The sequence below is a fragment of the Tyto alba genome, unplaced genomic scaffold (genome assembly GCF_018691265.1).
Source record: "Tyto alba isolate M040663 unplaced genomic scaffold, T.alba_DEE_v4.0 Super-Scaffold_18, whole genome shotgun sequence".
In the NCBI taxonomy this organism is placed as follows: Eukaryota; Metazoa; Chordata; class Aves; order Strigiformes; family Tytonidae; genus Tyto; species Tyto alba.
Window position 1 is genome coordinate 30,179,508 of NW_024881280.1, and position 118,583 is coordinate 30,298,090.

General features: G+C 40.3%; 2 protein-coding genes across 4 annotated transcripts; one reads left to right on the forward strand and one right to left on the reverse strand.

The window, feature by feature from the left end:
• The first annotated feature begins 50,259 nt into the window (after positions 1–50,259).
• PSMC1 (proteasome 26S subunit, ATPase 1) lies at positions 50,260–59,581 on the forward strand. 2 transcript variants are annotated; one of them, XM_033010494.2, is made up of 11 exons: positions 50,260–50,321; positions 51,055–51,108; positions 51,928–52,024; positions 52,420–52,544; positions 53,053–53,238; positions 53,437–53,565; positions 54,490–54,586; positions 54,768–54,957; positions 56,392–56,543; positions 58,296–58,450; positions 59,278–59,581. In XM_033010494.2, the coding sequence occupies exons 1-11, from the start codon at positions 50,319–50,321 to the stop codon at positions 59,410–59,412; spliced, it is 1,323 nt and encodes a 440-aa protein (XP_032866385.1). In that variant the 5' UTR covers positions 50,260–50,318; the 3' UTR covers positions 59,413–59,581. The 2 variants fall into 2 exon arrangements, with proteins under 2 accessions (XP_032866385.1, XP_032866386.1); XM_033010495.2 differs by lacking the exon at positions 50,260–50,321 and adding an exon at positions 50,733–50,941.
• Positions 59,582–60,610: 1,029 nt separating this feature from the next.
• NRDE2 (NRDE-2, necessary for RNA interference, domain containing) lies at positions 60,611–94,908 on the reverse strand. Of its 2 annotated transcripts, none has more exons than XM_033010493.2 (14): positions 94,777–94,908; positions 87,351–87,459; positions 85,096–85,320; positions 82,841–82,990; positions 80,910–81,372; positions 80,308–80,710; positions 76,514–76,647; positions 74,450–74,570; positions 72,685–72,863; positions 71,641–72,027; positions 69,588–70,516; positions 67,228–67,366; positions 63,355–63,426; positions 60,611–62,675 (listed from the first exon to the last, which is right to left on the reverse strand). In XM_033010493.2, exons 1-14 carry the CDS (start codon positions 94,853–94,855, stop codon positions 62,550–62,552), a joined length of 3,516 nt encoding a protein of 1,171 aa, XP_032866384.2. In that variant the 5' UTR covers positions 94,856–94,908; the 3' UTR covers positions 60,611–62,549. The 2 variants fall into 2 exon arrangements, with proteins under 2 accessions (XP_032866384.2, XP_032866383.2); XM_033010492.2 differs by having other exon boundaries at positions 72,685–72,866.
• Positions 94,909–118,583: the final 23,675 nt, after the last annotated feature.

Here is a 118,583-nt window from a genome sequence, read left to right on the forward strand (position 1 = left end):
TTATCTGAGAAAACTTAACCTTGTTTTTTTCTATCTTTAAAAGAAGATGTACATAAAGAAAAATGAAAATAACCTCACGTAACCTTTACATGTACCACTGGGAGCTTCTAAAATCCTCCTCTTTTTGCTAACTTGAAGTTTACATCAGAGTTTAGTTTCTCCAGCTCACCAAAGAGCTTTGGTCTTATTAGTGAATCACCGTTCAAATCAAATAACTTTAAAAGTTGTATTTTCATCTGTTCTTAATGCTGGAAACGAGCTGATGGTCTGAATAGTGGGTGCTGTGCTAAGTCTGTTAGAGTTAAAAAGGCTGGAGTCACCATTGCTCTCATCTCTGCAATGGTCAGAGAGACTCTGTGACCAGTGCAGTCCATATTGCTGCAGTAGCAGCGATTGCTGGCTGTTAATCTCTGAGTGTCATATTGTCTGCATCTTGTCTACTGGGCCAGAAGTAAACAGAGATAATGCTGTCCAGAACCACCAGTTCAGAAATTCACAGCATCATTTACTCTGGAAGCGGCCTCTGGATGCCATCTAGTCTCCAAATGCTTTTCCAAAGCAGGGCCAGCTAGTTCCTGCCCATCTCAGTGCAAATATCCATAATTTGCTGGGTGATGCTGCTTCTCTGTGTCGCACACTTCACAGTGTGCCGAAAGTGCCCTTCTCTTGTGAAGTATTGACCACCACTCCATACCAAGAGGAAGTCACAGTCCCTCCTCTGCAACTATTGCATTTGGGCAAATATTTAGCTCTAAGTTAAACACATTTCTTTGTAAATAGCATCTAGGCAGCTGCTTTTCTCAGCCTAATACATAGCAGATGGGTATTTTGATCCCTAGGTATCATTAATGTTGGCGGTCTTATGAGATGGCAAGGACTGAAAAGGTCAGTCAGTCTGTCATCCCTAGGCTCCTAGGCAGGGGTATTACCCTTTGGCAAGCAACCCATGGTATCTTGGCTTGGCTCTGCATGTTGGATTTGGCTGCGTTCTCAGCTCAGGAACTGATTCTGCTCCACTGAAATCAATGGAGACTTTGCTACTGGGCTCTTTATCTGCAATTTTTCACAAGAATTAATTTCACTTTACAAAATAATCCAAAGAAATGTTGACTAACCTTTTGCTTCGCTTTTGCCACCAGCTGTGCAAATGCTATTTCTACTCATGCAGTACTGTGTCCTGCACCAGCTTATTACCCAGGGACCATTATTTGGTCTACAAAATAATAATCTACTTATAAAGAAGACTACTTAAAATTGAAAGTATCCAGATTATTCTCTCTAAGAATTGTTTGGTAGTCACTCATTTCCTCAGATGGAAAACTCTGACAAATATCACATTTTCCCTGAAACTTCCTGCAGTTCTGCAAGGGCAGGTTTTGCTCTGTGCTGACTGCCTGTGCCAGCTTGTTCTTTCCCTCAAATTTCTCCCCTCAATCCACATCTCCAAGATCCTCTTCTATCCTTTTTTCTTTCCATTCGTCTTTCTCTCTGTTCATCAAATCCTTCTCCTAGCCAATATACCATGGGGTTTGTCTCTACTTGAAAGTGGACCCACTGTCAAAAAAAAGATTCTTGTAAAACAAATACCTCTTTATTCAATATGGATTCAGAGCCATACCTCAACCATTAAATGTAATGATAAAGATGTGGTTTTGTTATTTTTCATTCCTACTTCCACTGAGAGCAGCAAGACAGTTTTTAGGAAGTTGGAATACAAGTATCACATACAGGTACTTGGATGGAGAGCAGCAGAAGTGACCTCAATGCCTTGGCAGCTGGAAGGGTTATTCTGACTCTTTGTACATCCAATTGCCTGCAATTGCATGGACTCTTATGTTGTCCAATGATGCCTTCAATAGAGGCTGTTGTGTTGATTGAGCCTCATAGAGTCAATATTTGTTGCTTTTGGCTTACTACATTTTTAATAAATGAATGGGTCTGCATTGCTCAGTGAGCACAGTAACAATCAGTAATGCTCCAGACTTCCCCCTCACATTAGGGGAATATGTTGTTTCAATAGTCTTGACTTTAACTTCCTTCCTCTGATAAGGACTAGTCTTCATGGCTGCTATAAAACACAGCCATGGCATAGATGTTAAAGATTTTTATCTCATCAGCTTCTCAGCCATGATTTCACTGGCATTTGAATGGAATTTCTCTCACCAATACCAGAGGCAGTAATAAGATGTTCTTAAAGCATTTTTGCCTGATGTCTTATGGAAACAAAGTGCACAGAATCAGACTGTACATACGTGTCTCTGTGCCTCTGCTCTATTTTAAACACTGGCCAGTTTAAAACAAAATTGCCGAAGGGGGAGAGGTCTCACACAGAATTGTCTTCCTACACCTTTTGATAAATGTTAACACCCCACCTGAGAAAAAGTCTGAGAGGCAGACTATCCTGTTAGATAGAAGAAAAGCCACAGAAAGCAGGTCAGGAGCAAAAATGAGACATGCAGAGAGAATGATGTTCTGAATGTCCCGTCAGCCAAGAAGGTGTCAAGCAGAGCTTACACCTGCTCAGACTTGCAGCACAGATCCAAAGGGAAAACAGTGATTGTTGCGATACTTTAACATCACTTAAAAAAAAGATCCCTTTAATCTGCCAGGATTTTAACTTTTTTATTTATAGTTCAATCCCTGCCTGAGCTCCGTTACCTTCTTTGGATGACCAAGGCCTAAAGGCCCTGTGCTTAAAGAACCAAAACTACAGAAATTTGCAAAAGATTTGGTCCTTGCTTGACACCACGCAATAAGTCTGTGCGACAGCAAGTATTAGTATCTGCAGACCACAGTCCATGACAATAAAAAATGGAGAACTTTGTCATGCTCTTAATGAATTCCCAGTGCTAGAGATTCCACAGCTGTCCCAGGCAACATATTGCAGAGCATCATTCAGTTTACTTTTAAACATTTTTCCAAATGCTTAATTTCATTCTCCCTTGCTACAACAGAGGCATACTGTTTGCATTCTAGCCATGCTGAATATAGGAAACATAATATTCCCTTGCTTTTCCAAAGGAAGGTATTTTTTATAGTATCTCCTCTCAGTCTTTGCTACCTCTGACTAGAAAAATCCCCTTCCATACGTGACATTTTTTATTGTTGCTCTACTGTGCTCCAGACTGTCTGCTTGATCCACTTTTTTTTTTTTTTCGTTTGAAGTATGGTACTCAAAATCAGATACAGTGACACAGAAAATATTTTATTAATAGAGTATGGAGCAGCATAATTATTTTCCACATCTTACATACAACATCATGTAGGTTCTAGGCTGGTGCTTGCTATTTTAAAACACTGTTGATTCATCTTCAGTTTGTCATGTGCTATTAAGAAAAATTGTTTTTTGCAAAACTCTTACTTAAACTGTAGTGCCTCCAGTCTACACAGGTAGACCTGTGTACCATCTAACTTGTGTTGTTGTTGAATTGTTTCCATTTTTTTAGATCCCTTTCCCATATCCATTTTGGTTTGGATCCTAGTCCTTCAGCATCTTTCCCACCTTTGACTGCTTGGAATTGTCTTCAGACTTAAAAATTGTGTTCTCTATTCCATCATCCAAGTTCTTAATAAAAATATTGACCCAGGGCAAGTTTTGCAGAACCCAGTCGATACCTTCTTCCAGTTTGAAACTAAACTATTACTCTGTATATACTGTTGTCTGAATACTGTTTCCCAATCAATTTTGCACTTATCTTGTGTTAGTTCCACCAAGTATAAGTGACAGTAAGCTGCAATTGCAATATTTTAATTTCAGGTCATGAGATATGAGCCAGAAAAGATTTAGCTTTCAGATCCCTGAGTGAATTTTCACAACTGATTAGTAGGGGGAAAAGTAGTTAAAATTTAAAATGAAACAAAAGTATATCTTGATTTACCAAGCCTCCAACACAAAACTGCACTGTCTTTTTAGTTATATCTTATAAAACAACTGTGTTCCCAGAGCTACAGAAGCAGATGAAACTACTTGAAAGATTACCTGGAAGAACTCATTCTGAAAAATATAAAATTACTTTAGCAATACACAATAGGACTTGGGTTGGGTTTTTTCCTCTACACCATGTATTTCTGTTCTACCGATTAAAATAGATTAAAAAAAAGTCAAACATCAGCATGGAATATTTTTCTATAAATATGAGTTCAATTTTCATTTAAGTTTGTACATCAAATCCTATTTTAGGTGAGATTATGCTAGACATATTTAACCTGATAGGGTGAAAGTACTGAAACATGGAACAAATTTTTGTCTGTGTGTGTGACAAAAAGGTTTTACAAGAACAATTTTCCCTTGATGTGTCAGGCTGTTGATTATCTTTTTGAAACATTGATCTCCATGAGGACAGCAGGAATAGAGCTGTGTGACCAGTAGATCATAGAAACTTCCTTGCTTCAATCCATAAACAAACCTTGTAGATTTATAATGAATGGGCTGAATTTGAGGCGTTCGTTATTCATTCATCTAAGGCATCTTGGCTTATGATCCACTAGCAAATGTTTGTCTGACAGCAACAAAAAGGTGTAAAATGTACTTTGTGTTCCCATCAAATACCCACTGTAAGGAAATCTTCCTTGCAGGGAAGCTGGCCTGAGCTAAAGCTTGCTGAAGGGAAGTCACGCTGCTCCCTCTCTGACTCCCAGAGAATTAAACATCAAATTTACAAAATCAACTTTGTAGGAAGTTGATCAGTACAGTAAAACCATTGCTCTCTTGGTTCTGATAACTTTGAATGGGCTGATGGAAGGGGTTATATCACAACTGTTTGACTGCAATAAGCAGTTTCCAGCACAGAAAACCACAGAGCTAAACGGGACCTCTGGAAGCACATAGAAGTTAATAATAATAGCAGACAACAGAGACAATGTAGAACAGGACCACAGAGAAGACAGAGATGAGAATCCACAAAACATACTCCTTATCTTCTTACTACCACCAAAAAGTGACATTGGATATCAATGAGGACTGGATGTATGTTGGAAATTTTAAAGGGAAGCACTGTTCTTTCAGGTGTGTGGTAAAGTAGGAAATTTTTAAGGCTGATTTTTCAAGAAGTTGCCCCTAAGTGTGTAGGCAAAAGAGCCTGCTGCATGCAGCATCCTGGTAATCCTATTGCCATGGTGAGCTGCAGCAAGGGAACATGTGATTATCAAAGCATATTTGAGTTATTACAGGAACAGAGTATTCTTCTGAAGGGAAGAGAAGGACTTAAGTATCTTAAATAGATTAGGTTCCTCCCAGATGAAATTTCCAAAAGATCTAGATTGTTTAGGTGCCTGAACCTGAAATCAGTTACTTTCAGTCAGGTTCCATGGGCCACTTTAAAATAACAGCTGTTTCCAACACCAGCCTGCTTTGAAAGTCCCCTTATACTACAGCTCCATAGAAAGTGGGCAGTGTGGCGAAGTCACCCCAAATGCCTCCTTTGACATGAACACAGCCACCACACGCTTCCCGCTCCGCACACCAAGCTGTTCCCCCCCACTCCCCCCCCCGCCAGGAGGGTTCAAAGGCACACACAGCCCATCCCACAAGGGCTGCTGGGCTTGTGGCAGCAAGGGATTTCCTTGCTCTCGCGGTTTGTTTTCATGGTTATCCAGCTCTGGTTTTCTCTGGGAGTGGGCTCACCAGCCAGGCAGCCACATGTGCTGGGGGCATCCCAGGGTGCCCACCTGCAGCCCCATGACAGGGCACGGTGGTAGCAGAAAAGGCTGTGCCTTTGGCTCTCTGCCTGGCCTCCGGCATAAGGTTTGCTGCCCAGCCAGCAGTTCAGGTGCCCAGATCCCCTGCATGTTCCTGGGGCAGATGCTCAAAGGGGTGGGCAGTTTTGGAAGAGCTTTAGGATGAAATTATAATTTCATCCTCAAACATTCCTTTACTTAAGAAACCCCTCTACTAACATAGCTAGCAAAGATCACCGTAAGCAAGTTTTCCTGTGAGCAGCAGAACTAATAATGCCTGTTTGCATACAAATTTATGTCTGATGTCCCCTATACTTGTTCCCTGCAACGAATGTAACATCCACATATTTCCTATACTACCAGCAGAGCAATCCAGCCCTTTTCTTTCTATTCCAAATGACACCCTAATCCAATACTCCATTGGATATCCAATATTCAGATAGTCTCAGCTCCTTCCTGTAGCCATAGCCAGCCCACAATGATATCCTATTTTCAATACCTGTTTCCTGAATTGCCCCCTGCCCAGCAAATCCTAAACTGGCAGTGGCTGGGCAGGCTGCTAACAGGCCAGGTAACAGCTTGATCTGCCCTTCCCTCAGGCACATTTCTCTCCTAGGCACAAAAATAGTAGAAATGTAATGTCTTTCAAATTTCCGCTGCATCAAATGGGTTGAAAATAACCAAGAGGTTCAAATGCTTCTGAAGAGCCCAAACAGTTGTGCTCCCAGCTCATTACCAACAAAAAGTGTGAGCAGGAGGCTGTAACCACAACACACCTCTAATATTACATAGGTATTGTGAAGGCAGGAGAGGAATCTGCATCTGACTCAATCCAGCTGTTAGCACAAATACTCTAATAACTAATTAGAACCAGAGTATTTCAAGAAAAAATATCAGCAGTCAGTGGAAAACCTGGACAAATAATATTTCACATTCATAGAGCTAGAGATAACTCTGAGGCACTCCAGAAACACTGTGTTATTAGCAGATGTAATACCACACACCACTTGAGTATATTCTATTTTAAAGGAAAAACGTTAAATTGCATGAGATGGGTTCTGAATAATATTTACAGAGGCAAGTAAAAAAAGCTATTGCCTGTATCTCCAAAGATGGCCGAATGATGACATCTGCCTAAGGTACAAAGCAAGTGAAAAAGAAGTAACATTTTAAAATGTACTAAGAAGATGAGTTATTGTGCTCTATAGATCAGATATATGTTCTCATCCTGGTTATTATTGTAATAGTTTGACAAAACGATGATTACAAAAGTTTAAAAAATAAAGCCCAAGGAAAAGCAATTAAAAAAAAATCAAATCAGAAATCCCTAAATTCTTATTTCCAAGGCACATACGTAAGAAAACAAAAAGTCAGGACTATTTGCAGGTTTATTCATGAAATAAGTGTGAGTCTTGCTTATACTGTGACTGGAAAGAAGAAGAAAAACAAGGGGCACAGGACATGACTGAGAAAAGCCAGTCCTTCAGCATGAGCTCTGCTCAGTGCTCAGGAGGGCAGTTTTTCCTTCTGTGCAGGAACAATAAGAGCAAGGCTCACATATCTCACTTGAGTCCCAGGGTGCCCCACAGAATGACCACTTGCAGAATATAAGGAAGAAAATAGGTAAATATTGGGACCATCTGGTTATCTCCCCTGAAACTATTAAAAATTATTAAATTGGAATAAAATGCCAAAAAAGGGCAAATAAAAGGAAAAAGGTGCACTTTTAAGATTGTGTTTAGTTAAAGCAGAAAAATAATCATGTAAAAATGCAGTAGAATTTAAAAAATTGATGTCTACATAAATAGTAATTGTGCTTCTGAATTGTCATTCTTCCAGACAGATAATAAGAAAAAATTGCCCTCTCCTGAAGAACATACGTTTTTATGAAAAGTGCATGCGAAGGTTTTCTCTTTAGCAGTTAACATTAAGGATATAACAGACCAATAAGCCTCTGAAGTTTTTCTAAACACTGTTTCCCATGTTACTAAACTGCTCAGGAAGTACATGAGCAAAGCAAATTTACTTTAGAAATATATCTGTGCTAAAAGCACCATGGATCCCATAACAGAGTATTTATTGTAAAAGCAGAATATATGTTTATATACTGCAAACATATCTCACATGTACAGATTTTCTTCTCTGCTGACAAATGCTCAGGAAAGCAAGAGGTTTGTTACAGATGGATGCAAACTACCAACTTCCTTTCCAGCTTTGGTAAATGCCGTGAATTGTAGGGCAAAGGAGTTACATGAACAGATTTTTCAGGTGGTGGTAAACTTATATATTTACACCAAAGTAGGATTTGGCCTTTGGCAATATGGGGCCTAAATATTAGTCCAGCTCTTTCCTATTAAAATAATGTAGTTGTCTCTTCAAAGCCTTCTGGAGTGCTCACATTTCTGAGTCTTGCAACAGCTAGAATAATAGTAGGGGTACAGTGTAGAAGGACATTTATGTTAAAAGACCTGTAAGGAAATTAATACTAGTGTGGCTAATAAATGTAGCTGTATGAACCTCTTAGGTTGCATTTTAAGTGTTGTATTCGATCATCTTATTCTACTTTAACAGCTGTTTGTTTTTTGCAGAGGTTGGGAATTGGTACATACACTTAGCATCAGGAATTAGGCTAATGTTCCATGAAGATAGGAAACAGTGATAATATATCAACCAAAACTCACATTTTATGAGATTCGAGTCTTTCAAAGTGATTTTTCCACCATTTCTTGAATTACCTATTAATTTGATGACAACTTTCTCATTGAGAGATATTCAGGTTTTGACCAGCTACTAGAAAGATTGGTGCAGCATGATGAAAGCAATAAGGAAGTATGAAATCTGACCGTATAAAAGTATTACCATCACCTAGTTTGGCTCCCACAAATGACAAGCTATGAGAGTATTAATAGCATGCAATCCATTTATTTTTGTGCCCAGAAGTGATTTGTAAGTTATTTTTAAAATAATATGCTGATATTTTTCTATTTAATAAAAGATAGTCATATTATCATATGTGCATGGATTAATTTTTTTCAGGTACCTCTGACCAAAATGATTACTTACTTAACACCACAAGCCATCAGACATTAGGAAGCTTGCTGTTTTTTTTCCCAAACACCTTTTCAGAGTGTGCAAGGTCAGGATGAGTGGCACTGCTACAAAGCACAGAAACTTACAGCTGGTGGTTTGGGGTGGAAGTGGGGTTCGACGCTTCGTAACACCACACAAAAGTGTTTGCACAGGTCAAAAGGCTGCTGTATGAGCAGGGATTTCAAGCCGTTCAAACGAGAGGGCTTTCTGTTGTTCCTGCTGAATGACAGGGACACGGCCTGGCCCCCAAAGCAGGGGGCTGCTCTCAGCCCCACATGCAGGCACTGCTCCACCCCCTCACAGCTGCCAGGCATTTGGGGGAAAAAAACCAGGCAATCCTCTGATAATTAGCATGAAAGCCAGGGGTGAGCAGCTTTTTTTTGGGGGAGCAGCGTGTTTGGACCTGTCCCCCACAGGGCAGTGCTCAGTGGGGAGGAAGTCAGGCTTGTGAGGCACCATGACAGACCCCTGCTGAGGGTAAGGTGGGTCTGGATGAGACCCTGCTGAGGGGAACCAGGGTCAGACACAGCCCTGGGACGGCTGGAGACCAGGCCTGTTGTGGGTCTCTGGGCCGTGGGTAGGACGGGAGAGGCCGGTCAGGGCCGGTGAGGCCCTCTGACTCACAGGGGTTTTCCCTGGTGAGGGCGAAAGCTCCAGCTCCGGCTGCCTCTAGGCATGGGTGTCTCAACTGGTGGAGCTAAGGAACAGCCATTTTAGGCAGGACCTCTTCAAAGAGCAGTGAGAGCACAAGGTTTCTGGTTTGTTTCAGCTCAGTTTCGGTTCCCGGAGAAGCCCTACCAGTCAGCCCCACAGACCCCACCAGGCGCTTGCTTGGCACGGTGTGGCTGTTCCCTCACAGCGCTGTGAGGGCCTGTCGTGTCCCGTGACAGGAGACAGTCAATGCTCACTACCAAAATGAGAGCCTGGCAATTAAATTATCTCTGATTTAATTTGCCTGTCACAGACTTGGGCCGTTTTGTGCAAGAGTGTCTCTAGCCCAGTCTATTAGTATGTTAGCACAGCTTGTCAAAATGCTCTCATAGTCTCAGCAAACAGCTAAATGAGACACTTGTTCCTTCTAATGCGCTGCATCAAATCCACGCATACAGCTTCTGTGCATGGTGTTTGCCAAAAGGCAGATGTTTCTGTTCATTGAAACTCAGTTGCTGTAATTAAGACAACTTTTATGTCTTCAGTTCTGTTTTTTTGGAAGCTATTCTCGTAGCTGAGTTTGTGCTCCTGACAAATACAGTATCAGTGGTGATTGAGGGGAGAACTCAGTTCCCACATGGAAAGTAAAAGATTATGTTCTCAGAGCATAACTTGGGGTTGGTGTTTTACAGATTCCTGAAGGCCACTTCTCCTGCTTTCTGTAGTATAAAATAACAAATGCTGCAAGAAAATGCATTGGCTTTGTGTAAGTGGAGGACAAATATTCAGATTGAAATCCCTGTTGGAAACAAATGATCAGACGTGACTTTCATTCTTCTAAAGACCAGACTCCTGTATCCCAGGTAAGTGTCTCAGACATGGGGTCAGGGACTGTTTTCTTTGGATTATATCTGTCTTAGAAAAATGCCACTATGGGCTTGAAAAGTTCTCCAATTAGTAAGTGACGAAAAAAATCAAATTATTTCAAAGGAAAATTAAGCAAACTGATGGGGACAAGGTCTGTTAAGGGTGCTTCCAGGTATGTATTTATTTGAAAACTAACCTCTGTGATACTGTTGTGGTCATTGTTGAGACTGAGTCTACATGGTGGGACAAGAGGTCTCCGTGGTATGTCCTACAGGTCAGGTTGCCCTTTCCTCCACACCAGGCTTTGCTGGATGCTTGTTGGAGAGCAGCTCAGATCACCCCCTTCACTTATGCCACCACTTCCTTTCACCTGGTGGTGAGGATCTGCTGTGCTAGCTGGAAAAAAAAAAAAAAAAAAAAAAAAAAAGCACCATCTTCATCTCAGCTGTAGCACACTGTCTGTGGCACAATGGACTGATGATGGAGCAGGCCTGATAAGTACTTACCAAGCTGAGACAGGACAAATGCATGTAAATGTTGATGTGAATCTTTGTTGTTTGTTCATTGGCTGTCAGTACTTTTTAACTTAAAATTATTTTCATTTCCTTTCCCTGTTCCTCATTTCCAGTGCAATTGATAGCAACCAATAAGTACTCTGTTAAAAATGTGTTGTGCTTTACATTGAGCAAGAGCTTTGGTTGATGTTAATAGCTATGAGTCCATGGCACCAGCTTGTCATTACCTGACATTACCCTTCCTTCATATCAATGCCAGTGAGAGTAGAGGGGCTTCTGGGAAACTAAAAGTATTGAAGATTTCTGCTCTGCCCCTTTACTCTTTTTGGCATGTTCACATTCCAAGTTTAGGATCCTGCCTTGCAGACACTGAATCTTCATCAATTCTGGTGACCTTTAGAGTCAGAATTGAAAGCCCATCCAAAAGATTAGGTTTTTGGGCAAGGCCAGTGTACTAGCATGATAGTGGAAGAGGCATGATAGTAGAAGAGGCATGATAGTAGAAGAGGCTATGCAGTGTTTTTTGTACTCATTTTTTGCATCCCAACTTGGCTTCCTTTCATGAGTAACCTCCTTTGTTTTTTTTTGTTTGTGTTGTTTTGGGGTTTTTTTCCCAGTCTTTGTGTTCTAAGAATTTCAGTCTCCAGATGAAACAACCAAAAGTTCCTCCATTTTTTTCCAATTAACTGTGTTATTTCTGATGTTTATTGGGTGATTGGTTTCTCTTAGCGCTTATTAGTATAGTCCTAATGAAGTAGTGAGGCAGATTTTGGATGGTTTTTTTTCAGTTTATGTGTTTTTTACTTTGATTATTTTAAACGTGTTTGAAAGCCTTGTTCTTACTCTAAGTCGTAGGCAAGTAGATTAAACTAAATTTTGACAATGCATTTGTTTTTACCAATACTGAGAACAGCTGAGGGAATTACTGTCCTTTGTGTCAAGTTTCATGGACCTTCCTGCTAAACTTGTCCTCTTTTTAACTTTTAAGACTCCCACAATTTACTGATTACTTCCTGATTTACTCAGAGGTTTTCATAGCATGCCAGTGCTGATGTGATAATTTAAACCCACTTGTTGCTGATGAAAATAAATGTAAGTGGTCTCATTTACTTCTCTTGACCACTATTTTTGATCTGAATGTCAGAAGCTGTGCTCAGAGGAAGTCTATATATGCAAATTGGTAGAAATCTGTGGACACTTATGGAAATGTGCTACTCAAAGCTGGCAGTTTCCTCTGCATTTATGACACTCCCTCTTCCCCCTGCATATAGCAGATGTAGCACCCTTATGAATTAATTATCTGATATACAGGAGCACAATGAGTTTCCATATCTTCCTGTACTGCAGTCTTCTGCTTCTAAATTAAAATGTTTGATTGAAAAGGAGTTGATTGAAGGTTCCATTTCTCCCTGATTATTACACCAGAGTTCTTGTAGCTTGTTTAAAGGGAATTTGTGGTAGGACAGATGACCTCAAAAAGAACAAGGAAACATGTTTCTCCCTTCCATTCTTTATTTGCAGAAAATAGAGAATACTTCATTCTGTCTTCTCTGGGAACAGCTACAGGAAAAAATTTTATTGAGTCATGTGGTTTAACCTCAAATCTTTTGCCTTTTACAAAAGTTTAGTATTTTTCTTTGGAGTTGTCAGTTTTACAGGCAAGGATCTCTATGCAGTTTTGGAGCACGCATCTTTACAAGTCTATTAAGCGCACATTCAAAACTGTGGACATCTTTTCTTATCCTTCAGGAGGAAATAACTGTAAAAGTAAAAACACTAAGGAGATCTGGAGTATGTTCAGATAAGAAGTTTCAGGCATGGCTGCAGTAGGGAAGACAGTAAAGATCTGGCAGTCTGGGTTTTACTGTGAGCTGAGAACCAGAGCACAAACTGCCTAGGGGTTCTGCCCATGCAATTGCTATATGTACAGGCAATCTGCTAATGCGTTTAAGGATTGTGTTTTCATTGCCATAGCTGTCTGGATAGCTAATTTAAAAATTAGCGGTGGATTTATTTGCACATGCTACTGTCAGACCTACAGTAAAAACAACAGCTTGTTCCTAGATATTAAAGTTGCTTGAACTTATACAAGTGGATTTTCTAAGATTCCTGTAGAAAAGAATCCAGTTTAGGTTATTTGAATTAACTCCTCCAAGGCTTCTCCTTTATTTTGCAAATGCTTCCCTTATCTATGTGATTTTCCTGGGATGGCAGCCAAATGTTAAGAGAATTTATCATACTAAATAGATCAAATGTCAGCGTTACATAAGGTAATGTTTTTTTCATATTGTACCTGTAGCAGTCTTAGAAATGAGGCTGAACTGAAATCCCCAGTATAAGCTTATAGACCAGACTGTGCAAGAGGAATGATTGAGATACATCCCAGAGACATTTTCAGCTAAACTTCCTTTGAAAATTGCATTATTTATTTCTTGCATGTATGTGTGTGCCTTATATTAGCTCTAAACAAATCTTAATATGTTCATCTTGCATAATCCTTTTTCATGCATTCACTGTATTTACTGCTGTGTAACTCTCCTCGCAACTTAGAGCTGTTTGCCTCTTAATGACTTGGTAGCAGGTAAGTTTTATGGTAAAAGTGCTTAAAATTATTAACTCTATCATCTCATCTCCTGGAGATAACAGAATTATCTGTATTAGGAAAAGGGATGACAGTTTCATTTCACTGTAAGCCTTTTAACAAATCCGTGTCTACCTAGAACTTTGGGGTCATCACCATGCAGCATGTTATGGTCATCTGAAATTTCTCAGTGACAGTGGACAAAAATCTGATTGTCCTACTTCAAAAGCACCTTTTGTTCAAATAATAGGAGTTAACTTTACTCCAGCTTTTACATGTTGTTGTGCTACATTGCTACTTTGATCCAGCTTTAGCAATCAAGTACAAAGTCAAGGAATTCCACTTGCAGCAAAAATGTAAGAGCAAGTCAAATTCACTTTGCAATATTAAAAGAATACCTGTATCTGGCCATTAAGTATATAATCAGACACTTATTGTACTTGCAAAATTATTCCCAAAGCAGCACTAGTTTAAGGACACATTTCATTAAAATAGCTTAGATCTATAAAAGCTCTAATACTCTGAGCGTATGTCACAAAGCTGCAAGGCAATTTGTAGATATTCTGCTTCTTGGCAAGTTGGTCTAGACACCTTACTAGCACTTGCTTTAATAAAGCACGACAGAGCAGGTGGTTCCCTGGTGTATTTGTGACATTTCTCTTTTGTTGTCACTAGCGATTATCTTGATGACTCTTTCCTGAGAACATTGGCTTCCAGTCCACTTTACCTCACTCCTCTCAGGGAGGAGAATTAAATTTAACCATGCACAGTAATGGGTTACATCCATACTTGAATACAATGTACTAAGTGTTTTGTATTTATATCATACTTATTGATGTTTCTCTGGAGTGGTTTGTGCTTGTATTTGGTAGGGAATCAGTCGAGCCAACAAACTGATCCATCTGAGAGAAATTAGATCAAACTCCAGTTCTAGCAGACATACCGAACATGAGCTGTGGCTAGGGATGCTAGACAAGGTTCTGGGTGATGGGTTATGGAGAGTGAAGAGGAAAACCCTTATAAGACATTAAAAGTAAAAGTCATGTCTGCAAGAATCAGAACTTGAAACGGCCAAGTGGCTTTGTGTTAATCATTATGCTAGTGCAAATGTTGTGGCAAAGACATGGGAACTGGATAAACATCCTTAGGTCTTGCTGGCCATCTCTTCTGAATGTAAACAAGTGAAAAACCGTATTTATTAATGAAGTGCTTTTAAGCCAATGAGCTATAGAAATTATTCTTTTCCTCGGCAGCCTGAACTGTCTTTGCTTATCAAAGTAAGACCTTGTGATTTCTGTTCAGGAAGTATAGCAGCTACATCTCTTCCTGAAAAGACTCAGAAAACTCACCAATCTCAAATAGCTCAACTGAATATTTTCTTGGCAAAAAATATCCAAGTCTAGAGAAAAAGACACAATGCTACTTTTAGCCTTCAAAGAGCAGCTTGAGTCTGACAGTTGCCCATAAGGGGAGGGAGGCAATTCCATCTCTTACTAAATCACTCATTTGTGTTCTCTGCTCCTCAGAAAAACACTTCAGAAGGAAACTGTAGTTTCCCTCTTCCTCTTGTTTATGGATGTCCCATTAACTAAGTGGACTCTTCAAATATGCATTCATATAGAGGCAGCTGAAGTGTGATGGTGAGTGCTACACTGCCTATGGCTAACACGGGCTGCTTGGAACTGTGAGTTTGAAAATCTCCTTTACTGAACAATAATATTTCTTCTATGATGTCACTTGGAGACACCTTTTTTTCTGTTAACTGTGGTGAAACAGCAGCAGCTGTCTGCTGTAGTTCCATTTTGCTCCAGTGGACAGATGTGCCATCTCCATCTCTGCTTCAAGTGCTCTACACTTGTGTCAACATTTCATAGTGGATGTGGAAACATGAGACAGTTGGGCTTAGGGAGACATTTTTGAGTTAGGGATTACGCAGAACTAAACAAACCTTCCCTGGCCTTGACAACTACAGACTAGGTCTGCAACAGCTCTCTTCTCACCATATAAGTTCCAATCCTTTCTCTATCCCGCCCTGTATGGACTAGGAAGTTGCTGTGCCAGACTTAAATGCCATGTTGCCATCTGTAAGGTGTATTACACTGCCCCAATTTGTCATATGCAGCCTTCAGCCCCCACCAGCTTCATTGCCCACTTGGGCACTTGTGCAGCTGTGTGTGTGCTCTGCCCACGCAGCTCCATCTGGGTGGGAACACTCTGCCTGAGCCTGCCTCTGCTCAGAGCCATCCCCTGGTATCATGGTGATGTATTGCTTGGTACTTCACTTATTTACTTAATTCTTTTCTCAGGCAGCAGGAATTTAACAGAACAGTACATTGACAAGAAAAAAAAAATACCCATTTTAGTTGTCTCAGTCATAAAATACAAATGTTGGTCAAATGGTCACAACTGAGCAATAAAAAAAGCCCTCCCTTATGGTTAGCCTTGATAGTGATCTTATAGTTCCCATGGTTGCAGTGTATGCTCAGCTTGAAAGAGATCTAGCTTCAAGGTGCACCTGTACCCAAGTGTTCAAGGTGTTTTTTTTCCTTCTCCCAAGGGGTATCTTGCATATATAGACACTTACTTCTGCAGGAACAGGGTCTGAAAATCTGGTATTTCACCTGCTAGATTACCTAAGAGATCAAGTTATTGCACTGTGACTGTTTAAATATTCTATACAAATATTAATATATAATACAATAAAAGAGGGAGAAAAAGACCTACCCTAGAGTAGCCTGACATCTGGTAATTAGATTACACTCCAACAGATGGCATATCTCAGGCCTCTGATTCTTCAGAACCACTGCTTCTTTCTGAATTGTTCCTCAGCTAGTTATTAAAAGGTGAAAAAAGCTGATTTACATTTTGTCTGTGCTTTGTCTTTTCTTTCATTCACTGCTGGACATGATGGGATCATGCTTAAAGGGCTGCAGTTCACTGATTCTGAGGTCTGCTACCAATTCTGTCATTGCAGTCACTGTAGTGACCCCCTTTACTCTCTGTCCAGTGAGTCTGAATAACAATTTCAGTATAAACATAGTGGCATGACCTAGATGCAAGAGTTAATATCAACTTTTTCTGGCAGTCTTCTGCAGTTCGTGCTGATGCCTGTCATAGGTTTGCTTCTGTTCTTATTAAATTAAGCTGTATAAAAGCGTCCTGAGCATGATGAGCCCATCCAACACCAACACATGTGTGTCTGACTCCAAAATCTGTTGTCATGTCATTCTTTCTTCTAAAATAATGCCTTTCAGAATGAGTATTTTAAAGAATGTCAAGACTTGCATAGGCAAAATGTTATCACAATGTAATATTTTTTTTTTTCTTGCTATACCTAAATTTCAAATTCCAATGCCTTTAAGAGTAGAAATACTTTGGGTTTGGATTTCGTGGTATTTTTTTTTTCCCTGAGGTGCAGTTGAAATATTGCTATTATAATGCATTTGAAGTTAAGAGGTGGTAGGGAGAATCCTGAGGCAAAAACTTCAAAACCATAAATCCTCTAACTCCTTGTCTCATTCTACATGCACACACATCCAAAAAATCCCAGAATAAACAGCTAGGCCTTTCTTTTATCTTTAAGAGGAGAGAAGAATGTAATACTGGATCAGATGAATGGTGTATGCAAATCTCTGTCTGGTAGTAACCAGCGCAAGATGTCTTAAAGAAGACTGCCTGATGTCTCTTAATGAATAACTATGAAATAATCTGCTTATCTGGGAATATTCTCATTAATGTCTTGCACTCAGAATGTAGCTTATGTCCAGAAACAGCACAGTTTATATTGCTTAGAAAATTATGTCTAGTATTGAATGGTCCTGTTCAGATGGATGTCACTATCTTTGTTCTGTGTAAAAAAAAAAAAAAAAAAAAAAAAAAAATAAAAAATCATGCATTGGAATTTCATGGGGTGATTATAACATTTTAAACATCTACACAAAGTGTGTAAGAGAAAAGCAGTGGGGAATAAGGCCAGTGCTACTAAAACTGGGATGTTTCTGTAGAAAATGTTCCTGATCAAAGCTCTCCAAGACCTTAAGCACTGAACCATTTTCACTCACCGTACGATACTCTAGCTGGCCTAGAAAAGTCTCACTGATTTGCCTGTTTCCCCATCCTTCTAAATTTACAACAAAAACACATTTTTCATTGCTAATAAATTATTTTCTATTACAGCTATGTAAACATCCATATCCCTTTCAGCTGCACACTTTGCAAAGTTGGTGTCAAAGTACTTATTTTTCTTACAAGACAAGATGACATACGATACTACTTCAGTAAGGTGATAGCAGCAGTAGTAAAAAGAACAAAGATTTTGTTGTTTTCTGATGAAGCATCCTTCATATGAAAAACTACCTAAGCTTTATGAACTCTAAATTATTAATAATTTCATTTTAAGGTGTCTGACTACACTGTGGATTTCAGTTATTGCTTTCTGATTTCTCATAGTATAATAGATGCACATCCTTCATCTAAATGATAGTTTTATTGCTTTTAAATTGTCATTTCTGTATGTTCCCATTCAGCCCCAGTTCAGCTCATTTAGAGGTGCTGGCAGGCCCAAAATTAATAGTATGGTAGACACGAAACCTTTAGATTCAAGTGTAAGAGGAAGCAGCAGTATACTGACTTATGTAATTTTGCAAGTGTCTAGGGAAAGCTGGATCTTGAGTTTGTTTACACTTCCTCTGGTTTGGTTTCTTGGTGACAATTGCCACCACAGCATTGTGAGAGGGGAAATAAGCATATTCCTTTATGGCTGTGAACAGGGCTTTCAGTGCACTGATGAGCTGCCCAGGGTCACATGTAGTCTGAGGCTACTGGGGCTTTAACCTGCAAGATGTTCAGCTTAAAAACTGTTCTTTGCATTACAAAGCTGTATGGCAAAGCCATACACTGAGTAGCAGTAGGACATTGCTCCGCACACGGGGAAAGGTTGCAGGTGGTCCTTCAGAGGGATGTGAAGGTGTCTATTGCTCCTGGAGGAACCCATACATAACCTGCCACAGAACAAAAGCCAAGGTCTTTTTGTCCTCCTCAGCGTTACCCTGGAGTAGTAAAAATCCAAAATAGGTAGCTTCTAAGCACTGTCAAGAAGTACAGAAATGTGTACACACGTACATGCTGCATGGGTAAGTTAGGGGCTGAAAGGCTGACACTGTAGTGTGAGACACTCCAAGACAGCACAATATTACTTTGTTGGTGTGCTCCAGCCAATCTGCCATCAGTACTTCGTTTCAAGCAAGTTTTCTCAGCTCTGGCTCTTGTTCTTAAAAGTTCGTGGTAAAAATACTTGTAGCTCAATACTCCATTATTTGTTCTGTGCTATAAAGTCACCTTATATTACTGTTCTAATGACACACACAATTTCAGGTTTTGCTCATAGGTAATGAAATTGCAGATGACTAATGTTATGTTGAACAAGGAGAATTTAAGCTCATGTGACAGTCCCTGGGAAAGGCATACTGTTATATATTTCCCTTGAGCCCCAGCAACTATATAGTCATTTCTTATCACTTCAGCTTCTCAGTTTTAAAATGCAGAAAGGGGGAGTTTCTGGCACTTGTTCATCAAAATTTAATCCTATGTTTGCAGTATGTCATAGTTTACTGTCGGCAAAATGATGAGTGGGAAGTATTAATGAGCATCATTAGTGTTACAGGCTGTTACTCTGGACTTCTACTCCTTAATTTTACACAAGGGGTTTCCAAACTGTCTTTTCTATGTACCGTCACAACCAGAACCTCTGCGATGTAGGGCAAGCTATGTACCGCTGTGAAGTGTTTTGCACATTATTAATGTTACATGCACAGCTCCTTGTGCAGTATAAACTTGGCACTCCAAAACTGTACTAGGATACAGTTAGATAATCTCATCTATTTTAAAGATATTTGGCTAGGTTCCAAACCCCTAAGTTTGAGGAATCTAGTTACATAATATTAGTTATGTTTTTGAAGCTGGAGGGAGAAAAATTAGGTTGAAAATGTATTCCATGTAATCAGTAAACTGCTGTGAGGCTTTGCAATCATTGATCTGACCTAATCATTCTTCTAATTGCTGTAATTGCTCCTGACATCTGATGCACGTATTTTCTTGTATCCAAAGACAAATACAAAATAATGATCCTAGAATTACCTCTTCAATGTAGGTCTCTCCTGTTTGAGCAACAGCTACCTTTACTCTCAAAACAGAAAGCCCCATGATGCTGTTTCCGGAGAACTTGGGGTGAAAAGCCACAGTCTGACCCCTCTCAGTGCTTCTGCCATGCGCTATTCAGAAACATCCCATGACATGTTCAGCACTCATCCCAGAAAAGGGAGTATTAACTCTGACCTCTTCAGTGGTGAAAAAGTGGAATTGCACCAAGCCCCTTTTCCTGCATTTTGATGGTGAACCATGTCTGTGATGCAGTTTTCAGCCAGTTGTGATTCACCTTCAAACAGTTTCATTTGGACCACGTTTCCCTAGATTACTTATGAAAATATTGTGTCAAGATGACAGCAGAGCTTTGGTGAGATGTATGGTCTCTACCTCTTCTCCCTTAGCTAGAAGGCCCCCTTCCATGGAAAGGAATTATACTGATTTGCCATAGTTTGTTGTTGACATACCCACATAGGTATGCTTCATTGGCTTGGAGCTGGGGAGTAGGCCTGTTCTTTGTTTGTTTTTATAAGTACTTATAGACAGTTTGGATGTATATTTGCAGATAGAACTCTGACTGGGGCTATTGAACTCTTCCAAAACTTGTATAAAATAAAAAATTGTAGCCTAATGCACCTGAATAAAGAGAGAAAATCGTGATCAGATAGCCTAGAATTTCAAACAGTTCTGTGCTTGGCTTAGCAGATTCAGTAGGTATTCAGTTAGGTATTTTTAAATGGAACTTGCATTAGACATTCTCCTTCAAAAGATATACCAAGTCACAAAAAGTAGAAAAATTTTCTTAGAATTTGCAATGTGATGCTCCTGTGATTTAGTTTTTTTTAGTTTTTCTCAAGAAAATTAGAAGAATATTAGAATAAAAGTATGTTATCTTCTCCAAGTTATTCATGGGTTGTCTAATAAAAATAATCACTAGTTACACTAAGAGTGTTATTTTCTCTAAACAGAGTATTAGTCCAGACTTTCCTATTTACAGGTAAACTAGACAGCCCTAGATGAGGTGATTATATTAGTAAAAGCATTAACAAATCAAGGCAAAATAGAACTTATCACTTGTACGTACCAAAGGAGGTATGTTTTATAAGCTGAGCTTACAGTGAAAGTTAAATGTTCTGTTGACACTTCATCTCAGGACTGAGATCTCAGTCTGTAGGCTGAGAAGTTCTGAATTGTTCAGATGAACATCCCAACCTTTAGGGGATATCGAAAGTTATTCCAGTTTCACTTAGTGAAACTAAGCTGAGCTAGTGTTTGGTCTGTGAACACCTCCAGGAGATAGAAAGGCCTCCTCCAGCTCTGACAGGTAAGGCAGACCTGTTCCTCTGCTCCATGGCTTCATGAGGGATCCTTGCTCGTTCTGCTGCATCCAGCCCTTGCTGCATTACCCTGTCCTGGTAGCAGATTACCCAGTGAGGAGGTAGGGCAAGAAAGATCTTGGCCAGGGCCTCGCAACAGGCAAATTTCAGCAAGCAGCACTTGGCTCTCCTGGCTCATGGACCACTGCCCTGTCTGCTCTGCCACTGCCAGAAATCTTCCAGCTGTCTTGGGCACGTTGTGACTCAGAAAGACATAGACAGGAAGGACTTTCAGAGACCCGCAGGGCAACCTTTGTCCAGCTGCAGATGATGCTTACCATGATTTCCCTTTGAGCCAACTAAGTGAACTATTCACCCTGCTAGGTGTAAATAGACAGGATGGGTATTTTTTACACTAGGAAGTATTTTCATTTGAGTTGAGAAGCTGTTCATTTAAAGAAGGCAAGTAGGCAGGTCCAGAGGCAGAAAACCACTTCAGTTGTTTGTTGGATAGTTATCCAATAAAATTATTTTTCCCTGTGGTAACTTTAATATCCTTGAGCTAGGACTTAAAAAAAAAAAAAAAAAAAAAAATACTGCTACCTTAGGGATAACTGGTGAAATAACTAAATTTAAGAAAGAGAACATCCTTCCCCTGTAGCCCAATTATACCAGTCCTTCCTGGGAGGAGAACAGAAAATAGATTTTCACTTTTTGCTAGCAATAGTCAGACTTCTATGGTGGCTGTGTGCCTGGATGTAGCTGTGATTGAAGTGGATTTTGAATAAAACACTATCAAAGGTTGTAGAGCAGAAGAAATTGTTTTTTCCCTCCCTGACTGAAGGTGTTACAAAATTAATTTATCCGAAATCAGAGTTACTTTCTATTCAATTTCGTCATCATGTACAAGTAAGGTAAACAGTTTTAAAGCATCTTCTTCCTATGTATTTTAAATACAATGATGAATAAAAAAAAAGGTCCAGGAAAGAAGTCAGAGTTTGTGACAAACAAATCTCTTGGAGCTAAGCAGGCGATTGGAGACTAAGTCCTGTAAAACATTTATACAGATATTTATACAACTCAGCAGCCATGTACGTCAGTAGTCACTTGTGCTATAAAATTTATGTGACTCTTAGGACCCAGATGCTTCTATTCAGTCATCCTATTGATTTTTTTGTCCTCCGTGACACTGACATGAGGATGAAATGGTGTGTGTTGCCCTGTGAACAGAGGACAGCCTCATGCCAGTGCCTGGATTCTCCAAGGTATTTGGGCAGGCACAGATACAAATAGCAGCTTGCAAATTCCCCTCAGCACACACAGCCCTAACACATATTTCTCAGCCTTTTCAGTCAGATTTGGTGGGGTCAGAAAGCTGTGCAGGAGCAGCCCCGAGTTCAGATCATGGCCCCATGCGGGGCTGATGCTTTGGCATAGCCACTGCAGCAGCTGGTAAGGAGAGCAGGAATGGCCAGAAACACCAGGCAATGCCTCAGGAATGTTTGGAAGCTTTGGTGCTTATGTTCCTGTATGTCTTACAGCTTGTGTTAAGTACACTCTCTTAGGATGTAGAAAAACTTCATGGAGACTGCCCTAAGCATTGCCCAAAAAGGATGGCACTACCCTTTCCCGAACATGTGGTGTTTTGACTTTGTAATGGTTTTGGCTTGTTGGATGAAGGTTCTGCAAGCAGTGTGGGTTGGAGACTGCGCCGTGTACCACCAGTTTGTAGGCTTGAAGAGGCTGGATGACACTCAGACCTTGGTTGTTGTCCACATGCCCATAGGCTGTGTGTTTACTAGATCTGTTTTATACGTCCTCAAGAGCTCAGTAGTGACAGGACATTCATTCTGAGAATCTAAATTTTTTATATAGTTGTCTAAAACTAACATTACTATGCTTTGTGAAGCTACGCTGAAGTCCCTAATTTGATTTGCAGTTCTTTTTAATGGATTTGAGGCTTTCTAAGGATAACTTTAAAAAATACCCTTATTTTGGAAAATCTCAGTTACTCATTGTATCTGACAATGTTTGTAACTACTAAAACCACTTAATTGCTCACACACAATGTGTCATAAATCTTGTCTTCTGTTCATGCATTTTACAGTCTAGTGAAATGATTCTGCCTCTCAACAACACTATTTTGAGAGTAGACTGCTGTCAGGATAATTAGAAATAAATCCCAGGATCTCCCACAACCTACTCGGTGATTTAGGGTCTCTGAGGCTGTCAGGAATGCACCGTGCATGCTCTTCCTTGCAGCTCTCAGCCATACTGCATTATTACAAGATGCCTCACACTCAGTCCTGAGTCATAATCTTGATACGATGGATGAAAAAAATGACACACACAGACACCTCTGCCTCTGCTCCGTTGTCACTGACGTCAAGGGCTAACAGTGGCACTAGAGAGCACACACAGCTTTTGTGATATTACCAATAAACACAGGCAGGCCCTTTCATGTCAGGGATCAGCTAGTTTAGACATTATCTCTTCATATCACATAAAATGGCTAAGACTGGCTGAGGCATTTGTGCTGTCAATACAGAGGACTAAACCTCCCAATATCAGCATCTGGAAACTGTCAACTGAAAGATGAATCACCCCCTGTAAAATCTGGGCCAGTCTCTCAGGATTTGGGGCTTGTCAGTCTGCTGATTTTTAAACTGGTGATGAGGTGCTCAGCTGCCTGGGCAATGGGCAACCTGCCATACAAGCAACTGAAGCAGCTGAATAAATGGTGAGTCAAAGATTCTCAATAAAAATGAAACATAATGGCTTAAATCAAATTTAACATCCAAATACTTCCTGCAACTGGGGCAATTGAAGCATGACATAGGAACAGGAATGACTTTGTCGGATATGGTGTATATCAGGTTCTGAAACAACACAGACTGGATTGTAGGCAGCTAATTAGGCAATGCAGGTGAAAGCTATATGTGCTTAGCAAGAAGCAAGTCTTCCCCTTCTGAGTAAAGCCTCCAAAACCCTTTGTTTTGCGCAAGCAATTTATTCTATGGCAGTTTGACAAAGAGGAAGTCTTGTCCTCAGGCAAATACACTGAAATGCCCTACACTGGTGACAGCAGTGCCCCCATTCCCTTCAATGATGTGCTTTGAGCAGTACCTCCTACAGCTGCAGGTCCCTTAGTTTGCCATATGTGTGCCTCCGCTTGCCCGCTCAGGCCGTCCCCTGCAGCAGCCCTCCCTCCGGCTGCTCTGGCAGCACTTCCTCGGGGGGACACAGCAAAAGTTGAGTTTGCTTTGCTTCTGTCCTGAGAGATGGAAGAGTGACAGCAGTAGCAGCATGGTGGCCTCTTCTGCTGTGGTCTTTGTGTTTAGACACAAACAGGCTGACCTGCGCTGAAAGGCACGGTGCAGGGAGGGAAAAATGCATCACTTACAGGTTCTTACAGCCAGCGCCTTGGAGCAGCCTATGTGCGTCACAGGCTCTGCATCAGAAGCAGGTGCCACAGTCCCTTTTGGCTCTTAGGTGAGGAAGACCTCTCCTAAAACATACTATCAGAACAAAAGCGAGGCTGGTGGCCCAAAAAGTACATGAACCGCTGTGTTGTGTGAGATGGGACACGGCGGCAGGTTCTGTACAGTGAAGAAAAGTGCAGGGAGGGAGGCAGCAGGAGCTGAATTGCACAAGTCGGCTGGTGTAGCACTGGTGACGAGTGTGAGAGCAGCAGCTCCTCATGTGGGTTCAGGCAAGAGGCCGTGGTGCAGCATCTGTGTTCTCTTTGGGTGGAAAACTTACCTGATGCAGAAAGAAAGCATACTTGGGCTTGTGAGAAATGGGACAACAAGGCTTGCTGGCAGTGTGTGTGGTAGGAGAAGGGAGACTTTGAGAGAGCTCATTATGTGCAGGTAGCTTTGATCAGAATGATGGGGTGGGAGGGATGAGATTCTAGCCACTGTTTAAATATAGAATAATTACAGAATGTACCCAGTGATACAATGGCTGTTGCATTGATCCAAATCACTAGGCCTGACTGGGCAATTATTTCCTACAAAACCAATAATACTAGATGTCCTTTAAACAGAAATGTTCAATTTTTTCTAACAAATACACAAATCAGTCACCTGTTGGGTTCCATTTTATAAGCCTTAAAATCCTCTTCTCAGGGTCTATATTTGGGCATATTTATAACTGAGTCAAGATTTTATTGTGACTGACAGAGTTAATCTTCAATTGTAAAAACAGGTGTTGCCCAACAAGGTGTCTTTAATCAAGCCAATGTCCTTGGAATTGACATCTTACTTGTGTAGCCAAAACATATTTATCCCACTAACTCTCGTTATATCTCCGTATTCCACACGTACCGAGGAGGGAAGCAGAGAGGTGCGTGGCCAGTGACAGTGGGTGGCTGTCTCCCCATAAGCACACACTCCAGCTTGTGCAGAGTGGTTGGTTGGCTGTGCAGGACAGGAAAACAACTGTACTCCCTTTCTAATCGTTGTTGCTTTTTGCAATGGTTTGCTGTAACTGAGGGCTTCTTGACCTTCCACCATCAGAGCAACATTCAGAAGCAAAAATTTCTGCCATCTGTTCAAGAGTGAGCCATATGCAGTAAACAAATTCAAACAAACACAGAAATGATAACACTAAGTACCTGAATATACTCAATAGCTTAAAATCACAGCTAATGTTTCCCTTCAGCAATTTAAAGCTGCCATGGTTTGTTCAAAAAAGAAGAATAATATCATAATTTAATTCCCAGTTAGCCAACAGATAATATGATCATGATTATTTATAGCTTTGCTGACTGACAATGGCCTTTACACCTCCCTTGAAGTACACTAACTCTTTTTGAATCTATAGCTTGCCATGAGATGTGACTAGACTTCTCGTAAGGCTTGTTCTGCTTGACATATAAAAGCAGATGAGTGTTTATCTTCCCACGGCACAATGAATAAGTCAGTGTACATGTTTTGGCTATGTGGCTTTTTCATAGTTCCCTTTTGCAAGTTATTTGAGTTCTGTCCTCAGTGAAGGTGCAACAGTATGTTACAATGTTTGTGGTTATCTGAATACAGGAGATAAACTCCCATAGTTTAACAGGTTAGCTGTTTAATATCCTTTACTGAGCAGCTAGAAAAGACTGAAGGAAATATGCTTGTGATCAGACCCACTGTCGTGGTCTGTGATTGTTAACAGCAGGTCCACATACCATACAACAATACTTCAGCCCTGGAGTGACCAACACACTCATGCAATTGCATTTTTATTAAATTAGCCAGAGCACAGAATAAGGAGTTTATGTCAGCTTCATGAATTCATGGAGATGAAAATACAAGATTGGCAAGCCTGCCAGCACAAATATTTTGAAGAAACTTTGGCTACTTGAGTAAAATCTTACCAGATCAGTAATTTGTTTCATGCTTGATTCTGCATTCTGAAGCAATAGATCCAGCTCTACAGACCCTTAAACCAGTCAGTTGAAATGCAAACTGTCTCAGGACACAGCTCGACAAGACCACTCAGACCAGAACAACAGCTTGCTGCCAGAGGAAGGGAGGGCTCTTGTCCACACTCCGAGCATTGGGGTAAAGAAAGGTCTATTCACTAGAAAACAGAAATCTCAGCTGGCCCTCACCAGAAGGTCCTGGGGGAGCCAGAGCCTTGGTGAAGGAGGGAGGAGTGGGGAAGATGCAAAACCGTGCCCTTAGTTGTATCTTCTGATCCTGGCTCACTTTCAGTCCAGATGAATCTCAAGTCCTGTGGTGCTTTAGATGACAATTCCTAGATGTGCAGACCCAAATCAGGGCTCAGACTACCTGTTCCACTACCATTTTCCCTTGGACCTTGGAAAAATCAGACCTTGGCACTCAAGCTGCACTGCATTTTGCATTTAGTGGCTTTCAGTTGGGAACTTTCAGCACACCTTCCCACACCAACACACCAATGCAGCTGAGGCTTGAGAAATGGATAGGCTGGGCTCCAAACTGGGATGTGAACTCTATGGCTTGGAGCACAACAATACTGCTTTACTATATGTAATTAGTATTTCATGCGCTATGGCACATCAGATATGGAATTATGAAGCCTGTACTTTGCCTGAATGATGTTGGTTCAGAGCAGGGGTTTGGAAAGGTAACTTAGGCTCTCTGCAATTCAGTTTCCCCACCTGTGGAATGATTTGCAGCAGGTTACTTTTGTGAGACCTACAGAAGAAAAGCACTGGTCATAAACAGCATTTATGCACTGCAGTTGTGCATTAAGAGCTTTTAATTAATCTTTATGGACCTGAAAGTAATTAAAAATTGTCTTCCCAAATTAGTATAACTGTTGAGACAGTATATTAACTTCTACTCCATTCCAGTGTGGTTTTTTGTGGTTCTACCTGGCGCTTGGAAGACTTTGAGACTTTTAAGACTAATAAATACAAAAGCTGAAGAAAGTAGGAAATTCAGTCTCTTCTGGGAGAAACCCTGGTAATACAGACTACATGATACAACAGCAGAGTACATTTCATTCAGGAATCAATGTGCTTAGTGGTTGAAGCATTGGAGGCACAAAGTCTTCTCACAGTAGCTGTTACTTTTAGTTTTGAAAGTCACTGGACAAAAGCAAATGCCCTCCAGAAGGGGCTGTTCTGAACTGCAGCAGCAGCACACTGACCTGTCGACTGTAGCCAAACAGAAGTTTGGGCACTGTGCTCCCAACCAGTTGTTCCCAAATACATCTCACTGCTTTGGTGGCAGCACTGTGCCAGGACTCCTCACTTTATGAAGTGGTTGCTCTGTTTCATCAAACAAGGGGATATAAGTCAGACCAACAAAGCCAAGACCTGCAAAAGGCTCACAGTGGAGTCCAAATGACAAGACTTTTTTTCAAAATTTGCAGCTGTCATATGATTCCGTTGAGAGTTGTACAAAATGAGAATCTCAGCAAGCTGCGGGAACACGTCATGTCCTTGTAAGATCTGGCTCAGAATACAGTATGTTAAATGAGTGTTTTCTGCATCTGACTGTAATCTTCAAGGCACAAGTGCACTGCATGGGAGCAACAAGCTCCCAGACAAAGCACACTGTGATCCTTGAAGCTGACAGAATTTCACAAGAAAGGCCAAGCTGAGATCCAAAGGGTTGAAATCACTGACTGGCCCATGTCTTAATACAGATTAAATGTTGAAATAGGTCTTCATGCCAGTGAGTGGTCTGCTTTTATACCCATGGTAAGTCATACCACTAATAAATAAGTGAAGGGAAAAAAAGTACTGTTTCCTTTCTTGATAGAACATTTACCCACGCTCTGAAGAACTGGAGATGTCTTGCCAATTACAAGCTGATTTCATAATTCTATGCTGATACAGTACCTCCTGGCAAGGTTGAGTGATGAGTCCCCTGAGGAAAAAGAAGTTAGGACTTTGTATTATATACAGAAAAAAAAAAAAAGAAAAACAAAACAAAACCAAACCAAACAAAAAAAACCACAGTCAAAGCAAAAACCATTTTTCTCGTCCTCTCAGAATAAAACTTTTTACGTCTGTCCTCTTTGATCCAAAGGAGAGAGTTGCAGGGTTAGGTGGGAGATCTAGTAGTCCATTCCCAGGTTTGCTCCCATGACATGAGCATCACAGTTATTCCTTCACATCTCAGCCAGTGCAGAGCAGGCAGATTATCAGGGACTATGCTGGGGTATGAACACTCAGCTGTGTGGCTTTCCACCCCAAACACCTCGCCTGCAGGGACTGTAAGGTTGTTCAGCCCCTGCCATTGAGAACCCAGCTCCCCAACACTTCCATGTTGTAAACTCACATGGTATCTTGCTTTGCAGTAACCCGTCCATACTGTAGAAAAGGAATCTGGGGACTTTGATTATATCATTTTAGTCTACTAACTGCAAGGCACTGAATAAGGTCCAAGGATTATAGTTGTTAATAAAACAGTGAGTTCATTTGGGTGGCATCTCTTGAGTCTTTTACAGGTTGCCACGGTCAGATGTAGGTTTTGAATGGTATTTGGTACTTTTTGGCATAGAAGAGTTTTCACAGGCTTTGCCTGTCCTCATCAGATCTCCTGCCCCTGAGATCTGCATCGGCGGTTGCCAGCCTATCTCTCACTTGGATAAAATCATGCTATGGAGGGTAGACCCAGAGCAGTTTTTAATGGCTCTGCCTTCTTCCTTTGAACAGAAGCTAGCAAAGAAACAAATAATTTTCTGAAAAAAAAAAGGTGTTAAGATTGTCAGCCTTAGAGTAGGAGTGAGCCACTACAGGGCTCCAGTAGCTCCCACTGAAGTGTACAGGAGAGCAAGCACACAGCCCTGCGGGGTTGCAGTGGGAGGCAGCTCGTACCAGCTAGCGCGTACCTTCAGGTCAGCATGGATTTCATCCCAGTTATCTGCAGTGGGATTTAAGCATGTGTTCTTGCTATATTGATCTGGGGCCAAGACCCTCAGAAACATGAATCAGATAAAAATGCTGCTGCTGACTCCTACCAGCACCCCCTAGCCCCTGCAGAGACCATCTGTGTAATAGTTGTAAGATAAGCAGCTTTGCTGGAGGTGCATCACAGGTCTCCTGAGTGGCGTGTGCTGTAAGGGGCAGATACGTTGTTCCCTGACACAGCAATGCATCATTCATTTGCTGAAATGCATGCTGATTCCTGGTGACCTCCTAGCTCATAAGCATGGGCTTAAATGCTCTGCTGAGCTGGGACTAAAATGATGTCATTTAAATACAAAACTGCTTTCTTTTCCTGCTGGTTATTGAAATGATTGAGCCTCAAGTGATAGATGCATCACAGTGATACAGAAACGATCTATAATAATCAGACCTTATGGGAATTCTGTACTGTAAAACTAATTGAGTGGTTTGCCACCCTGATAAATTGAGAAATTAGAAATGTGATTTGTAATTCAGGAAATAATGGGATTAATTAAACAGTCATGTAAAACCAAAGATTCCTTGAGTAATAAGGAACTGATCAGAGACCCATAATTAGAGCAGAAGAGAGGAGAAAAAGCTGACTGGCAGTCACATTATCATCTATTGTTCCAAAATTTACTTGAATTGTACAGTGAAAAAATGCACTGAGGAAAGGGTGATTGCAGTGAGCCACGGTACAAAGCCAGATGGTAGCTACATTATTTCCTCCAAAATTAGTCCAAATCATGTGTTTTGATTCCAGCTGCCCAACTCTGGAAGATGACCAGAGGCTAATGTCTATTTTGCATTTAGTTTGGGATGTTTCCTGCCCTGTACCAACATCGCTATTGATCTGCCTATGTACGTGGCACTAAAAGCACAGCCACAGTTGCTAATTGGGCTATGAATGGGGCTTTGTTCTAGGGGGGTAGCAGCATATCCATAATCTACAGTCCATAAACAGTAGGATTTGGGGTAACTTTTATGAGAGGCTGGTTTTAGCTGTTCTTACCCTGCCATCTCTTCTATGAGTATAGATTTGTTTATGCTTTTGGGGGCAGGCAGAATAAGAGCATGTCTGTTTGACAGTCAAGGCAAACCAGTGTTAACAGCACGTGTTTAAGGTGCTACAGATACTGCCACATTTGGAGGAAGCATAGCTTGGAGGTCCCATTGCTCCCAGGTCCTCTCTGTCTCCAGCCCAATCAGGTATGCTCCAAAAACACCTGCAGACAAAACAGCCGGAGCAGCATCTAAACATTCCACAGTGTAAGCCAGGTGCTCAGCCAAAATACAGCTGCTTATGGACCCACGTTGAGGCCATAATGATGGAAATGCCTCCAGGCACCTCCAGGGCTGGGCAGCAACTGTGTTTAGACTTTAGCAACTCAGACTTTCTGTATGGTCATGCTGTGGCTATTTGTGTGAATTTGGGTACATGAACCCTTTGTGGATCTAACAGTTACTCGTGCTAGCAAGTCTTGCCCTGTGAAGGACTGAGAGAAAAATTGGGACCAGAGGGTCAGTGTTAACTAGATACCCTTCACTGGGAAAAAGAGTCAAACTTAACACTACTGTGAGATCCTGTGTGGGGCCAGGGAGGAGGAACCTTTCTCTCTGCTTCCAGTTATCCACTGTGAATTAATCCAATGAAGACTCTGTACAGGAACGGAAAAGGAAATTTCATACTTACCTCTCTGACCAGAGAGTCCAAAGAACAATTAAGCTATTCATTTCAAAAATTCTAAAGTTTTAGGAGAGAAGCTGTTTTGCTGGGAAGGTTAATTTTACCAAGCCCTTATGCCAATCAGGGTTCTGTAACATCATGACATTGGAAGCAAAGAGAAATCACAAAGGAGAGACCAGGGAGCCAGGGATGCATGTGTCTGTTGGGCCATGCTAGCGGGGAAGCCAGTCACTCTGCCTTCGCTCAGATCTCCCAGGGGATTTATGTAAATACCAATCCCTTGTTCACTTTTGCAGTATGCAAAATAACCACAGCTCTGTGATTAGGCTCACAGCATCTATAGCCTTGCTCTCCTTCCCATGAGGCTGCTACAATGTAAAATGTGTGTGTCTGTCCTCCCACTGCTGTAAGACTATTTTATTTCTGCACAAGTCATGAATTCAGCTCCATTAAACATAATGGTATCAGATTGACATGAATGCTCTTTTTAGTTATCTGAGTGCTTTTGCCTTTGAGCAGGGAAATCCTCTCTCTAAAAGCCTTCATTCTTCACATTGTGCCAATGGATGGCACAATCAAATACCAATTGCAATGTAGCTACACTTCGAGGGATAGGGGGGTTGGGGGTCAGGGAAGGGGAGGGGGGTTGTGCCCTGCTGGTACCTTTTTGGCATTCTTGTCCACACCCCAGCTCCAGAGCTCTGCACCAGTATGCAAAATTTCCTCCAATGTTTAAGAAGGAGGTCTACAAACTTGGTAAAATTATACAAAACAGAACTGTCTTTCTAGCATCACTCACCTATTCTCCAAGCTGTTTATTCCTATAAAAACAAAGCAATAAAAATCGACACCACAGCATGTTGTGAGAATTAACAGATGTTGCAGAGCAGCTGGGGACCTGGGGTGCGGATGTTCACAGCATGGTTGTCCCAGTTTTGTGAGGCAGTTCAGTCCTTCCTAGATATTCAAAATCCAAATGCTCTCCCCAGCTGGCATCACAAGCAGTAGTGGCACATACATCTGCTAGGATGGACTTGTGCTAACTTCTCAGTGATTGCTAGAGGTATGAAACGGACATAAGGTGGTTCACTGCAGTTAAGCCCAAAGGACTCTCACATCTCCCATGGGCAGGCAGGTGCACTGACATCTCATACTACAAAATCCTGGGAGCTGCTCTACTGTGGCACACTCCTTTGTGCCTCACTCCACACTGAAGGCTTGGAGGTTTCTGCTGTGGGAATGAGTTATTCCTTCAGCTTGCATCTCTAGCTCTGAGTTTGCTCTTTGATGCTAGGACAGTAGCAGCAGCTGCTGCAAAGTCAGGGGTTATCAAAATATAAAAGCCCTTGTATTACCACAGTTGTGCTTTCAATTCTAATGAGAAGACAACCAGCTGCTGCAGGAAGAGAGGTGGCTGCCCTGACCCCAGCTGTGGGAAAGAGTGCGTTCCTTGGGAACCTCAGGCTGATCTCTGTGGGACTAACGTGTAAAGCAGAAAGGCAAGTGAAGGGTTGGGAGTGTTGCCACTGTCCTTGTGCTTCATCACTGTCTTATAGTTTCCTCTGGGTGGGCATTTGTATAGACACTTCTCGTGACAGGCTCTCTGCCCTCTGAACACATGCCTTCTAGCATAGCCCCTGCCAAAAGACCGGCATTAGCTGCCTGGGCAACGAGTGCCCCTGTGGTTTTCTTGCAGTGCTGGGGAACGTGGGGGCTGATGCTTATCTGCCCGTCATTTTGTCTTTCCACCGACCAGTTCCCTCCTGACAGATTTCAGATTCACTCTGTGCCGCAGCTTCGACATGCTTCATGCACTCTAGATGAATCAATAGGAATAATGTATTGTTAAGTGCAACAAAGAGCCTCCAGAACATCTTTGACATTCACTCTAATTTTAATTTTCTCTTTTTTGAAAAATAACCACTGTAGTTTCCATTTGATCTCTTGGGCAAATTTAGAGCAGACTGTAACATGTGGCCACTTGTGCTGGGAGCTTAGGCTTGGTAAAATATGATAAATTGGCAGGGTGCTAATTAGCAACACAGCCTTGTTCTTTCATTTGTGGATGTGGTTTCTGGCTGTGGCTTTGTGTGAGAAACCACATCAAATGCAAGTAAACAATCTGGAATTTGCAATCAGAAGTGCTTGGGTAAGAAGCTGTTTGACAGCTTCTAACTAGAGGCACAAAGGTGGCAACAGGCACAGTAACAAAACCATCCATGCAACTTACAGGGAGAAAACAGTCACTGAAGTTCCTTGTCATCAAGTGACAAAAGGAAGAATCTGTAGATTAAAACCCAGACTGAAGGGTAGATAAACTGCCGTCGGTTTCTAGACTGGATTCACATCTTCACCCAATAAAGCCCCACTGCTGCAGGGACCTCAGGCTGTAGTGACTCTCCATATCTCCTGCGCTTTTTTGCCATGGCACATTACAGTCTTATGGACTTTTTGTAGTGTGTACAAGAGATTACACTTGTCTCAGGATATGGGGAAGTATTTCCAGGCCAGAGCCAAGTCATGAAAGAGATGCTCTGAAGAATGCAGTGGATTAAATGCCTGTTCTGTGGCTGCCTGGGATCACAGGGACTGGGTTTCATGACCCAAACAGTCCCTTTAAGCTTTTTGAACTTGTTGGAATATGTTATGTGTCTGGTCACTCTTTGATTCTGATGCACAAGGTAAAGTTTTGCTTGACTCTAGAATTAAAATTCTTGAGGACAGACGCAGCCGAGCCGTGGCTCTGTCACACTCAGGACAGGTGAGTGCTCTGGCTGCCAGCACAGGAGACAGGAACGTGGCTCTGCTCTGAGCAGACTCTGGCATAAGGGAGCACAGGCTTCACTTGCCAGTGCCAGCGGGAGAAAGGATTAGAATACTCCGGCCCATTCTCCTCCCCCTCAAAAACCTGCATGGTATGGGCAGGTGTTGTTTTCCCTTATTTCTCCCGTGTTTGTATAAGCTTTTTGTAGCAAACCAAGCCATTGAGCACATTCTGCAAACACACTTCTTTGTCTCCTGTCTCATAGGTTACCTTCTGCACCTCAGAAACAACATTCAAACCAAAGTCATCCTGCAGCAGGGTTTGGTCATTCCTGGGCATCCCTTCACTAAAGAGGTGCTGCCCAAACATGGATCTCCTGTAGCCTTCCCAAAACAAAGTTGTTAATGGAATAAAAAGGCTTCTTCATTGCATAGTGCTATCCTTTCCGTGGCTAGGAATGAGCTTTTATTCCTCATGGAGCACAGAAGAATAGATGAGAGTGTCTTTGTGGCAGCAGTATATGCTCATTTCAACATTTTCTTTTATACAAACCAGCCTCTATATTACAATGCACCAAAAGCTAATAAAAACCCACTCATGGAAGATACCTTAATGAAGCTACGCTAGATCCAATCAGGTCAAAGTTCTAGTTGTGCTTCCAGCAGCAGTCAGTAGCAGAAGTCCAGGGGTCTCCATGCAACAGTATCTCCATACAGCCTTTCAGCCTCCAGGGATTCTTCTACTTAAGGATTTCCCACACAGATTGTGAGCAAATAGAACTCACAGATAGACACTCTGTGTCCCTATAATTTGAAAAAGAATCAGAGAAAAGGAGTTCAACAGTGTAACTTAGAGGGAGATTGAGCAGTGGAGAGTGTCAAATGATATCTGCTGGCTTGCAGATTGACATCAGTCCTGTAAATCCTCCCATAGTTCCCAAACATTGTGTCATCCTGCAGTCTGGAGAAACACCAGTATTGATGCTAAATGAATCCCTGGTATTTTCCTTCTCTGAAGAGGCTGCTAATGGAGGTACACTAATGAAGGTACTCACTGCACTGGTGCTTGCCAAGTGGCACCAGGTTGGCTGCAGTGAAAGCAGAGCTGTGTGCCAGAAAGGACTATCTAGCACTTTGTAAGATGGGGTCACCAGTGTTTGCGCGCACCTGCACTCCCAGCTGCAAAGAAGTGTGTAAGCAATCTAGGCAAGTAAATTAATGAGCTTTGCTTAACAAACTGCCCCCAGTGAATTCCTGAAGCAATTTACATATTAGTTATATAACAGTAAGGATGTAAAAATTCAGACTAGTTAAGTGATAAAATAGCAAGGGATTTGTAACAAAGAGGAAATATGGCTTGATAATTAGATAGGAAATGAATAACTGAGCTAAAGGCAGAATTCAGCCGATGAATTTAAATATGCTTTCAGGAGGATTTTTCTATTAAGTCTAATTGCAAAAATAGCTGTTCAATAACATAATCCTCAAGCAGCATTAAATGCTTCTGGTCCCACGCACCTAAGCTTAACTAAAAGAATTTACAGGCCTGTAATAGACTTCCACTTTTTAGTGAGTAAACTTCCAGTATTTGTATTAGTGCTGCTTCTGGACTTCCGTCTGAGCTCTCAGCCCTGGCCACTGCTTATGGCAGGCAGACACTTAGAGTCAGCCCTGGTGTAAACTTACTTTCAGCAAGTTGAATTAGCCTAATGACCAAAATCAGTTCTGGTCCTGAGTGTTGCGTTCATGCTCAGACAGTGGTGTAGACAAAGAACCTGAGAGCTTCTCTGCAGTGCCAGAGAGAACATGAAGGTGGACAAAAAGGCGAAAAACAGCTTGCATGTTCCAAACAGGTATTATGTTTAAATAAAAAAATGTTAATCTGACACTTTCCATGGTCTCACAGTAAGCTGCTACAGCAATCAGTTACAACAAGCCACATGGGAGGAAAGTCTCATCTCCTTTTTCTCAACAGTGCACCCATTGAAAAGTAAATCAATGAGCTAGTGCCTTGGTGCAGCAAATGGCCCAACTATATATATGTGTCTATCTTTGAACAGCATGTGCAGGGAGTTTTCTGACTCACTGTATGTGACACTGTGTATGTTTTTGTTCCTCCTTATTGCTTGTCTGTTCTGCAGGGCTCGGAGCACAAGGGTGGCAGTCAGTGATTTTCCCTCTGGGCTGGTAACTGCAAGTTTCTGGATGGCTGCTGGGTCTGGATGCTTTCAGTAGCTGGTCATTCCTCAGCAGCTGTTCTGGGAAGCGGGTTGTCTATGCCCGGTTCCTCTAGGGCTGATGCTCCTATCTCAGGGTATTTTGCAGCTGGGATGCCTGGTCACCACATGAGCTGAAGGGAAAGGATGAAGAGAGATAGGGTCATGAAAACTGAACTCTTCGGCCTGTTTGGAGGTGTATCCCTCTCCCCCAGGTCACACAAATAGGGATGAAATCCAGCCTGGTTTTGGCATGTATAGAAATCCGCAGTCACCAGGTTGTTAGTATGCTCAGCCATGATGCATGGAGAATGGAAAGGAGAAGGAGAAAGGAAGCCCTCCTGGTCCTTCTGACCACTTGGCCACTCACGTTTCTGTGTGACACTGTCTTTCAGCTGCCAGCAGTGAGTGCAGGAGCTCTCCAGTAGCCCTGAGTCACTGGGAAGCCTGGCTAGGCTGGCTCCAGAAGACACACAGGGTTGTCAGGATATCTCACCGCAGAACTGAAACTCTCAAGGTTGTTTTCCTCCCTTGCATCTCTTTTACCATGTGAGGAATAGAATTGTCTGCAAACTCAGGACATTAATCTGAGTAAAAGGTTAAGGGTTCCCTGAGAAATTTTTGCCTCCTACAAGGAGTCTGAAAGCACAGACAGAGACATCATATTCCTGTTGGTTTTCTTTTAATTAAGGACATCAGACCTCTGGTTGCCCAACACTCCCTTTTTATTTGGGGAGCATATAAACAGTGACTTTCCGATGTTCCTACCACAAGCTAATAATGAAAAACGATGGTCTCATTTATTCTATTCACTGTTACACATCTCCTCCAGACTCTATCCTCTTCTGGAAATACCTTCTCTGGGTATCGGTGACAGGAACCAGCTGAAATCCCTTCGTACTTCAGCCAGCAGCCAGGCAGCACACCTTTATAAAACTCTGCTCCCCTGCCTCTCCTTTCATTACTTCAGCTATTGTTGCCCTCTGTCTAGCCAACCACTTCTTAATGTTTTATCATTGCCTTGCAAGGTCTCCACTTTGCTCCTGGAGCAACCATCAATAATCATGTTTTTTGTCAGCACTGTTGTTTTTATTAGTGTATTGAGGATATTGGATACTTTCCTTGGAAATCCCAGCTCCTGCATTACTGTGATCCAGAAGCATTTCAGCTTTCTTTTATAAAAGAAAGTACTCTCTCACAGTCACAAAGAAAAGCTTGAACACAAGGTTCTTGTGCACTCTGTAAGGTCATAAAGCTCAAGAGCAGAGGGACCATTAAAATGTGTTTCTAAAAATCATGGGAAAGGCTGTGATTCTCATTTCGGTGTTTACAGTGTGGCTTTGGGATTTGGAGTTGGCAGTGCTGTTAATGTTACACTCAAATAATGCAGCCAGCAGTTGTTAGCATGAGGCTGGATTGTCATCAGACTCCACAGAAGAATCATCAGGAGGACACAGCAGAAAACTCTGAGAAGAGCCCCTTACAAGGGATTTATCATCCTTGAGGGGGAGAATGTTGGGACTGCGCAAACCAACAGGAACAGAAGGTACCCAGTGCTATGAACATGCAGACTCTCAAGCAAATAGTGCTGACTGCCTCCCCAGGGGCTGCACTGCCTTCAGCCAAAACCTTTGCCTGCCCGGCATGGACATTGGTGACTTCTGACACTGCAATTCACTGAGCAGTCCATGCACCAGCCTCCTGCTGCTTGTCCAGTACCCATATGAGTTTCCCTGCTCCAGATTCAGACAAGATACCTCACCTAGCAGTGATCCAGCTCTGTTACCTTCACTGTTGTGTCCAGATGGTTCATGAAACCTGGCTCCCATTCCACACTGCGTGAGTAATCTATAGAACAAACTGATGGGAACATCAAACATTGAGCTATCCAGAGGAAGAAAAATAGATGAAATGGTAGTTTTCTTGGAACTGCTATTTCAGGATGTCTTGTGGCCTTTTCATTCAACAATCTTAATAAAGAATGCTTACGTTGTACAGGAAATCTGGTTAGTCTCCATGAGAGGATTTCTCAATTGTTAATCTCATTTCTGCCAGAGACTAAAATCTGGCTACCATGACTATTGTCAGCCTGTTGATCTAATATTCGTAATCATATCCGTAATTACACAGCCAATCACTTTTTATCTGGCAGTAGGATCTCTGAAAAATACATCTGGTTGGGGAGTAAATCCACCTGCTCTAGAGATTCCTGCTTCTAGTTTGTCTTGCTTATGATATTGAACAAACTGCAGACTTTCAGTGAAGTTCATGCAAGCCATAATTGGCAGCACTGCCATTCACAGTACAAGTGCATCATTTGCGTACAATTTATTTTGATACCATTTATCTTCTAGTGATATAACCTATAACCCAGTCATGAGGTGAAAGACAGATCAGCTGCTCCAAATACCTTGCGGAAACACAGACTGCAGCTAATAAAATGAGATACAGTCTCCTTTCAAGGCAATGAGTCATATTAGATTCTTTTTAAATTTCCTTATATTTTAAAGATAGCATATTAATAGTTTGGGATCTAGCATAAGTGAAAAAGACCACGGCTATACAGGCTACGGGGTTTTCTGGCTAAAGAACAGATATTTAGTATTAAGAGTTTTACCTAGGTATCATAATTACTTACAGTAACATGCCTGCTTCTCCTCTGTTTGGGTATGGTTCCTACTAGTACAGGGCAGTTTGTAGTCACTATAGAGATAAAGGCCATAAATCTAGCTCCTCAAATGGGTAAATGTCAAGCTGGCATTCAGACACCCACCAAAATCCTCTGGAATCACGATTGTGAATTCTTTCTCATCACTTCTTGGAAATCATGACCTTGACTTGGGTGTATAGGCTCCTCTGGGAAATGCATAGAAAAAGTCAGGACCTCCAGGACAAGATTCACAGGATTTGTGCTGTTTTTAAGACATGCTGTGTGCTATCTGCTACAGAAGAAGTGTGACATATTTAAAGAATAGACCAGGATAAAAAATGGAGAAGTTTTCACTCTCTGTGATCACAACTGATTCCTGAGACTTACTGGCTTTCTGGAAACACACCATTGTTGTCTAGTTTTCAGAGAAGTCTCTTCTTCTCTGTTGTGAAATCAGTTTGTAGATAATATGGTTAGCACTTACCCAAGCCCTGGCACGGGGATTTCGCCTTTGTTGGGATGCTCACTTCCAAGGACTCTGGTGTTGCTCTGGAGAAATTATGTTTATGTTAGGAAAAAAAGGGCAAATAGTGTCTCATTATCGAGATGTAATGAAGAGACAAAGGAATTTTATTTGTCACCCATAATGTAGAGAACTATTTCATCTCCATACGAAGTCCCACATTCAGAGCAGCGTTGAGGTGGAATAACAGTGGAAATCAAAAACAGTGGGAGAGGGCTCTTGTCTGGCTTCTAGGGAAAGAGTGATAGTTCCCATTTAATTGCTATAACACCAACTTGGAAGTGCTTCTAATTTACAAAGTAGGAACTATGCTCCATTCTGAAAAAAACAAAATCCTGGATTTATTGGGAAAATTCTGTGGAGTCCTTACTGATACTCTGAAACTTCAAAGCTTAAATTGGACAGAAAAATGAAGTATGAAACAGGTTGACAGTGCTGCTAAGGACAAATAGAAAATTTGCTGGGTTCCCCCTGAGAATTTTCTGTAACCTTTTCTGTAACCCTGCCCCACAGGAGCCAGCAGGGATCTTCCCCCTGCAGAGCTGCTGCATGGCCAGGGCCAACTGCAGCCAGCTGGGCAGGGACCCTCCAGTCTGGCCACAGCCCCACGCTCGTGGGCTCAGCAGGCCAGCTGCCAGGTAGGAGGATGGAGAGAGAATGCCTTGAAAGGGTACTTCTGAGTTTTGTGTGAACAAAATAACACCAACCCTTGAAAGCTCCATTTTTGACAGTTCTTCCTTTGTGCGCTTTTGCACGACACGAGAACCTGAAGTAATGTTTGGCATCAGTTAGAGCTGAGAGACCACACAGGCAACGTGAGGAGAGATTTGCATGTTCAGAGGGCACTTGGGAGAAAACTCCACAGTCATTCCGTAAATAGCTGTACTCAGAGTCGTTAATAATTGTTTTCAGGGAGCTTACAGAGCCATAGGCAATACAATTGCCCAGAATAACACTATAGTACCAACAAATGGTTTCCAACAACCACCTAAACGCAGAAAAGAGGGGAGAACTCTGGGACTGTGTAATATAAACTGTGCAGTGTTCCCAGCTGTTGGAGGCTGAACTGAATTTATTTTATTGCAACAGTGCTGTATTCAGTCTCAACAAAATGTGCCCAAGAGATCCATTTTAGAATGATATTCATACTGTATGACCAATTCTTTATTTACAAAAGTAGCATCCTGAGCTAAAAGGACCGCAAAGTGAGTAATTCCTGTTGACAGGGAAGTCCCAGGAAAGCAGGCTTCGGCAGAAGGAAATGATGTGCCACATGCTACTGGGAAGCAGCAAGTCCCTGCCCCATACCCAGAGACCCTCAAGGCCAAGTCTGGACATTGCCAGTGGTGTGTGCCCAAACATTTGGCTCATAGTCCGTTTAAATGTCTTTATTCCAACAGTTTGTTTAGAAGAATACTCCACAGACTCATCTCAGGGCAGATTTTTCTGTGCAGTAACATTATGTTTTGTTTCTTTCTTTCATCCTGGTATTCCTATTCACATACAACCTCTCACTTCTTAGTGAGAGATTATTCTGTTCTGTTATTCTGTTCTTCCCAACCCTTGCCATGTACATACCCCAACATACCTTTAGATACTGCTTAGACCTTTTTTTCTTGTCTACTTACTACTGGTTTTGCAATGTTAAATATTTCCTTCTTGGTGAACTGTATTATCACATCCCAGTCTGTCATTGTTTAGTATCTTACTTTGTTATGTATCTAGGATCGAGCTGAACTGGCTTATAAACGTCTGGCTTATTTTTCTCTGCAGCTGTGACCTTTCTGTGTAGAGAGGCAGTTTACTTAGATTGTATGACCACTGTCAATTAGAGCAACAGCAAACAATAAATGAGTAACAATGGGGAAAAACAAGATAACCTAGAGCAAAAAGTGCATCTCTTCATGAAGACAGAAACACACATACACATGAAGATCTCTGCTGGAAAGCTCTACTTGAGAATCACTGAAATGAGAATGAGAGTCTAAAAATGTTAAACTCTTCAATGAGTTTTACTTCTAACCACAAAATATCACTTGTATATTTGTGGAGGAATATTGCCATGTTTTCATGGCACTCTTTCTTACAATGCATGATTTGTTCGTAATATGTATTTTCTACCAAATATATTATTATGTAGTAGTCTGAAAGATCCAGGCAGTTGTTTTCCACTATTTCCCTTGCGATACATAGCCTGGGCACTTCTCCTTTTCCTCTCTGACTTGTCCCACCATAAGCTCCTTCTCAAATTCCACCCCTGGACTCAGGGTTGCACAATTACCTCACGCCTTGCACATGCATGCACACTCCTAGCACACCTAGATGGACTGACATATTAATCTTTCTTCAAATCAAGCATTTTGTTTCTCTGGTCAGAAGTGTCTTTAGTAAGCTAAATATATGTTAAACAATGTTGCTGTCTTTCAACTTTATCTGGTGAAAGTGTAAAACTAATCTTACAGGCAGACCCTGTCTTTGCTACTCCGAGATCTGGGTTTTTTTCCTACGGCATAAACATGAAATGTATGCTGGGTCAGCTAAGGCTTGTATGACAGTCTGAGTTTGGGAGGAAAAGAGAGAAACATGCTACTTATTTTACTTTTAGCCCTAAACTGAGTTTGGAGCCAGACCTCCATGAAATTCCCTAGAACAACTGAAATCTGACACTCAACACCAGACAGTTTTTGAAACCGCAAATGCTTTTCTACTCTGAATCATGGTGATACATGGTAAACACTAGGTTATCTCTAAAGCTGATCACAGGGAGGCACAAGCGGATGGAGCACATACACTCAAAAAGACAGATATTGGTAATAAAACTACAATCAGTCATGAGAAGACATTAATTTCTCTAAATTAAATTATACTCTTAGATCCAATGATAGATACAGTCCTGTATAATTACTGCCAATGGTGCACTGTGTTTAACATACAATTTTAGCTGGAATTCTTTTAGTTTTGCAAAGGACAATTGTTTCTCTGAGTCGGCATCTGTCTTTTTCATTCGCAGGCTGGGGAGGTTTGGTTTACCATGAGCTAAAGAGTTCTCCTTTTAAGAGCTGAAAGCAGAATATGTTGTCATTGTTCTAACTACTGTCTCTGTTTTATATTTAACTAACTGGAACACTTCCATGAAATTCCTGAAGCCATGATTGTGCCATGATGCAATCACATTTAATGAATAAATATGTGTGGGCTGGATCATTGTTTGATCCAGCAACATACTGCTGCTGCAGGAAGTTGTCTTTGGGTGTTAAGAGCAATGAAAGCAGGAATACAGACTAGAGAATTTTGCATCTTGCTGTTGATTTGCATGTAGCCTGTGTTGGATAGGTCACTTCAGACTCAGCTCTGGGGTACTCTCATAGGTTATGTCATTTTTTTTTTGCAGATTGAGAAACATATTCTGCAAAAAATAATGTCTCTTCTACTTAACTTCTATAATTCTATGTATCTTTGGTTGAAGCCTTTATCTTCTGTTAGAGGGAATACAGACAAATCCCACCAATAATCACAGCACAGCCAGTTCCAGTCCCTACACTGACATGGTGTAATACTTTTGACATGAAGAACTGTGCGCATCAGCCTGTCACCAAAGCATTACAACTTCTTCATGTTGCCATTCAAGAAATCACTAATACAACAGGTGATTTTACATGTTTCAAATGCAGTTAAGGGTAAATCGCACAGCTTCTAAACAAGAAGATTATGAAAGAAGAGTTGATGCCCAGAATGTCATAGTATGATCCCAGTGCAGTTTGATGATACTGAAAACCAGTATAAGGTTACAAATCAAACTCATATGGTATCTAAACACTTCACACTAGAATATGAAGTGTATTATCTTGATAGATGTAACATCTGAGTGGTATGATATGATATGATATGATATGATATGATATGATATGATATGATATGATATGATATGATATGATATGATATGATATGATATGATATGATATGATATGATATGATATGATATGATATGATATGATATGATATGAAGGAAACTGCTGTGAATGAAAAAGAAGGAAACTGAGGTAGAGAGCTATTTTTACAGCAGGGAATATGCACAATTTCACTAACCGTAAACCTATAACTGAAAACCTTCACCAAGTCTGACTTTATATGGGATTAGGGGGGTGCTAGAATCTGTATCAGGGAGGGATAAGGTTTTTTCAAGAGATACCTTGTAGAAGATAAAACACAGCTTCAGAGCCACAGCATCTGCATGGCTCCTATGCTTTTCCAGAGGAGACTGGCATCTCCAAATACTCCTGAATTCATCAGCCTGCCCATTATTAGACAAGCCCATATGAAGCAGTACCCAAAGCAAAGAGAAATTAATTCATTTCTCATTTCTCACTCTGCATGCCAGTACCACACTCATTTCACTGAATTCAGGGCCTTCTCCAGCTGTTTTGGATAGACAGGATTTCTGCACAGCCTCTATAGTAAATACAGACACTTCCACAATGTTCTTATTTTCAAAGTTACCTTTCAATAAGAGTATCTTTTGTGTGAATGAGCAAAGTAGAACTAGAAAAAAACAGGGCCTCAGCAGCTGAAGAAATCATCTGTAGAAACTGCTGCTTGCAAGCTGAGATGACTGATTTTACTACCTCAACATAGTCAATTTGTATTATTAACAGTAAACATAATTACATAGGTATATCAACCATACCTCCAGATAGCACTGCAATTACAGGCTGGCTGAACAGACTACGCATCATGAAACCGAAGCCACAATTATTCAATAGAGGATGTGAACATGGTGAGACACTTATGCAGTATTAGATTACAGCACTGCAGGAAATGACAGAGAGGAGTGATTATATTATAGCCAACAGATTAATGCAGAACCAGTACTTCAGTGAGGAGCAATTAAAACAACAGAACTTCATCTCAGTTCCAGTGACGAGGTGGTGAAACTAGTGACTCCTGGGTTACTAGGGACATTAAGATTTTTCCAATTGTTTTTCTGATGTCTTGGACAACGATTTCCCATTCTCCTACACTGGTGATAGCTCTCTCCTCTCAACTTTCTGCTTCCCTTTTATACTCTGGTGCATTCAGTCCACTTATGCTATTCATCGTTAGGTTCAGCCGTTTCTCCATCCACTTCAGTGGGCTTTGGGACTGTCCCTAAAAGCTTTCTGACTTCAAGTCTCTCCTCACAACTACTGTCTTTAAGGAACCCTTTGCTGGTGTATCTGCACTGATGTGCTTTGTCCTCCGGCCCCCTTCCTGCACTGCACAGTGAGGAGAAGCCCCATCGAGCAGGCATAATGCCTTTCTTGGGTTTTGCAATGTGTGAGCACTTACAGCATCAGATAAGTAATTACAACAACTCTGCCCTTTCATGAGAAAAAAACATACAAATCATTAGCAGTTAATAATTCAATGAAGTGCACAGACTTGGCAAATATCTATTACTGTCTAAGGATTTCAGACTCACAGCCTGATAGTCAGTATAATATTTAGAAAACATTCCTATGTGGCTTTAGAAGCATTACTTTCTGTAAAAAAAGGGGAAAAGCCTACTTCATGCTTTCCTTCTTCCATGAAAATTATTTCAGTGTCTCTTCAGCAATTGACTGAGTCCTGAAAAGTGGCTCTGGAACAAACTCAATTTATGTGAATGTTGATGTAATTAATGATGAAATATTCAGTTTGTTAAAGCCATCCTAGGCTATTAGTATATCAATGGGTCGACTCTGAGGAGCACTGGGTGATGGCATCTTTTCAACATCAGCAACTATTAATCAGCCAGGTGAAGAACTCTGTACTCCATTTAGATGGTATCTCTGTATTTCATCACTTCTCTTCTTCCCTTTTCCCCAAATTTAGTAATTTTCTTATCAGGTACTCTTTTGTATCAGCTTTCTTAAAGCTACCAACAGCCCTGCAAAATATAGATGGGCTAATATGTTAGACCTTATGAACAAATCAACTGATAATTACATTTGCCTGCCACACAACAAAACGTCACCATAGCAACATAATTCTTTGCTCAGTGCTAAAGTACTACAGGATCCTTCCTTACAGAAATACAAGAACTAATAAGCCACGTTACTTACTATTTTGCCAATCACTGTTTCAAAAACAGGGAGAAAGGAATTTTCTTCTTACACTCTCAGCTGGGTTTAGGATGCCACTTTTCTCTTGAGCTGCTTTTACTCATTGGAACATTTTGGGTTAAACTTTGCCATCACTTATGGGAATGTATTTGCCACCAGGTGGATGAGATGAATCTGGCACTGCTTACACTGAGGGAGAAATAATTTAACTTCAGCTGTTGGATGACAGTCTGAGACAGTCTCCTTCACCTACCTGCCTGCCTACAAGACTATGAGGTTTAACTTAGGGGAGTTGTGTGTTGCTTTGAGACGTCCACCTGAGACCATGTGAAGACACAGTATATGACAAGCATAACTTTTAATTGGCTGCACGGTCGCACTCAAAGAGTTGCAGTCACTGGCTCGATGTCCAAGTGGAGAGCAGTGACGAGTGGTGTTCCTCAGGGGTCGGTGTTGGGACCGGAGCTGTTTAACAGCTTTGTTGGGGACAAGGACAGTGGGACTGAGGGCACCCTCAGCAAGTTCACCAGTGACACCCAGCGGTGTGGCGCAGCCGACACGCTGGAGGGCAGGGATGCCACCCAGAGGGACCTGGACCGGCTGGAGGGATGAGCCTGTGCAAACCTCAGAAGTTCAACAAGGCCAAGTGCAAGGTCCTGCCCATGGGTCAGGGCAATCCCAAGCACAAATACAGGCTGGGCGATGAGTGGATTGAGAGTAGCCCTGAGGAGAAGGACTTGGGGAGTATTAGTAGATGGAAAACTGACTGTGAGCCTGCAACGTGCGCTCGCAGCCCAGGAATCCAGAAAACCTTCCATTGCTAAAATATTTGAACAACTTGAAAGCAGCACAGAAACTTAATGGTTAATTGGGTACTTAGACACATACACTCTTAAAAAAAAAAAAAAAAAAATTTCCAAATGGTCCTTAATAACCTGCAGTTTTATTCATTTATTGAAGGGGCTGTAAGTTCATAACCCACTTATGAAAAGAGGGAGTCCAAATTGCAACTTTTGAAAATGTAACCCACTATAAGTAGCTACAATAGCAAGATTTATCTTTTTCTTATGTGTAGGTTTGTTTATTTAAATTTATGGAAACAAAAAGCTCTAGGCGCCTAGACACATATTAAGAAAGACAAATTAACATCAACAACAGGAGCAATCTTAGTAATTTCCTCTATGTGCAAAGGGAAAACAAACCTCTCTGCTATGTACTAATCCCAACCCCAATATTCCCCCGGCCCTCGGGTGCCCTTTTCTTCCTCAAAAGCCTGGGAACAGAGATGGGGGCTTTACAATATGCCTAAAAGATCAGCAGTAAGCTTACTTTAGAATGAAGAACAGGGAGTAGAAAACACTAAGGAAAACAAAGCACGAAAAACCCCCACCCTCCCTGAACAACTCTTAATATTTTTTGTTATGAAGAGAAGCTTTTTGATGCCCGCAAGGCTGTGTTCATCTTTAGCAAGCAATGACTGTGTGTTCTTTCCTGTTACCCCTGCTCACTCATTCTTTTGGGGTTTTTTTTGGTTTTTTTTTTTTTTCTAGTGAGGGTTACACAAAAAATCAGAGGCATTTGGATCATTAAACTTATTTATTGTTTAAACTTTCTAATTTGACATCACCCATACTCTGCAACCAAACCAAAAATCTGGTTGTGGAAAGTTAAGACAAGTGGCCAGGTTACAGACTGCATTTCCACAGCACTTACAGTTAGCCAGCATTACTAACCCCAAGAATGGAAAGCCATTAACCAGATCACCCCGAATCAGGAAGCTGGTTCAAAACCCACAGCATTTCCCTTCTGTGATTCATGTTTTCTGCCACAGCTGTTCCACTGCATGTCTTTCGGCAAATGAGCTAGGAGACAATCTTGACAACATCCTTTTACTGTTGCTCCCATATATAATTTCCTGATATTTATAGAGGGTACAAAACCAGATACGCTGTCACAGACGTGTCTTGTGAGTTCACAGATGCAACGCTGAGCTTTTAGATTCACCCTGCGCTCCTACCGTTTTGGTCAGCTTATGAAATAATTCTCCCATTTCAAATGACTGCAAAGATACAAGCCACTAAAATCAGGGCTTTGTAAGAAAAAAGTGACGAGAAAGCTGAAACCAGCACTATTAATTACAGGCATAATTGTAAATAAATATGAGTATATCTGAATCTAAAGTGAGGTTGAAGAGAAGAAAAATTGCATATATTTGAGGGAGAGGATGTTCTAGCATCTGTACACTGTAAAGTTAAAAGAAATACAAATGCAATCCTGTAAGTCAGTAAATTCCATAAACTGGATGTTGTTAAAGCAAAGAACATCTGTTTTCGTTTAATTTCATTCCAAGTGTCCTTAAAAGTTACAGAACAGCTGACACCGTAACAAAAACACAGCTAATTCATAAGAGAATAAAAATAATAGAAAAGTCAGATTAAATCCACAGTGCAAAACAGGAACCCTTGTGAACAAATAGAACCAAACCAAAGTACATGATCAAAACCTCACACCTTTCTACACAGCCCAGCCAGTTACATATTTAATACATAAAGTCTCCTACTCAGACATGAATTCTAGAGAAAGCGTGAAAGAAAAATCAACATAAAAGCGAAGAGCAAAACATACTCTGCATCCTACTGACTGCTCTGAAGTGAAGGCCCTTTTCCTGAATGCTCTGATCTTTACACTGAAAACAGTGATGGATGTAAATACAAACCATATGCTGGTTAACAGGGTGAAAGCAGAATATAAGTATTTTCAGACTATACCCTCACCTTGATTTTAACCTTTCTGCTGATAGCAGTGCTCACCAAAGATCCCGTCCTTCCACACCAGCTCCCCATACAACCCTGCAGTATCTTGTCACAGAGTTTTCAGCCCGAAGAAGAGAAAGCATCTGAAGATCCCCCGAGTTCATTAGTGACACGGCCAGCGCTCCCGCAGAGGCAGCAGGCGCCTCGGTTCTGCGGCGGGCAGACACGGAGCAGCCCGTGTGGGCCCCGGGCAAGGATGGGGCCTCGGGCGCAAGGGCACAGTGGGAGACAGACTGAACCCCAAACAGGCTTGTGTTCAACCCGTGCCTTACCTTTGGGAATGCCAAAAGCAGACACTGAGTGTTTCTACTGCATTTCCCCAGGAGCATTACAGATTGGTAGAGGTCACTGTAGGTATAAATGTAGTGTTTATCTGGAGGGATGGATTTCCCAAAAACTTTACCAGTGTTCTTACAGTACCCGTAAGAAAAGCAATTGTTACACGCGAAAAAAATTTGCTTTTATATTGACTAGCTAATGTGAGAGATGGAAGGAAGCATTGGGTCAAGGGAAAAAAAAAAAACAACATAACTTTAAAAACAGGTCACAAAGAATATTTGCCACGCTTCCTCCTCTACTTCTGTACTCCCACACAGGTCAGCTCAGAGCAAGAAGTCCTAACAGAAAGGTCACACTGTCTCTTTTTACTTTGCAGTTAAAACCCCTGAAGCTTAGATTTCATTCCTAGACATACAAAAAACCTTTCACTTTCATTGATTGGTATTTCCATTCTTTCATTACTGAGAAACTCTTCTGGTTACTCCCTCTGAAAATAACTTAAAAACAAGGTTGGATGCCTTCATTTATTTTGAAAACAGATGGAAAAATGTTACAGGAAAACTAACTTTTGGAAGAAGTGCTACTGGCATTTTATATACAGAATTAAAGCCTGCTTATATTGTTGGAACAGTCAAAGCACATGGCAGCTCGTGCTAGGGGTGGAGAACCACCAGCACCAGTAGCACTCTGAACACATTCGCTGCCAGCAAATACACCAGTCAAATACGGTCTCAGTAGAAGATCCTTCCATGAACGTTGTAAAACATTATCTCTGGTTTTGTTCCTTTCCATTTTTCAGGCTACCCTCCTGAGCTTTAAAGCTGCTGCCCCTACAGTGTTCACATACCTTCTTCCACAGTACGGGGCCACACACTACAAGCAGAGTTTGCGGTGTGTACAGGGCTAAGTTGTGACCGATGAATTCTTCAGGACAGTGTATTTTAAAGAACCTCCCACGACACCTGACAGGAGCAGGACGGCTCCCCACGCAGGCATGAGCTGAAAACTCTTTTAACATCTCCGCTTGTGGCACAATGCAATCAGAGTGCTTTCATCTCTCCAGGAAGACCCATCTCTTAGTGGTTAAGTAGCAGCGTTTAAGGGAGGTAACTTGAACCACCAGGATTAAGGCATACTTTCCCAGCATGTTCAGAGGTTTTAATGTCATTTTTATGGATATTAACATTGCAGCAGCTGGTTATTATGAGCTTTAATACATATCATGAGCTTTTTGATGCCAACTAAACTGTAATACCTGGGAAATATTCCACGGGGAAAGAACTGTGTCTTCTAGGTTTCTGTGGTGAAGAAGGCAGTTTCACGCTTTAGAAGCAAAAGCTGCTGTTAGCAGACAGTTGAAAATGTCTTCTCCACTTAGCCTTTACAATGTTTCTTAAGAAAACCGAAAAGTGTTATTAATCTGCAATTGAAAAGCTATTGTAAGTTAAGTAGTAGTTGAAATGTGACCAGAGTGTCTGTCAACGGGACAGAAACCACTTTTTCTCCGGTAAAGGGTTCACTGCGCTCAAGAGGACGAGTTTAGGTACGATTTGTACGGCCTGCGGGCAGGAGTAACGGCCAGTCAGGTGGCTTCCACCTGCAGTGCAACACAGGGAACAACCACCCGGAACCCAGAGGGCTGAGAATTAAGGGCGTTTCAAAGCAAACATCAAACCCCCCGCGACCGACGCGCACCCGCGGGGTACAGCGCCCGGCAAGGCGGCGGCTGCCGCCCCGCCCCGCCCCGCCCCGGCGGCAGCGGCAGCGGCACGGAGCCCTCTGCTGCTCGGGGCCGGCGCCACAGCCCAACCGGCACCGCGCGGGCAGCTACGCGGCGGCAATACGGGCCGGGGCGGGCGGCCCCGCCAGCAAGCGAGGGGGCAGCGCCCGGCGCCGCGCGGGGGGAGCCGGGCGGGCGGCTGAGGGACCGGGCCACCGCCAACGGCCGCCCCGCGTGACCCGACCCGGCGCGCCGCTCCGCCGGGCGCCGCCCGCCTTCGCCCCGCCCGCGCCGCGCGCGACCCTAACCGCGCGCCGTAGTGACGACGACGCGCGCCGCCGGGGCGGCACTTCCGGCTCGGCGCTGAGGCAGGATGGTGAGGCGGCGGGGCCCGGCCCGCGAGGGGGGACCGTGCCGTGCCGTGCCGCGCCGCGCGTGGGGGCCGTGCCGTGCCGTGCCGTGCCGTGCCGTGCCGTGCCGTGCCGTGCCGTGCCGTGCCGCGCGTGGGGACCGTGCCGGACGTCCCGCCGCCCCCGCCCGGCGTTGTGCGGAGTCACCGGCGGCGCTGGGCCTCCGGGGCGGGCGGGCGGTTACGCTGGGGCCGGGCGGGGCCGTGGGCCGGCGCTGGCCGCTGCGGGGGTGGGGGGGGGGGGTCGGGGTCTGTCTGTCTGCGCCGCTCGCTGCCGTAAGGGCGAAGCGGCTTTGCGGCCCTGGGAGTGCGTGGGGAGCGGCCGCCGGGCTCCGCTTGCGGGAGCGGGGCGGGGGGGGGGGGCAAACCGGCAGGCGGGAGGGCGGAGGAGAAATTTGGTGGAACGCGTCGCTCTTAGCGGCGCTGCTTACTAGCAAGGAGTGAGCTAAACTGTGGTGTAGCAAAACAGAGCAATGCTGTAACAGGCAAAGACGCGCCAAGGAACGCGCCCTGCCCACCCTCATGAGCCCACGCTTGCTTTTATTCGCTGACATTTGACGATTAATTGGAATAGAGTAGTACTTGAGGTAGGAGAAATCTAATCACGTCCTTTCGTTATATGGGACTGACCGTAGGTGTCGAGATTCGGTCATGTACTTAAATGTGGCTGATGCTTTAGTTTTGTTTTTCCCTTACTTAGGGTCAAAGCCAGAGTGGGGGACATGGTCCTGGTGGTGGCAAGAAGGATGACAAGGTAACCAAAAGCAAATGATTTTAATTACAGGATGAACTACAGGTGTGCTACTAGAGAGGCTGGCTGCAACAGGCTTTATTTTACAACTTTGGTTTTTGTTCTTGAACTCAGAACTGCATAAAATGATGCTCTAGCTAGTTTTGATGAAATGCCTTATCTTTTCTGGATGCACATTGGAGAAAACAGGTTACTGTTCAAAAATAGAAAAGGGGGCTTCACTGTAAAGGAAAATGAAATTGACAATAGTAATTTATTTTTAAAAATAATAAAATTGTCAGAGTTAGAAAAGACGAGTTGCCTTCAAGCTGTCACTTAACTGATTTTGGTGTGAAAATGACTGTCATCTTCGTGGGGTCTGTACTTCATGTGGTGGACCATTTAGAGGCCTTTCCAGTTTCCTTTGCAGATGGAAATGTAATGTACATAGCAAGCTGTGTCTCAGCTGGCAAACTATGTGTTACCTGTTGGTAAAATGCAACAGAAATGCTCAGATTCAGTATTTTCCTCATGTGTGAATTTTGTTTGTGATTTACTTCGGGCTTTAGCCTTCAGTGTTCTAGATTCCCTGAAAACTGGCAGAAATCAAAATTAAAAAGAGGGATGTAAAATAAACAGGAGGAGAAATTTTTGAACTGTCTTCAAAAATAAGAATAATATTTATTTTTGGCTTCTTGCTATATATCATGGAGACAACTTTGTTATGTAGCTATTCACTTTAAGCTGAGCTCTCGCTCAGTCTGTGCACCTAACATCCGTATGGATTCTTTCATTGTTAATATCTTGATTTTTTTTTTTTTTTGCATTCTTTTTATGAATAAGGATAAGAAGAAGAAATATGAACCTCCAGTTCCAACCAGAGTGGGGAAAAAGAAGAAGAAGACAAAGGGACCAGATGCTGCCAGCAAACTCCCCCTGGGTAAGATTCTGCCTGCCCCAGCAGTCCTGCGGAGTCAGGCAGTGCAGGGCTGCCCTCTCCCTACATCTGGCTGTAGGTGGGTCACAGGTGATCAAACAGAAGGCCAAACCTAATTTTATTTCTAATTAACGTAAAAGCACAAAGTAAAATTGTTAAGCAAAATGCAGCCCATGAATTCCTGGGTGAGAGAGAAATTGAAATGAGGAGAAATGCAGAGGAAACACCTTTGGAAATGCTTTTAAACTGGAAATACAGTGAGACAAGTGAAATAGTGACTGCTGCTCATATCAAAGTTATTGTCCAAAAATAAAGCAGAATTTCTGGTAATGAATTAGTGAATAGTTGGTACCATGTCAAACTTAGTCTAAAATAGTCTGATTCTACTTTAATTACAGTGACTCCTCACACACAGTGCAGACTCAAATTGTTGAAATTGGAGAGGATTAAAGATTACCTCTTAATGGAGGAAGAATTTATCAGAAATCAAGAACAGATGAAGCCTTTGGAAGAAAAACAAGAGGTGAGGTTGGAGTGAAGTTTTACAGTAAGTGCTCTAATGTGAACTACTTCATACAAAATCAATGGAAATAGAGTGCCGTGAATGTGTCAGTCAATACGAAGCTATTGTGTATATTACAGTTCTTCATTAAATTTCAATTACTGTCCAGAAAACAGGATTTTTTTTTTCTAGTGATTTAATGGTTATAGCCCAAGCATGGGATGCTACAGATGAGGCCACAGTGGTTTTTGTGTTTCTTAGTGGTCTGTCGAAGTGCAGCTCCCAGATACCCATCAGTAGAGAAAGAGAGGATATTCGAGCTGTGCACATCCATATAGCGGTGTCCATAGGATAGGACTAAAATAATAGTGGATTTTCTTACTGGCCCGTGCTTTTGTGCCTTTTGGGGCAGTGAAACAATAGCAAAGACGGGTTCTGTTGTGTTTGCTGTGAACTGTTGAGCTAGTGTTGTACAAAAATTTTTTTGTCTGTGTTCTTGAGTTGCTTCTTGGATTCTTTTTGACAACAGGAAGAAAGATCAAAGGTGGATGATCTGAGGGGAACACCGATGTCCGTGGGTACCTTGGAGGAGATCATTGATGACAACCATGCTATCGTGTCCACATCAGTAGGGTCGGAACACTACGTCAGCATTCTGTCTTTTGTGGACAAGGACCTGCTAGAGCCAGGCTGCTCCGTTTTGCTAAATCATAAGGTGAGTTGTTTTTATGAAATGAAGCACAAGTTCTTGGACGGTTTTTAACTGGCCTTTTTTTCTGAGAATCACGAGATCACAGGGTCTGAGAGCTAATGCTGTTTGCTTCACATGCCTGAATAGATGGGCATCGGGTTTAGCCTTGAGCTTGTATTAATGCTGCTTGCTTTCTTTGACAACTCTTAATGCTTGAATTAGGTTCATGCTGTGATAGGAGTCCTGATGGATGACACGGACCCTTTAGTTACTGTGATGAAAGTGGAGAAAGCTCCTCAGGAAACATATGCTGACATTGGTGGCCTTGACAACCAGATTCAAGAAATCAAGGTATTCAGTTGTACTAATTGACACTGTTAAGTAAGCTAGGAACATAGCTGTTGTGCTGGGAGCTCCGAAGCGTAACAGCAGGACCAATTGCTGTTCATGTAGTGTTCTTTTATATCTTGCTATAGTGCATTTATTTACCTGATTTTGCCAGCTAGACTCATGGACCTGCATCTCCTGAGAGAGTAGCATACCCATTCTCAAACTGTGTGCACAGAAACTGTGCACAGGTGCTGTGGAACCAGTAGCACCCCGAGCTCATAAAACCTCTGCCAGAACTTACTATTTAGCAAGATGTAAAGCTATGGATTGTTGCAAGATGAGAGTTAAACTGTAAAACGTGCAGAGATTGTTTTGAGTGTCTGATGCCATGCAATCTAAGGATTTAGTGGGTAGGAGTTTTTTTGGCTCGAGTGTGTTTGCATTTGGTTGATTGGTTGGTTTGGTGTTTGTTTTTTTCCTACCAGCAGAGTTCTATCTGAACCCTGGTAAAACTCAACCCTTCTGCTTTGGGTAGGTGTCCAAAATCACAAATGCTCTTAAAATACTGATCTGCAGTATCTGGTAACTCATGGTGGGAGGCATCCTTTCATCAAGGGTCCCCCCACCCCAAGGTCCTCCATGAGTGTTTGAGAGTCCGGAACTCCAGGGGGCTAAATTCAGCACGATGCATTTAGGTTGTGTAACACTCACTGCTTCTCTTCCACATGCGAAGTAGAAATAATAGGAAGACCTCTTCAGAGAGAGCTAGTTGTCTGCCTTAGAACTGGAGGCAAGGGAGACACATACTTTTCAAAGTCTGTCTTGTAATCAGTTAAGCTCTTTTTGCCTTTGTTACTTTTATTATTGCTGTTCCTGAGATCCCCAAAGAACTTTGGGAGCATTCACTCTTCACAAAACCTCCTGTTTGTTTTTCTTGTGCTGCAGGAGTCTGTGGAGCTTCCTCTCACCCATCCTGAATATTATGAAGAGATGGGTATAAAGCCACCCAAAGGAGTCATTCTGTATGGCCCCCCTGGCACAGGTACCTTACAGCACAGTAACAGCTGTGCTGAGCGAACACAAGTCCAACAAATGATGGTTGCTTGGTATTAAAGCATTGTCAAGTCTGCCACAAATTTTATATGAATGTTTTGTTAAAGCGCTTTTCCTCCCCTCCCTGCCCCCACAAACTAATTACAGTATTTCTTTCCAACTAAAAACAGGTAAAACTTTACTAGCCAAAGCCGTGGCAAACCAAACGTCAGCAACCTTCCTGAGAGTGGTCGGTTCAGAACTTATACAGAAATACTTGGGTGACGGTCCAAAGCTCGTGCGCGAACTGTTCCGTGTGGCTGAAGAGCATGCTCCGTCGATCGTCTTCATTGACGAAATCGATGCCATTGGCACAAAGAGGTACAGCACTCCAGCTCCCACCTCGTGCCCAAGTGTTGCCAGGGGCAATAAGGGGTTAACTAGGAACACTTCTTTTGCAGCCATCTTGATATGTTAAGTTTCTTAGCCCTGCTACCGTTTTCATAATACTCTTCTTGATGTAAGCATTTTTAACGAGTAAAACTTGAAGTAACTTCTTTGAAACCAAAAGGCATCACAACCTTTTCACATTAAACAGACGGGAACAGAGACTTACCCTCTGTTCTCTTGCTACCTGGTAGCATCTCTAGGTAGAGCGTCTTAAGCAGAAGGAGACACTGTGTGAAAGTTCATGTGGTACCCTCCAAGTGCAAATCCAAATACACAGTAATTGGCTTCAGTGATTCAACAGTAGAGCAGTGTAGAGAATACAGCATATGGCCATTTGGTGTTTGCCTCTCCAGATAGGTGGCTAAAGACTTAGTTATGTTCTTAGAATATTGTATGGTTAAGTTACAGAGTGTGATGTCGTGGAGAGGCATTGCTTGTGCCACACTAAGCTACTGCTCAGCCTGTATCCAAGTTTTATTGCTTTGAAGCTTTGGTAGGCTGGGTGGAACTGTCCAATACAAATCACCTTTAAAGCAGTGAAATGGTTTTCAAACAAATGCAAAGGTGCTCATACATATTGCCATGCAGCTACCAGCCTCAGGCTCCCGTATAAGGCAGTTTCTGCCCCACATATTTCAGCAGATGTAGAAAGGATTGGACTGGTGATGGAGTGCCTAACATGCCAATTTCTCCATAAATTTTATGTTGCTTCAAACTGTTCCTAAACGTGGGTGAGCTGGTTCGGAGGTAGATTATCTATTCTCGTATCAGCAAAATGAAGCACCTAAGCTGCAAAGCAGAGAAAAATACAGGTGCTGGTACCTGTGATTCTGGAAGAACAGAGTTAAACCAGGATCCACATTAGTAAGACTGAAGGGCGGGCAGTTGTAACTGCATGCAGAAGGAAAAACTGAAAGGGAGGAATGAGTGACAAGCTGTATTTTCTATGAAGTGGATTCTATGAAGTGGATGCATGTGCTTTTAAGAATTACGGGGTTTTCAGTTTTTATGTTAATTTTATTGGGGGGGGGGAGGCAGCAAAGACATTTCTAAATACGTAACAAAGAGGGAAAGAGGACAGCATTCCTTCCTTTGTATGGTTGCTCTTTACTTTCCCCAGCTACAAGAATAGTTCAGTGTCTCTTTACTTGCTTAGATGTCGTAGAATGATTCTGAAAACCTGCTTTTTGTTTCCTGTGGGTGAACATTAAATTAAAAAAAAAAAAAAAAATCTGTTATGGGTGATGAAAAAAAACATCCAACCAAAACACCACACACTATTTTGTTGGTACAGTTGTGGCAGTTATGTGAAGTATGTTCTTAAATTTGCATAGTGCTTTTTCTGACTATACTGTTTTCTTGAAGGTATGACTCAAATTCAGGTGGTGAGAGAGAGATCCAGCGTACAATGCTGGAGCTGCTGAACCAGCTGGATGGGTTTGACTCCCGGGGGGATGTTAAAGTTATCATGGCTACCAACAGAATAGAAACACTGGACCCGGCTTTAATTAGGCCAGGTAAGAGCCTTCCTGCTGTGTGTGCATAAGTCACTTTTCTTGTGAAAGGACTCGTCATAACGTGTCAACTGTGGGCTGGCAAAAAGAACGTGAGTTACTGGTTTGTCTTTATTCACCATCTGATCGATGTTGGTGTACCTGTTCAAATCAGAACCCATCCGCCAGGTTCCAAATGAGAGAAGAACCTTCGGAAGAGAAGAAATATGTTAATTCCTCTTAGATATACATAAACAATTTCAATATTCTTCCTTTGTATTAAGATGGCACAGCTATTTTAAGTAATTGTTAGGGCGAGCCGTAGTGCGGCAGCATTTCGTGGCATGGTCAGCAGCCGGGGAAGGTGGGGCAGCACCACTTGGGCTTTGCAGGTGAGGACTTAAACCTTAAGGATGAGAGCCTGGGTTCTGTGGAGGGAAACCAGTCTGCTTCCTTACAGGCTGGGGAACTGCTGTCAGCTGGGGGGTGTGGGAGGGAGGAGCAGGATCACGTTTTGACAGATGTTGAGCCAAGGGCCTGAACAAGCACAAGTAGTATTTTAAAATGGCCACTGAAAACGTGTGGGAACGTAGTATGTCTGTGAGCTCAGAAAGCAACACAGGGATCAGAGGAATAAGCTAAGCCTCCCATTAGTGTCTTCAAGTAAATCATAAGTATTGAAGAGGTTGTGAAGATACTTCTTCTAAAGGAATAGAGGTAAGAGAGAGAGAGCAAAGATAATTTAAGATGTCAAAGAACTACTCTGAACATTCACTGGACTGCATGGACCCAAAGCGTTTAGAAAAAACACACCCCCCCCCATTATGAAGTTGCTGAGGTGCGTTCGTATTTTTTCAGAAAAGTTCAGTTTTGTCACCATTTTAGACTTACTGCCTCCAAATCCAGAACAGTGCCGTAAGAGCACAGCGGAGACAATACTATGCCAGTATTAAAAGGCAAGCGAAGATGATGCAACATCTGTTGAAAGGAAACTTCCTGCACCTCTTGGGTATTTAAACTGTAGCCGTTGCTTGAGCAACCAGGGCACTTCTAGCAGCTCAGCTGACTGATTCACCATTGTGTAGGATAGTCTGGAATATCCCAGCTGGTGCCATCAACCCTTTTTAGAAAAGATACTGTAAAACTAAAGGAAACCAGGAGTGATGAGGAGACGGGAAAGATTGCTCAGTGAAGTTGGACCAGTGAGTACCAGAACATCCAAAGGCCCTACTGGCATGAAGGAAACATCTGGTAGGGACTTGCAACAGAACTGTTTACATGAAACCTTCCTTCTTCAGTTAAGCGGGGGTTTTGGAGGCTTTTGGGGGTTTTTTTTTGGACATTGGTTACGTAGGGAGGAAGAGTTCAAGTCACCACAGTGATTTACTTCATGTGTTTGTATGCAGTGGAAAATTAAACTTGAGCTGTATGTAATCTCAGAGTAGAGTAAAATTTCTTACAAGAACGTTAGTATTTGATTGATGCTCTTCTGTGCTGACACGTTGGCTTTTTTATATGTGGCTCACAGAAGGTTTTTCCTGTTTCCCTGGTGAGGCATCTCACCTGCAGTGACACCGACTTTTTCAGCAGCACAGCACCTTCCAGCTCCAGTAGCTTCTTGCTCATTGCAAATAGTCTGATCTTTCTACTCTGAGACACGATTGACTGCGGTGTGAAGAAACAGTTACTGTCAGTCCAACCTTGCAGTGCTCCATCCTGCCCTGTTTCCAGTAGCTGCACGCAAAAAAACTAAGCCTGAATTTTTCTTTTGCACAGGACGTATCGATAGGAAAATAGAGTTCCCTCTACCTGATGAAAAAACCAAGAAACGAATCTTTCAGATTCACACAAGTAGGATGACCCTGGCGGATGATGTGACTTTGGATGAGCTGATTATGGCAAAAGATGATCTCAGTGGTGCAGACATTAAGGTCAGTGCATGTTACCGTTCTTTATATTTCAAAACACAAATCTCAATTCTGCTGCATCCGAAAACACTGTCTGTTGAAACTGTTCTCTAATTGCCTGTGGTTACGTCACTGAAGGACAGTCGGATGGCTTTAAAATACCTTTTGAGTGCCACATACTCAGCTTTACAAATGGGAAATTTATCAAAATCATAATTAGGAGGTAGCTTGTGTTGATAGAAGTACGTACCTGGGCTTTCTGAATATGAAATTTTAAAAGCAGCAAAGTGGAAATTAGAAAGGGAATGTGAAATCTTACACAAATGTGCAAGATACCTTAAACATTACTTGAGATAGTGCAAGATAAGAAGCATTTTTAGAGACTATTGCAAGCAGATAAAAAAGCAACTGTAGATTAGGAAGCTTCAGACATACGCAGTCTGCTTTTCTAAAGTAGATGGAGCCATTCCTAGAGTTGCCACACTAATGAGCTTAACCAAACATGACATTACTTCATCACCTCATTGCAGAAGGGTAACAGAGTCTGCTGTTAACAGAGCTGGGTGCATCTGTTCCTCACAGGAGGGAAATGCTGTTGTTATGGAGCTGCCCTCCTGCCGCACAGGCGTTACGCTCCGACGGCAGGAGGACACATTCATCCAGCTTTATCCAGCTTGCTCTGCGTGCTTCAGTGCTACTGAACAGCATCCGACTTCGGAATGTAAATTTTGTTAACACTTACTTCACTTCTGCAGTCAGTCGGAGCAGGATGAAGACGCTGCTGTCTTCTGGGGTGGGGCTGGAAGGGGTTGCCCAGAGCCAGCAGCTTACTCTTGCTTTCTCTGTTGCAGGCGATTTGTACAGAAGCTGGGCTGATGGCTTTGAGGGAAAGGCGAATGAAAGTAACAAATGAAGACTTCAAAAAGTCGAAAGAGAACGTTCTCTATAAGAAGCAGGAGGGAACTCCTGAGGGACTGTATCTTTAAGTCATCTGTGTCTTTGGGGACTATCGGGAATTACTTTCTGACACTCTTGTGTAAAACTGCACAGTCTAGCTAATTTTCATTCTTGAAAGGGTTAAATCCTGGTAGGTTGTGGTTTTTCCGTCAGTGTAACACTTCCCCTTTCCCAATAAAACATTTATTTGAATTGAAAGACCCGTTTTGGTGGCAAAGACCTGCTCCTTCCATGGAACTGTGTGTCGCTCTAGTCAGTGCCCCGGGAGTGCCCGGCCCAGCGCTGAGCCCCACGCCGGGAGCCGGGCCGGAGTGAGCTCCCCCTTGCTCCCTCCAAGGCAGGGCAGCCTTTACAACTACTGCATCATTCCTGCTGTTTCAGTTACTTTTCTAGGGGCTAAGTAACTAGGAGGAAAATCACTTCTGAGGCCACTGAGGTTATCAAGTCATATATACATAAAAATTAATGAAAAACATGCAACCTTCAGTAACATTCGGATACGCTTCAGAAGCACCCCTCTCTCTCTGTACTTGTGCTTATAAGGAAGCAGGGCGGACAGGCAGTGGGATCCTTAACGATCTAGACCTGTTTGAGTATGGTACTTGTAACACTGAAGAATTTATAAACTTGTTTTTTACCAAGAGGGTTACAGCTCATTATATAACTACGCTTTCTTTAGGCCGAAAAGGAAGCAGCCCGGGCAGGGTTCGGCAGCCCTGCGCTGCTGGACGGGCTGCTGAGGCGCAGGGTTCGTCAGGCCGCAGCCACGCAAAGAGAAAGTCAAGCTACACATTGCACGCTCAGCGCCCTGAAGCCTAATCTTAAAGTAAGTTCTTCCCCCTCTAAAGAGACCTCTTGCCTGCAGCTCCACCCCTGTAGGAGTTACTATTTTGCTAAGTTGCAGCGATGCACATACTGCTTACTAGGTGATCTGCGGAGTGTGCTTTGGTGAAGCACTTGTTAAGTTTTACTTAATTGATTTCCAAATGTTGTCCATGTGATGTTTAAGGTTTATATAAAGTTTCATATACAGACCCCAGTTAAGCAATGTGCAGTCTTTGTTCTGGAAACACTGTGGGAGCAAATGCTGGCCCACAACAGGCGTTTGAGAGTTACACACAGAGCAATCCCTTTGATAACTGCCAGTGCTGTAACAACAATGGTAACTGCAAGGCCAAGAGATGTTTTTCTATGTAAAAATTATGTGGTTTGTTGTTAAAAACAAACTACAGATGAATGGAGTCTTTTATTTAATCTTGATGACAGGAACCCTAAAAGAGAGTTGTTTTTCAGCTGGAGATAAAAAAAAAAAAAAAAAAAACACAACAGAGTTTTATTACCCATTCTTACAAGCCTAAAAACAGCAGAGTTTTATTACCCATTCTTACAAGCCTTATGAGATCCATCTCCTTGGAAGGTCACAAAAAGCCGGTGATCTTTTAGCACTTTCTAATCATGGCAGTTGATCTCATCACTGCTTGAGGGGCTGAACAGCTTTGTGGAGAGCGAGGCTTTTTTATTTGGGACATGGCTGTTAATGCTGGCTAGAAGCAACAACCACCAAGAGGTGGGTTCAACCGAGTGAAGGAAAGCTGCAATGTATTAAAGCTAAACCCAGAACTGTGTTCTGGTACACTGCCTGCCACAGCAGTAACTGAAAAGGAAACATTTGAAAACTAATTCTTACCTCTTGCAGCAGAATTTAACTTCTGCTACTTCCTCCGACGTTCCTGATCATGAGTCACACAGATCAAGACAAAAGTAATAAAGATCAGGAGAAAGTAAACAGCAAGTGTATTCCCTGTAAGGGCAGAAAAAGCTACTGGGGTCTCAATTAAGAGGCAGGACTGGCTGCAGGAGCTCCAGTTAGGGAGCAGCCTCTGACCAGCCCAAGCGAAGGAAGCGGCACCAGTGCTGCTCTGGGAGAAGCTGTGCAAAGGAAAGGGCCCGGGGAGGGGGTGCCTGGAAGAGAGAAGTGGCTGAAACAGGAGTCATGGCTGCTCCCACGGGGAGGTTTCAAGATGCAGCTGGACAGTGTGGAAGATGGTAACCTCACCTCAGCTGCCTGTCCCACAAAAGGTTGGACCTGATAATCTTTCGAGGTAGTTTCTGAGTACTTGGGTCTCAAGAGTAGGGATCCTAAACAGCCTTTTACACATTTCAGCATATTTTGTCTTATAAAGTAAGCATGTAACGTATCTTTAAATTGTTACCATATTTCATATTGCTTCTCTAGGAGCTTGCCTAAAGACTCTTGGAATAGAAGCTACTAATTAAACAACTGTGTTTTAACTACTCTGCCTTCTTTGGTGAAGATCAAATACAGACCAAACCACTAATGCTCTTATGGTGATTGCCTGTATTTGGGTCAAAAGCAAGTTATCAATTACAAAAACTTGTTTAAAAGTGAGCTGCTTAGAGATGCATGATGGGTACATTCTCGTTTTTAATACACTCACGATTCTATTAAATTAAGAAATAAAAAATAAATTTCCTTTTGAATTTTCAAATATTCAGGTATATTTTTCATAAATACTTGTATTAAAATGGCCACCTCTCAAAACATACAAATAACAAGTCGCAAATGGCTGCCCGCTCAAACAAAGATTTAGCTTTTACTAACAGTGTATGTACAGATGTAACGGCTCTTCGACTTGCTAGTTCCATACACACACCCACGCGTACCAAGCTGAAGGGAATTACCGAAGTCTGCCAACTGGAGGACAGCAGAGCATCCCTTTGGCAGATGTTTTTTTCCTGTGCTGCTCACCAAACCATAGCTGGCATGTACTGAATCTCTCCTGAACTCTAGGGAATGTAATTTCAAACAATAGAATAAGAAATGTGAGCAACGTTTGCCAGGAGGCTATTCATAAGAGGGCATCCGGTGGGAGCCAGCAATACTTCAGAGAAATGGATGCATTTTTGTGGGCAAAATGTAGCGCTTGAATGCTTGCAGCTAGTAGAACTCCATTTTGATAGCAACTTATATGAAAGCTTCAAAAAACCCAACCCAAACCAAAAAACACCCCCCAACCCTTAAGAAAAAAATAAAAAAGTACATAGTACCCAAGTCTCAACAGAGTTCCTGTTTGAAGAGAGACAGGTTGAACTGTTAGTTTTGGAACTAGGTTCTGTACTTGCTCCACTCATCTGCAGTCGTCTTTTAAACCTCTAATAGTAGATCCAGCTCTTCCATAGGTACCCGCACTCTCAGTTCTTTTTCGGTCATTAGATCGAGCGTCTCTTGCAGATGATCCGGGAAGTACTCGATTGCATCCATATAGAGTGCCTAGAAAGACAGTGAACATTTTCTGTGCCATCTTTCTATCACAGCAAGAAATGTCGTATAAAGAATTAGAGATACGCAAGCAACTCTGTAGCAAGAACAGATTAATATCATATACTTCTTTAAAATAAACCAAACAGAATTAGTACTTCTACAGTGACAACAATGTAGATGTTTAATCAAGTCCATTCTAATTCCTACTAAATAATTTTATTCAAAAAGATAAAATATAGGTCAAGAGGCTCTGGAGCATTTCTAGCATATACAGACTACCTGCGGAGCTGCAGGTGCTCATGAATAATTTCTTACACTATTAACTAAATACATTTTTATTTGCCAATATATTTCTGCTACTACCATGATCACGATAAAACATGGTCTGAAAGACATGATCACTTCCAGATCACTGAGAGAGGAATTTATTGTCTCCTTGCCTCACGCGATACAACACACCTCTCTGTTCTGAAAGGCAAACAGCACTGACCACTATGTATGTTTCCATTTCAGATGCATCTCTTATTTGCAGAAAATCTTACAGTACTTCTTCAGAAATCTCTCCTTTCATTTGCATATAACTCATAACAGCTACTAAACCTTTTGTTTGTTTGGTTGTTTTTTTTTTCAAATACAGAACTTAAAAAATCAGAGTATGATGACAGGTTTATATTTTTTCTATGCTTACCTTTGCCCAAGGACAGTTTTGAAGGGCTTTATAAAACAATCCTTTACTTTTTTCTTTTTTTCCTAGTGAAGCCTGTGTGAGAAAAAAAATGTTCATATTTCAATGCAGTAATAGGTGAAATAACAACACATTTATCTCTGACACAAAGAAATTACTGCTGAAAACTCAGTGGTGTTCTGCTGAAGAATCCTTATTACTGTATATTGTGGTAGCTCTGCAGTTTGACAGGTTACACTGGTGGCACTGGTTACGCTCTTCTCTGTGACAGAGGAGATGTCTTTAAGGAGTTTCAGGGCTTTATTTGTAAGACAAGTAATAGAACAAAGAGCAGCAGAAAGAGCCTCTGCTGAGCATTTCAGCTGAAGCCAGTGCCTTTGAGAATACTGCAGTGGGCGTCAGCGCAAATCATTAACCAAAACTTACCCCTGATATGCTACACAAGAGCGTCTTTGGTACAGCAAAGAGGGATAATACGTTAGTTTTGTGCACTGATGAGATCATGCACGTGCACTTTCTTACTCAGCAGAAGCTTGTTACAGCTGAATCCCCTTACATACAAAACTGGATATAGCAAATTAGCGTCTATCGAAGGAGGAGTCAAGGCTTCTTCCTCAAAGTACCCGTTCAACTATGTTTAAACAAGTTTAAACAAAGACGGTGAGCAGAGGTCTGACTGCTGAACAGTCTGCTTAGCTTCCGTCATCCCAGTCTCAGGTAGAAATAATTACAATTTCTGGTGAAGAAATCCTTTGGATTGGGCTACTTTAAAACACACAAACAGGGGATTCTATGTCAATTCCAAAAAAAAAGCAGTAATTCCAAAATAAATGTTTTGATATCTTTGGAGAAGAGATCTTCAATCATGAGTTTACATTTTCTCTTGTTCTGAGTACGTCAGTACTGCTGCTGAAAATTAGCAGGTTTCCTTATCAATTCTTAAAATCTAGAAATTCTTTTTCATATTATTGATACACTGGTGGTAGAAACTTGTGCTGTTCTGGTGTCACGATCTCCCTTTACTGAACAGCAGTGCATTTCACTTACTGCAAACAAGCGCTGTCAGAGCTGCGCACTAAGACACGTGCACATCTTCTGCAGCTCTGCGAAGAGCTGTCGGGAGCATTCTGCCTCTAAGCTTCTCACAGAATCAGAGGTTGGGAGGGACCTTTGGAGACCGTCTGCTCCAACCCCTCTGGTACCTCTGGTCAGAGCAGGGTCAGCAAAAGCAGGCTGCTCAGAACCATGTCCAGTTGGGGTTTGAGTACCTCCATGGATGGAGACTCCATAACCTCTGGACAACCTGTTCCAGTGTTTCATCACCATCACAGTAAAAAAAGCTTTTTCTCATGTTTAAATTGAACTTTCTGTATTTCCATTTGTGGTCATTGCCTCTTGTCCTGTCGCTAGGCAGCACTGAGAAGAGTCTGGCTCTGTCTTCACACCCTCACATGAGGTATTCCTATACGCTGACAGTATCTTGCAGGAGCCTTCACTTCTCCAGGCTCAACAACCGCGAGCCTCCCGGCCTCTCCCTGTACAACACACGCTCCAACCCCCGGGGCACAGCCGCACCAGAGTTCCCACCGCCGATTACCCCGGAGCCTGGCAGCCCAGCCAGACCGCGGCCCACTTCCCCACGCCACGCTTCAGCTTGTCTGTGAAGGTGGTGTGGGAGGCAGTGGAAGAGGCTTGCTGAGGTTGAGATAAACAACATCCACTGCTGGCCCCCCTCATCCAGTGAGCTAGTCATCTCATCGCAGAAGGCTACCAGGTTGGTCAAGCATGATTTCATAAAAAGTAAATAGGAATTTAAGAGAAATAATTTGTTTCAAAATCTATATAAAAGCTTTGTATTTTTAAACAGTGAGAAGCTTTTGCCCAAAATACCAGACTGAATATCCAGACACACCCAAAGGAAAAACAGAGATCTACAGAACTCAGGGTAATACTAGACAATCACAGCTTCTTCTATGACTGTATCTGAAAATTTTAATGTTTCTAATTGATTTTGCTTCTCTGAACAATGTTATTCAAAGCTACTACTGTAAAAGTATTATTTTCCTCCATCTTATTAGCATCTAATAAATATTCCTTCTTGTGAAAGATACCTTCCATGAATGAATCATTAGGGATAAAATACACACTGGGTGACTTTATGTTAGATTACTGGAGTCTCATTAGTAGTTTGTAAAGAGTAACAGCAATTCAATTGTACATTCCTCCTATGCACAAAGTTGTATAAAACATTTACAAGCATGCGTTTGTGTAGAAATGGTCACAGTAACAGTCCCACATAGGAGATCTTCTCAAACACAAGAGTCTCTCCTTCCCCTGCATCCTCTATATTTCACAGCCTGCTAACTGCTGTTCCCCTCTGACAACTTATTACACCAGAAGATGTGAGCAGAGGAGTAATACTCTGGAATGAAATTCCCTTTACACAAGTTCCAAGCATTTCTTTTGTTTTTTCATCTTCCATATTGTTCTTTGGAAAAGCAAGAAAAGAACCAAGATGACAAAGCTGCCTACGTGAAGTTGATTTTATTTATGTGCTTCCATGGTGAACTATGGAAGAAACAAACTTTATTGCTTTTTGGTGTTATTCTGCAATGCCATTTAGCATAACCTTTATATGCAGCTTTTAATATTAAAAAAGATTGTGGAAAGCCAAGGCAAGTTATAAAAGCTATAGCTACGTTTTCCCTACCATGCATTTATTTTGCATGTGGACTGCACCCTGCTTGCTCTAATGACAATCAAAATACCTTAGTCTGGGAAACTGTTTATAGTATGGAGAAAATAGAGAAGAAAATATTTGAAGGGCCTATATAGAACAGTCTTTTTACCATCTTCATTATTCCAACATAAATCAAAACCACACAAAACTAACTCAGATCTGGAAGTTGTTCCGGGGATGAAGTTAGGGAAGCTAATGACTGATTGGAATTGAACCTGCTAAGGGATGTCAAAAACAACAAAAAGGGCTTCTGTAAGTACGGAGGTAACAAAACGAAGGGTAGGGAAAATGTGGGCCCACTGCTGAATGAGACAGGGGGCCTGGTTACACGGGCCATGGAAAAGGCTGATGTATGGAAAGCCACTTTTACCTCAGTCTTTAGTAGCAACACTGGCCTTCAGGAATGCCAGGTCCCAGAGACCAGGGGGAAAGGGTGGAGCAAGGAAGATGCACCCTTTGTTGAAGAGGATCAGGTCAGCGAATACTTAAGCAAACTGGACATGCGTAAGTCCATGAGCCCTGATGGGATGCACCATGCATGTACTGGAGAGAGTCCAACAAAGGGCCACTAAGATGACTAAGAGACTAGGGCATCTCTCATGTGAGGAGAGGCTGAAGGAGCAGGGACTGTTTAGCCTCAAGAGGGATATTATCAGTATACATAAATACCTGAAGCAAGGATGTAAAGAGGGAGCCAGGCTCTTTTCAGTGGTGCCCAGCGACAGGATCAGAGGCAGTGGGCAAAAACTGAAACACAGGAGGCTCTGTCTGAACATCAGGAAATGCTTTCTTATCGTGAGGGTTACCGAGCACTGGCATAGGTTGCCCAGTGAGTTATGGAGTCTCCGTCCTTGGAGATATTCAAAAACTAGCTAGACATTCTCATGGACAACTGGATCTAGGTGGCCCTGCTTGAACACTGGAGTTGGAGCAGAGGATCGCCAGAGGTCCCTTCCAACCTCAACCATTCTGTGATTCTGGGCAGTTATACAAAATCAAGATCTAGATTTGACTGAAATATAAAAGTCTTTATAATTTCCTTACAGAAACCTGAAGTGGGTAGTTGGAGAAATTCCAAATATGGTTAAAAAAAAAAAAAAAGCCAAACAAAACCAGAACACCAATGCTCTTCTTACCAGAAAGTTCAAGTACATTCTCCACAGCAGTGGGCAATGGGCACCACTTTCACTCTGAACTGCGTGTTCAAACAGAGCTATAATCCGATTTGTTAACCCAGTTTCAGGAATAGTAGAATGTATTTCACCAACATCTGCCCTGAAACACAGAGGAAAAAATAAATCACAATCCCTTAAATCCAAGTTAAAGGACCACATCCAGGTAAGAGAGGGTAAAGATCAACATATTGTCTCTGTTCATAGCACTGTATATAGCCAGGTTTTTGCATTTCATGCTACAAACTCCGAATGTTATAAACCAGATTTTTAGCATTTGCTAATCTAATCAACACATTTCTAAATAGTAAAATCAGTTAAAAAAGATAAATGAGGTATTTTTTCTGAAAATTCTTCTAGCACCTTAAAAAATTAACCCTGTCCAACCGGAAGAGACAATTTCTCTTTGGGTACAATAATCCACTATCATATGACCTTAAAACATTTATTTTAGTCTTCATTCAAGATCATTTATCATTCCAAGCTTGGCATAGCAGCTCAAACAAAATTCAAGTCTAGGCCAGCAAACCTTCTTCTGTTTCAAATTTACCTGTCACCTTAGACTGTATGTTGGTCTTGGATCAAGGCCCAGATTACAGCTCTGGGTCTCAACCATGATTACAAGAATAATTTTCTTTTTCAGCCAGAAATTCAAATGCCCTAAGTTGCAGGTATAACACAAAAGCAGGTATCTATTTTTCACTGAAGCACTGATTTGTGTCTACAGCTGATACATACTTGGTTAATTTTGATGCTTAAGCCTGGAGCACTCATAGCAACATCACTTCTGTCTGTAATCCATTCTCTTAGCCTGCCACCCTTAACACTTGCTCCTAAATTACCTATTTTTTCAAGGGTTTTTGAGGTCATGTTTCCTCTCATCTTAACCTTTGCCATCAAGGAAAATGATGTAAACTAATCTGCATTGAGTCAAACATTTGAAGCATTGTACCTCACAGTGACGTATATGTGCTATAGTTTTACCCTTCATGTTCATTTCTTTAAATGAATTCCATGCACATAAACAAGCAGAAATAAAAAACAGAATAGGAAATAGTCACACATAGCACAGACATTTTCTTAGTTTGTCACAACATCACAAAACATTAGTTTTATGCATGGCTGACAGGCCATTTATCTCTGTTACAGCAGTTCACCTCTGCTCTTGCAACATCCAACTCGTCCCTACACAAACGTAACCTACAGGAAAGGCTGTGCTAGCAGAGTACGGTCAGGAAAGGAGCTAAGTGTCACAGAGAAAAATCATCATTCTGGAATTTTAGTATCAGTTTCCAGTAACAATAATGAAAACCTATCATAGTGTCAGTCCGTAATTAACAGTAAATCAAATTACAACCCTCCTGTACATTTGGTGGCTGTAGAATTCTTACTACAGTTTAGGATGACATACACTGACAGCTCAGGAATGTCACTCATGTATGCATGCCTGCTGCCAGACTGTGGCAATCAAAGCAGTGGGCGCACCATCATTTTAAAGCATACTGATAATTCTGTAATATCAAGTGTGAATATTGTAAGCTTACAGCTATGTAAAGCTTCCAGATAACATTTTCCTAGAAATCTCTGTTGCTATGTGCAGACACAAAGAACCAAGCTGCCAGTGTTATTAGAGACATGTAGGTAACAGTGGATAGGTAGCTACAAGCAACGGGTAAACAGTTAGAGACTAAGCTTTAAGAATGAACACGTATTTCTGCTCCCTGCATCTCCCACCCCTTCCTCCTTTCCCAGTAGCAAAAAAATGTGAGCCCAGACCACACTGCAAATTCAGGAAGTTTCCAGTGTCTTCTACCTAGCAACAGCACCATATGAAAACTAAACTGTCAAGTACTCACTATGGCAACAGATCTGCCACAACTGTATTCTGTGATCCAGGAGTAAAGTAGGGCAGTGAGCTCAGTCAGAAACTGCAGTGTAGCTCTGTATTACGCTCCTTATTGCTGTAGCATTAAAATGCAGCCGTTTCTAAGCTCACAGTGTCTACCCTGGCCATCTAAGCAGGCTCTGTTATTTAAAAATTACTTAAAGAAATGCGTACCACCTTGATGTCAGTAGTGAGTAATCAAATGCAAAGCAACACACAATCTGAACCAGTAGAAAGGGCGTGAGGCTATCACCTAGGTCTTTAATTCTACTCAGGATTCTGCCACTGACTCACTGTTCAATCTTGGACAAATAACCTTCCCTAGCTACAGCTTCTTCATCTGCAAAATAAGAACTATGATAGCATTTTCTCTCCTCTGTCAGGTGTTTCAACAGATTAAAAAAAAAAAACATAACCATAAGGAGCTGCAAGATATTACCTCTGGACATCCTCAGTGAGTTTCTTCCTCATCTGCTCTGCTTGGATTGCAAACAGCCACGGCTCTAAAGAGTTAGTAGACCTTGTGACACCATCAAAAAACCTTCGCGCTTTGCTAGCACTGTGAGACTTCCTTTGGATGTGGATATATGACCTCCAAAGAGACTGGTTGCTAGGATACCGTTTCAGAGCCTCCATTAGTGCTTCTCGCAGAGGATTCAAAGGATAAACACCGATTTTCATGTGGAATTTGAGTAAATTTGTATGCAGCAGCGTGACAGCTTCAAGAGCAGTGGGAAAATTTTGAATGCCAAAATTCTCTCCAGTATTTTCACATTTCTGTGGACCAGAAGCTTCAAGTTTTTCCAAAGTCTGTGCATATATTAGTACTGCAGCATCAATGCCAACAGTCAAATACTGGAACAGTGCGTAACAACCAACCAAGTTAACCAGCTGATTAGCATCACTGACCCGATCCTGATCAGAAACTGGAGTTTTACTTAAATAATCTTGCAGTGCATGCTCATACGTTTTACGAGCTCTCAAGACACTCACAGATAACACTTGCCCACTATAGGGCACGTATGGTCCACTTTCAGCCAATTTGGTCAATATATGAACAGCACGTGACATGACAGCTCCTTCTAGACTTTCTAGTAGTTCCACTTCCAGCTGAGCATAAAGCAGACTGAGGCTGCAGAGCTGAGGACTCTTCAGCCCTCCGGTCCCTACTGTGCAAAGAGCTGTGTCGAATACCTTCCTGGCATCATCAGTGTTACCAAGCAGCCATTCTAGGTAGGCATAGAGCTTCCAGAGAGAAAGGTGGTTTCGGTTGTCAGGTGTTTTAAGGAGATTCTTGGCCAACTTTTTACTCTTCCTCCCTTGTGCTTTCAGCTTCTTTTTCTTTTTTGCTTGGAGACACTGAACTACCTGCAGGGGAGAATAAACAGAACATATTTTGAGCAGGGTAGGAGAAGAAAGGAAAAAACCACCACCTCACAGCACTTTTTATTTTCATTATTGTGTTTGTTTTCATATTGTTCCATATTTCACCACCAGCCAGATCTGTTGTAACTGAGTACTGTAAGTTGTCACAACTGCCTGTTGTCAGCTCCCTCCAACATTACCAAACTACATAGCCTATTCTTACTCCTGCCACTGCCATTAAGTAATATCCAATTTCACTCTTTTAAAAAGCCAACTGCTCAATTAAAGAGCTGCTAACTTGTAATGGTTGAGAAAAGGAAAATAAATGATCCAGTCTGGCCAGATGCAACTTATGACTAGCACAATTAAACATCCAAGTAGCTTTTCACAGCAGGAAATGTGCTGACAGACAAATACGGAGACTGGATGAGAAGATTATAGGAGATCTTCTGGTCAGGTAGTAGTTGGGCAAGAGACAGAGAACTTCTCCATAAGAAGACACAATACCAAGCTTTCTGAAGCATTAGAAAGACAACCTGGACTCTCACCTTTTGCGGGTATCTATTAGAGCAGTTTTACTTAAATAAATCCATATTCAAGTGGTAAGATGTTACTTCCTTCAATAACACTACAAATGTAACTTGTACAGGAAGTACTAAGTTTCTTGATAAGGTGCTCTTATCATGGTATTGAGAATTACGCACTTAGATTGGTAAAAGTACTTGTCTGACTCACTTTGCCTTGTTAAAAATCACTTCATTCATTCCTGTCTAGCATACAATGTATCATGTAATAACATTTATCCAAACAGCAAAAAATATTTTGTTACATGTATGCCACTGTGTAACATGTACTGAAGAAAAAAGTTGTTTGGTTTTTGTTTTGTTTTTGGTTTGGTGTTTTTTTTTTTTTGGTGGTGGTGGTGTTTTTTTTTTGTTGTTGTTGGTTTTGTTTGTTTTTGGTTTTGTTTTTTTTTACCTCCACTGCAATTTAACTGGCATTTTCTGATTTGAATACTTAGTCCTATAAGACTTAATTTTCATTAATATTTATTTTAGTTCAATATAAACATGAATACCCAAGAAAGCCACAATCACAAACATGTTTATACACAGATTCCTCATTACCTTAGATATTTCATACTGTAGCCAACACATGGATATGTTAGATTTTTCCTTTCCTGATAACAGCAGGAATAGAACATGAAAAACATTCTGTATAAACTCCTCTCCCTCTTTATAATGGCCTATGTGATGTCTTGCTCGTAGCATCGTGTCCATATGGCCAATACTGTTGAATCCAGAAAGTGGAAAATCAACAGAAGTCAGTGGCTTTTCATCAGAAAGCACACTGTCAAAGATGTTATTTTCATCCATGGCAATATAGAGGTTGGAAGGAAAGAGTTTACTTGTACATGGAACTCCCAGGAATTGCAAAAATGAGTACAGTAGTTGATGCTGAAGATCTGGATTAGAAAGCTGGATTAAAGACGGTCCAAGATCATCAAATAATACCTAAAAAAATCCAAATTCAAATAAACGCCATTAATTTATGCAATCAAATAAAATTAGCAAAATTTCTGTAATTAAAGAACCTTTTCAAGTCAATAAAGAATTATAATTACTATTAAATGGTAACAGAATGTCATTCAAATTAAAAACAGGCAAGTTAAACAAGCGACGTGTTCTTCCAGTCAGACTGTAATTTTGCTATCAAGAGATTTCTTTGCCCTTGAGTATCAAAGACCTCCACAGAAAATTTACACAATGGAGGTCTCAAAGATATTATTGGTTGGGCCATTTAACACATCTGTATTTGAAAATCAGTGTCTGACTTGACCTATCTCCCAAGAAGAAAACAAACTCTCTGGTTTACTTAAGGCATGTATCTTCTTAAACACAGATTTCTGTGACATTTCCACATACAGATGAGAGAAATCACAGAACAGCAAAGACAAACTATTTGCCTACAGCCCCTTCTGAAGTTTACTATGAGCTTCCCATGGATTTCAGAAGTCTCAGCACAAAACCTCAGGTAAATTTTGAATTCCGAACAAAGAAAATATTTTTTTCCAAATGAAGAAAAGGATTACTCCTCTAAAAGACCCATGAATTCGATTGGAAGGATAATCTGTCTTATCGTCTCCCCTTGTTTTATCATATCACAATGACCTGTCTTTCTGGATCTTCACAATCCTCTTCAGTTTCCTTTTTGGTCTTGTCTGGCCTCCAAGGTAACCAGTGCCTTGCTTCACGAGAATATTCAATATCCAACCAAATATGCCACTTTGGGAGAGTTTTATCCTTTATTTCTTGATCCTCATCTATCTCTTCATCATCATCATCATCATCATCTAAAACCAAATCAAGACACACACACATAATTATTAAAGAAAAATTAATCCACCAAATCCAAAGGTCTAACTTGACATACAATTTACCTACTGTAAAAATGTAAATACAGCGTTAATAAAACAGACACAAAACTGAGCTGAAAATTTCCACAGCACAGTTCTGGGTTTTGACACTAGGTACAATTAGCATACTTTTCCTGTGACAGCAACGTATTAATTCTGTGCTGAAACTGTTAAGCACCTGTAAACTAAGGGAAAGTTTGTAGAGATTTTTCAAATACTTTTTTCTTTCTTGTTGTTGAGGAAAAAAAGTCCTCAAAATTTATAATTACCTGCACTATTTTTTTGGTACAAAAATTAGGCCATTTCTATGCCACCTCCAAATTCTTAATCCTGATATTTGCCATTAATTAGGTGTAACACTCCCACTCCTCGTTCTTCAATTTCAGGCAAAACAAACAGGTGGTGGCAAGATTATTACTCTCTGTTTTTTGCAATCTATAGCATCTCCTTTAGTCAGCAACTCTATGAAAAACAACAGCATTTCCATGATCTAAACGAAGCTTGAAAAAAATTTACAGTTTTAGAGATTACACTCAATTATAGATTGCATCTGAATTTTCAGAGTTGACACACATAGGGAAAAGCACTGATGCTGGACCTGCCCAAGACTGGCAGTGGTCCTCTTCTCTATACTCAATTTGTGGGCGAAACGTCTACTGCCATCAGCAGTGAAACTGTTGACCCCAGTTAAGGGACAAGGAAATTCCATCTTAGTCCAGGGACAAGGGAAGCGCAGGATCATTTTTCAGTTCCTTTGTTTACTAAAAGCAGAGCCAAACTTGCTTCATTAGAGTTCCTACAGCAGCAGGAGCAGCAAAAGCAGAGACAGCTCATTTTTGGTTAGACGCATTCCAGCCCCCTGCTTCCCTTCAGGATGTATCTGTTTGAGAAATAGTCCTTGACATTAAGGGAAACGCTACAGACCAGAAGACAAGGTTGGACTAAGCAGCAGAGAGGCATTTTCTGCATCCCTGTTCACCCAGAAGCACTCCAGCCAAGTGAAGATGCAATTTCTTTGTTTTCTGCATCACAAAGAGAAAATAAAAGTTTTCCTCCTATTTCTACTATATATTTGCTATAAGAAACTGAAATCTTATTCTATAAAGAGTCATTAAGCTAAGCATCCTTGAGGCAACTATCACCTAATACTATAATCCCAACTAGTCTACCAATATGATGAAAGGGTCTTAAGGCAAGTACCTTCCTTCCACTTTAGACAGGCATGGGTCTCAACCAAGTACGCACACCTTTAGCCTTTTCAGCACAGACTGGAGTATATGCCATCCTCTCCCTTAATTCTCATCCTTAATAAGGACAACAATATTCCATAAACAATACCATACACAGAACACTCAACACATGTTTTTCCCAATGAAGCGTGATATATTTTATCTTAATCTTGGTAAATAGTTTTAAAAATTTGTACACAAGAACATGAGAAGAAACAGCCTGTACCATTCGAATCAGAATGTTTACAACAACACATGCACACACAACTACACATATTGACACAGGCATACCTGCCTTAAGAGCAATCCAGCCACCCTTTTCTTGTTGGTGCATCCATGCTTTCCAGCCTCTTGCTCCTTTTTCTCCAATTCGTGGTTCTCCACTATCCCAAAAGGGTTCAAAGAATTCCACCTGTTGTTTTGGGCAGGGGGAACCAAAACCAAGCATAAAGAAAAGTAATTTTTGCTGTTGTACAGACACTGCGTGGGTCAACTTAGGTTTTCCAAACCCTACAATCACTTACCTGGGTGCAACCTCTGTACCTGAAGACACCAGATCTTATTATTATTATAGAGATTGTTTTTTAAAAGGTATTAGGCTTTAAAGAAAGCAAAATACTTTTGTGCCAGAAGTCCTATACAGACTCTTCAAGGATAAGGATCCAAAGTCCTCAGGATGTGGCTTTCAGAAACCACATCTCCCCTCCTCCCTATCTTCCACGGGACCACGAAGAATTTAACTAATGAAATGATAATTCAGACAATCATACACCTGGGGTCAAATCAAAGTGTTACAGCTGGACATAACTATGACTGGACTGAAGATGAGAAGGCCTTTCCACTCTCAAGTTTCAGGGTAGTCAACAACTTCACAGCACTGTCCAGTGAACCAGAAGTAAAGGGTTCTAGTCCTGACTTTGTCACTGCCTCCATGCAATCTGTTATTTTCAGATTCATCAATGCCTCCCCACTTTGTGTACACTTAGCTCTAATGACCATGTCTCTCCTGTTATGTGTTTCTGCTGTGTGCCAAACCTTGGATTGGATACTGAGGTGTGACCGTTAATATAAATATTAACAATACAGTTTACTCTAAGAAAAATCAAGCACCGGCATTATGAGAAAATGCAGGGCTTACGGCAACTGCAAAATCTAATTCTGCTCCTCATAGATTTATTCTTTGCTCCAAGTGAGAAAGTGATCTGTGAAAACAGTACGGAAACAAGTAATTCAAGATTGAGTCATAACGCTTCTGTAAGAGGGCAGAATGTGTGATCAGCTGTAAATCTGGCATTTTCCTATTTTCAAGAACTGCACTTTCCAACATAAACACTGCCCTTTTAAACTGACGTTCCTTTTCATCCTGCTTTCTTAAGAGTTTTTAAACACTACAGATAATCTTGCAGTTTTTCAAATGACTGGAAGTATAACTCGAGCTTCATCTGTGTGACAATACCAAATCTCCCATATCCTGAATGATAATTATGATTAGCTCTAAATGTATGGCTCTTTAAGAGGACACCACTATTATTTAAACTAAAGATTGCTCTACTGGTGGGTAACAGCACTAATCTAGAGAGCAAGAAATGGAGTGTCAGTGGTGGTTGCTGGGGAAGAAGGTGCAGGTAATAGAAAGAAATTCATTTTCTGTCCTCTATGGTAGCCCAGCTGCCTGGCTGGTGGCCCTCCCCACCACACATTAAAAAGGAAGCAGCTCTCCCACCCATTCGGTGGGATGATGCTACACTGGCAACAGTCCCCTCTAAACGTTAACTTATTATTATCGGGGTGCACACTCAACATTTTCCTGAGCAAAACAGAGAAAAAGTGATTTAGGACTTTAACAGAATAAGCTGAATGGAATCTCATGGGTCAAATAAAAGATACTTTAAAGGATGAAGGTTCTTAATGTAGCCATCAAAGAATTACTGAAAACAACAAATAACGAAGACTAAGAAATGTTTGCAAGAACTGTCTAAACCAGAAAGATTATAGGTCCTATCATCTTTCTTCATCAGCAGTAACAAAACAGCAGTTTTGGTGGAAAAGAAGCAGTGGAAGTGCTAATTAGACACAGACATTGGTCAGCCAGCTCATTTTTTTCCACCTTTAATTGGTAAAAAAGACAACATTAAATGACAGGTTATCACACTTCTATTATATGCAGTAGAAGCAGCCATTTGGCATGTTGTCCCACAAGCATTTTTCCAATACAAGCATCACCTTGAAGAACCACAAAGTAAGTTGTGAATCAAAAATATTTCCCTATGTCCGTGAAAATTCATCAACGTTTTCCTGTTACAGCATTCTTTCTAATGCACAAAGACACACACCCATTTAAATGGAAATTGTTACCTGTCCCCTTGTCGCCAGATCTTTTACACTGTCAGGTTTAAAGAAGGTGAAGTCAATCAGAGCCTGAAACAAAGACACTGCTTTCTCAGAATGGCCAGCTTGTCTCAGAAAGTGGCACTGCTGAATAAATATTGCTGTAAAGTAAAGAAGATAAAATTTTAATATTTCAAATTTTGTTGCATTTTATTACAGCCCACAAATATACAAAAGACATACATGAAGTGCTGTAAAGCATAATTGTTTTGGAACAGTATTAAGATCCAAGACACAGGGAGTAACTAACATGTCAAAATTGTTACAGTTTAATTAACTTTAAGACCTGCCACTTCAAATGTGCCAGAGAGATGACTTTTTATTCATACCGCACATGCACCATCCTTGTTGATGAATAACTTATATGCAATGGTCCCAACTTCAGTTTATCCAACATCTGTCAGAGTGGGTCACTGCCCTCTTTGAAGATGCTGGGCACTATTACAATTCACACAGTAAGTGATTACAACAAAAATCCTTTTTGCCTCATTTTTGCATGAGATAGTTACTTTGGTAATACGTTGGTAATATACCACTTTCATTCCAACTGTCATTCCCATTTTCTTTTCCTGTACATAAGAACTCAGTTAAGAGAGTCCAGTCTTTTGGGTGAAGTATTACTGCTTGAAAGTAGAGTCAAGTCCTATCCCTTGCTCTTCAACAAACTACTTCTGTAATCGCTGCCATATCCCTACTACACAGTGAGTGTCAAGTCTCAGCTTAAAAAGAGAAGCAAAGCCTCAGAGTTTTTCTACTCATATATTTGCAATCAGAGTCTTAAATCAAAGAGCTAGAGAAATAACAGGCATTATAAACACCTCTATTACTAGGCAGTTCAAGGACATTTCAGAGATATTCCATCACTCCAAATTACACTCAAGTCTCAACAAAACAGTGGATGTTCAAAAACAAAACTGCTTTAAATAATAATCTTAATTGGCTTGCAAAAAACCCCAAAACTCATAAATCAAGACTTAATTAATTAATTAGTTAGTTTTGAAAACTGTTATTCAGTTATTCAGAAGCTATTGTTGCTTCACTAAATGCACTGGCTTTGGAGGGTTTTAAACAACCGAAGTATTTAAGTGTCTAGATACACACATGTAACAATATAGGTCAACATCAACTGCTTCTAATGATCATCTTATTTTTTAATATTAAGAAGTGGCAAATTATTTACTCATTTTACCTGTGTTCAGATTTACATCAGATGTGTGTACATAAGAATCTGAATACAACTATAATACAGAAACTAGGCATTTCATCCAATTTTCCTGCAACGTCAATGATCGTTTCTGATAGCAAAGACTCTGAGATTTCTGAAGATATTTAAACTATAAAACATATGTTTAAGTATATAACAGAATCTTCCAAAGTACTTTAAGCAATTTAGGCCCTGTGTCCAACTGACACCGAAAAAGTTGTCCTTTCCTAGTTTCTCAGCTTCCAACAGATGAGCTTTAATTAAAATAGTCTGAGTGTAGAGAATATCTCATCAGGACTTGCTACCAAACTGTAAATTATAGAATAAGATTTTCTGCATGGGAAAAAAGAAAAATATATTTGAAAAAATGCAAAAATCAGCATTTTCTTTGTGGTAAAAGCTGAAAACAGCATAAACACATACTTAATTCAGTCCATGATGCTAAGACACTTCTGTAGCTGAACTGACCTAAATGATAAGGATGTTTCTCCCCAACCAGTAAGTATACTTTGAAAAATAGGATTCCCTTTCCACAGCAAAATTTGACAATGTTTATATTTACCTGTTTTATATTAACAGCTTCTAGGAAATTTAAAATATTATGAATTGTTATCTCAAAATTAAAGTAAAAACTGATCTAGATTTTTACCTGCTTTCTTAAATTTCATGTTTTAAAAAAAACAACCACCTATTCCCAAGCAGATAATACTGTGTACTGAATTGAACACTAGATGGCATAGTCCACCACTATTTAAAATTAGCTCATACATTTTGTCATTAGCAAAGGTCAAAGGTTGAAGATACAAGCCTACCATACATCTACACTGCTCACCTCATAATTAATTAGTGAAACTCTTTGTATACTTATCTTAATGAACAATTTGGTAATCTTCCTAATAAGTACATTGACAGTTCAAATGCAGCCCAATAATTAGATAATTGAGTCAGTTAAAAAAAAAAAAAAAATCTCAAATCAGTAAGTCTCCTCACTGGAAACTTCTCCATTCCTATCATTTGCAATCCAAAGGGGGGAGAAAAAAAAAAAAAAAAAAAAAAACAAACAGCCAACAACAAAACCCAAATTCTCAACAGTGTTCATGAACAAATCACTGTAGTCTTAATACAGAAAAAAGACACTAAGAGTAGAACAGAAACACAAAGTTGAGTTCATTGTCATTTTAACCTATCTATAGACATTGTCAGAAAATAAGTATTTTGAAAAATGTCAATTGATCTAATATAGTTAACTAGTTAAAGAAACGCTATTAAAAAAACAATTTTCTCATAGCAGTTGACGAACAGTATTTAATGAGTCAAATATGTTCTGTGCAGGGAAACAAAATGAAAGAAAGACCTTCCTGTTTGAAAAAGTAGATGTTGAATAAAACATTTGTCCTGAGAATCATTCATTGTGGTTAGTGTACAAAGTGACCGAAGTGTTGGAAATCAGAGACAGAAGAAGCAATTAGAATCTATGAGGCAGTACAATACTCGCCTGCCAGAACAGGAATTTTATTTTACAGCACTTTTTCCAGTGTTTGATCCAAAATGAATCAACCAAAGACCATAAGAGATCTTAACACCTGAAACTAATTTGTAATCCAGCATCTCAATCTGGATATTGCATAACAGATAACATCATTGCCCAAACAGCAGTTATATGACTTGGATTAAAAAGAGAGGTTCCTTGGACTATGCTACACGTGAAGAATTGTGGACTGCTTTGTAACAGTCTCTTCTAGATTTAAAACAGATTTTAAAAGAAAAAAACAAACATATTCATGGTAACACTAGTATTTCCCCACTCCTTAGTGTATTCATAGGTTAATAACCACAGTGACACCCCTCCCCCCTGCCCCGAGGCAGAGAAACAAAACAGAAATGGGACAGGTTAAGTCATTTAGCTCCAAGTAAATGTAAAGCCCATGCCAGGACTGAGCATGAACTTGTTTCTTCCCTGGATCCAGTCCAGCATCTTAACCATCTCACTAATTTTCCTTCCAGGGATAATTTTATAATAAATTATAAGTGGTAGATATACGCATACAATAAATACAAAAGGCACGATCACCTGGTGTTACAGATTAGCATTCCCCATCTACAAACTGGGATGATCAAGAAAACTTCACATCTGACTTCCCATGTCCCTTCTCTTTTCTGAATTAAAGTAATTAGCTATAAAGCTTTTGAACAAGAGATAATTCTTTCACAAACCAACTTTTTTTTTTTTTTTAATAAACAATTTTCAAAGATAAAAGCACATCTCTCAGTTGTTGGCTGCAATTCTCCAGACTTGACATTTGTACTGTAAACCACTCTGCACATTAGTCTTTACTGGATGTTGTATCACAAACTCTCTTGGGGAAGAAAAGCATCTGCTATATCCATATTTGGTTGGAATATCTACTTTAATTCTCAGCTAAGAAATCAGGATGCCAGGCATTCTGAAGAGAATAAAAACTTCCTGTAATACACAGGGAAGTCTATTCTTATAGAGAATGCAGTCAACTCCTATGAAGACCATTCTGACCATAAGAGGAAATAGAAAGAACCTTACCTAGCATAGCGGCTTCTGTGCCAGGCAGCAGAGGATGTGATACCATGCTGCCATCTTGTACAGCTGCCAGTGTAGTCAAACATTTTCCATAGAGACTATTGATTTTTGAAACAGAAAAGGTAGTGAACTGACTCTGACAGAACAGGAGATATTTCTTCCACAGCTCCGGATTGTTGGGATGTAAGAAAATTAGCTTCTGCCACTCTTTGATCAAAGCTGGTGGTTCCCAGAATTCCGCACAAAGCTTCAGCCTGGCAAGTTTCAGATCAACATTACCTGGATTGCTTTCTATTGCCCTCTCTAAAATGGCCAGTTTCTTTTCTAATATTAACTTCAGTGATTTTCTTCTTACTTCCTGCTCTCCCTTACTGGCATATGGGCTAGGTCCTCTCATCAATTCATCCTTAAAACAAAAAGAAAAATCATTATAACATTAGGAAGAATCATCACTAGAATCACAAGAATGTTGACATTTGTGAAGATTAATTAACAGCTCGTTCTTCACCAACAGAAGATACACAGTCCTAAACAAATGAAGCTACAATATAATGTTCATATATTTATTACTTATAATAAGCAACCAGGTCTGTCAGAACACATACCTGAAAAGAAACAAATTCCATCCAAGCATTAATATCTCGTGGGTTTTCTCTGACTTTCTTGTTATGTTCTTCCACTTTTGTCATTAGAATGGGGTTAATGTTTATACCAGGCTCTTGAATTGTTTGTTGCGTATTTCCAGGCTCATGGTCTGCACTCTTGCACCCTTTTCCTTGCAGCCACGTGGTAGTTGATTGATCGTAAATCCCAAGAGGATTTACCTCTGTTGTGTCAGAAGGATCGTCAGTTTCCATTTGTAAAACTGATATAAAAGCAGTTGAGTCAGATGGAGAACTTTTACTGAAAACAGGAATCCCATCTGTGTTCAGCATCTTCACATTGTCCTTTGTGAAGTAGCGCTCAGGTCGCCTCTGTAATTGCTTCCTTTTTGATGCAGAACTGTCCCAAGTTATACACTGCTTCTTTGCATCTATGCCAAGACAGGACTCCCCTCTCCTTTTATATCTTAGAAGGAAAAACACAATTAAACACCTTCTAAAATACATGTTAGAAAAGATACTGCCTTTCTGAAAGAAAGCGTGGAAGAAGTACTTTAATTCAAATTGACCCAAATAATGTATGCATAGACCTTGAAAAGTGTAAGAACTTGGTAACTTTCTCCTTATTTAAGACTTCAATTTATATTTTTTTTCCAGTGTCAGCACAACTTTTATTACCATACTAAGCTTTCTCTGAGTTCAACAGTATCTGTCATGATCAGCAGAAGAAAGGTTTTTTTCCTCCTATCATTTTAAGTCATGTAGACAAACCTGGAGAAAGAACAAACAGCAGCACTATTTAAGGCTATTTAGATTAGCTTATTTTAAACTGAAAAATCAGACACCAGTAGTTCAGTCTAGTAATATATTTCTGTATCCCTAAGCATTTTATATGCCAAGAAGTGGGCAGAGGAAGTGGAGAGGAAAAAGACCATGTTCATAAAGGCCACAATAATCCTATGTATTAGGGAAAAATACCATTTAAAAATATTACCAAGAATGTAATTACAGTGGCAGAGTGATGTGCAATACTAAAGAAACACTTTTCATCTCAAACAATAGCTGACAATCCAAATGTAGCAGAAAACTGGAATGGATTGTCACCACACAATTTTACAGCAAAGGTATATATACACTACAAAAATAAAGCCATAAGTCCTCCTTCTTCTACAAATAATTATGTTCTATATATAGTAAACAATTTTCCTTGAGAACATGAAGAAATAAGGGTACATACATAATGCAGAAGCCCACAGTAGCCTCCTTTAGTGACTCCTCAGCTAATGTGAGGAAATGCTCTGAACGGTCATCATAGCACCAGTAACCCACTAAGAATGTTGAATATGCAATTTCATCTATACTCATTTGAAATGTAGCAATGCATAAGATAGATACCCTTTGGTACAACATCTGGGTGATCCAACACAGAATAGGCTTTCTAAGAAAGTACCTGTACACGTTTCTTTGCAAGGACATCAAACTACTCAAGTAAGCCTCTTGACAAATCTACTATGAAATAATTAGTACGTTCATTTTCCTTTCAGACATAGAAACAGAACAACAGAGATCAAAAGGGGCACTCGCACAAAGATGATCTGTAACAGTACCTGGGATTTCTGACCTCAAAATCATGCTTTTGAATCTGCCCCATGCTGCCACCTCCAGATGGCAGTTCTACAGGTTCACATGCCTGCAGTCTACTAGACAATGTTTTTAGAAAGAATTAAAATAATGCACTTTATTCCCATTATTTCACAGTATCTTTTGCCTTTTAAAATATTTATGCCCATTGCAAAGTCAAATTTTGAAATAAACTATTCAGTTATCTTATTTGTTCATCTTGACAAAAAATTCACAACCACACTCAAGTTAATGAATCCTGAGATAATGACTCTGTGATAGTTCAAATACCAATAGAATCCAACATATTGTACCTTGCTATGTCCCCTCGATACAGGGATTTGTAGGCCCAGTTTGCAGGGTCTGGTTTCTTGTCTATTCTGAAGGTTTCTGCTGTGAATGCCTGGATATCATCAAGCCAAACAAAGCGATTGCTGGTAAGATTTGATGTTTTCTTATCTAGACTGCAGAAAAGGAAAAGTATATTCTAAGCATTTGTGTGCATATTGCGCATTTACAAAACCCAGGAAACACTACATTTCTGTAGTTCATAATAATTCAATTTACTCAAAGCCATGGTACATGATCCATTATTGCAAAGTCAGTCACACACTCAGAAAGAAACAACTAGAAATACACTAACAGGACTAGCAAAACAAAACACAAACACCCCTTGCACTTCCAAAAACTGGATTTCTGATTATGAAAGGTAATAACCAGATTTAACCAGCTTAGTAAACCATCATCTAAAAACCATATATTACTACTTCTAAAGTTTACTTTTGTCTCAGTAAGATGCTACAATTAAGAAAAAGAAGATAACATAAGAGGATTCTGTTGATTAGGTGTAATTATACCCATGCATTTGATAAAACAGTGTGCATCGAAGTGGTTTATGGATTACAGTTATACAAATCAACTTAAGTAGAAATTGCCACCTGACGCTGAACTGCAGATAACTATGAACTTCCAACCTGAATTTATGTTACAAATATGTAACTTAGTAAATTGATTTTATACGTTTAAGAAGCTTTCTAAAATTTCACAAGACCTATTCCATATAGAGCAATTTTGTGGTTCAGGTTTCAAAACCAGCCCGCTTAAAACTCAATATTCTCTCAGTATCAACAATTTATCAAAAGTAGTAAAAAACAGACACCCTGAAAAAACTTCAGTCCTTTAATTTAGGCAAAGCACTGGCTGGTTGGCCCTGTCTAGCAAAGAGCTGATGAACCAGGTTCCGCATGTGAGTCCATTCCATCCAGCCCAGTCTTCCAGCAAAGACAAGAGTGACTGGGCAGAGCATAATGGTCTTAGCATCCCAATGATTTTTACTGTGCTTCCTCACTGCCAAGTAAGCCTTAGCCACCACAAACCAACACGAGTCTTCGTAAGGGAGGGGATGAGTGCGGCTAGAGGCATCAGACAATACCTCCAGTACCACTGCCATTCCTCCACAGGGAAACAACGTTAAGATCCCTTGGCATAGACACATGCCCAGCAGCCTGTGCTCTCAGCTTCTGGTTAATCTCTCTTGGGAAAGTAGTAAATTGGGGGAAAGTCAAGGACTGCCTGGACTACACCCAACTATAACAGCAATTCCTCAATGTCACCAGATCCTCACTCTGTCCCCAGAAGCAGCTTAAGTGCTGTGAATTAGAGCCAGAGCTGCTAATGCTGAAGAAAAAACAGGAAATAGGGAATCGGAGAGAGGCAAAATAGCTGCTCAAACTAGCAAACATGATGAGAAACAAGGAAATGTGACTTACACAGCTACTTAGATTGGGCCACTTTGAAGGAAATGATCAAAACCCGACAGGCTGAGAAAAGCACCACTGGGTATGCCAAACTTGAATACTCATTGTGTTCACAGAACCTCTTTTACTGCTCAAAGATCATGCTAGTCACTACACACCTATTCTCTTGTTCCATAATAAAAATGACACCTCCACTAATTACACTGCACTTTGTTGCTCCTGGAATTAACAAAAAAGATCTAGCAAAACAATTTCAATCACTCAAATATCCATCTAGATGTACCATGAGCAAGAACTATGAAGCACAGAGCAAAGAGCAATAAATGGCTGGACATAAAAGAAACGTTAAATTGTACAGCAAACTTTGTCTTAAGATGAAAAAATTAAATGCTAACTCTGTGAGGAAGAAGTTATATTACAAGCCAAACACAGCTGTTTATTAAGACTTTTGCAGTAATTAAGAATAGTTTCATGCTATACCTTTCCAAACTCTCTGAAAAGATCCATGAAAGAAAACAAGATGCTTACAAAAACTCAACATGAGCCTCTGCATGTCTTCAAAAATAAATTTCATCACCAACATACCATGATTTGTTCTGCACAACAGTACTTCGTAATATTTTAGTCACAGTTTTTCAGATATGATTAAGTAAGTGGTTCTAGTTCTATTTTCACTGCTTTGAATGTAGGTTTAGTCATCCAGTTTAGAAAAAAATGACCCACTAGTGGTAAAAAATTTAATTCATACAGTTGAAGAGACAACTACAAGAACACAATGAATTACATCTTACATAGTACTAATAAATACTTACTTTGCTGCTGCTTCCTTTTCGTGATTTCTGACACTTCCTTTGGTTTTGTCACTGATGTGCTTAGTGTCCAGGTCCGATTCGCTGCTGCTGGAGTCCCCTTTGGATTTTTTTTTGGTCTTCTTATAGTGGTGATGCTTTTTCTTCTTCTTTTTCCTTTTCTTACTTGACTGTTTCAGACTCTCACCTGTATCACTTTCCCCTGACAACTCTGATCTTGAAGTAGTCCTGCTTGGAAACAAGTATATAAATCTATATATAACTATATAACTGAGTAGTAGAACTGTACAGGAAAATCACGATAAGACAGTTCAGAATTATTCTACTCTTTACCTTTATTCTCCCTGTATTTTTGGAGAAGAGAGTTAGCAGCAACACATATAACTGAAGTGATATAAATCTGCATTAAATAATAACTATGTTTACTTTTTCAGCTGCTGGAATTACTGACAACCAGTCTTCAAGTTTTAATTGTCAAAGGCATTTTGATGTGCAATCTGTACAAATATCCACCTGTTATCATTGTCAAATTACAGAAGATGAATAAACTGATAGAATTTCCTAACTTTGCTAAGTCAACCTAGGTCAAGATAAAAGGATGAAAAATCCTCCAGGGTGACCTGCAAAAGAAAAAAGTCTGAACATTTTTGCCTTGTTTCTTTATGATCTCAGTAAGAAATACCAAAACCATACTTTTAAAATCACTTCCAGATTAAAAATTCAAATCTCACCAAAGAACAATTTTTGATTACTACTGAATTAATGTCATCATATAATATGGTAACAAACACCATATGCAGGAGACAACTGACTTACTGAGAGATCACACAAAGGACAGTTTTGGCAAAACACATGTATATTGTTGTACATGCTACATACACTCCCATATCTGGATACCAATTGTAATAATGGAGGTCTCCTCTAACCCTTAAAGCACAAGCTCTTTTTAAGCAGTTTTTCTGGAATCCTTCAATAAAAGAAAGAAGTGACAAGTCTCAGTATTCCTGATATGCCAATGTAAGAAAATGCAGTGTTTCAGAAGCAAGGTACCTCAAAAAAAAAAAAAAAAAACCTTGCATACTTTATTTAAGAGCACTAAGAAAAAAGAAGCTATGGGAGAACCATTAACAGGCCTTTAAAACAAACATACACACTCTCCAAAACAAAACAAAACAAAAAAAACACCAAACCAAAACCCACCAACTATGTTGGAGTAGTTAGTCTTTATTGAACTAAGAGTGTACACTAGTAACAGGCAAAAAGATCAAACATTTCTCTGTATTCTATTTTTTGACAAATTATTTTTCAAAGATCAACTAAATATGGTGGGTACTATGTCATTCTATCTGAATGGTAACTTGTAAATTCCTTAGTTTTATGCCATTAAAGTCTTGAAAAGATTTGAAGCAATATAAGCAGAATATATGACTGATAAACAGAACAGTGATTGCATTTCAATCACACAAGACATGTAAATGTAAGAAAAGCATACAAACATTTGTATTCAGCTGTGATTGTTATAATAAAAGACATTCTCTAGCATGATCGCCATCAGTCATTGTGAACACAGACACTTGTATCAAATTAGAAGTGACTAAGTTTTTGAACCTGGCAACTGCAACTTTATACCATTAATTATTAAGTGCTAGTTATAGTGGAGATATGCCAAGTATAGCAACTATTATAGTGAAGGCATTAAAACTAGTTCTTCGCAAATGTGGCTGCTTGAAGCTCGTTTTTGTAAAAGAATATAGTCACAGTTCAGTGATCAGCATGTTTTACACAGCCACACAACTTGGTACATATAATATTTAATTAAATTACATCTCCAACTAAATTTTAGAAAGTAAAAAACTCAACTGTGAAATGGCCGACTGAACTAGTTTTCACAGAGAAATCACAAAGATGATGTTTAATCTTTACATTATTTCAAGGGTTGCTTAGGACATTCAAAAGCTAGTGAAGAATCATGATCACCCAGTTTCCTTTCCACTCCAAAAGAACAATGATTTAAATGCAGCTGTGAGAAAAAGAAAATGGGAATGTAATTGCATAAGTATAATTTCTTGTTATTTTAAGTTAAAGGACATGGAAGTATTATTCACACTTTTATATATGACTCAGTTCAGGCCTTTTTAAATACTGAACAGTAGAATGAAAATCAGTCCCAAAAGCTCCTGATTCTGGTCTCACATAACAAAAATATAAGCAGAAGAAAAGAAAGAGACTATTTTAAAATATACTGAAGTATATTCTACCTTATTAGTGGTGATTTATCATGGATGAGATTTGCAACTTCTGTAGTACGCTGATGCAGTAATAGTGCATCTTCTGTAGAAAAGCTTGGGTTACTAAGCCAGTCCAATTCTGCAGGTAAAGAAAAGCGGGAGATCAACACAAATTGGCTTGATGTGCTTTTTAAAGTTGGGGGTTAATCTAGTCAGCAGACAGCCAAATTTGCAGCAAATGTCACTAAGTCATGTGCAATAATTGAGCATATCAGAAAGCAGTTCATGAAATTTCCATTTAGTAGAATACTAGGTTCGAATGAGGTAAAATATTTAGGAGCTGGAATCTTCCACTGACATCCATCTAAGCTTTAAAAAACTCACTATATAACAATACTTAAAAGTTCATACTGAAAGCAGATAATGTTTCATACACTTTATAATAACTTTATATATTTATATATTGTATAAATATGTTATATATGCATAATTATATAAGATCTTCTAATGCATCTTCATGTGGTTTATATATTAGTGATTATTATTCTATACAATATATAATATATTTATATATTTAAAGAATAAAATTGAAAAAATTACAGAAGGGCATAATTAAATGAAAGGTGTAGTTAATGAATGCAATACAACTTACACAAACTTACAAAAATGTACTATACTCACTGTATGGAAAACATTTTTAACAATATTTTATTGATAGGGACACCCATCACTGATACGAAGTGTTTTATACAAGGTCAAAACATGTCACTGGATTCCCAGTTCTCTAACCACCAAAATACCATGAGACTTTTAAATAGTGTGAAAAAAGGCTAATTGATGATAATTTTGATGTATTAGTCAGCATTAAGCATTCTGCATCTAGACCTCAGCCATTTCAGTCATTGGATAAGATCAGATACTGACAGGATACGGAGGAGGAATTTTTTGCAGTAATTTTACTGATATTAAAACTTCTATAACAGAGTAATTTCTAGAGTTCTTTTATGTATGTGAAATTTTCTAACATATCAAACAAATGTTACTTCGCATAAGCACAGAATTTAACAGCAGCCTCTCCAGTGCCAGAACACAGAAGATAAAAAGGAACAAATCTGGTCTCCCTGCCTGTTCTCCATGCTCTTTATAACCATTTTTGCCTCGGTGTTCCTCCTGTCATGCTTCTGTCTTTGTGCTTTTCACTACACTGACCTCTAATCCTTAAATAGTATGAACTCATTGTCTGCCAAGCTATACATCTCCCCTCCTTCTAAAGTATTTCTTTCAGAAATAGCTCTTCATACCAAAACTCTTTCTTCTGTCTCTTGTCCCTGAACTGTTGTCCACAAAAGGATTTAAAATGGAGCAGGCTGCAAAACAGTTTGTTAGTAAGTTAAACTCACCAAGAAGTACATACAATCAAGCAAAGCTCCAGTACGTGCTTCCCAAGACATCGTCCCTGCTACCAAAGACCAAAGGCCCCTTGGGGAGGGCCGCCTTCCCTGGTTCCTATTAACCTCCACCTCTGTGCAGAGAACCCACAACTCATGGCACTGTCAGGACCAAAACACAATTCCCACGAGCTCCCCACCAACACACAGCAGAACACTGCCACACACCACTTCCCAGCTCACCAAAATGTAGGATGGAGACTGAAAAATAAAAATTCAGCTGTGTAATACATATGTGTATTATTGTGACCTTGTGCTTGGCAATCAGAATCACCAAACATAAGGCAAATGCACTACCTTCCTTTGTTGCAAATCAACAAGAGATTTTTTTTTTCCCCTTTCAGGAAAATACTTAATGTACGTTAATGTAAAATTAGAATAAAAATTGAAACCTTAAAACCGTGATCCTTACTTGCCTATTTAAAATATGATAAAAATCTACTGTTTAATTTCAATTAAGCTACCCTGGCACCAACACCTTCATTTTAAGGATGTGTCTATGATTCTAAAACTGTAAATCTACCACAAAGCGTTCTTCCAAAAACCTTTGGTGAGCATAAAGGAGAAAGATTTATGCTGGATAATATCCAAGCAACATTTCACTTGCCTATCAAAATAATTATTCGCCCTGCTGGGGAATAAAGTGTTATGCAACAATAAGTTAATTTCTTATTTTGATCCTGTAAGAGATGTATTAAGAACCAACCTAAAATCAGAACTACTTCTTAGAAGAACAGTATTTAGTATTTCCCATTAAATACCAAAATGCTTCTCATGGATAGTTCTGTAGCCATTACATAATTAAAACACACAGAAGTTAGATAAATTCATACACCTAATAACTGCATAATCAAATTGGAGTTAATAATTCAATATATGTCACACTGTATATCAAGAGACGCTTTATACATGAGATTTTTGAGGTGTATTTATTAAATGCGATATTGATTTTTAAAATTATTATCTTCCTTATATTATTTCTGCTCATTTTGGTAATGAAGACAGGGTATAAAGGAACACAGGAGCAAACTTCAGTCCTACAGTGTGTTTCCACTGGTCACGCTCTGGTCTTCCTTAAACAGAGACAAATTGAGAAAAAGTACAATGGTCCAGATCACTCCAGATTTCAGTAAATGCAACTAAACTGTGCATAAAGTCTTTTATTTATTTACAGAAATAAAGATGACACTTAATTCCCTTAAAAAAAAAAAAATAAATCCATCTTTGTTTTGATTTTCATTATATTACCCAGATCCACCTAGCAAAACAGAAAAATTTACTGGTCGGCAGAATCTTTAGTGTAAAGGTGTATCACAAAACAGCACAAAACTGTAACTTATTAGCCAGACAGTTCTTCCTAAAATTATTATATCTGTTAAATAAGATATAAAAAAACTTACCTAATTTGTCTTTGGCCAGCTCTCCAATAACATACCTCAGGCACAGAGATACTCTCTGTAGCCTTTGAGCTTCTTTTCTTTTTAATAAATTATTGTTTCCCTTCATAATGTGTAATAAATAATTTACTAATATTATTTTTTGGTAGAAATAAATTTATTGTAAGGTAGTTCTGCATTGATTTGAATTAAGAATCATGGTTCAAAGATCACCTGAAATATATTAATACTAAAACTCATGACACTTAATAAAACACTGGGTTACATTTTTTTAAAAAGTAAGCTCAAAGGCAGAATGAAGTTAAATAATTTGCCTTCAGTCACATAGAGTTGGTGATGACAAAACTCAGTATTCAAGACTTACAATATTCAGACCATTAGGAAAAAAGTTCAAGATGTTTAACTTTTAAAATCTGATCTAAGATCTTTTTAAATGCTGTACGCATCAAAACAGGCTTTTCATTGATTTCAAGAGTATATTATCAGGTCCTCCAAAGATTAATGCATTTCCTAATATTATTCATCATTGTAAACGCTTTAGATAAAGACCAGTCCAAACTAGGGAAAAAAAAAAAGAAGTTTGCATACAACAATAAGTATGTTAAATTTTATAACCTCAAGCCTTATGGCACTACAGTGCTAAGTGACTTCCAAATGGAGATACAGATCCATAGCAGCACTAAGAGCTTCATCCTTAAAAACTGAGAAATAGAAGGCAACTGATACATTTCTTTTTAAAATGGCATTATCGATCACATTGACAAAATGAACACACAAGAAAATAAACAATGAAAGTAGTAATGCTCCGGCTGTTTTAGAAGACACAGGGCTAACCAACCATACAAATTTCCCTTAGGCACAAAGCACATTTTAAACAAAAGAGGCTACACCTGGTCTAGCAGAAGAGTGGAAAGCAGTTATCTTTATATTTCTCTGTTTAAAAGGCTGTTCCAAGTCCAGAACCACATTCTTGCATAAAAAGAGTTGGCAAAATTTTCATTCCCCTCCTCCTCCCAACAAATTAATCCTGCAGCTCACATAAGGATGCAGCCTGGATTTCTGAGTTGTGTCCTCCATCCTTTACACTCCCCACCACTGCCACTGCTTCAGGAATTATCTGGGTTCTCTAGACCCTCCTACAGTACTCTGCCACATCCCTGATTTACTGGCTGGGCAAGAGGGAGCCTGTACTGCATCAGACTGTGATCTCCAAAGATGTTTATTTGTTGGCTGATGTACAGATGCTCATTGTTAAGTCCATCTATCCTTGTAACAGTTCAATTCACGTTACAGCCTCTCTCGCAGCAGTGGCACTTTATCTAGATTTATCTTTCCTAAGCAAATGTAGATTTTCACAGACCCCCTCTACTTTTACCTCATTTCTCTCTCCCACCAAACAAATTTGACTGAGAGGATTAAAACTCCTGGGGAGGAAGAGAGAGATACTGAGGAAGTAGGCTGTCAGACAGATGCACAGCAAGCATGCAGGAGATCCATTTCCATAGGAAATTTGCCTTAAATATATCAAAATAATGTCTATTATCACCATTAACTATTAGAAATTAACTTCCCAGACGTCATTTTGACTTAACTTTACCTGAAATTATGGTATTCCCTTACAGATGTGAAGTCACCCGCCAACTTGGTATAATATGATTACAACAGTGAGCACAAGCTGAATAAGATTTTTCATATTTTAGATTATTGTTTTAGGGCCTCCAAGGAAAACTCACCTTGAGAAATGGAGTCATAAACACTGATCCCCTGACTGTGCCTGTAGCTTGGTTCTACCTCAGCAGATGAGATCAAATCGCATTTTTAAAACATTGAAGAATCACACTGCAAGAACCAAGCCCTGTAGCACAGTCTATACGCCTCTGTGGATATACCAGGGAAATGTTTAGAATTCTCCAACTACAGTATTTTCTGAACAATGTAATCAAACTGACTTAATAGTCTGTAAAGAACTGAACAATTTTTTCCATTACACAACATGAAAGTCCAAGCCTCCTTATAAATAATATTCAGTGAATGAATTAGCTGGATACAAGCATTTCAAACATCAAAATGCATTCCAAACTTTATAACTCTACCTTTTTAATTGTTTGCTATTTTTTCTTGACAGATATCTAAAAAGTTCATCATTTTTGCAGACCAGATTAACGTTCTTAAAGAGTATAAAGATGATGTAAAAGGCTTCTTTTGTGATAATATGCATGCACTTGTTACTGTTCTACTCTACCATCCACATTTATGAGCACAACAGTAGAAGCAATCCAATGGCATTCTTTTTATACCTTTCTAAGCAAAAAAAAAAAAAAAAAAAAAAAACATAAAATTTACAGTGCATGTCTACAAAGATAGTTTTTAAGAGTTATGCAAAGCCTTTTGTTGGCTCTTAGAATCCTGAAAATCTGCTTGCAGCAAAAATCACTGTATCGGCTTACCTATGTAATAGTTCAGATTCTACATAATGCTGTACATAATGCTTACTACTGTCATTAGGGTTAATTATTACCACTGCTCTGTTCATAGCTACTGATAAATTTGTAATTTATCTTCTACCAAAAACTAATTAAGCTTGACAACATAATTGTAAGAAACCATACACAAAATTACTTTGCACTCTAGAGGTTGCTGCAACTCAGCAATCTAGCAGGATAGGAAGAGTGTAGAGCAATACTTCTGTTTGAGACAGCACTTATATTTACAAATGGTTTAGGAAGGTTTGTAAGAATATGAGGCAGAGGTGGTCAGAGCAATGAAATATGGATGGCATATTTACATTATTACCTCAGATTTTACAGTAAAACTATGAAACAGTCCTAGACGACTGCAAAAGACACCTCAGTTTTGCATATCATCTTAAATACAACATACTCTGTGATCTCTGTATTATGACAGACTTTGGCTTCACATCAGCTCTGATGAGAGTCATCTATCAGAGAGATACCAAAGTTGCTTGTCAAGTTCTCTCAAGCTAAACGTGTGAAATTTGATACAGGCCACCATAAACCTGGTTCTAAGTTAATACTTAATTTTTGTAACTTACACTGAAATGTGGTCATTAAAAACAAAGTACAGTATTGGCTAAAACGTAAACCAAACAAATTATGTTCCTCAAAGTGTTGTCAGTAATTCTCATACAAAAAAATTCCAGTAGACCAAAATGGAACTCATAAACAGTGCTAATAACTGAAATCTAGATCCAAAAATAAGTCTTAACATCTTTTTCTGTGTAATTTGATTTTCCAGACAGGTGGTCTGCAGTGACACAGACGAGGCATAACAAACCTAAAAGCTAAATTCCCAGTTTTAAAACATAAATAAGGTCTTAGTACTAGAGAATTTTACTGTACCTCTGCCTGGCAGAGCAGATCCTCTCTTCCTAGAAGCTGTGATTTGGAGTCTTATTACGTTCACTACTCACAGCAACAAGTGTTATTACCAGAAAGGCTCCTAAATGTAGCTAGAACATCTCTGTATTGGCAGACCAAGTATCAACAGCTGCAACGCCATCAGGGTGTAATGCAGAACTGGTTACAAACTAACCCCAGCCTGCATTGCTAAAAGCTTCAATAACTCACCATACTGACTGGGACAAATAGACAAAAAATTTAGCTTAGGTAAATATTCTCTTAGTGTTTCCCCTTGCTGTGGTGTCTAAAGGATGGGCAGGTTCAAGGGTGGTGGAAGCTGGCAAGAAAAAACACATAGTTCAAAACATCTTCTGGCAGAATTACTAAATGTTGTGCATACTTAAGAGTTTGGTAATACGTGCCAGGGTTCTTTACTTGTTTAATAGAAGTATAACTTGCTAGACAGCAACCATGACAGTCAAAATGATAAACCGAATCATAATCTCACTCATGACCTTCCAAAAATTATCCATTACAACTCAAATTTGGCTTAATAAGCAAGAAATGATCAAACTTTTTAAGTTATCCAAGGCTAGCGGTAAAAATAAAACAAACCAACACCTAATTTTCTGCATAAAGCAAACATTCTCCACCGCACACAGAGTTATGTAAACGTATTTTTCAGAGATCAGTATTTCTGCAGCCATGCATCCAGCACACAGCTGGAAGCAAATCTGAACACACCTGAGAACCCGGCACCCTTTTTACGGGACTATCCCTATTCCGGGTTCTGCCCCAAGTTACCTCACGGGAAGTAACTTTATTGGCGGTACGGTAACTTCACTCCAACCGACAGCACCGCCCTGCGCGGGAGGGAGGAGCCCGGGCAGCGGGGCGCGCTCCCCTCAGCAGCGGGCCGGGCCCGGCCCCACCGCCGCGCTCCCAGGCCTCCAGAGGCGCCGGCCGCAGCCCGCCGCCGGGGTCCCGGGCCCCCGCGGCAGCACCGCCCACACCGCAGCTCCGTGACGGGGGCGGAGCGCCCCTTGTCCGCAACGCGGGCACGCAGGGGCGGACCAGGCTACCCCGGCGGAGGGCGGGCGGGCTGGCGGCTGGAGCTAGCCCGGCGCGGGGCGCCGAGGGGCCGGCACGGTGTAGAAGGCTCGGTGTGGCGGCGAGTGGAAGCAGGAAGGGCTTCCCGAGGGCCGGGCCGCGGAGGGCTGCTGGAAGGAAGAGGGTCCTCCCAGGACTTTACCTTTCCTGGAGCCTTCGCTGCTGCCGGTTGGGGGTTCCCCGCTCTCGGCGGCACCGGCAAAAGCCGGGAACAGCGCCATGGCCCCGCTTGCCGCCACTACTATTTGCCCGAACTGCCCCGCAGAGCGGCGGGGCAAGATGGCAGCGCGGCGCCGAGCATGCTGGGATATGTAGTTCGTCCGCCCGACCTCCTAAAATGGCGGCGGGTTCCGGGAGGCTGCTGAGGGTAGAAAGGTTTAGTGCTGGGGTTCTTCCGCGTGTCTTGCGCCTTCCGCCCCCGTCACTAAAAGGACTGGAGGGGGGAGCTGCTGGGGGCAGAGGGGGTGATGGGTTTTCCAGAGCCAGCCTTTTCTTCCCCACCACTCGTGCCTTCCCTCGTGGGGTTCACTGGCATGGAGCACCCGGGCAATGGCTCCTCGAGGCTGGAATGCTCAGCCGTGGAAAAGAGAATGTTGTAAGAAGCCACGCTTCCTTTCTGTTAGTACCCACCGTATATTTGAAGGCCCATCTCGGCAGACAGCCCATCTCAAACACCTGTAGCAAGGGCTTGGGGAAGAAATAGCCTCCTACAGTCAATCCTTCATAAGCCTCCTGACAAGGGATTCTCCCATCATGATTGATGGCATCCATGAGCCTGCCCTCCATAAAAGAACTGGAAAAATAATTTTTTTATGCTTTGTGCCTTCTTGGGCAGGTTGTTCTACTTTTTAATTACATATTGTCTGTAACAGTATTTCCTTTTTGTCTCAAGCACAGTGCCTGATTCTTGAATTGTGAGGAAAAATAAGCATCCCTATTTACTTTCTCTGCAAAATTTTACACACTGTTAAGATGCTTCACTGCAGTATTCTCCTTTCTGGACTGAAAATCTGCCTTTTTTTCTTCATACATTAAAGCCATTCCATAATGTTCTCCTTGTTGAATTTCTTTAGTTTTTCTAACTCCTACACAACCAGAATTTCATGTACTGATAAAGCTATAGGTGTACAGTGGGTTTAGGGGTTGTATGGAATTGTAATGACTGGTTTGTTTTCTGCTCCTTTCCCAACACCTTCTGATCATTCTGTTTGGCTTTTGGCCTCTCCTGAGCTACAGTGTCTCTTGAGAGCCCATTCCTGATTGGCAATAATAATAGGTAACTATTGTATATAGCTGTTAAGGTTAGCTTCCCTATACACACCACTCTGCACTTAACGAGCTAATTTTTTTAGGTCATTTTATAATTTATTTCTGAAATACCTCAGTGGCCTTTCTCAGTCAGCTTTCCAGTTGATTCTCCAGAATACTTTTGCACTATCTTCAGACTTTGTCAACTACGTTCACTGCCATTTGCAGCCTTTTTGTAGATGTTGAACAGTCAGATCCCAAGGAATCCTACTGGTGACTTCTTCCTTTAGAAAACTATAAAACAATTTCTTAATCCTTGTTTCCTACCTTTAATTTATTATTAATCTATGAAATGGTATTGTTTTTTATCAACAGGGGAGAAGAATATAAGTATAGAGAGAAGACAATTCAGAACAAAATAGTGGTCATGGATGCCGATAGTCTGGAAGTCACAAAATGAGTGGGGCCTGATTGCCAACTTGGAAAGGATGGGCTTTAAAACATATGCTCACGTACTGATGTGGAGCAATGTTTTTGTTCAAGTCTGTTTACATCTATCAAGTTTTGTGGTAAAACATTAGAATGTGGAAAATGCAGTACGTGATATATAGAAATGTGTATCTGCCCAGAACTGATACAGAAGATAGGGAAAAAGAAATCTCAAAGAAGCACACTACGAATTTGTGACCAAATTCTGAAGACACGATTTAAAAATAATTATGTTGTCACATTCACTTTTTACCCTTTATCCCCAGAAGAAAAAACCTATGTAATTATGCTACATGAACAAGCATTTGTCTTTCTATCTACCTGGCATAATTTCTCCCACTAGTTTCAGAACTCGTGACCAATTTCAACCAAATTTAACAGGAGGTTACAGGTTATTACGTTACTGCAAATTACATGAAAACAGGTGGCAATGCTGAGCAGGATTTTCAGTGGGAGAAAAACTCCAGTATGGATGCAGTTCCTATTGGGAGTCTAACCTGCTAGGAAAGTTGAGTCACAACTCTCCTGCTCATGGAAATATTTGTTGTAATCTTATTTGGATAGTTATTGAAATTTTTATATGCATTTATTCTGCATACCTCAGTACTGGGAAAACTACCACCTATCTACAGAAAACTAAATATTTACCTATCCTTTTATGAACCAGACTCAAAGCCCTTTCAAGATAGTAATGCTCTAGATGCAAGATAAACTAAGCAGATTTCACAATGAAACCATTCAGTTTATTTGCTGAATGTCATTATTCTCATTGCCTCTCAGCTGTTCATAGTGATGGTAGCTAACAATTTCTCAACAAAGAGCATACAGAAAATGTGGTTTTTGAGAGTATAGCAAATGACCAGAGTTTATAAGAATCTTAAATACAGATTTATGCCCTGTGTCCCTGGAAAGTAGCCTCAATTATAGATAAAGAGAGTGATAAATTAATAAAGGCTGTTGGTATTGTTGCTATACATATATTACTGTAACATAAAAAAAAAAAAACCTAACCATATTTAACACTAACACATAAATGCAGGCAATATTTCCTGTTATCACAAGTGGAAGTTAAACTTGTGTGAATGTTGCTTTTGGATTATTTCATTGATTTGTACAAGTAGTTCCTATTTATCATTAGCAGAAATTGGCTATGTAGTAAAATTTTCTACATTGACATTTCCTTGACTGGGTGAGCAATGCCCATTCTGATGAAATGTAGTTTTCTGCAATGTATTTAGCCCCGCATCTAACAAGTTTTATTTTGCAGCTTTTGTCTTAAAAGTCTGCAAAATGCATTTTAATGTTATATGAATACTTTACTAAGCCTTTACAGGCAAAAAGTACTATTACAAATAAATTGTTCGCCTCAACTCAGTTGAGCCAAGCATTTTCTTAGGACTTAGTGAAGAACCTGACCAAAACACCTCTTGATGTCTAAAATAAAGTTACCTGAAACACTCAGCATTGTTTTTTCAGTTCTATCCTAATAACAGCAAACCATCAAGCCTTTTACAATATGGACAAAAACACAGCAGCTGTATGAAACAAGAGTTACATGTTAATAAGAAGGAATGAACTAACTAGAGAAACTAACAAGTTCTTTACTTAAGAACACTCTGGTCTGCTTTTTACATTGTATGTACCTATTTAACACACTAAAGTCTGGTATAGTTTATATTTTTTATTCATAATCCATTTTAAGGATTTTTATTCTTTGGTAAAGATTTTTCTTCATTGGAAGGCCTACAGTGAATAATGTACTGAACTGCCTAAGCAGATGTGAGAGTTTTCAGTAGATTTGAGACTTCAGTTCTGTTGTATATTTTGACAGAAATCATAACATTATATTTAGGGATGAAAAACCCTCTCATCAGGTCCATAACATTTTCCTTATTACAATAAAATTGTAGTAGATATTTGAGAATCTGACTTTTGTGAAATGCATGCCATATGAAGCAGTAATTCGGGGCCTCTCTCCAGGGCCTTAAAAGCCATAGCAAGACTGTTTCTTGACCTCACACATTCACAATTTGCTCTGTCATGTGCTCCACCTCCTAACTTTACAGCCTGTGATATCATGCCTCTAATATCTTTCATATTTTCTGTTGCTTCTTCACACTTTCTGCTTCCTCTGTAGTAAATCCTATAGTTAGTTCTTCCTTCCACTCTGAGGATCAAGGAGCTCCTGCGAGGAGTAGGTTCATCTCTCTCCAAGATATCAAGAGGCTCTTTACAAAGGAGGGTTCTCATGCAAAAACTTGCAGAACAAGCCTTATAGCACTACAAACTGTAATTTAAAACATACACAGTGGACACCTTGAATAAAGGCATCAGAAATAAAGGCAACCATTTTGAGTAAGCGCTACATTGCATTCATTTAAAGAAATAAGTATCCATAAAATGTTGTAAAATTTTGTAAGCCTCTAAGAGCAGAGGTCACATTAGGGAGGATGTTAAATTAATTCTGAACACAGAGCTAGGGGGAAAATTGGATGTATTTACATGCACCTTCTTTGGGTCTCCAGAATGACCCTAATGGGATGGATTAGCAGGCTTCCACCTCTGTGTTCCACCAGCCTTTTCAAACCTTGTTGACATACCAGGTGCCATCAGCATCATGTGATGATGCACTTGTATCATGATAAGAACGCTTATGCAGCTTACTCTAATAAGAAAATATGTGGCATTAATATGGCACATTTTGCACGTTCCAACAGTGAGAGGAACGGGTCAAATGTAAAAGGAGAGTGATGGGTTGTATCTCCCTGCAGTGAGACCTATGGAGCACAACAGGGTTTCCAATAACACAGGTTCCCATTCTGATGACATGCCAGGTTTCCAGCCTTCCTCTACATTTTCCCAGCCCCTTCTCAGGTTTCTTTCACTAAGAAATCCTTTTGTCTATGCCAGCGCTACTCAGATGTATTGAGATCTACTGAGTAATTTTATCAAGGGCTAATTTTTTCCTGAGACCAGCTCAACAGGCAGAAATGCAAGAGCTCCGGTTTCAGCTCTGCCAGGCGCAGCACACTGCTGCGGGGCTGGAACCTCCGTCCCATGGCCGGCCTCGCCAGGAGAACAAAGCAGAAGAGATCAAGTCCTGCAGCAGCATTGCGTGTTTGGGATTTGAATGATGCCTGATAAGTTCCCCCTAGCTACTGTGTTTCCTCTTCCTACCCTGCTGCCAGGGTGCTGTGTGGGCTGGCAGCTCCCGGGGGCCCAGGAGAGCAGCTCCCCAGCCAGGAGCAGGGCATCGGAGGCAGCCCCAGCCCTGGATTGGGCACCACCCTGGGCACAAGGATGAGCTGGGACATGGGCCCGCAAATAGGCTCGGCTCGGCAGGGCCCGTGGCCGGGCAGGGCAGGGCTGTGGGGAGCCATCGCTGGGGCAGGGGCTGACGGCCCCGGGGGGCTGACGTGGGGTCCTGGGCGGTGGGCAGGGTGGGGGGAAGCCCTGGGGAAAGCTGGACAGGGGGAGCCAGGCCTGTCAGTGTCCTCAGGGACATGACACCTTCACCCCACTCCATTCCCCTTCGAAGCCGCTGTTACGCTTCCCACCCCTTCACCCTTCCCACCTCTGTCATTCACTTGAAGAAGGAGAGGACTGGCCCCCCCCGAGTCTGGATGTGGCCTGGCAGCCACCACTGCCGTGTTGCCAGCTCTCCTCCCTGCCTGCTTTCTCTCCCAGATAACCAGATTCATGTCAGGAGCGTCAGGCGTGGCATGGCTGGGACGTTTCGCAGAGGAAATGATGTAGAGCTTTCCATCCTATCACGCTTTGCCGTTGTTTGAGAGAGGCAGCTCAAGAAGATGCCTTCTAAGAAAAAATTCTTCTTCAATGTTGAGATATTATTCTTCGAATCCTCAAAACTGACAGATCAAAACCGAACATAGTTTGATACAAAGGTATAATAATTTTACATGTCCTTCAAAAGTACTTCTATTGTATTTTTAAAAGGAAATCAACTGACTCATATTTAGCAACAAATTCTAATTACTGACTTTTCTTCAGTTTTTAATTCTATATTGTATTACACTTACAGTAAGTATTCTAGGTGAGGATATTGTATAATACTGCTACTACATTTGATGTATTGTATTTTATCCTCAAAGTACCTGTTTTGGAGGTCAGTATGTATATACTTCCTAGAGTCTTTTATACAGAGATTTTGAAAATTACTTTATTTCTCACTGAAAATAGGCAATTCTGCTGCCTTCTTCCTCTTACAATGTAATAAATAATACTTGAATAAAATTTTAGCAGCTTAAATTATTAATAGCACAGGGATATAAAATTACATGAAAGTGGTGCAGACATTCTTCCTTCAACAGATAAACTTAAATAGAAAATAAACATATGTAAGTTGATATTACTCAGAAATGCATTACTGCTAATATTTTTACAAAGGTTGTCAGGCCATCTTTCTAATGCTTTAATAAATCTGATGGTTTATTTACCGATCCAAATTCTGTCTGTAAAATCTTCAGTTATGATAAGCTTGATGGGTTATCAAATGCTTGTTGTGTAGATCAGCTACTACAGGTAGTGTGTGATGGACAAATATAATAAAGATAAGTGGTTCAGTTCAGGTATACATTCTAATTCTACACTGCAAAAACCTAAAGGCGATATTTGTACTTGACTATTCAAGCTGCATGGCAGTGCTGGCCTTGAACTTTTGAACTAAAGCCATGGTCAGACTGACCCTGTATGCATGTATGAGATATGTATTCACTGTTCCGTAACACAAAACAGAAACAGGAACCAAATTAATACGAAAAACATTTGTTTCAAAGCCATACTCTAGATAGGCCTATTAATTAGACTTTTAGACATAAACAGCAGACTTGTAAAGTATTTTAACTTATGATGTAAATGCATGTATGCATATGTGAATATAAATCTGTATTTCTATATAGACTACAAAAAATGCGGGTATTGATATTGTTCCCTGTACATTTACTGCAAATTTTGCTGTGAACAAAGCTACACCCAGAAGAGGAAGGAGACATAAGCAGAGCATTCTGTTTGCTAGAAGTGTCCACTAGCTTTTTATACCAGCTTTCTCAGGATGAAGACTAGAGAATTTAAAGAAATTCTGAATGATCAGAAAAACAACCCACAAACCAAACAGACCAACCAAAAAAAACCCACCCCATCCTTATTTTTGGCCTGTTTTTATATCTTGTACCCTGGAATGCCACCATCCTTCTTTTTAAAACAACACAGGAATAGATCTTCATGTAAGAAAAACGCATTTGATGTATTTCTTCTATCCTCAAATCAAAACAAGTAAGCATTACATGTTGTTCTAACAGGAAATATTCCATTTATTGCAGCATTTTGAGGTGCCTTTGGGGCTTCATCATGCAGCCACAGGTGAAGCTTCGTTACTGTAATGGGGTGTTTTTTTGGTGTCTTGGGATCATAAGATCAGCTGTTTTAATTTGGGATGAACCTTTCAAAATGCAGCATATGAAACACAGCATGCTTAAATAGTATTTAAAAAATAAATAGGCTACACTGTTTAACAGATGACATTTTCCATTTTAGCAATTCTTCTGCATTCTCCCTGGGTGTCATGATTCGTTATGTAAAATCTATGCTAATTTCTCATTAGACTTTTCCCCCAAATAAAATTTATCTAGGCATTTATCCTTAGTTTCTAACCTTTTGTAAACATAGATCTGGAAGGGATGGTCTGAGCCACTGAGTTCAGCCTTCTCTGCAGAAAAATTTACCACATAGGTCTGTTCATGTATTCCGTTTTGAAATTTGTTGGGCTTTTCTACCCACAACTGCTATGACAAGACAGGTCCAGAACCTCAATTTTCCGATGCTTAGAAACATCCTAAATTCCTCCTTAATTTCATTCATGATCTGTTTATATCCATCTGTTTCTGGGCCAGAATTTTCCTATGGCTTAAAATAGCTCTTCGCTTCACCAGGGTGCTAACCTGGATGTAGTCTATACACAGACAGTAATCATATGCCATTCAGCCTTTCTTCCATTAAGCAAATTTAGTATTTTGTAAGATCAGATGCTCAGTCCACTGAATTTCTGCACTTTTCTCAGTTCATATTCTGAAATAGAATTGTACACAGTATTCCAGATGCAGTGGTACTCTACAGAATGACCTACTTCTCATTCTCTGCTGAAAATATTTTACTGATCTGCATTTATCATTTAGTTGGATGAATAATACTAGTGCCTCATAATGACCATGATCAATAATTACACTCGGGCTTTTCCAATCCATCGTTTCCGCTGGATGAATCCCCCTATTATACCAGAAAATCTTGATATTAATCCCTAAGGACATGGCCTTGTATTTTGTATTAAATTTAACTTTACTCTTCTATTATCCTAGGCTGCTAGGTCACCTGTTTTCTAGGAATGAAGTTCTTGATATGGCTTGTTGTATCAAGGCCTCTCAGATTTTGCCATCAGGAAGTTTAACTAGCATGCTCTTATTTTTTGTGCCATTGCCTTTATTAAATAAGATTGGGACAAATTATGATATAAGGAGCCCCACCTGAAATCCCTCTCTGGTCTCATAGTGCCCTTTCCAGCACAGACCTATTGTCATCACACTTTTAGCCACTTCTTCATCTAACTTGCATTTCTTGTGCTATTTTCCATTTCAGCTAATAATCTCACAAGTACTGCATTTTCAAGGGCTTATCAAGAGATAAAAATCAATTGGATCTACCAGGTTTTCATCCATAAAAATTCTGCTGCCATTAGAGTACACTCATGATCTACTTTTAGTAAACTTGGATGGCACTTCATCTCATCTTCCATTTATATCCATAGTGTTCATTATTTTCAAAATTTGTTTTAAAACTTTGTGTGTACAACAGGCTAATTGCAAATATATGAAATGTTTAGAAAAAGAAAAGTGAAGCTTCCTATATAGCACTACCGCAGTACAACAGATGGATTCAAATCTCTACCACAAGCCATAAAACTTCATGCCCTAGTTGTTTCATTAGTCAGTAATACTTCCCCATCTGAGCAAGTGGAGCTCTCCTAGTTCAGCTTTCCTGCCATGGTTCTTTTCACTTTGTGTATATTCTCTTCAAACAGCAAATTTAGCTTTGACTTTCCTTTCTACACCTTTGTTCTGAAAGCTGCAAAATTACTCATTAGGCTGGGGAGTGTAGCTACATTATATATAACCTCAGTGCTTTGGGGCTTCCCCTTCTTTTTGTGCCAGTTGCAATGCACTACCTACGTCACTAAATAGTCTTTTGCTTTTTGTTTTACTCTTTTGCAAGATCTAGCTCTGGGTTAGGTTTGGCAAATCTTCCTTGAGTCCTGTATCTCTAGGTCTCCAAATCATATATTTCTTCATTCATTCGTTCGTTCATTCATTCATTTCCATTCTCCATTCCATACAGACCTTCTCCTTGTTTTTACTCATCCCACTTCCATACTTGGAATGTAAATTCCAGACGGTTATTGCATCCCTGAGTTAGATAAATTCCAGATCTCTGTCACGTTTAAGCCTCTGATTTATTCAGTCCATTCGAATACCTCAATTACTATGTCTTATCTACCAACATTTGTTCTTATGGTATTAAAAAAGCCCTCTGAAACTTTAATTGTTGAAACAGCTTTGTTTATTCTTCCATTTAACTTGGATTTTTCAACCAGGTGAGGATGGAGAGGGGACTGCTCTGTTTTCACTTTAAACACAACCAGCTCTCTCCCCATCATTACTACCTACCTTAAATAGCATCAGTATGTGCCCAGTAAAAAAAAAAAAAAAAAAAAAATCTGGGCTGTACTGGTATTAGTAGCTCCTGTTTTCCACTGTACATCTGCATTTTTGAATCTCTCTTCAACCTCATCAGAAATCTCCCTCATCCCCATGTTTCACTGACAACTGAGCTGTGATGCTTGCAGGAGATCTTCCTTTCTCCAATCTCCATTTGTGCTGCAAAATTCCATTAATTCAGCTGCAATCAAGATCGCAAATTTTCCTCCAGTTTTCTATAAAATTTCAATTTGTAAATAATAGCACATAGGTATCCATTACTGGTACTGAAAAGTTTCGTTACCAGACAATTTGTATAATGCTTGAGTTGTATGCAATGTCACCTCTCTGACAGAATGCTGATTGCTGTCACTAGAGAACTGATATGACAGGCATTGAAACTAGATGATAAATACACAGAAAAAAAAAATCTAGAATATAATGAACTGGAATCCTGCTGTCCTGAACCATTACACTGTTCTTTCAGTACACTGAGGATTATTATGCCTATAAAAACACTAACCTAACATACCTAAATTATGGATGCCATCACTAAGTCACAATAATATATTAACTGGCACTAATCAACTATATATTTATTAAAATGAAATCTTCTATCTTCTTAGCAGTGAAAGTCCTTTTATACAAACTGCAATTATTCTGCTGATGTGCTGTTACTTTTGACCTGAAGAGCAGCAAGATGCTGCACAACCTTGAGAAGAGGAGAATGCATAGGCAAGTACACTGGGTAAGTGCTATAATAGCATTAGGAAATTTAATTTTCATGTAGAGAAGGAAGGACATTAATTTTATTTCTGTGGTCCTTCCTCAAATGTATGACTGTGCTTCTTCCATTCACTTCTTTTTCACCTTACCTGTCCCTCAGTGCTTTCCTACCCCCATTAAATTGCATAGAAGCAGTTCTTTATGCTCAGAAAGCTGGAAAAAAACGGCTGTACATGCATTAAATGTATTAGGAGAAAAAGTAAGGGTGACAGTAATTCAAGCCTAGTTCTTAGTGAAATAAAATAGCCTAAACCAGAGTAATTTGAATGGCCATGTACCTTCATCAGGAAGCGAGTGAAAAAATATATATATATGTCCATACAATTTTATATTTCACAGCTTAATTTATATACACATACAGGAGTGGAACAATTTGAAATTTACAAATTTCCAAGAAAATTGAGTATTTAAAAAATCTGCTACTCTGTGCCACAAACATGAATATGCACAACTTCACCAAAATGTTTGTAACAATCTTCTTTCCCACGTGAGCAGGAAGCTGGACTAGAAGGTCTTCTGAAGGCCCTTCCAAGCTGACCCATGCTGTGATCCTGTATGAATTCTCCCTCCTTATAGAATTCTGTCTCTCACAACCACTATTCCACACCCAAATGTGCACAAAATCAGATGACAACCCTTTGTCAAATCATTCGCAACATAAATCTGCCTCCCATATATACATATTTCCTTTTTAGTATCCAACTCAGCATAAGCATCCCCACACACAACCATTTTCTCACAAACGGCCAGTTATATTCTTCCTTTTCTTTTTCCAAACACTCAGCATTGTACAACAGTCATTTATCTCACTGTCCATCCCAAATACTCTTTTCTCCCTTAATAAATGTTATTAACATTTCCCTCAGATTCTTCATCATTTTCTCTCAGATCAACAATTTTGTTCAAAGCTGTTGGGCTTTCATGAACCCTGAGCTCATTTTCACAACTGCAGCCATTAGCTGAAATACTTTCTACCCATCTCACTATAACTAACTCCTTTTTGGTCAGAGGACCTCTTACCTATGTTCATGACTTCACTCTTGGCATCACATAAAATCCACCCTCAGAAATACAATCTGGACATATCACTGGGATGGAACCAAGGCATTACTAAGACAAAGGAACAACAACCACCACACCAGTCCAGGATAGACCTCAATAGCTGGCAAAAGAAGCATTATGTGTGGTTCAGGTGGGTGAGGGAATGTGATAAATACATGGAGTGTAAAAGATTGTCTTCTTTTTCACTCATATCTGGCAGTCTGTCTGTGATTATACCCTGCTTCCCAAATACTCAGTACATCTCTGCAAAACAGCAAAGTGGTAGGTAGCCATAGTGTCCTTGATGGGTAAGATTTCTCTAATTATCTACTAATTCTTGAGAGATTCAGTAGTGGAAACCAAGGCCCATGGCCAACAAAAAAGTGTTCCAGATCTTGTAATGACTAACTCCATGAATGAAGCCAGAAGATTGATTTCTATAACCAGTGTTATTGGCTTAAAATTGTTTTATATTATTATTGAAATAATCTGAAATACTCTTGCTCAAATTCTTCTAAGTCAATGTGTCAATACCTTGTCAATGCACAGGTCAATACATCAAGCATTCTGATGACCCTTCTCTAATAACACAGTCTCAGTTACCTTTCTGAAGTAACTGGAGTGGTTCTAGCATTTCTTTTCCTACTGTAGATTAAGACTATAGATCTCTCTGCTTCAATTTATTGTGCTGGTCTCATTTGTCAACAAATTTAGAACACGAAGTGGTGTAGCCAACCTAAAGCATTTCTTATTCACTTAGGTGGAAAAGGAGTGCAAACAAAAAGCTGCATTTGTCATTTACAGGTCATGTTACTAAACAAAATATAGAAACGATCTTACTTCTATAAAACATAATCTCATGTATAGTGTCATCTGCTGCAGTTTTTCCTCAGCGCATAGTTCACAGGCAGCACATTCCCTGCAAAACTGTCTGACATTGCTCCAGACCTTAGAAAACTACTGCTGTAACTATGGTCCAGGTTGATACAGAACATAACAATTGTCTCCTCTAGAATATTAATTGCACATGAAAAACAATACTTAGATAACAAATCTTAGGCACACAATCCATATTACGTTGTCTATTAATCTTACATTGTTGATTGTCCCATTTCCCAAAGAAGCATTTCCAACTTTCAACCACTGCCAGGTTGGGGACTGGATTCTTTTCCACTGTCCATTGTTAGAGTAACTAGGAATATGCAGAGAAAAAGAAATAACCTTATCTACCAGTCCAAACCACACTACCAGTTAGCCAGAAGCTGGAGAGTTTCTGAGAGATTAAGTATCAGACAGGGTATGCCTGTGTCTAGCTCAAAGCAAAAATTAGGCATGTCTGATCTGCAGCACAAGTGCAGAGACAGATCTGTATAGGATCTCTCCAGCATGTTTTGTTGCTGAACTTCTCAACAAAGTCCTTCCCTTAGACTAAAAGGAGAGCAATGGCATTTACTGCTCATCTAAACATATCAGCATCTTCTTCACCATCTGACAGATTATTTATGAGGTATAAGTTATGGTTGTATTTCTAACACATGAAACCACAGTTCCCCTTCCATTTAAATGAATGTGAGTTTATCTGCACCTTTATTCAGATTAATTCCTTACATGTAACTGATGGATGTTGTTTTCACAGGTTATCTTATTTCCAACCATAGATTTGAAGAAAAATAGTTCATTTTTCCATCTGAGATCTTCTGAGGGGGCAGGTTAAAATATAAAAGGAAGAAAACATTAATCTTTATCCTACTAAAGGTTAAACATCTCTGGAAACCTGTGAGGCTTGATTCCAGAACTTTATATAACTAAGGTTGCTTGTGATTTAAAACACTAGACCAGAAAAATAATTCAAAGTTCCACTTAGTATTGCCTCCTTTCCTCTTCAAACAAGTGAAGAGCTTCGCTTTATTGAGGAAAAAGGATTGGGAAAATTATCCAATAAAATCTCATCACCCTGTGTGTTATTCTTCTTGATCAAAAGCCACCAGAGAAGGAATTGTGAGCAGCATGTAGAGATAGGAATAAAGTCTTTCTCTAGAGTAATGTGGGATCATGTGAAAAATAATTACGAGACAGAAAAAGGTGAAAGAGCCAGAAAAACTTAAAACTACTGAATTTGTATAATTTAGTATTATTTGTCAAAAATTTCTTGTGCAAGTGGAAAAGCATCATTTAAATACGGAAAACCTCTAAAATGCTTCAGTGACAGTTTATTATTCCATACACTTTACTTTGATAAACAGCCTTAGTCCATTAATTTCTGTCTACTCTTTTCATTGTTATCCACATTAGATATGAGCTGTTCTCTGTAGAATTTAACCTAGCAATTACATTATTATTCTAAACTAGAAATCATATTTAAAAAAACAAACAAGAAAAACCCCACAGAAAATCCATACACAGTAACTAGAAATGAAGCTAACACATAAATACATACTTGACCGTATTTAGGCAATTTATTAATGACTAAGACATTACTATTAGTGTTCATCAGTACATCCAGAACAACTTCATTAATCTTTAAAGTATAGCCAACCATGGTAGACAATCCTGTATTGAAAGCGGTAAGACACTGCAGATGTACTTCCTGGGAATCTTAACCACTGATTCCTGATATTTAAGATGGTTCAAAGCCCTGAAATCCAAATAACACTGAAAGTGTACTCTACCACTTCTGCTACCAAAAGTCTGCCAGTGAGTTTTAGAATGAAGTACTTCTTTTGAGCTAAGTATATTGGCGTTTTAATGAAGAAAGCACACCATATGCTTGAATCAAAAACTTCTGGCACCTACACACTGAAAAGGGAAGCTGTACTCTACCCCAAACCATGTTACGGCCTCTGGCAGAAGCATACAGTAGCCTCATATGAACTATGGAATCTAAACACTGTCAAAGCAGCCCTCACTTAAGAAGAGCTGCATAAAGCAGGCTCTGCTAGATTCATCCAAGTCATTTATAGAACACTGTACCTTGGGTTTGTGAGTTGGTATCCTAACTTTGTTAGCAAATAAATCAGTAACAATATACTGGAAAGGAAAAAAGCTAAAATAATGACATAGAAGTGCTTGAACAGCCATAATCATTAATGGAGGCCCAGTACCACAATACCCCTACTGAAATATGAACCCTGAAGACTTAAGACTTAGTCTAAAAAGCATCCTATTTTAAAATGCTAAGATCAGCGGGTTTTTTGGGCTGCTAGAAGTAATTACTTTTTATTACTATTCAGTAAGTAACTATTTGAGAAAAGTAAATTAATAGGACTAGTAGTTGCAGACAAGCCTGGAGATAAGCACATTCAGATAATCAGCACAATATGTTCAGTGAGTTGTCAGGAACATAAATAAGTTGGGGAGGGGTGCAAGGAGAGGCTAAAGAGGAAAGGGAGGAAGAAAAGCAGTAAGAAAGGCTAGAGTTAGAAAATGAGAGCTGCTGAATGCCAATAATGTAAATTAATAGCTGTAGCCAAACAGACAGTTTCCTGGTAATAGAATCCGTTCTTCTCAAGAGAAATACAGTATTTTCAGGTGATCTCTGTTGTTCAGGGATCTCTTTCCCTGGGGTTGCCAGCTGTGTTTTGATAGCCAGGTTGGGTGGGAGATTTCTCCAGCAGCAGATTCTGACATCTTTCTTCCCTGTAAAGGAAACAGCTCGACAGTTGTCAGTTCCTTTGCTTGTCAAGGGAGGTTTTTTGCTCCTTGGCAAAGTGCCTGCTCTGTATTTATTCCCTTTGTTTGGATTTCTTTTCCTTTTCAGTGATGTTTTCCGCACACAAGGATTCTCACCCTCTCAAGGAAAACCATGGTTAGACCTATCATGCCACACATAGAAGTGACTTCTAAAGCCTGATGATCATCTGTCTCCCCCCACTCTGTACATTTTCCTTCCCCATGAGTGGGGTGGAGCACGCAGAAGCAAGGACCAGCAGGAATATATTTCTCTGCAATTTCTGGCCCTGTGTCACTGTGCCTGTGGGGCAGAGGAGCCCCCTGCAACCACTCGTTCTGTAGCCTTTTCTTCACTGAAGTCGATGACAAAGATGACTGGGAAACCCAAGGCTCTATTGTTTTTCATTCTCAACAAGCCACGAAGTGCACAGTGGGGCACTGCTTGGTGAAGACATCTAGTTTTTCAGAGTACTGTGTGTGGTTTGTAATTTTACAACCCTGCAGTTTTCTGAGTGGTGGTTCAGTACTAAAACAAAGAGAATGCTGTTCTTATGTGTTAAAATTAAATAAATCTATTTATTAATGCCATTCATAAATTATTTTATTTGCAGGGGAGAAAAAGCCTTCCCTCAAACCTCCAGCTACCTACCACCTTTTTTAAATTTTTAAAAATTTCACCTTCTCAGAGCAAACATATTTGGTGATCTTGGGAGCATTGTTTTGCTTGAGTTTACTCCTAACTTACAATGGTACAGCTATCAAAATTAGTAGAATTGCAGGAAGATAGCTACCCTATCACTACTGTTTCACAATAAAAAATGGCAATAGTAGCTTAAAGCCTTAATATACCCCCTCTGCCCCTCAGCTGTGCCAACACAATTGCTTGTAGGGCTTCTCAAATAAGGCTCATTAAAATGTTGTCAGCACTAAGTCAGGGAACTGATTGGATTTTAAAAAAATATTATTGATCTTGAAAAGTTGTGCTAGCACAACTGAATGGGTGGCATGCCATGGACAGAAGAGTGAACAAAAAAAAAAGGAGGCAGGAATACCTCAAGCTGATACTGCTGCTTGGATAGCAGTAAAATAACTGCCTATGCAAGATCAAAAGTGAGAGCAGGCTTGGAACACCCACTGAGTCAATTCTCAATTATCTATGATTAGTTTATCTACATTGCAGATTATCTGTACCACAAATGTAAAACCAACCATCCTGCATCCAGCATAGGTATTAGCTGAGGCCCACCAGTGCACAAACGTCTCCTGCAAGACTGTGCCTGGCCTGGAAACAATACGTACAGCTTCATGCAGAGCCAGAGATCATAAATTCTGTGGAATCAAAGTTGCCTCTGTGAAGAAACAGCTGAGGCTTCTCCACACCCTGTTCCCAGAACCAGGAGTGACAGACAGGGTGCTGCAGTCACACCTCAACTCTTCCCCTCAGGAACAGCTCAAACCCAGGCGGGCTTCAGGCCAGCGGCAGCCGACTGCACGTGGCGAGAGCCGAAATGATCCCCCGCACGCGGGATTATGGGAGGCCTTTTAGGTCAGGTGAATATGATACACATGCACGGGTCCAGTTTGGATATCTGACCCAGCAAACTCTCCTACAGGGAACTAAGGAGATAGCATTGAAACAGCAGCAGCAAGAAGGCTGGCCAGTTTCTGGAGGAAAGTATGGGAGCAGAATGAAAAGGCCAAAATGTCATAGGTGACACCACCAGTGAGGTATTTACACTATAAAGTATTACTTGCAAAAGAAAACAGGAAACATTACAATTAGAAGTAGGATGTTGAGAAGCGTTTCGTCTTTGGCTCAGCTCCAGCCCAGCTGAGCTGGATGACACAGAGGATCCAGCTGAAGTTACAAAGCAACTTGTCTGTTACAGTACTAACACAAAGCTTACAAGCACAGTAGTTTCCTACAAACTATGATAAAACAATCACCTCTCAGTGTGGAAGTACATTTTAGCACTAGATAGTAGCTTTGCAGCTGATTATTCTGTATTATTGATATTGCACCATAAAGGTGTTTACTGTTTTGGATTATTTTACAAGAATATAGCTTGCCACAGGAAAGCAAGCCAACTTCCAAGTGAACACAAGTATTTTTATTCTAATGTAGTAGCTATCACTTTGCCTCTAATGGATCATCAGAAATTCAAAACTATTTTAATTATTTGCAAATATTCAGGTAAGATGCACAACTTCATTAAAGCTGTGTTTTATCTGCTCCATATAAGTAATACCAACAAAGCCAAACAGGCTGTTGGCCTGTTCTTATTTTGCAATCTTGTGTGATATTGTATTCTCTAGTAATGACAATTCTTTTTGGCCCAAAGAGTCAACCAGATTTCCACATCTTTAAGGCTGTTTCCATTAGGAAAATAAACCGATGAAATTTGCTATCATCCCCTTTAGTTATGAAAAATGGGCATAACATCCTGATTTATGAAGCACAAAGAAATTCAGATGAGTAGAAGCAATTAATTTACCTGTAGTTCCCAGGCTCTCTGTAGACAGTTGTATTCAAAAAATTGTCCTTCCAGCATTTCTGATGCCACACATACAGAGTTACAGCAGCTTGCCGATCGATTCTTCAGTTCTGAAATTATTTCTAAATCCTCAAAAAAACAGCTGGACTATTTGACCCTCCTGTTGTCTGCACCTGTATGTGACCCAGTATGAGTACAACATTTTCTACTGCCCATTATCTAAATCAAAGTAAATTTTTATTGTTTCTTGTGGTTTCTGAATGGAAAGTGGCTCTCATGGCCACTGCTTTGAACAAAATGGTTGAACTGTCCAATGCCCAACACAGTAGCATGTTCTTCAGACTTAATTTTTTTGTATTGTCAAACAAATCCCTTTGGAATTGCACAGAATCTCTTAGCTTAGACAGATATCACAGGCAATCCCATGTGGCCATCCACTGAAGCCAAGAGAATTACTGCAGGGATGGATTTGGCAGTACAGCATTTTGAACTGAGTTCCCTTAAGCAAGAAATCAGCACAAATGTACAAATCTGGCTGTGTTTGAAGGTTCTGTTTTGAAGCCATCTGTGCAGGCTTTTATTGTTAAACAGGAGTAAAACAAATGCTGGACTAAATGATACTCATTTATATATGCATTTAGGTTTAAAAAAATACACAGAATTAGGAAAGCTGAAAATAACTAGGAAAAGCTGTTTTGAATTATTAGAAAACTCAGAAAACATGTTTGTGCAAAACACTAAGCATCCATCTTAAGATATGTTGACGCTGCAAATTAACATCGGAATCCCAACATGATTTCTTAAGCTAAAAGATACAGTTAGCTGAAGGCAGTTTACTGTGTGTTGATTTCTCATACAAAACATCAGAGCTGAAATGTTGCCTCCTTTGTAATGGTACATAAAGTCTTGTATCATTTTTGTAGAAGTAATGTCCTTGATTACTGTTTGCTAAATCAATGAGTAATTACATGGTGAAACATATTGCTACAGAAACTCACTGAGGTCAAGAACTGAGTAAATTCTAAAAATGTACATGAATAACAAACTAACTGGAGCTGTGGTTGTTCACAATAATTCTGGAAGCCTTATTACATGTCATCCTTCAAATTTAAGAAAATCTTTTACTGTCATAGTTTAGAATACAATCTTTTATGGAGACAGACTGTCTCCTATTACCATCAGCCAGTAGTCTGTTCAAGGATCTGATCTTGCCATGGCTGTAGAAAGATACTGACCCAGTCTGATCTCAAGTCTGATCCAGAATAGCATTTTCTACATATCGACTTGTGAGCTTCCTATGACTTCCCTGCTGTTTGGGAGCTGAAGAAAGCAGGGTGCATGCCAATTTCAGTTACTTTTTTTGCCATTTTGCTTTATTAGTAACAACCATTTTAAGGATGAGGTACATAAATAACAACACCAGTTTATAGATTTTTTTCCTCGATACACCAACTCAACTATATTTTAATTTGTGCAGAGTTTGTTTGTTTGTTTTTAATGCAGCTTTGCTCAAAAACTTGATCCACATTCTGCTTTCCTTTCTATTTGGGACCAACTTCTGATCAATTTAAGCTGGGAAACACAGTGAAGGTTTAAGCACTGAAGTGCTCTCGGATTCAGACAGGATCAATAATCCTGTTAATTAGCAACATTATTTTTGGGTTTTTAACACTCTTTAAAGTGCAAGAAAGTACACAAATGGCAGATACATACTCACCCAGGCTGTGGAGCGATCACCGCAGCAAAAGTAGTTCTAAGCAGTCACTAACCATTCACACTGCCAAGTCTCCCTGCATCTCCAGAATGCTCTAGCATAGAGCAGTTACTCTGAAACAGCAGGTGTAACCCAGGAGTAAGCTCCTGTTACTCCTGGAGTTGTGTATGATCAGCAGCTAACACCAGCCAGCTGATGGGCAGTGACTTGCTGCTGTCCAGGCCAGCAGCTCTTGCCTCTCTGCTGTCATTGCCCCCACTGTAGAAGCCTAGCCAGAGCCACTTTTTCCAAGACTCTGGGAGCAGGACAAGGTAGGAAATATGACATGGATGGAGTGGAGGTGGATGAGGGAACAATGCTATCTTCTTTTTGTGGAGATGAGGGAGTCAATTTAAAATTTGGGGCTTCAGTATGTGATGCGTGGACACAGGTATAGAAGTGGTGTAAGAGGGCAGGTGGGGAAGCACGTATCTTCCTGCACATCCATGCAGGCTGGTCTGGGGACAGAAGTTTGATGCTACCAGTTGCACCAAAGGTTTGCCCCTATCCCATGAATTAAGACTGGGAGCTCCTGCAATGTATCAGTCTGTTTTGTTGCCATGGAATCTATGCTAGGATGGATAACAAATGAGTTAAAGTTTACAGCCAGGAAGTTAATCACATGCTGTGACCGATCAAGACACTCCTACAATGGAAGAAGGCTCAGCCATAAACTCCTGCCATAAAACCTGTGACAGAATTACTCAAACAATTGGAGCAACAGGGTACTATAGAAAAAACTCACCCACCATATAACATCCCAGTATGGCCTTTTAGGAAACCAGAGGATATGGCACATGACTATTGCCTGTAGGGCTTTCAATAAAACAACTGGCCCTTTGACAGCCCCTGTTGCCAGCACAGCAGGTATGAACACGCTCTTCTGGGCGTGTTAGCCACCAAAGGTATGGTCTTCATGATCCTGATACAAGAGCAAGACAAACCACAGTTGGCACTTACTTGGGGTGGAAGACAATATACCTTTTACTGCTTACCCCAAGGTTTTAACGATGGCCCCACCTTTGCCCATGCCATGTTAGCTAAACAGCTAGAATCAATCATCCTCCCACCCGAAGTAACAATTTTGCAATATACTGATGATACTGTAATTGGAAGACATGAGAAAATGGTTCACTGAATTATGAATGGTATCATCCAGCATTTACAAGAATTAAATATTAGTGTTCCTGATTTGAAACAGCAAGGATCAAGTCAAGAAGTTATGGTTTTAGGTACATGATGGATAGGAGGACAGAAAACTGTTCCAGACTCTGTATTAGTAAGGATAAAAAGCATTCAAACACCTCCTGATAAAAAGGAGTTACAAGCCTTATTAGGAACTTCTGGGCTTTGGAGGTCACATATTCCTGTATTCAGTATTTTAGGGGGATCTGTGCAATTTGCTGAAGAAAAGTGCAATATGGAATTGGGAACAAAATCATCACCGAGCATTAAATGCTTTAAAAGATATCATTTTACTGACTAGTCTATGGGACTCCTTAACCCTGCACACCCAAGTACACTTCATGTAGGCGTAGTTTATGAGGGGTATCAATGGGGATTATGGCAACAAGATGTGCAAGGTAAAAAAGCTTACCTATTATGTTTTGCTCTAAATCATGGCAAGGCTCTCAACTACACTCCATTTGAGAAAGTACTGTTAGCTGCATATGAGGGGCTGCTAACTACCGAGCCATCAATTCAAGAAAGGGAAATCAAGTTATGTGCACCCATTCCTATTTCAAAACCAATTTTAACTGGTAAGCCATTACCCTTAATGGTAGCCCAGGAAACTGCTGTACAGCAGTGGGTTTTTTATATGCTTCACCAGGTGACAAGTGATGGGATGAATAAAGAAAATAAATGCTCAGAGAGTGCAGAGTGAATTAGGATGCCTATTGAATACTCCTATCTGGCCTCCTCTCCAATAACTGATGTACCACCCTGGGAAGGTGAGACAGAAGAGTTTGGTTCACAGTGGCTAGAGAACGGGGTGAAAAACAATCAGCAGATGGTAGAGACAGAGGGGTAAAAACACACTGGAAAAAAAGATTTATGGTACAGACCAATCTAAGTGCATATCCATAGGACCTGTATCAGCTCACCAAAAATGAAAAACCCTGAGGCAAAGTGGAATCAGATGGCTGATCGTTTAGCTAAAATAAATGTGTTGCAAAACTCAAGGCAAAAAGGGTAGTAAGTGGATACAGGAATGGCTAGGACACACAGAATTGTGATTTATTTCAACAAGCTGCAAGGAGAGGATAACCTGTGATAAAAGCTCTAGCAATACATACTGTAGACATGTGCCATTTTTTTCAAACAATGGTACGGTACCTATCAAAAGGACAACAGTTTGCCAATCTCAGGGAAGGTAAACTACTCTGAGAAACTCATCAGGTAGATTATATTGGTCCTTTAAAGTGAACATCTGAAGGCTGGAAATACACCCTCACAGGAGTAGAAACAGTGGTGTAGGGAATGTGCACCCCACCCAAGCTGCAGCTGGTCCAGCAATCATTGCTGGTTTAAACTGGTGGTTTGCTACTTTTCCCTTGCCCAGAGAAATACAATCTAATAACGGATTACATTTTAAAAATAAGGTTTTACAAAGGAGGAGTATGGGATTCTGTAGACACTACAGGGAGTAAGTTAACAATAACTGGGAATTGAATTATGTCTGAGACCTAGATGTCTTTTGCAGGAAAATACAGGGTTACCTTATCACCATGGGAATGCTGGCAATGAGAACATATGCCCGAGCCTTGTCTCTAGCAGGTTCTGCCTTTTCACATTGCCTTTGGAACAGCTCTGATATTGAACACCAGTTGCAACCCAGCTTTGAAACTAGTTACAAGAATACTGTCTGCATTAGCACAAGGTCAAGGACTGATTATAGGTGATAATGTTACAGTAATCCTAAAATATAAAATCAACCTGACTTTAACTATATATAATACTGGATAGGTCATTGCAAATTATTTTAACAATAAAATGAAGTGGGTACTACAGACATATAAGGCAATTAATCGTACTTTAATGGCTCATAAGAATTATGCTCAAATTGTAAACAATGAAAACATAATAATATACAGCAATTTTTCCATAAACACTGGTAATAATCAATGGGAAGTTGATGTGAATGTAAAAAATTAAGATGCCACTTGTTCCTGATTGCAGATCTTATAAAGCAACCAAAACAACCTCTTAACAAAGGTAATTCTTTACTTAATGCAGTTGCATGACAGATGAGAGCCCATGATTATGGCTCCAAAATTAATGACAATGAACATACATTTGCACTTAACCAACATAAGCATTAGTGCATGGAACAAGACTTGTGCCGAATATAGTGTCCCTCTCTGATTCATGGCTACAAAATCATACACCAACAGGACACACAACCAAAAGAGGTATCATGCAAACTTTGCTGGGTGGAATGGGTACAGGATCAGGAATACTGAATTCATTTGATACTGACACTCTAGCAAATAAATTTTCAATATTGGAAGAAATGAAAGCTGATATAACTGAATGACTGCAGGCTGGCTACCAACAGCTTTACAAACTTCCATATGAGACTGGCAAGGTACTTGGCACCTTTAGTGACACACTAATGTACCACTGTGGTCCACATTACTAACCACCAAAACAATGCCACAAGAAGCCAGCTCTGCTTTATCTTGTATTCTGTTTCAATTATCTGGTATATATAAAGTTAATCAGGTTTGGGTAGCCATTGAAAGTAATCAAAGACAAACCTTAGAACAAATATTCCCTGATTTGGTGAAAGCCAAATTCAAGGGAGGATGTCTAAAAACTAGAGGGGCCCTTATAATGCAGCTACGGAGGAGTTAACATTCCAGATGCTATAAATTGGACAGATGAGTGCCACTTACACCAAAATCATATGCTTATGCCAATTTGCTGCCATTACTGAAGTCTTTAATAAGAAGTTGTGGATACCTATAGTAGCAGGAGATTGTTTGCATTGTAATACACATGACATTTATGAAATTCATAAACACTACACCTACTGGCTATCAAGCTGAGGATGGACCTGCCCTACCATGCCTAAAGGTCCAGAATTATGCAGGATGAAGCACTTCTCTGGTATCTGCATCTGGCAGCACATCTCCAGTAATGAGATATGAGTACATGGCAATGGTTTTGGATGTGTGTCTGCATCCACCTTCAATATTACGCACTTTGCAGATGATGTAAATTTTGGACCTGGCAACATCTGCTGCTGTAGTATGACTTATATTTTGGACCAAATAACCAATCAGATTTACAGGTTAACTTTCTGTGGACTGAACAAATGATGCCTTATTTTGCATGGTTTAAGATACAGTAATGTGGAGTGACCTCCGATCCACAAGACAACTTTCTCAAACAAAATGCCAAGATTACCCAACATCTGTCTGAAATTGGAAAATGTTTAGATGAAAGACAAGTAAAAGCGGCATATGATAATAATGAACTGATTCAAATAGCGCAAGTGGAAACCAGCCTTACTAAACATCATTGGTATGACACCTTTAAAGGTTTGCCACCAAAAGCTACCACTGTATTGAAACTAATGTTAAATCTTATGCTTGTATTGTTAATAATCATTGTATTGTTATTTGTTTTAACCTTGATATTGACCTGTTACCTGAAAAATCTAATAGTACCTCATACTAACTCAAATTAAATCACATAC

Bases quoted from the DNA above. Each gene is read 5' to 3' on its own strand.
- PSMC1 (XM_033010494.2), top strand. The intron at 52,545-53,052 runs GTGAGGTTGGAG...TTTTGACAACAG, and splicing joins CTTTGGAAGAAAAACAAGAG to GAAGAAAGATCAAAGGTGGA. The intron at 58,451-59,277 runs GTCAGTGCATGT...TCTCTGTTGCAG, and splicing joins TCAGTGGTGCAGACATTAAG to GCGATTTGTACAGAAGCTGG.
- NRDE2 (XM_033010492.2), bottom strand. From the start codon at position 94,855: ATGGCGCTGTTCCCGGCTTTTGCCGGTGCCGCCGAGAGCGGGGAACCC. The intron at 72,867-74,449 runs GTATGCCTGTGT...ATTTGGTTTTAG, and splicing joins CTGGATTGCTCTTAAGGCAG to ATGATGATGATGATGATGAT. The intron at 63,427-67,227 runs GTAAGAAGAGCA...TTTCTCACACAG, and splicing joins GAATGTACTTGAACTTTCTG to GCTTCACTAGGAAAAAAAGA.